Source organism: Eubalaena glacialis, chromosome X (genome assembly GCF_028564815.1).
Source record: "Eubalaena glacialis isolate mEubGla1 chromosome X, mEubGla1.1.hap2.+ XY, whole genome shotgun sequence".
NCBI classification, from domain to species: Eukaryota; Metazoa; Chordata; class Mammalia; order Artiodactyla; family Balaenidae; genus Eubalaena; species Eubalaena glacialis.
In genome coordinates this window covers 133,753,306-133,875,616 of record NC_083736.1, presented here as the reverse complement: position 1 = coordinate 133,875,616, position 122,311 = coordinate 133,753,306, and the positions used below count along the sequence as shown (strand labels likewise).

The 122,311-nt window shown below is 52.8% G+C and overlaps 6 protein-coding genes and 1 pseudogene across 9 annotated transcripts; 3 read left to right on the top strand and 4 right to left on the bottom strand.

The window, feature by feature from the left end:
- Positions 1-17,163: 17,163 nt before the first annotated feature.
- LOC133081934 (melanoma-associated antigen 10-like) lies at positions 17,164-22,238 on the bottom strand. The gene is made up of 4 exons (XM_061178241.1): positions 21,336-22,238; positions 18,870-18,997; positions 18,209-18,401; positions 17,164-17,376 (listed from the first exon to the last, which is right to left on the bottom strand). Exons 1-4 carry the CDS (start codon positions 22,236-22,238, stop codon positions 17,164-17,166), a joined length of 1,437 nt encoding a protein of 478 aa, XP_061034224.1.
- A 6,361-nt stretch (positions 22,239-28,599) lies between these two features.
- LOC133082528 (melanoma-associated antigen 10-like) lies at positions 28,600-29,400 on the top strand. Its single transcript, XM_061179136.1, has one exon. It carries the CDS (start codon positions 28,600-28,602, stop codon positions 29,398-29,400), a length of 801 nt encoding a protein of 266 aa, XP_061035119.1.
- A 9,647-nt stretch (positions 29,401-39,047) lies between these two features.
- On the bottom strand, positions 39,048-77,029 carry TMEM185A (transmembrane protein 185A). 4 transcript variants are annotated; one of them, XR_009698888.1, is made up of 8 exons: positions 76,956-77,029; positions 56,705-56,881; positions 54,320-54,527; positions 49,198-49,281; positions 45,853-46,029; positions 45,200-45,323; positions 43,178-43,999; positions 42,362-43,019 (listed from the first exon to the last, which is right to left on the bottom strand). XR_009698888.1 is itself a non-coding variant. In XM_061177967.1 (7 exons), exons 1-7 carry the CDS (start codon positions 76,991-76,993, stop codon positions 39,104-39,106), a joined length of 837 nt encoding a protein of 278 aa, XP_061033950.1. In that variant the 5' UTR covers positions 76,994-77,029; the 3' UTR covers positions 39,048-39,103. The 4 variants fall into 4 exon arrangements, 3 of the variants coding, with proteins under 3 accessions (XP_061033950.1, XP_061033948.1, XP_061033949.1); XM_061177967.1 differs by lacking the exons at positions 42,362-43,019; positions 43,178-43,999 and adding an exon at positions 39,048-39,132; XM_061177965.1 differs by having other exon boundaries at positions 42,362-43,999.
- A 9,862-nt stretch (positions 77,030-86,891) lies between these two features.
- On the bottom strand, positions 86,892-87,709 carry LOC133082481 (melanoma-associated antigen 10-like; annotated as a pseudogene).
- A 5,181-nt stretch (positions 87,710-92,890) lies between these two features.
- LOC133082559 (paraneoplastic antigen Ma6E-like) lies at positions 92,891-95,539 on the bottom strand. The gene is made up of 4 exons (XM_061179185.1): positions 95,062-95,539; positions 94,828-95,007; positions 94,486-94,557; positions 92,891-94,449 (listed from the first exon to the last, which is right to left on the bottom strand). Exons 1-4 carry the CDS (start codon positions 95,537-95,539, stop codon positions 92,891-92,893), a joined length of 2,289 nt encoding a protein of 762 aa, XP_061035168.1.
- A 14,669-nt stretch (positions 95,540-110,208) lies between these two features.
- Positions 110,209-111,051, top strand: LOC133082355 (melanoma-associated antigen 10-like). The gene is made up of 2 exons (XM_061178903.1): positions 110,209-110,328; positions 110,491-111,051. The coding sequence occupies exons 1-2, from the start codon at positions 110,209-110,211 to the stop codon at positions 111,049-111,051; spliced, it is 681 nt and encodes a 226-aa protein (XP_061034886.1).
- A 5,142-nt stretch (positions 111,052-116,193) lies between these two features.
- Positions 116,194-116,994, top strand: LOC133082516 (melanoma-associated antigen 9-like). The gene has a single exon (XM_061179123.1). The coding sequence runs from the start codon at positions 116,194-116,196 to the stop codon at positions 116,992-116,994; it is 801 nt and encodes a 266-aa protein (XP_061035106.1).
- The last annotated feature ends 5,317 nt before the right edge of the window (positions 116,995-122,311 follow it).

The following is a 122,311-nucleotide window of genomic DNA, read 5'->3' as shown; positions in this document are numbered from 1 at the left end:
CCATACCCACTGACACGCTTCAATGTTTTCTCCTAATTTGTTATTGTGGAGAATTACAATTGAACTATTTTCTAGTTTAAATCATATTTTCATTCTTTAGCCACACCTGTCTGTTCATTTAACTCACTGCTACATTGAATATGCTATTAGTTTGCGTAGGATATTTGCTATTGTGTGGGTGAACTTGGCTCAAGTGTTCTGTTCATGGTAGGAGTGGGGTACTCATCTGGCTTTATAGTCAAGCGGAGCTAGTCTGGGAAAATAAGTTAAATCACTTCCCAGTTTTTTTATGCTTTGGAAGACTTTACTTAAGATGGTGATTAGTTTTTCCTGACCATTGGTAGAATTGGCCACCCAAAATGCCTGTCCTGGAGCATTTGCGGGTAGCTTGGGTGTTGAATACAGTTCAAGTTTGTATTGTTTAAAGTTTTCTATTTCTTTATGGACCGATTTGGTCTTTTTTTTTTTAATATTGTCCATTTCACCCAGGATTTCAAATTTAATTGCATGATATTTATAATAAAACTTTTATTACAGAAACTGTGAAACACATACAACAGTAGAGAATAGTATAATGAACCCAATATACTTGGCACCCAGCATCAATAATCTTTAGTACATGGTCAGTCTGGTTCCAGTGTACCCTCACCTTCCCCACATCTCTGCCAATAGAATACTGTGAAGGTAGTCCAAGACATCACGCTATTTCATCTCTAAGTATGTCAGTATGCATTTCTAAAAGACCAGGAATCTTTTATACAACATAAACCCAAAACAATGATCATTCCTAAAAATTTAAATAAGTTTTAACTTCACCAAATATCTAGTCATTTTTCACATTCACCTTATACATTAAAAAATGTTTTTTAGTTTGTTTGGATCACAAATATGGTCTATATATTGTGATTTTTTTTGGTTAGGTCCCTTAAGTCTTTTTTAATCAGTAGGTTTCCCCTGTACCACCTTTTTTTTCCTTGTAGTTTTTTTGTTGTTGTTGAAAAAAAATCAGGTCTTGTACTTTGTCGAGTTTCCCGTTATATGGATCATGTGGAATGAAACACTTTGGTGTCATTTAACATGTACTGTGGCCCCTCAATAGTTCTTTAAGTTGGTAGTTACGGGTAGGAGCTTGATTAACTTGTTTGTTTATTTACAAGACTGCTACATAGGTGATGCTATGCACTTCCATTAGGAAGAACATAATGTTTGCTGTCCTTTGTGCTGAAGTTGGCAGTCATTGATGATCATCACCTTCATTTATCCATTGGGGGTTGCAGAGGGGTAATTTTCAAATTCTCTCATTCATTTGTAGTTTATTACCTCAAATACTTTCATATGTAGAAACTTTTCCTTGTCCACCATTTGCTTATCTTGAGGGAATCATATAACATACTTGCTGTGTCTTTACATCACTTAAATATCTTTTGCATCTATATTTTATACAGTTTTAACTTATCTTGTTTACTTGTTATTTTTTCTTTAATATCTGGTCATATTTTCAAAAAAAGTCTGTTTCATAAATATTTTCAAATAATTGGCATTTGTTTGTTGGCCTTACTCTTTTCTAATTCATTATTTCTATACTTATCTTCATTATTTCCTACCTTCTACTACTTAAGGTTTAATATAATGTTCATTACCTAGCTTCTTGAATTTCTTGGGTGATTTAAAGATTTCTTCTTTTCTAATGCATCTAGTTAAGGCTATATATTTCCCTTTGAGTACCATTTTGGCTCTACTGCACAGGTCGTACTATATAACTTCATGTGTATTGCTTGAATTGTTTTACAAGTTGACTAAATCACTCTATTACTTACGTTATTAGAATTTTTTGAATATATATCAGAAAACTAGGGAGTGTAAAAATTATTTTTGAGAAGGCTGTGAAGATGATGATGAGAGATATGTTATTTGGGGGAAGTTTCAGAGCCCGGGGGTATTTTATTTTATTATTAATTATTATTATTATTAATTACAGAAGAGATGATCATATTTAACTGCTGGTGACAGAGCTGGGTTTATCCCAGTAATGCAAAGAAGTTTAACACTAGAAGATCAATCAATATAATTGGCCACATGTAAAGTCAGGGATTGTCCAGGGAAATAGAAAGCACTGTAAATATTTAACACAGAGGGAATTTAATGCAGGGGATTGGTTACACAAGTGATAGAGAAGCCAAGCAGTGGAGACTTGGGAAACCCATTTATTAGCAACACAAGAAAATCACTCTCACGTCTAGCATGGAAGGACCAAGAGAGGAGATAGTGTTGCTGGAACCTGGGTGTTGGATTCAACAGGATCTGGAGCCATGATGGGTCAATCTGATGGTGGCTGAAGCCATGGAGAATACGTAACCATTGAAGGAGAAGCCACCTGATGCAGAGGAAGGAGAAAATCTCTGACTGCTCTATCTTCCAGGGTTCTAATCTCTTGATGGTATTTCCAGTTAGCTGAACCAAAATGGCAGCCACATGTTGGCTAGTTTGAGTTGCAGCCTGCAGGGGTCAGCCCCTGTATAATCTAGAGCAGAGCAATGAGGAATGAGGGGTGCATCTGGGAATGAGTAAGCCCAGGATTGCCTTATTACAATAACAGATTGAATGAGAAAAATCAGATCTAAATCGACACAGGCAAGTATCTAATAGACATCGACATCCATTCATCGTAAAAAGAAGTGTTAGTCCAAAGTATTCAACTGGGATTATGAGTTTGGGGGAGGAAGACCAGAGAGATAAAGTGCCATTCTTATGACATTATATCAAGGGTACATACTATCAACATGATTTATCACTGTTGATATTTACCTTGATCACCGAGCTGAGGTAGTGTTTGTCAGGTTTTGTCCTCTCTTGAGCTCAGATGTAGAAGTAAGGAAGAGAAGGAAGAGAGGAATCTAGCACTTGGATCATTTCCTAAATAACCAGCCCAGGAATCAGTGCTAACTGTGGCTAACTTGTCACATGGATTACAACCCAACACAAAAAAATCAGCCCTACTTCCTGCAGTGTAAGAGAAGTCTTCCACCGTGGAAAACAATCAATAGGATCACAGTGTGTATAGAGAAGATATGGGGGTTTGTGTCCAACTTAGAGGGGCCCTGAATATCAGAGTAAGGGGTGTGGACCTTATTTTATGGGTGGTGGAGAATTAAGCAGCAGAGTGACATGATCACATCTGGGCTCTTCTCATCCTTCTTAGTTCCTTTTGGGTGTGGGGTTTGGATCTGTTTTCTCATATACTGCCTGTCTGCCAACTTTCCTCACGGGGTATGAGGAAGGCTTAAACGTTTTCAGTTTGAAGTGTACCTATGAATACCTCCAAAGAAGGGTGCCATTTAAACTCCCATCTGAGAACAATCCTTTGCTCATTTTGAGATCAAGGTGTTTCAATAAGAAACACATTCAGGACTACAATTCTGCAGCCTGTGGAAGGAAAACCACATTCACAGAAAGACAGACAAAATGAAAGGCAGAGGACTTTGTACCAGATGAAGGAACAAGATAAAACCCCAGAAAAACAACTAAATGAAGTGGAGATAGGCAGCCTTCCAGAAAAAGAATTCAGAATAATGATAGTGAAGATGATCCAGGACCTCGGTAAAAGAATGGAGGCAAAGATTGAGAAGATGCAAGAAATGTTTAACAAAGGCCTAGAAGAATTAAAGAACAAACACCTAGAAGAGTTAAAGAACAAACAAACAGAGATGAACATTACAGTAACTGAAATGAAAAATACACTAGAAGGAATCAATAGCAGAATAACTGAGGCAGAAGAATGGATAAGTGGCCTGGAAGACAGAATGGTGGAATTCACTGCCGCAGAAGAAAATACAGAAAAAAGAATGAAAAGAAATGAAGACAGCCTATGAGACCTCTGGGACAACATTAAATGCAACAACATTCGCATTATAGGGGTCCCAGAAGGAGAAGAGAGAGAGAAAGGACCCGGGAAAATAGTTGAAGAGATTATAGGTGAAAACTTCCCTAACGTGGGAAAGGAAATAGCCACCCAAGTCCAGGAAGCGCAGAGAGTCCCAGGCAGGATAAACCCAAGGAGAAACACGCTAAGGCACATAGTAATCAAATTGACAAAAATTAAAGACAAAGAAAAATTATTGAAAGCAACAAGGGAAAAACGACAAATAACATACAAGGGAACTCCCATAAGGTTAACAGCTGATCTTTCAGCAGAAACTCTACAAGCCAGAAGGGAGTGGCACAATATATTTAAAGTGATGAAAGGGAAGAACCTACAACCAAGATTACTCTAGCCAGCAAGGATCTCATTCAGATTCAGCGGAGAAATCGAAAGCTTTACAGGCAAGCAAAAGCTACGAGAATTCAGCGCCACCAAACCAGCTCGACAACAAATGCTAAAGGAACTTCTCTAAGTGGGAAACACAAGAGAAGAAAAGGACCTACGAAAACAAACCCTTAACAATTAAGAAAATGGTCATAGGAACATACATATCAATAATTACCTTAAACGTGAATGGATTAAATGCTCCAACCAAAAGACACAGGCTCGCTGAATGGATACAAAAACAAGACCCATATACATGCTGTCTACCAGAGACACACTTCAGACCTAGGGCCACATACAGACTGAAAGTGAGGAGATGGAAAAAGATATTCTATGCAAATGGAAATCAAAAGAAAGCTGGAGTAGCAATACTCATATCAGATAAAATAGACTTTAAAATAAAGACTGTTACAAGAGACAAGGAAGGACATTACATAATGATCAAGGGATCAGTCCAAGAAGAAGATCTAACAATTATAAATATAAATATATATGCACCCAACATAGGAGCACCTCAATACATAAGGCAACTGCTAACAGCTATAAAAGAGGAAATTGACAGTAACACAATAATAGTGGGGGACTTTAACACCTGACTTACACCAATGGACAGATCATCCAGACAGAAAATTAATAAGGAAACACAAGCTTTAAATGACACAATAGACCAGATAGATTGAATTGATATTTATAGGACATTCCATCCCAAAACAGAAGATTACACTTTCTTCCCCAGTGCACACGGAACATTCTCCAGGATAGATCACATCTTGGGTCATAAATCAAGCCTCAGTAAATTTAAGACCCCGAGTAGCCAAAGCAATATTGAGGGAAAAAAACGGAGCTGGAGGAATCAGACCCCCTGACTTCAGACTATACAACAAAGCTGCAGTAATCAAGACAATATGGTACTGGCACAAAAACAGAAATATAGATCAATGGAATAGGATAGAAAGCCCAGAGGTAAACCCATGCACCTATGGTCAACTAATCTATGACAAAGGAGGCAAGGATATACAATGGAGAAAAGACAGTCTCTTCAATAAGTGGTGCTGAGAAAACTGGACAGCTACATTTAAAAGAATGAAATTAGAACACTCCGTAACACCATACACAAAAATAAACTCAAAATGGATTCGAGACCTAAATGTAAGACCAGACACTATAAAACTCTTAGAGGAAAACACAGGAAGAACACTCTTTGACATAAATCACAGCAAGATCTTTTTTGATCCACCTCCTAGAGTAATGGAAATAAAAACAAAAACAAACAAATGACCTAATGAAACTTAAAAGCTTTTACAAAGCAAAGGAAACTACAATCAAGACGAAAAGACAACCCTCAGAATAGGAGAAAATATTTGCAAACGAAGCAACTGACAAAGGATTAATCTCCAAAATATATAAACAGCTCATGCAGCTCAATATTAAAAAAAAACAAACAACCCAATCCACAAATGGGCAGAAGACGTAAATAGACATTTCTCCAAAGAAGACATACAGATGGCCAAGAGGCACATGAATAGCTGCTCGACATCACTAATTATTAGAGAAATGCAAATCAAAACTACAATAAGGTATCACCTCACACCAGTTAGAATGGGCCTCATCAGAAAATCTGCAAACAACAAATGCTGGAGAGGGTGTGAAGAAAAGGGAATCCTCTTGCACTGTTGGTGGGAATGTAAATTGATATAGCCACTATGGAGAACAGTATGGAGATTCCTTAAAAAACTAAAAATAGAATGACCATATGACCCAGCAATCCCACTACTGGGCATATACCCGGAGAAAACCATAATTCAAAAAGACACATGCCCCCCAATGTTGACTGCAGCACTATTTACAATAGCCAGGTCATGGAAGCAACCTAAATGCCCATTGACAGATGAATGGATAAAGAAGATGTGGTACATATCTACAATGGAATATTACTCAGCCATAGAAAGGAACGAAATTGGGTCATTTGTAGAGACGTGGCTGGATCTAGAGACTGTCATACAGAGTGAAGTAAGTCAGAAAGAGAAAAACAAATATCGTGTATTAACGCATATATGTGGAACCTAGAAAAATGGTACAGATGGACCGGTTTGCAGGGCAGAAATAGAGACACAGATGTAGAGAACAAACATATGGACACCAAGGGGGGGAAAGCAGGGGTGTGGGTGGTGGTGGTGGGATGCATTGGGAGATTGGGATTGACGTATATACACTAATATGTATAAAACAGATAACTAATAAGAACCTGCTGTATAAAAAGTAAATAAATTTCAAAAAAAAGAAAAGAAACACATTGAGTTCACCTGTGTTCTCTTTATTCTTTCAGGTCAGGCTCCGTCCAGTGGCTGCTCGACATCATGGCCCCAAACCCAGGCAAGCATGAAGTCTCGATGAGGAGCTAAAAACACCAGCTGAGCATCCTCATTGTGTATTATGAATTCTCTAACCTATGGTCAGTCATGTGCACAATTGCATTTCCATCTGAATTTTGGTCATAGGCTTATTTTTTTGCTTAGGTATCTATCAACTTACTGTCTTGACCTCTCTGTCACTAGAATGGTGGAGCTGCTAACCAAACACAAAAGTCTTAGGTCCTTTTGACTTAAGCAAAAATGACACTAAATTACTAAATACTTGTTTCATACGCTCACTTTTCTGTAATAATGATAGGAATGTGAGGCCTGGAATTTGGACTGTGCAGGCACTCGTTTCTTGTGTACTGACATTTAACGTGTACACTAGCTGTGAGGGGCCAGAATGTTTATCCTGTTAGGAGGAGAGTCAAAGGTCTCTGTCTCTTGAATGTGCCAGAGGATATTTTAGGAAAGGACTTGGTTTTGTGCTTCTGGAACTCATCAGAATATTGTGCCCCTCCCCAGACCTAACCTGCCCTCCTACTGCGCCTGGTTGGTCATTTCCCCCTACATGCCACCACCGTCCCTCCAGCACGTGGAGGACGCTGGCTCAGCTTGCTCGTTCTGTGAACAGCTCTCTCTTGCCATCATTTTTTTTACAGAGCTTTTTTTCCCATTTATTTGTTTGTTTATTTATTTATTCATTCATTCATTCATTCATTTATTGGCTGTGTTGGGTCTTCATTGCTGCACGCGGGCTTTGTCTAGTTGCGGCGCGCGGTGGCTTCTCTTGTTGTGGAGCACGGGCTTCTCACTGCGGTGGCTTCTCTTGTTGCGGAGCACGGGCTCTAGGCGCGTGGGCTTCAGTAGTTGTGGCACGCAGTCTCAGTAGTTGTGGCTCGCGGGCTCAGTAGTTGTGGCTAGCGGGCTCTAGAGCACAGGCTCCGTAGTTGTGGCGCACGGGCTTAGTTGTTCCGAGGCATGTGGGATCTTCCCGGACCAGGGCTCGAACCCGTGTCCCCTGCATTGGCAGGTGGATTCTTAGCCACTGCGCCACCAGGGAAGTCCACCACTTTACTCTTGAGCTCCACACACTGCAAGACACTCTTGCTAACCCCTGGGTTGAGGTGGGGTGCACACCTGTTTGGGTACCATGATCCTTTTCTCACCTTAAAAGACAACTCCATGGACTCCTACAAGAAAGCAGTGGGAGTTCCAGGAAATAGATTACAGCCACTCTCAAGTCAGCACAGCTTCTGCAGACATTGGTGTTTACTCATCACAAGAGCAACTGCAAACAGTCTGTGGGAGACATGGAGTTACCATTGTAGAGAATCTCTCAAGTTCCCAGAGGGGTAAGGCGACTTCCTCAAGATCTCACCCTAGAGAGCTAGCTCTGTGTGTGGCCTCCCATGGCTGGCAGTGGTTGGCGAAAGGGTTTTGTGGAGGGAGAGTGGGAAGGACCCAAATACAGTCAGAGTGGGGGTAGAGTGGTCCTTGTCCTGGTCTCTGTAAACTTGGACTTTGGGTTCAACCCTGTAGCTGGAGAAATGGCCTAGGAAGCCCAGGGTCGGGGCAGAGGGCTCCTCCACATCAAGAATGAAGGTCCCTAGGACTTCCCTGGCGGTCCAGTGGTTAAGGCTCCACGCTTCCAATGCAGGGGGCACGGGTTCAATCCCTGGTCCAGGAACTAAGATCCCGTCTGCCATGTGGCATGGCCAAAAAATTTTTTAAAGTTGATAAAGAAAAATGAAGGTCTGTGTTTATTCTCTCTACAGATGTTGGAACATGGATGCCCGTCTCTTTGGGAGACATTCTGACTCCTGAGACTCTGGGGGTGGGGCTGGGGGAGGCCTTGGCTCTAATCCAGGGCAGGTAGATCTCTGAGCCTCTTCATTCATGTAACTGGAACCAAGAGTAATTCTTCACTTTGTAAAGGATTAATCAAGTGTCTTTCAAGTTCACTCCAAAGACAGTTCAATTGATGAAAATATACAAGACCCATTACACTTGAGGGCCCTAGACCAGGTGCAAAACTTATAGTAGGACTTTAGGAGAGCCGAGTGCTCTAGAGATACTGTTAGACAGCTTTCACCTGTGTCTTCTGCTGTGTTGCATCTTGCTCTGTCACATGGTGCTTCCTAAACTTGACTATGTGGTGATAATTGTGGAAGCTGGGAAACGGACTCACACTTTTCTCTGTGTGCATGTGTGGAGGGGAGGTGACACTTTCTGAGTAATAAATGTTTGAACCAGAAAAGCAATTCTTACCAGTAGGTGTCCTCTAGTCCCATTAGGTGTTCCTGCTGTTCAGTCAGGGATGGCAAGGGAATTTGAAATTGGAAAAGTTTGACAACTTAAAGATTCCAATTAAAGAAAATTAAAACAACCTGAAAAGGATTATGATCCGCAGGCTAATTTCCAGAGTGTCATCTGGGATGCTGTACCGGAGTTGGGACAGTAGCTCCTTAGGGATGTTAAAAATTTTGCTCACGACTGTGAACTGTTTCTTGCTTAAATCTGAAGTATCACATGGATGAATGAAAGCAGAATTGCAGTTAGGTTTACTCCACTAAAGGAAAAGCCTCGCTAGCAAGGAGGGATGGAGTTGAAGCAAAAATCTTGACGTGTTGATATGATACATTTATAAATTGAAAGATGATTACTGACATAGTACTAGCTACCACCTCCATCCTGTCACATTTCTTTTTTGTGGTGAGAACATGTGAGTTCTACCCTCTTAGCAACAGTCAAGTATATGATACACTATTATTTGCCCTAAGCACCATACTCTACATTAGATCCCCAAACTCGTTAATCTTATAACTGGAAGTTTGTACCCTGTGAGCAATATCTCCCCATTTCTCCCATCCCCCAGCCCCTGGGAAACACCACTCTCCTCTCTGTTTCTCTTGAGTTTGTCCTTTTTATATTTCACATATAAGTGGTATCAAACAGTATTTCTCTTTTGCTGTCTGACTTATTTCATTTAGCAGAATGCCCTCAAACTCCATCCAAGTTGTTGCAGATGGCAGGATTTCTTTCTCTCACGTGGCTATACATACCACATCTTCTTTATCCGTTCATCCATTGACGGACACTTAGGTTGTTTCCTTATCTTGGCTATTGTGAATAATGCTGCAATAAACATAGGAGTGCAGATATCTTTTCAATATCATGTTTCCATTTCCTTTTGGATATACACCCAGAAGTGGAATTGCTGGATCATATGGTAGCCTTCGTGTTCTTTGATGCACAGAAGTTTTTAATTTTGATGAAGTCCAATTTATCTATTTTTTTTCTTTTTTTTTAACCTGTGTTTTTTGGTGTCCTAGCCATGAAATCATTGCCAAATCCAATGTCATGAAGCTTTTCCCTTACGCTTTCTTCTGATAGTTTTATACTCTTAGCTGTTAAGCTAAGGTCTTTGATCCATTTTGAGTTAATTTTTGTATGTGGAGTAAGGTAAGGGTCCCAGCTTTATTCTTTTGCATGTGAATGTCCAGTTTCTCCAGTATCATTCGTTGGAAAGACTGCCCTTACCCATTGCACGTCATGGTGCACTTGTCAAAAATCATTTAACCGTACATGCAAGGGTTTATTTCTGGGCTCTTTCTTCTGTTCCATTTGTCTGAATGTCTATTTTCTTGCCAGTACCACATTGTTTGATTATCTTTGTAGTAAGTTTTGAAATCAGGAAGTGTGAGTCCCCCAGCGTGTTCTTTTTCAAGATTGTTTTCGCTACTAAGGGTCCCTTGAGATTCCATATGCATTTCAGAATCAGCTTTTCCATTTCTGCCAAAAAAGTTTGTTGAGATTGTTTAATAAGGATTTTTTGAACCTGTAAATTGTTTTGGTTGGATTGCCATCTTAACAATATTAAGTCTTCCAATCCATGGACATAGGATATATTTCCACTTGTTGAAGTCCTCTTTAATTTATTTGAGCAATGTTTTGTATTTTTAGTGTACAAGTCTTGCACCTCCTTGGATACTTATTTCTAAGTATTTTGTTCTTGTACTTATTTTTTTACTTCTTTTCCAGTGTGGATGTCTTTTATTTCTTTTTCTTGACTAATTGCTCTGGCTAACACTTCCAGTACAATGTTGAATAAAAATGGCAAAAGCTGGCTTATGTCTGATCTTAATGGGACAATTTCCGCCTTTCACCATTGAGTGTAATGTTAGGTTTGGGGTTTTATGAATGCCCTTTATCATGTTAAGAAAGTTTTCTTCTATTTCTAGCTTGTTGAAAATTTTCATCATGAAAGAATATTGGATAGTTTACTTTTCATTTGATGTCTTTGTCTGGCTTCACCATCTTAGTAATGCTGACCTCATAGAATGAGATGGAAAATATCTCTTCCTGTTCTAAATTTGGGGAGGAAATTGAGAAGGATTTGTGTAAGTTCTTTAAAGTCTTGGTAGAATTCACCAGTAAAGTCATCTAGTCTTGGGATGTTCTTTCTTGTGAGATTTTTGATCACTGATTTGGTCTCTTTACGTGTTAGCTCTATTTGAATTTTCTATTTTCTCTTGAGTCAGTTTTGGTTGTTTGTGTTTCTAGAAATGTACCCATTTCGTTAGGTTATATAATTTCTTGGAGTACGATTGTTCAGAGCATTCTCTACTAATCCTTTTTATTTCTATAAGATCTGTAATACTATCCCCACTTTTAGTTTTTTGTTTTTTGTTTTTTTTAAAATTTGGCTGCGCCGGGTCTTAGTTGTAGCACGTGGGATCTTCGTTGTCGTGTGTGGGATCTTCTTTGCGGCATGCGGGATCTTCTAGTTGTGGCATGTGGGCTCTTTGTTGTCGCATGCGGGATCTAGTTCCCTGACCAGGGATCAAACCCGGGCTCCCTGCATTGGGAGCGCAGAGTCTTAGCCACTGGACCACCAGGGAAGTCCCCCCACTTTCAGTTTTGATTTTAGTAATTCAGTCTTGTCTCTTTTTTTCCTTGGTCAGTCTTGCTAAAGGTTTGTCAATACTTTTGATCTTTTCAAAGAACCAACTTTTGTTTTATAGGTTTTTCTGTTTGTAGAGTGAGTTCTATAAACTATTTTTAATGTTTGTAACCAAAATTAAAATCCCAGTCTTTTCGGATGTTCTGTGTGTGTGCGTGTGTTGGGGCACAGCACACGACAGAAGGTGACCTAGTATACTATTTTCATTTCCTGCCAATTTAAGAGTTTTCCTGAACACAGTAATACCATCATCATTCATCTAGTATCATTTTGGAAAATAGTCATACTGTATACAATAGCAGAGTTTCACAATGGACAGTTTTATGCTGGTTATTCCAGGGGCAGCTTGAGAGGATGATAATTGTGATACTCATGATTTGCCATGATGTGTCACCTTTAATCTGAGAACTTGGAAACATTTCTCAAATTCTAATAAGGCTTTCTAACACTCACCGGAGAATGTGTATTATTATATGTTAGTTTTAAGGATGATTAACATATAGCAAGTTTGTCAGATGTTGAATCAGAGGGGCTCCATTTTTGGTCCAGCTATCCTGCCCACCCTTTTGACAGAGTCCAGTTTCCATCCCTGAGGCGTTTCCCAGTGAATGTTCAAATACAGAAGAAGAACCAAAGCACATAGGAGTTCTATAACATGCCCTGAGCCATACAGCTCGTTAAGGGTGTAGGAACAAAGATGTACCTTGGGGTCCGGCTTACTCTGAAGCCCATGATCTGGTAAGAAAGAGATACTTTCCCATGCAACTCAGCAACAATAACAAAAAACAAACAACCCAATCGAAAAATGGGCAGAAGAACTAAATAGACATTTCTCCAAAGAGGACATACAGATGGCCAAAAAGCAGATGAAAAGATGCTCAACATTGCTAATTCTTAGAGAAATACAAATTAAAACTACGATGAAGTACCACCTCACGCTGGTCAGAATGGCCATCATTAAGAAGTCTACAAATAACAAAGGCTGGAGAGGGTGTGGAGAAAGGGAACCCTGCTACACTGTAGGTGGGAATGTCAGTTGGTGCAGCCACTATGGAAAACAGTATGGAGGTTCCTCAAAAAACTAAAAATAGAGTTTCCATATGAACCAGCAGTCCCACTCCCGGGCATATATCTGGACAAAACTCTAATTCCAAAAGATACATGCACCCCTATATTCATAGCAGCACTATTCACAATAGCCAAGACATGGAAGCAAGCTAAATGTCCATCGACAGATGAATAGATAAAGAAGATGTGGTACATATATGCAATGGACTACTACTTAGCCGTAAAAAGGAATTAAATAATGCCATTTGCAGCAACATGGATGGACCTAGAGATTATCATACTAAGTGAAGTAAGTCAGACAGAGAAAGACAGATACCATAGGATATCACTTATATGTGGAATCTAAAATATGACACAAATGAACTTTTATGAAACAGAGAGAGACTCTCACAGACATAGAGAACAGACTTGTGGTTGCCAAGGGGGAGAGGGGTGGGGGAGGGAGGGATTGGGAGTTTGGGATTAGCAGATGCAAACTAGTATGTATAGGATGGATAAACAACAAGGTCCTACTGTATAGCACAGGGAACTATATTCAATATCCTGTGATAAACCACAATGGAAAAGAATAATTTTAAAACGAATGTAAAGAGAAAAGAGATACTTTCCTGTGGACAGATTGAGCAGCCCAAGCTTAGCTACAGGTGGCTTCAACCCAAACAGGCATGAAGAGTTAGATTGTCAGTTCAGACACCTGAATAACAGACACTGTTGCCCTGTCAAGAGCTTCACAGACAGAGACCAGGCAGGCTTCTCAGAGTCCAGAGCCTTGAAGGTAGGCACCACGTTGATGAGGTCCCAGGGAGTCCTGGAGCTGCTGCTTTGCAGGCCTATAAATTCAATTTTAGCAGTTCCTCCAGAGATAACCAGGTCCTGGGGGCTGCTCAGTAGAGACAATGGGACACTAACACACAATTTATCAATCTCAAGGTTTTTCACTATTGAGTGGAAATTTGCAGAGAAGCAAGCAGAGGAGGCAATAATGATTTATGTGATAGTGGATCAGAGTTGGAGACATCAGTAAGCACTCTTGTTTAGCTTAATATATATGCAGATGATTACATATAAAATATTTAGAGATATATAAATAAAGAGTAGTAAGCACACATATAATTCTTTGCTCTGTCAGCCAAGGGGTCCTAGAAGCCATGACACCCCAGTAGCAATGAGCACACGTAGTGCCCAGATCTAGTTTTTTCATAGCATTTTACCATAAAAGGAACAAGGGCTCCATGGAGAAATTGATGATTCTAGAATTGGGACAGGAAATATGCAAAATGAGCCTGGGGCATCTTGTAGTGTGTGAAAATAAAGTGCTCAAAAAAAAAAAAAAAAGAGCAATATTTCCAGGGGTACGACAAAGGTATGTACGAAGGGAGCTAACAGGAAGAGCACCGAGGGCCAATCCTACAACAATTTGAAAATAAACATATATAAAGTTGTATTGGATTTTACCCCAAAGTGTCATACAAATACCATGAGTCCATACTGAGGGAAATAAGTGATTTCTTAATTACGTAAATAAGGAAGAATAGACACACCTCCCATAGAGAAAACTTCCAGTTTATACAGGTACTTGCACTTGAAGAAAGTGCAGCACAACTCCTCACCCCTGAGGTGTGGACCACACGCAGTGACTTTCTTCCAAAGAGGACAGTATGAAAAGGGGGCACAAAACAGTCACCTTACAGGGTAGACACCTGACAAGCACTACCTCCGCCGGATGCTCAAGGTGAACGTCATCAGTGCTCAGTGGTGCTAATGGTGTGTGCGCGCTTGGCATGGTGTGATGAGAATGGGATTGTACATCTGTAAGCCTCCTCCCCACACCCATAACCCCAGACGAATCATGAGTGAAACAGCAGACAAATCCCAGCTGAGGGACGTGGTACAAAATATCTAACGAGTGCTCCTCAAAACTGTCAAGATCATCAAAAACAAAGAAACTGTTAAAGCTAAGAGGAGGCCAAGGAGACATTACAACTAAATGTCATGTGGTTTCCTGGCTGGATTCCTGGAGTGGGAAAAGGACATTTAGGTAAAAACTACAGAAATCTGAGTAAAGTATGGGCTTTAGTTGATAATAATGCATCAATACCTGCTCATTAATTGTAATAAGTCCATCATATTAATGTAAAATGTTAGCAATAGAGGGAACGGGTGAGGGGCGTGTAAGAATTCTGCTATTTTCACAAAATGTTTTCAAATCTTAAAGGAAAAGGTCAAAATAAATAAAGTCTATTGACGTTTTCAAAATAAAAAGGACAAAAGGAAACTTTGGACAAAAGGTGATGGGTATGTTAGAAAAGGAAATAGAAAGGAAACCAAACACAAGCACACAGAGCCTGTAAGTGTGAAACAAACCCTTCCTAAATTATCTTCAGCTTTCCCTCTCCCTTAACCTCCAAGCCCGTATGATACACAAGCCCGGCCTCTTCCACTGCATAAACATATCTGGAATGCACTTTCTCCTCAAGCCCCGCAGTCACTGCCTTGATCCAGCCTCATAGATGTTTGCCTGGACTACGGCAGGAGCCCCCTAATGAGGCCAGGTGTAGACCTGGAACCCCGTACTTGCTCAAGAATGGCTTTAGGCTGTCTGCCAGTGTTACTTCAAGAGGTCTGTCAAGACCCAGGCAAGAGTCAGCTTGTTGCCAAGGAAACGGGAGTTCAGAGCAAACCATTAGGTGTGCGTGGGGAAACACAGGGGCTTCTCGAGGAGCGGGACCTTGACTGAGAGTCCTCAAGCCAGGGCTCCTGTCTAACCTTCCCCACTCTGGGTAAGATTGGTTTGGGAACTGCGTGGTGTGTGCCCACACAGAGGCTGCTGCTAAAGATGCTGCATCCTGGAAATGCCTCCAGATAAGTCAGCGGGGTTAGGGGGGTGCTTTGGGCCTCTTAGCTGCCACGACCCTGAGGCAAGACGTCACCCACACCTGACGGTCGCCTCCAATAAGGGGCAAAAGGAGTGTCTGTTTCCAGAGGTGCACTTCTTCCATCCTGGAGTGTCCCGCAGGGACGTGTCCCAAGAGTACACATTTCATGATGGGGTCCAGGGCTACAGCCTGGGGAAAGGTAGATCTTGGATATGCAGTAATAACAGCCCCTTGGCATTGAGCACCTACACTGGGTCAGGCACTTCATATGCAGGTGACACCTTGTGGCATATTTGTTAGGGGTTAAATTATGCCCCCCAAAAGATATGCTGAAACCCTCATCCCCAGTACCTGCGAGGGGAACTTATTGGGAAATAGGGCCTTTGCAGAAGTAGTCGAGTTAAGATGAGGTCATTGCAACAATCCCACTACTGGGCATATACCCTGAGAAAACCATAATTCAGAAAGAGACATGTACCACAATGTTCATTACAGCACTATTTACAATAGCCAGGACATGGAAGCAACCTAAGTGTCCATCGACAGATGAATGGATAAAGAAGATGTGGCACATATATACAATGAAATATTACTCAGCCATTAAAAGGAACGAAATTGAGTTATATGTAGTGAGGTGGATGGACCTAGAGTCTGTCATACAGAGTGAAGTAAGTCAGAAAGAAAAAAACAAATACCGTACGCTAACACATACATATGGAATCTAAAAAAAGAAAAAAAATGGTTCTGAAGAACCTAGGGGGCAGGTCAGGAGTAAGGATGCAGACGTAGAGAATGGACTTGAGGACACAGGGAGAGGGAAGTGTAACCTGGGACGAAGTGAGAGAGTGGCATGGACATATATACACTACCAAATGTAAAATAGATAGCTAGCGGGAAGCAGCCGCATAGCACAGGGAGATCAGCTCGGTGCTTTGTGACCACCTAGAGGGGTGGGATAGGGAGGGTGGGAGGGAGACGCAAGAGGGAGGGGATATGGGGATATATGTATATGTGTAACTGATTCACTTTGTTATACAGCAAACACTAACACACCATTGTAAAGCAATTATACTCCAATAAAGAAGTTAAAAAAAAAAAAAAAAGATGAGCTCATTAGACTGGGCCTAATCCCATATGACCGGTATCCTTAGAAGAAGCGGGAAAATTGGCCGTAGGCATGACCAGAGGGGAGACAGCCATGTGAAAATGAAGGCAGAGTCTGGAGTAATCCAGCCATAAACCAGGGAACACTTGGGGACATCACGAGATGGAAGAAAGAAGAAAAACCCTCCTCCAGAGCCATCAGAGGAAGCACGGCCCTGCCAGCACCGTGATGTTTTTCACTTGAGCCTTCAGAAAAGGGAGAGAAGTCGCAACCCCACTGGCGGCTTCAATTTGTGGTACCTTGTTGGGTGGCTCCAGGAACCAAACACAATCTCATATCAAGGCTCAGAAGTTGTACTGTTACACTCTCCATTCTACAGACGAGGACACTGAGAGCCTGACGCCGGACCCTGCTCACGGGGACTCTCCTAAACCCTGTCAAGACGCCACCTCCCCTGAAATGAAGATGAGACCCTGGAGGAGAGGTGGGATCTAGCACAGAGGGCGTGAGGATGGAGAAGGTTTCATCTGGACGTGGGGGTCCGAGGCACGGCCCTCTGAAGGCGGCTCTTCTGCGCAGGCTCGGGCCCTGCTCTCTCCTTCCACTGCCCACTCTGCTCCCTTCTCTCCCGGCGGCGTGGTGGCCCCACCTTCTCCTGCAGGCTCACTGCCCCCGGCAGACTGGCTGTCAGGCAGGCGGCAAGCCTGCCTTCAAAGCACGGGGACCGCCGGGCTGGTGGACTCTCACAGTGTCCTCACGGGCGTGAGTGTCTGTGCCCTTCAGGGCCCTGTGGATGCACCTCCTTCTGGATGCTTGAGCGCACGTGGCTTTGCACCCTGCTGCTGTCTTGTGAATGTCCCTTGGCTTCACACCCTGCATCCCGCCACCATCCCAGCCCTATCCCTGTGCCCAGCCCCGTCCCTGTGCCCAGCCCCAGCTCAGGGACCAAGGACAGGCAAAGGCCCGGGACCCCTTACTTGCTCACGAGGGCCCCTCAAGCAGCAGCCGGCGATGTTTGCCACAGAGGAGGGTAGGCGAGAGGCAGGCAGGAGGTCAGCGCTTTGCCAAGGGGGCTGGAGCTCAGAGCAGACTTTAGCTGGGGCCCGGGAACGGGGGCTTCTCGGGAAACAGGGCCACGGCTGAGACAACTCACACCAGCCCCTCACGGGGCAGGCTCAGGGCACGTAGAGGACGTCAGACCTTCCCGCTGATGGGCAGGGAGCTCCCGTGTGCTCTGCCGCGCCCTGGTCAGGACTGGCTGGGTGCCGGGGTGGTGTGTGCTCGTCCAGAGTCTACTGGGGAGGGTGCTGCTGCCCCCCTGAAAAGTGCCTCCCGGAATGTCCCTGGGGTGCTCTTGGCGTGTCCCGGCCGCTGCTGCCCTGCCTGCCGCGGCCGTGCCTGGGCTAGCACTGTCCCCCATCAGTCAGTTCACTGCACGAACGGGCACTAGGAATCCCTGCTTTCCCCCGGGAGTGCCCCACGGGGGTCTGGTCCTGGAGCACCCATTTCCTGCTGGGGTCCAGGGCTGCAGCTCACCGGCAGAGGCGCCTGCTCCCAGCGGCCGCCCCCGGCCAGCCCAGGGCAGGTCACATGGGGTCTGGTGGGCGCTGCCCCTTCCCCCTCTCTGGGGCGGCTGACCCTCTTCACAGCCTGCATCACCGGGACCCCAAAGCCCTCTCCTGCCTGGCTCCTTTCCAAGTCCTCATGCGGGTCTGCGGGTGGCTGGGGCCTGGGGGAGCGTCCTGGGGACCACACCTGCCATCTGCTACAGCCTGCCCCTCTGCTCAGACACCCTGATCGGGGACACCACAGTCCTAGCCGGCTCTGCGCGTGGCTCACAAGACGCCCCTCTGCCTCTCACACTCAGGCTCAAAAACCAAAACCTCACGGTCACATTCAGAAGGCCATCAGTGTACTCAAACATTTGGGCATTACGTAGGGAACGATTTCAAAATAACTCGGAAGCACAGAGATTCGCCCCACATCCACGCGGCCATGATTATCATTTACCAACCACGAGGAGACTCGCCGAGTGGCTACATCACGTCCTGCCAGCTCCACCCGAAGCATGATATTGGTGGGAGGGGATGCTTCTCTGGCACTTTCAGATAAACATACATGCATGAGGTCATCAGGACCGGGGCCTAAGCGGCTCTGAGTGGGGGGACAGGCAGGGCAAAAGCCAGGCTGGGCAGACCGAGGCCAGGTTCCGGAGAGAGTGGGCGCTGTGGGCAGCAGGGTCACCCCCGAGGGGGACTCGGGGCTGGGCCCCACGAGGACGCCCCCGACCCCAACAGGGCCGTTCGGCAGCTGGCGGCTGCCCTCCTGACAGAGACCCAGCACAGCCCCGCGGGGACGGATGGGTGCAGCTCAGGGACCTAAGGGTGCGGGTGGCTTGGGGGAATTCCCTCCGCGGGCTCCCTGTGGGGCAGCCTCTCTCTGGAACACCTCCAACCCTGCCCAGGGCCTTAAAGGCACAGAGTCTGGCATCTCACATCTAAGGGTCAAAGGTGCAGGACTTAAGACCCTGGGGGAGGAAACACAGTGGTCTGTGTCTGTGTTGTCACGGCTTGAGGATTAACCCCCGGCCCCGCTGTGCCTTCTACACAGATGGCCGTGACAAAATGCTTCTGCTCAGAATTCAGTGGCAAAAGGTCATCACATGACCCCTCCTAAGGAAAGAGGACTGGCAGTGCTGTGTCCCCATTTGTGCGGGGAGGAGAGGAAGACAAGATGGGGACGAGCACCTGACGTCTCTCCAAGTCCACACTGCCTAGTAGAGGCTCAACAGAAGCAGCGCTTACCATTTGTGATGACAAAATCCCCTTCTTTTCCGGCAGGAGTGTCTGAGCAGGTCACATTGGCCTTGAAATTCTCCTCCTTTTCCAAGTGCCCACCTGCTATGCGGCAGGTGCTTCAAATCCAGGATCACAGGTAATGTTCACGTTGCTCTGCGGCGCTCAGCAGGGAGGGCTGCCTCTTTAGCCCCCGGCGCCGTCTGCACCTCCCACTGCAGTGACCTCACAACCTCATTAGGCCCAGAAGTTGCTCCTTCCTTTCGATGCCAGGTCACAGCCCGAACCTGTGGGTCTCTGATGCTGCCACATTTCTGAACCTGCCTGAACCCGGGGACACTGGCGGACATTGCTTCTTTAGTGGCTAGGACTTATTTCTAGTATTATTCTGGTCCCAGACTCTGTCCCTCTCTCCTCTGGAAATTCTTTTCTTTTCATGACATCTCAGAGAATTTGCAGCTCCATAGGAAACGGAATAGAAAACCAGCCAAAATTGCTGCTCTGTGTGTTTTACTCCTGGAGGATATATTATTCAATTTGGATGTGTGTGTGTGTGTCTGTCGGCGGGGAGGGAGGGGTGGTGTTTTCCCCAGCTGGGCGCAGCTCACGCAAAGCTCCCAGGATTCCAGTCACACAGCGACTCCTTTCCACTTTGGCAGCCTCTCTTCGTTCAAACCACCTATTTTCATCCGTTTCATCCCAGTGAAATCTAGAACTTGCTCACAGGTGGCCAAAGTAAACTCCAGGTGACTAAAATAGTCGTTTCAATATAGTTGGGCAGGGAGAGCAGGGCCAGCCCAGGGAATACGGAGCAGTACTTCAAAGCGCAAGATCCTCATTTCTCTGGAAATCCTTGCAGATGGTGGGGATAAAACACCTGCACTTCAGTGTGGCCACCGCAATGCGACAAGAGCCGGCGCCCCTTCCTTCCTGCCCCAGGACGGGAGTCCTCTCGCCTTTATCCCTGATCCAAAAGGACATCTCACAGCCATGTCCCATTTCAGACTTTCCCCTCAAACCCAAGACACACCGCCTGCAGGTCTGGCTGCTGCCACCACCCAGCTTCATCACCATCACCTCCCACAGAAGGAAGCCCCGCTTCCCAAAGGCCCAAACTGCCCTGGCTCGGGGCACTTACACTCCAGGGCTCGCTCCTGGAGCCCCACCGCCTCGTCCCATGTTGACTTGTTCTGTGGGACCTGGGGGACGTCTCACCACCTTCCTCATGTGACTGCGGCTCCTAGACCATCCCCCTAGGTGTGGGTGTGTCCTGCTTTTCCTAGCCTTCCCGCTACTAACACAGGCCCTTCCGGAGAGCAGAGGCTCCGTGGAGGTGTGTGGAATAAACAAGCCAGTGGGCAGGGGGCTTATTGACGCAGATTAATCTTCTCCTACTTTCTTAAAATACCCATGCAAATCCAACTGAACAGAGATAGTTAGTTTTATAGAATGACAGACAAGACAGGGAAGAAGCAAGAACTGGAACTATGATTACTTTTATTTTTCTAATTCTTCCCCCATCTATATTACTGCTAAGTACTTCCACATTTCCAAAAGAGTTCTAACTCCTATTCCCTGTTATCTTGTACACGGTCACAAAATGAACTGGGATATTTCCCAACCTCTCTAACAGAACAGCAAAACACTTGTTCTTGAACTGGATTAGTACAAATACATGTGGGATCAATGTCATGCACAAAGTGAGACACTGAAGCTTGTTTAGTTTTCTATTAAAAGAACCAACATTTGAAAAATTCCTAAAGAAAACAGAGATGAAATTCCATGTCATCATACACAACAGGAACCCAAAGATGCTACACACCGGGTTCCCCCAACTCGCCCGGGCCCTCACTACTTAGAAGGCTGACCGCTCCCTCTTCAAACGCAGAGTGAAGGATCAGCCTCCCTTCCTGCCCCACGGGAGAAGCTGCTGAACGAGGGCCTGGAAGGAGCCTGGCTGCTGCTCTGGCTAAGGCCCCCTCTTCCTCATCGCTCACAGCCTCTGCACACAGGGATGGGAAGGACGTGGGATCCAAGGTATTGACCCTGGGCAGATGCTCCAGGACCTGACACTTGCTGGTCTCCGCGTAGGCCCGGGGACCCCACAGGAACTCGTAGCAGGCGGGGTCGCTGTGGGGCACCTGCCGGTACTCCACGTAGCCCTCCTGCACCCACACTTTGGTGAGCAGCTCCCTGGGCTCCCCATAGATGCAATGCTCCCTCCCGGCACACACCCCCATCACGCTAAGTGCTTCCCACACCTCCTCCTCAGGGGCGCGGTCACCATACAGGGTGATCAGGCACAGGAGCATCACCAGAAGGCCGGCCTTGGGCATGCTCTGCCCATCGTTCAGCACTGCATCACAGGTGAGGCCCAGGGTGGGGACCAGGACGTAGGTGCACTCGCGGGGGTCCACCTCCTTCACGTCCACGCCAAACACCAGCTGCATGCACTCGCAAGCTTGGCTGAAGACCACGGGGAAGTGGTCCCGATGGTCACGGAGGACCATATTCAGCATCTCCGCCTTGGAGATTGTCTCCTTGGTGCGATACTTGAGGAGCAGGAACGCCACCAGGTCAGCCATCAGCACAGTAAGTGCCTCCTGGGGCAAGGACTCGGCATAGGCGGAGAAGGAGGGGGCGACGGGGGAGGAGGAGGGCGAGGGGGATGCGGCCTCCTCCCCCGCAGCCCCGAACAGCTGCGCCTCCACCGGGCCCTGGGCCTGGACTGGGTCCTGAAGGTCTGCCTCAGGCTGGCGCAGCTCACTCATCTCGACCAGGGCCCTGATGACTGGGGTCGGGCCGCCGACGGGAGTCTGGGCAGGGGTGACAGATACGGACCACGGACCTGGGGGAGAGAGGGGGTGTGAGTGGCCTCGGCGGAGACACGCACCCTGGGCAGCTCTGACAAAGGCCACTTACAGGGCTCGCCTGGAGGGGTGCCCTCGGGCCTCACAGGGGCGCTCCCCCTGGGCGGCCTGTCCCCTGCCAACCTGAAGAAGTAAGCGAGGTGGCTCCTCAGGATGCAGCCAGCACAGCCCCAGGTACCGACCGGGGCTGAGAGGGGTGTGGGGAGGTGCAGTGACTTGGGCCTTGTGGGGTCCCCTCTGTTCTGGAAGGGGGAGCCCCTGGGTACACACTCAGGGCACGCACCTCACCTTGACTCCTGGCGCTGCCTGGGCCTCCTCTGCTCTGTGGCCTGAGGACACGTGCCTCAGACCTGGGCCTTCGCCTCCCGGTTCCTGGAGCCCCTGTAAGAGGAATGGAAGGCGCACCTCTTGTGTAGATTGTGGCACAGCCCTGGGCCCCTCGATGCTGGTAGGAGGGGTGGGCCAGACTCTGTGGGCCCCCCTTTGTTCCGGGGATTGGGCTCTCCTCCATCCTCTCTTGGGGTCCACACCTTGACACCTGGCCGATCCTGGGACTCCTCCCTCTGCTGACCTGATGTTTCCCCTCAGAGCAAGGTCCTCGCATCCCTAGACGAATCCATCCCCAACCACGTGGCAGAGGTGAGACCCTGCAACGTCAAGTCAGCCCTGGCCGGGACCTCCCAGGGCTGAAAGCATGGGCGAGCTCCTCTAATGTCCCCTGTGTTCTGGGGCCCAGGGTACCCTCTGTCCTCCCTCAGGGTCCTCACCTTGACCCCCAGCAGGACCTGGGATACCCCCCATTGCCCACCTCAGGCCCTGCCCCTTACCCCAAGTCCCCACTCTCTCTGGGACCCGGATGTCGGGAAATGCTGCCTGGGGTCATCCCACCCCGGTGTTGCCCAGGGCTGATAACAGGGATGGGTTTCTGTGGGCACCCCTCAGTCATCCCTCAGGGGCCTCGCCCTCACTCTGGCAGCACCTGGACCCTCCTCTCTATCGATCTGAGGCCCCGTCCTTTACACCGAGTCCCCAGGGTCTCTCAGACCTGATGGGGAAATAAAGAAACAATGCGTGTGCTCATCCTGCCCCGGGGCCTCCCAGGGCTGACGGCAGGGTCGGGGATCTGTGGGGTCCCCTCTGTTTGGGGCCCAGCGTCTCCTCAGTCCTCCCCCAGGGGCCTCACCTTGACTCCACGCAGGACCTGGGATTCTTCCCTCTGCGCACCTGAGGCCCCGCCGCTTTTACCAGGTCCCCAGTCTCTCTGAGACCCGGATGTCAGGACAGGCCTAGTGTGCGCATACCACCCCGGGGCCTCCCAGGGCCGACTGCAGGGACGGGAATCTGTGCGGTCCCCTGTGTTTGGGGCCCAGGGTCCCCTCAGTCCTCCCTCAGGGGCCTCACCTTGACTCCCAGCCGGACCTGGGATTCTCCCCTCTTCCCACCTTAGGCGCCGCCCCGTATAGCAGGTGCCCAGTCGCTCTGAGAGCCGGACGTCAGAAACTGCTGCATGGGGTTATGCCCCGCCATCGCCATCCAGGGCCCACTGTGTTCTGGGGCCCTGGTTCCCTTCAGTACTCCCTCAGGGCCCTCACCTTGATTCCACGCAGGACCTGGGATCCTTCCCTCTGCGCACCTGAGACACTGCCCCTTATACCCGCTCCCCAGTCTCTCCGAGGCCAGGATGTGAGGAAGTACTGCAAGTGCTCATCGCGCCCTATGGCCTCCAGTGCGACCTGGAGCTTCTCGATGCCTCATGCAGTGGGCCAGAGCCCCTCCCTGGACCCCCACAAATCCATCTGCCATGGCCAACAGCCTCCACCAGATCACAGCAGCCCCAGCGCCTCCCCCTCTCAGCATCACTTACGCCCCTCGTGGCCAGGCAGCTCCTCCCCGCACCCCCCGACTACATCCCCCCCTACACCCTCCCCCACCCCCCAGTTGGTGGTGCTCTGCTCTGGGCCCTGGAAGCCGGGCGCCCCCCATGCGGAGAGATCAGACTGCCTCTCTCACCTCCCCACACTGGGGAGTCCTCCCCCGAGCACCCCCAGAGCCAGGGGCTCTCGCCTCTCGCACCCCAGACGCAGAGCCCACCCGTCTTGCCCCCACCCACCCGGGAGCCGGAGCCCCCTTCCTGCCACGAGCGTCCTCCCCTCCACCCCACCCCGCGCCCCGGCGGGAGCTCCCCCAACGCCTACCGCACCCGCGCCCGGGAGTCCTCCCCATCGACCCGCGCCTCCGCCAGGAGTAGCTCCGCCTTCCTCCCGCCACACGCAGCAGCCGTTAGCCCTCCCCTCGTGTCTCGGCCAGGGGAGGGAGGGGAGGGAGGGGAGGGAGGGGAGGGAGGGGAGGGAGGGGGGCCCGCCCGGGAGGGGGGCCCGCCCGTCGCGTCTTCCCCACCCCCACAGCCAGTCGTCCTCTCCTCTGGCCCCCAAACTGGCTCCACCAGCCCAGGAGGAAGTCCCCCACTCTGGGCCCCCCCCACGATTACCCATTAGTCCTCCCTCTGCACCCCGACTCCAGAACGCCCCCCACCAGCCACCCCGGCAGCCAGCGGTCCTCCCCTTGGATCCGCACACTGGGGGACCCTTCCCTCAGCCCCCCTTCAGCCCGCTGCCCTCCGCCGCCCCTCCCCCACTCCCAATCGAGCACCCCATACCCCTCCCCCCACCCCCACTCCTTCCCAGCGCCCCCGGTACCTGCGGAGTCCAGCCCCTGGCAAAGCCCCCGCCTGTCTCCTGACCTTCTCTGACTCTGTGGATGACTCCGGAGTCCCGCTCAGAAGGGGCTGAAGAGCTCGTCTCAGCAGTGCAGCCAGGAACTGTGCAGCCGACTGTCCCAGGCACTCTGTGCGAACGCCACGTGGGTTTCCGGATGCTCCCGGAAGCCCGAGGAAGATGAGGGAGAACGTTCTAGACGTCTCCTTACACAGAAGGTGGTTGGATCAGAAGAGCACGTGAGGAGGCGCTTTGCTACCGAAGCAGCAGTAGCCATGCGCACTGAGGGCCTGAGGTCCCAAGGCTTGGCGCCTCCGGAAGCAATCACAGTAGAAACCCACCTGTAAAGACAGATTGACCAACGTGCCCCCATGGGCTCTGCATCTCCAAGTTTGCTCCTCCAACTCGGCAGCCTTGCAGGGAGGCCTTCCTATTGGTGGAAGGCCAACGGGCGTGTCTTTTGCTTCCGGAGGCGCCAAGCCTTGGGACCTCAGGCCCTCAGTGCGCATGGCTACTGCTGCTACCCTAGCAAAGCGCCTCCTCACGTGCTCTTCTGATCCAACCACCTTCTGTGTAAGGAGACGTCTAGAACTTTCTCCCTCATCTTCCTCGGGCTTCCGGGAGCACCCGGAAACCCACGTGGCGCTCGCACAGAGTGCCTGGGACAGTCGGCTGCACAGTTCCTGGCTGCACTGCTGAGACGAGCTCTTCAGCCCCTTCTGAGCGGGACTCCGGCGTCATCCACAGAGTCAGAGAAGGTCAGGAGACAGGCGGGGGCTTTGCCGGGGGCTGGACTCCGCAGGTACGGGGGGCGCTGGGAAGGAGTGGACGTGGGGGGAGGGCTACGGGCTGCTCGATGGGGAGTGGGGGAGGGGCGGCGGAGGGCAGCGGGCTGAAGGGGGGGCTGAGGGAAGGGTCCCCCAGTGTGCGGATCCGAGGGGAGGACCGCTGGCTGCCGGGGTGGCTGGTGGGGGGCGTTCTGGAGTCGGGGTGCAGAGGGTGGGGCTAATGGCTAAGCGTGGGGGTGTCCGGAGCGGAGGGCTTCCTCCTGGGCGGGTGGGGCCGGCTTTGGGGGCCAGAGGAGAGGACGACTGGCTGTGGGGGTGGGGAGGACAGGACGGGCGGGCCACTCCCCCTCCCCTGGCCGAGACACGAGGGGAGGGCTAATGGCTGCTGCGTGTGGCGGGAAGAAGGTGGAGCTACTCCTGGCGGAGGCGCGGGTCGATGGGGAGGACTCCCGGGCGCGGGTGCGATAGGCGTTGGGGGAGCTCCCGCCGGGGCGGGGGATGGGTTGGGGGCGGAGGACGCTTTTGGCAGGAACAGGGCTCTGGCTCCCGGGTGGGCGGGGGCAAGATGGGTGGGCTCTGCGTCTGGGGTGCGAGAGGCGAGAGCCCCTGGCTCTGAGGGTGCTCGGGGGAGGACTCCCCGGTGTGGGGAGGTGAGAGAGGCAGTCTGATCTCTCCGCATGGGGGGCGCCCGGCTGGCAGGGCCCAGAGCGGAGCGCCACCAGCTGGGAGGTGGGGGAGGGTGTATGGGGGGATGTAGTCGGGGGGTGCGGGGAGGAGCTGCCTGGCCACGAGGGGCGTAAGTGATGCTGAGAGGGGGAGGCGCTGGGGCTGCTGTGATCTGGTGGAGGCTGTTGGCCATGGCAGATGGATTTGTGGGGGTCCAGGGAGGGGCTCTGGCCCACTGCATGAGGCATCGAGAAGCTCCAGGTCGCACTGGAGGCCATAGGGCGCGATGAGCACTTGCCGTACTTCCTCACATCCTGGCCTCGGAGAGACTGGGGAGCGGGTATAAGGGGCGGTGTCTCAGGTGCGCAGAGGGAAGAATCCCAGGTCCTGCGTGGAATCAAGGTGAGGGCCCTGAGGGAGTACTGAAGGGAACCAGGGCCCCAGAACACAGTGGGCCCTGGATGGCGATGGCGGGGCATAACCTCATGCAGCAGTTTCTGACGTCCGGCTCTCAGAGCGACTGGGCACCTGCTATACGGGGCGGCGCCTAAGGTGGGAAGAGGGGAGAATCCCAGGTCCGGCTGGGAGTCAAGGTGAGGCCCCTGAGGGAGGACTGAGGGGACCCTGGGCCCCAAACACAGGGGACCGCACAGATTCCCGTCCCTGCAGTCGGCCCTGGGAGGCCCCGGGGTGGTATGCGCACACTAGGCCTGTCCTGACATCCGGGTCTCAGAGAGACTGGGGACCTGGTAAAAGCGGCGGGGCCTCAGGTGCGCAGAGGGAAGAATCCCAGGTCCTGCGTGGAGTCAAGGTGAGGCCCCTGGGGGAGGACTGAGGAGACGCTGGGCCCCAAACAGAGGGGACCCCACAGATCCCCGACCCTGCCGTCAGCCCTGGGAGGCCCCGGGGCAGGATGAGCACATGCATTGTTTCTTCATTTCCCCATCAGGTCTGAGAGACCCTGGGGACTCGGTGTAAAGGACGGGGCCTCAGATCGATAGAGGGGAGGGTCCAGGTGCTGCCAGAGTGAGGGCGAGGCCCCTGAGGGACGACTGAGGGGAGTCCACAGAAACCCATCCGTGTGGTCAGCCCTGGGCAACACCGGGGTGGGATGACCCCAGGCAGCATTTCCCGACATCCGGGTCCCAGAGAGAGTGGGGACTTGGGGTAAGGGGCAGGGCCTGAGGTGGGCAAAGTGGGGTATCCCAGGTCCTGCTGGGGGTCAAGGTGAGGACCCTGAGGGAGGACAGAGGGGACCCTGGACCCCAGAACAGAGGGGACCTCAAGAGGAGCTCGCCCATGCTTTCAGCCCTGGGAGGTCCCGGGCAGGGCTGACTTGACTTTGCAGGGTCTCACCTCTGCCACGTGGTTGGGGATGGACTCGTCTAAGGATGCGAGGACCTTGGTCTGAGGGGAAACATCAGGTCAGCAGAGGGAGGAGTCCCAGGATCTGCCAGGTGTCAAGGTGTGGACCTCGAGAGAGGACTGAGGAGAGCCCAATCCCCGGGACAATGGGGGACCCACAGAGTCCGGCCCACCCCTCCTACCAGCATCGAGGGGCCCAGGGCTGTGCCACAATCTACACAAGAGGTGCGCCTTCCATTCCTCTTACAGGGGCTCCAGGAACTGGGAGGCGAAGGCCCAGGTCTGAGGCACGTGTCCTCAGGCCACAGAGCAGAGGAGGCCCAGGCAGCGCCAGGAGTCAAGGTGAGGCGCGTGCCCTGAGTGTGTACCCAGGGGCTCCCCCTTCCAGAACAGAGGGGACCCCACAAGGCCCAAGTCACTGCACCTCCCCACACCCCTCTCAGCCCCGGTCGGTACCTGGGGCTGTGCTGGCTGCACCCTGAGGAGCCAGCTCGCGTCCTTCTTCAGGTTGGCAGGGGACAGGCCGCCCAGGAGGAGCGCCCCTGTGAGGCCCGAGGGCACCCCTCCAGGCGAGCCCTGTAAGTGGCCTTTGTCAGAGCTGCCCAGGGTGCGTTTCTCCGCCGAGGCCGCTCACACCCCCTCTCTCCCCCAGGTCCGTGGTCCGTATCTGTCACCCCTGCCCAGACTTCCGTCGGCGGCCCGACCCCAGTCATCAGGGCCCTGGTCGAGATGAGTGAGCTGCGCCAGCCTGAGGCAGACCTTCAGGACCCAGTCCAGGCCCAGGGCCCGGTGGAGGCGCAGCTGTTCGGGGCTGCGGGGGAGGAGGCTGCATCCCCCTCGTCCTCCTCCTCCCCCGTCGCCCCCTCCTTCTCTGCCTATGCCAAGTCCTTGCCCCAGGAGGCACTTACTCTGCTGAAGGCTGACCTGGTAGCGTTCCTGCTCCTCAAGTATCGCACCAAGGAGCCGATCTCCAAGGCAGAGATGCTGAATATGGCCCTCCGTGTCCATCGGGACCACTTCCCCGTGGTCTTCAGCCAAGCTTGCGAGTGCATGCAGCTGGTGTTTGGCGTGGATGTGAAGGAGGTGGACCCCCGCAAGTGCACCTACGTCCTGGTCCCCACCCTGGGCCTCACCTTTGATGCAGTGCTGAGCGATGGGCAGAGCATGCCCAAGGCCGGCCTCCTGGTGCTGATTCTGTGCCTGATCACCCTGGACGGTGACCGCACCCCTGAGGAGGAGGGCTGGGAAGTGCTGAGCATCATGGGGGTGTGTGCAGGGAAGCAGCACTGCATCTATGGGGAACCCAGGGAGCTCCTCACCAACGTGTGGGTGCAGGAGGGCTACCTGGAGTACCGGCAGGTGCCCCAATGTGACCCCGCCCGCTACGAGTTCCTGTGGGGTCCCCGGGCCCACGCGGAGACCAGCAAGTGGCAGGTCCTGGAGCATCTGCTCAGGGTCAATACCTTGGATCCCACGTCCTTCTCATCCCTGTGTGCAGAGGCTGTGAGCGATGAGGAAGAGGGGGCCTGAGCCAGAGCAGCAGCCAGGCTCCTTCCAGGCCCAAGTTCACTGGTAGGAAGTGAGGTTGGTCCTTCACTCTGAGTTTGAAGAGAGAGCGGTCGAGTTTCCAAGTAGTGAGGGCCCCCGCGAGTGGGGGGAACATGGTGTGTAGCATCTTTGGGTTCCTGTTGTGTATGATGACATGGAACATCATCTGTTTTCTTTAGGAATTTTTCAAATGTTATTCGTTTTAATGGAAGACTAAACAAACTTCAGTGTCTAACTTTGTGAATGACATTGATTAGAATGTGTTTATAATTACCCAGTTTAAGAACAAGAATTTTGCTGTTTTGTAAAAGAGATTGGGAAATCTCCCATTTCATTTTGTGACCCTGAAGCAGATAACATGGAATTGGAATCAGAACTGCTCTGGAAATGTGAAAGTACTTAGCAGTAATATAGATGGGGGAAGAATTAGAAAAATAAAAGTAATCGTAGTGAGTTTTTGCTTCTTATCCTTCTTGTCTGTCATTCTGTAAAACTAAGCTATCTCTGTTTAGTTGGATTTGCACGGTGATTTACGAAAGTATGAAAAAATTGATTTGAGTAAGTAAGCCCCCTGCTCTCCGGCTTACTTACTCGGCAGACCTCCACGGAGCCTATGCTCTCCGGAAGGGCCTGTGTTAGTAGCGGGAAGGCTAGGAAAAGCAGGACACACCCACACCTAGGGGGATGGTCTAGGAGCCGCAGTCACATGAGGAAGGTGGTGAGACGTCCCCCAGGTCCCACAGAACAAGTCAACATGGGACGAGGCGGTGGGGCTCCAGGAGCGAGCCCTGGAGTGTAAGTGCCCCGAGCCAGGGCAGTTTGGGCCTTTGGGAAGCGGGGCTTCCTTCTGTGGGAGGTGATGGTGATGAAGCTGGGTGGTGGCAGCAGCCAGACCTGCAGGCGGTGTGTCTTGGGTTTGAGGGGAAAGTCTGAAATGGGACATGGCTGTGAGATGTCCTTTTGGATCATGGATAAAGGTGAGAGGACTCCCGTCCTGGGGCAGGAAGGAAGGGGCGCCGGCTCTTGTCGCATTGCTGTTGACCATAGTGAAGAAGTAGGTGTTATATATGCAACATCTGGAGAAATGCGGTCACACTCCCTTGACGTGATGCCCAGAAGTCCGTGTACAGGCCCTCTTTTCCCTGTTCGGGGGGGGGGAACCAGAACCCAAGGTGTTAATTAGCTTTAATCATTATCGTGACTGTAATTTGGCAATTGTAATCAAGGACTCGATGTCTGGTGGGGCTGAAATGAAGCAAAGGAATGGTTTGGATGGAAGAGCATCTGGGAGGGATGCAAAGCCTTGTTCCTTGATTCTATTTCCTGGAGCTTCGTGTTGTATCCCGCTGGGAACACTCCTCCGCACCCGAATTTAACACATCCTCTATTTGGGAAAATTTACTTAGTTTTACTTATGAAACATCTTGTTTGGCTGATTAGCTTTTCCACATCCTATTGAGCTGCATATTCTCTGACATGACAGGGACAAGAAAACGCCCAACCAAAGGCCAGAGGAGAGAGGGGAAGGGTCTGTGATCCAAACAATATGAGAAATAAGTGCCAATCATCAACGTTCCCACAGACGCCAGGTCCTGTGAGCTGCTTTACGAAGCTCACATGCATCCCTGCAGCCCTACAAGACACGGCTCGTCACACCCACTCGCTTCACAGGTGAAGAACCTGAGGCCACGGGGCTTGGGAATCTTCCCAGGATCACGTGCTGCTAAGTGACGGGGTGGGGACCAGAGCCCTGGTCTGAATCCCTCTCGAGCCCACGCTGTTCCCACCCACCCCCGGCCCGTGGCCGACCTTCTGACTGGCGACTCATTGCTCTTCTCAGTGCTACACGGTGTCTTTCAGTTGACAAAAAGCAGGCCCAAGAAAGGAAGGTGCCAAGGAGAAGCAGAGGCAGTGTGGGGCTTGTCTGTGGTTTGCTGAGATCCGCCACTGCCAGGTGCCGGCATTTCTGTCCAGTGCCGCCACCTTCCCGCGTGACGGCGCCCCGTCCCTGTTCCTGCCCTGGGGCCCTCCTGCCCAACGGGAGCCCGGCCTGCTGAGCTGCTCGTGGCTGAGCCACGGGGAGGGAGGGACTGAGACTGCCTGGGACTGACTGTAAGGCCCCAGTGCCTACCGGGATAAGGCCCCTCCAGGAGCTCCTCAGATACTGGAGGGAAGTTAACGCTGGCAGACACCCCGAGACCCTGGCGGCAGCGAGGGAGGGGAGCGGCTGGAGGGCCTCTGGGCTGGGGGCATCAGGGCGCGGAAGCCAAGGGCAAGGGCCGCAGGGCGAGGCTGGGAAAGGCAGGCCTTGGACGTCACCAGGGCTTGTGCCTGCCCAACTGAAGGATCCTGAGACCCGGCTGACAAAGACCCCCACGGTGCCACACAAACCCACTGCCGGGGCCTGGCTGGCACCTGGGAGGGAGGGGGACCAGGAAGGAGGCAGCTCCTACGGGACCCAGGGGGCGAGGGAGGGCCCGAGGAGGGGGGCAGCAGGCAAGGCCACACAGGCAGGCCCGCCCAAGGAGGCCCCAGCCTTCGGGCCCCTTCTGACGGCCTCCACCGAAATTCGCAGCCTCCGAGGTCATGTCCCTACAGAAGGAACTGACCTGAAAGAATGCTTTGTAAACCACTTTAGAAGCACAAAGACCAGGGAGCAGGCCCGAATCTAGGCCTGGGAGCTCCATCCAGGATGCCGGTCCTTAGGCTGAAAGGCACCTCGAGAGGTCCTCTTCCACACCCTCTTAGCTCTCCCCTTTCAGAAATAGGGCAGTGGCGCTCACAGAGGGCAGATGACCCTGCTTAGTGGCAGAGCTGGGACAGGGACCTAGGATCCTCGCAGACGGGCCTTTCCAAGATGCCACTCTGTCCCCTCCACAGTGACTATGAAGGACAAAGTCGCCCACAACGGCCAGAGAACGCGCATCACCAAACCCACCATCCTATCCTCCCACCTGCGGTGAAGACGGACGACTCTCATTCGGGTTTCGGCACGTCTGACACCCAGACCCTCATCTATTTCCAAATGCACGTGGACGGGGGCTTCCTCCGGTCACGTCTAGGTCGGCAAGTAGGAAATTTCCTTGGGAGTGAGTCCGTGTCACTTAGGCCCGTTCAAAAGCGTCTAAGCTGAAAGCAAACAAAATCATTCTATGTATCCTCAAGGTAACAGCGGGACAGGGCCCTGGGGCTGGTGGTGGAGGGAGGGCAGGGGCGGGCGTGGGGAAGGAGAGCAGGGCTGGCCTGGGAGCGCACCAGTGAAATGCTCGCTTTCAATGGGACAGGCTACACGCTGAAGCCCCAAATCAAGTCCTTCAAAGGGCAAGTACCCACGGAGACCCAAGGTGGACGTGGGAGGCCAGGATCGGGGGCAGCAGAAGCCAAACCCCCCCACTGCGGAAAGGAAACAGGGCTTTGGAGGCAGCCTCCAGGGAGGCTGAATCCGACGGTCTGGGAAGGCGATGGGAAAAGGACACACGCAGGTGTTCCAAAAGTGAGCACTCTTGGGCCACGAGAAGGGCTTCTACGGGAAGAAATGGACGCTGAAGACAATCCCTCTGTGATCCGCACAGGGATGAGGTCTGGGGAAGGCAGAGGAGAGAAAGGCTGCAGTCCCAGCACAGATGCTGGATGGGGGGCTGCCGCGCCCATGACCGTGGGGGGAGCACAGAGAACCGCACACCGTCCCCTCGGGCCTCCTCACCAGCCTCCAGACTTTGGCAACCTGCTTTAAGAAACGTTTAGTTTTAGCTGAAGAGGCCTGAGCAGTGGCAGGTGATTTAGGGAAACGCTTGCTTTGATGATTACATCATATTACCTGTTGGAGTTACGTGACTGTCACTTTTTCATCCTCATTCAGAGTGAGTAATACATTTTACATGTCTGTGCAGTGTAGTGTGTGTCCTATATATATATATAACATGTGTGTAGAATATATGTGCCTATATACACATGCATCGCCATACCACATGTATGTATAGGGAACGCGTCATGTATGTTCCAGTACCCAGACTGAGGTCATCCACAGGGCTCTGAAGGGCACAGACACTCACGCCCCGTGGGGATGCTGAGAGTCCTCCAGCCCCACGGTCCCCGTGCTTTGAATGCAGGCTTGCTGCCTGCCTGACAGCCAGTCTGCCGGGGGAAGTGAGCCTGCAGGAGAACGTGGGGCCACCACGCCGCCGGGAGAGAAGGGAGCAGAGTGGGCAGTGGAAGGAGAGAGCAGGGCCCGAGCCTGCGCAGAAGAGCCGCCTTCAGAGGGCCGTGCCTCGGACCCCCACGTCCAGGACCCTTCTCCATCCTCACGCCCTCAGTCCTAGACCCTCACCCTCCTCCCTGGCCCTCGTGTCCATTTCACGAGAGATGGTGACCTGATGGGGCTGGGGAGGCCACGTGGGTGGAAACCAGTGTCAGGCTCTCATGGGCACTAATGCCTGGCTTCCCTGTGTTTTCTCCATTATGTGGCCTGAGGCATCAGGTAGTAGGACCCCGTGGAGGACAGCTGAATCCCCCTTGACTGTTGGGGAGACAAGTCAGGCCAGTGCGGGGACGGGGCTTTGCACGAACACGAAGCTCAGCTTGAATAAGAGTCCTTCTAGTGATAAGCTGATCAAATCATGGAGACTCCCTATGCCTTGATTTCTCCATCTGTAAAATGGGCCTCGTAATAGTACAAGGCAAAAGCATTGGTGTGGGTTTCCCCATGATGTGACCTGTTTGTAAAAAGCCTGGGCCAAATGAAGTGGTCGGTGGATGTAGCTCTTGTTACTGAGTGTGTAAGAAAGATGCGCCCTCCCCCATGTTGTGAAGATTCCAAACCAGTACATGTCTTCTGATCCCCGCATACGTGGATTAGTGCAGTTTTTCTTTTCTCGTGAAAGTTTGTTATCAGAATGCTTGGATTCGCCTTACTCTTTTTCTCGCTTGTCCCTGTTCAAGGTGAGGCTATTGATTTGAGGTGTTGCTTCCATTTGAACACAGGTGTTTGCAGCTTTAAGTCCCAAGTGCCTCTTTGACCGCATGCCATAAGTCCTGGGGGCGTTGGTATGTGTTTTCTTCATTTCAAAGTATTTTCTAATTTCCCTTGTGATGTCTTGTATGTTCCCTGGGCTATTGTTACGGACTGAACTGCGTCCCCCAAAATTTGCATGTTGAAGCCCTAACCCCTAGAACCTCACAATGTCACTGTGACGGGAGTTAGTGGTTCTTAGGTTGACATGAGGCCATTGGGATGAGGTCTAAAGCAAGATGGCTGGTGCCCTTGTGGGAAGAGCAGATCAGCACATACAAGGAGAGAAGGCAGGGCCTGGGGGTGCGTGCACAGAGGGTGACCATGTGAGGGGCGGTAAGAGCACAGCCACCTGCGACCAAGGAGACCGGCCGCAGTACAAGCCACCCCTGCTGGACCCTCCTTCTCGGCCTCCCGGTCCCCACCACCGTGAGAATCTGTGTCTGCTGTTTCAGCCCCTCATCCTGTGCTGTTGCATTTGGCATCGTCCCAGACTAATGCGGTTATTTGGGGACGCATGGCTCAATTTCCCTCTATTTGCAGATTTCCCAAGTTTCCTTCTGTTATTGATGTCTAATTTTGCTCTATTTTGGCCAGAGAACATACTTTGTATGATTTCAGTCCTTTTGCATGTATCCCCTTAAGTTTACTGAGGGATGCTGTGTGGCTTAACGTGTGGACTATCCTGGAGAACGTTCTAGGTACACTTGACGAGCACGTGTGTATTCTGCTCTTGGGGCTAATAGTCTACACATGTCATGAGATCTAGTCTTTGTACAGGGCTGTTCAAATCTGTGATTCCCTTACTGCGGTGTTGGCTGGTTGTTGTACCCATAATGAAAGCAGGCTGTGTTAGTCTGCTTAGAGCTGCCATAGCAAAGTCCCACAGAGTGGGTGGCTAACACTACAGAAACGTACTGGGTCCCACTCCTGGTGGAAAGGAGTCCAACATCAACTTGCTGGAAAGTTTGGTTTCTGGTGAGGGAAGGCCTCTCCTCCTGGCTCGCAGAGAGCCGGTTTTCTCTTGGTCTCTCACTTGGCTGCTTCTGTGCACAGGTTGGCGGGGATGGGAGGGAGGGAGGGAGGGAGAGAGAGAGAGAGAGAGAGAGAGAAAGAGGGAGGGAGGGAGAGAGAGAGAGAGGAAGGGGAAGGGAGAGGGAAGGAGGGCAAGAGAGAAAGGGGGGAGGGAGGGAGAGACAGGGAGGGGGGTGAGGGAGGGAAAGAGAGAGGGGGAGGAAGGTAGGGGGAGAGAGAGAGAGAGAGGGAGGGAGGGAGAGAGGGGGCAGAGGGGGAGGGAGGGATGGAGAGAGAGAGAGGGAGGTGGGGAGAGAAAGAGAGATAGAGGGAGGGTGGGAGGGAGGAAGAGAGGGTGAGGGAGGGAGGGAGATCTTCCCTGTCTCTTCCTCTTTTCCAAAGGACACCACTCGTCAGATTAGGGTCCCACCCTTATGACCTCATTTAACCTTACTGACTCCCCCAAGGGTGCTATCTCCAAATACATTCACCTTGGGATTAGCACTGCAACAGGTGGATTTAATGGTTGGGGTGGGAGCTGGGGGATCCATTTGAATCCATCACAGGGGGAACTGAAGTCTCCCACTTCTATTGTACACCTGTTTCTTCCTTCCCTTCTGTCCATTTTTGCATCGTTCATTTTGGGGCACTGCTGTTGGGTTGCTCAAGAGACCCCCCTGACGTCCACTTGCTGTTGGACTGTGACAGACAGGAGCGGCAGATGGGACCACCCCTCACCCGGGCAGACCCGCGGCTCCTCTGGGTGCTGGTGGTTGGATCATTCCTGGTACCTTGGGTCTACTTTCCCTCCTCCCCCAACCCTCCTTTTTTTTTCCTTTTTTTGTGTTCTTGGCCACCCCACAAGGCTTGGGGGATCTTAGTTCCCCGACCAGGGATTGAACCCGGGCCACCACAGTGAACGCGTCGAGTCCTAACCCCTGGAACTCCAGGCAATTCCCGCTCCCCCCGCCTCCTTAGCAGTGTTTGGGAGGGGATGTCGCCCTATCGCTGTGACAGCCACAGAGGCCTGGCCAGGTCCCCCAGCCCATCCCCCACACGTGGAGGCAGCAGCTGTGAGCTGGGGGCGCGCCCTGGCCTTCAGTGCTCTGCACACATCACTGGGCGCTGACCCTGCTCGCTGTCTTCGTGGGGACGCAGGCTCAGGACGCCCACCCCCCACCCCCGAAGCTGGGACCCAGCACATTTCCAGAATGTACGTCGTTGACCAGTGCGAGCTGGCTCAGTCACGTGTGTGCCCGCGTGGTGCTGAGCCCTCGGGGCCCTGCCGCGGCTGGTATCGGCACAGCCGGCAGCGAGGGCGACGAGGCCGCGGCTGGTGGACGGGCAGCCCCGGGCTGACCACCGGGCTGAAGGAGCCTCGGGCAGAGCTGGTGGCAAGTGAGTCCGCCATCGACCGCCAGACTCACCTGCCTCTGCCCGTTTCGGCCTCCAGGGTCACCCTTACAGAGTCTGGAGCACTTGTGACGCAGCCCTCTCTCTCTCTGAGCCACCCTTTCCGGTTGCGAAGCCTTTCCACCGTCCTAGACACTGTCGCCTGGGACGCCCTGGGAACAGAAGTCAAGCCCAGGGCTCGGGACCAGCCTGGCCTCTCCTCTGGTGGCCCGGGCACGAGTGGTTCGGCGACTCTATGTGGCTGTCACAGGTCAGCCTGTGAAGCCCCTTCTCGCGTCCCCTTTACTCCTGCGGGAGCTTGGGCAGCTGCCTCTACCCAGCCCAGGAGGGCGGGAGCTCAGGCAACGTCAGTGCGCAGACATGCGGTGCAAAGTCTAGAGGGACTCAGCGCTGGCGTGAGGTACGCCGCTGCTCTCTTACTGACGCCAGGCAGCCTAGACTTCGTAAATCAAAAGGTGCCTTTGTGAAAAGCAGAGAGCTTGATATTACAGTCCTCACAATCTCCCCTTTCTCTGTAGAGTTACACGGAAGCAAGTTCCCCACGGGCTGAGGTGAACGGGAAAGCGGTTTTTAAATAGGAGCATCTCCCTGTGGTCCCAGGTCAGGAGGCCTACGGAAGTCCACGCCCAAGAGGAGAGCAACCTGCTCCTTACAAGTGAAGGCGTGTCCCAGTCAATGAAGCCTAGAAAGGGGCTGAGCGCGCACCAGCGGGCCTCGGGACGTAAGCGCGAGCAGCCCGGGCCGGGCGGCACCTGCAGGTCAGCGCCCGGGGTGACGGCGCTCCTCTCCTGCACCGCCCAGTGTGCCCGTCTCAGGGGGCCTGCTCTACCTGCCGCCAAAGTGCAAAGAAGGGAGCCCCCAGTCTTCTGGTTCTGGTGGACTGGTGTGTGTGCTCTCTCCTCCCGCTGAGCTCGGGGCTCTTATCTCGACAGTATCACTGTGGAGCTTTACTTCCTTTGCTCCTCAAGGCAAACACTCTTTAGGGGGGCTCGTCCACAAGGACTCGCGCTCTAAGCTCGACACCCCAGCGACCAGAGGGTGTTGGAGCATGGCGCCCTTGAAGTGTTTAGCTAGAAAACGCAAGGGAAAGAGAACCAAGAACATGTCACCAGACGCAGGACCCGCAGTGAAAAGCAAACCTCAGTCCTGCTGTCCAGACACCAGAGAGCACCCCCAAACTGAACCCCCGCAGGCCCCTGGCGGGGACCGTCCCCTCCACACCTGTGCGTCTCAGGACAGTAAGGGCTCTTTTCAGGCCTCTGACCCGGGGAGGCCTGAGCTCTTCTCATCTGTCAAATCAAGACCCTGCTGGACACGGTGTCCCCGTGACCGTGAAGCCGCAGATGCCAGGCCCTTCCTTGTGCTTGTCAAGCCCTTGTAGGGTCGCTCTAGTGAGTGGAGGCAGGGCGTCTGAGGGGCTTCACCGGGTGTCTGCTAGGTGCCCGCACTGTGCCGGGGGTGGGCTGTCCCCTGTCATCGTTTCCTGCTGAGGGGATTCAACTGCTCAGCCGGGCCCAGGACGGAGGCGCCAAACACGTGTTGGGCAGAACATCGCTCTCATGTCCCCGTGCTCTTTATTGCCCTGCAAGGTTGTGACCGCGTTACCACCTCCGTGTGTCTGCAGGGTCTGCCTGGTCAGGGTCCTCTGTGGGCCCGCCCGGAGGGGCCGGGAATTCCATGAAACAGCGGGAGCCCACGCAGTAGTAGCAGAAGGGGCTCAGGGGCCGAGGGATCAAGGTCAGCGAGGCGGCAGGCCTGGCGGCCACCTCGGGCATCCAGGGGGCGCAAGAGGCAGCGGCGCGGCCACCGGGAGCCACGCGGGGGGGCAGGCTGAGGAGCTGAGGGGGTGCGGCGGCCAGGCCCAGCACAGGCCAGGGAGGACTCATCTGGGCGGGAGGCCAGGCGAAGCAGTGCCAGGGGACCTCGGCGGGCTGGGCCACCTCTGCCAGGCCAGGGCCTAGAGGGACCAGAGCCTGCGCGTCGGGATCCAGCGCGGGGGGCTCGGCTGCTGTCCGAGGAGGGGCCAGAGGGACAGAGTCAGTCCTTGCCAGGGCGGCTGCATGGTCGAGTTCCGGGTCACTCGGGGTCCTCTGGATGTCCTCAGGATAGGGTGGGAGGTCGTCCTGCGGCTCCGAGGCGCTGGGCGCCGGGAGGTACCCCAGGGCTGCCGGCTTGCCGTCCACCTTCCAGGATGCAGGTTTAGTGCGCACTCTCCCCTTCATCCTCACGAGGAGGTGCGGGCAGCCTCTCTTAAACAGGGGGCTGCGGTAGAAGCGTAACTGAGGTCGCAGTTGAGAGAGAAAAGGAAACCCCGAGTCACAAAAGAGTTGCTCGCAAGCAGCAGCCACCTGGCTGGGCCCCTGGGCGCCCTCCCCCAGCCGTCACAAGGCCTCATTGGAGAAAGCGGGACCCGGTCCCAGCAGGAAGCTGTGCCCCAGCTTTTACATCCCCGAGACTCGCTCACTCACCATCCCCTTTCGCCCTTGGAAAATGACTGAAAATGGCCCCTTAGTATGAGTCCAAGGCCCACGAAAGGGGACTTGGCGTCTGCAGATACGAGACTGCAAGAAGGCTCGGTAGCTTTCTAAGGAAGTGTCAGAATCGCCCCCTGGCCAGCACCTCCTGGGTTCAGACCGGGGACACTGACTGCTTCCCAGGAAAGGACCCGTGCCCCCACTAAAGTGAGGCTCTGGAGCTATGGGAGTCAAGGGGGCACACGAACCTCCCCCCTCCCCCCGCCGGGCCACTTGTCCCCGAGCAGGAGGACAGGAAGGGCCAGCGTGTCAACAGTGTCATCTTGTCCCCCAGTGTGACTGCGATGTCAGGGACGAGCAGAACTGCCCACATGTCAGGAGTACAGGACGGCGCCTTGCCCCCGTGCACCGTGAAATGATCACCACAGGGGGTTCAGTTCACACGCATCAGCTCACACAGACACACCAAAGGGAAAAAGAGGAGGAAGAGAAGTGACGTCCTCGTGCTGAGAACGCGTTGGGTCTCCCCGTAACGACGTCCCAACACAGCGCACGGCACCGCCAGCTCCGGCCGTCCCGCTGGTCCCCAAGTACCACCTTTAAAGAAAGCTCTCCCGACACGCCTGCCGCCGTCCCAGGTGGCCCCGGGGTTGGCACCCGCCCCCCACCCCACCCCCACCCCGGGGCCCAGCCGCTCAGCCCCTGGAGAGGTCTCCTCTCCCGCCGTCCCCCGCCCTCCTGACCTGGCTCAGGACGTGGGCGGGCCGCTCCTTCGGGGAGAGGTTGGGCAGGCAGAGGGACATGTGCATGTCCTGGCGCACCCTGCTGAATCCATAGCGCTTAAGCTGGCGGATGAAGCTCTTCATACAGTCTGTCTCGAACACCTTGTCCAGGCCGTCCCTGTCCAAAACCTCCTTTTGAAACAGCTGCCTGTTGATGCCTCTGCAAGTCCCGTCTTCCTTCCACCAAATGGATGCAAAGCGACCGCTGTTGACGATTGTCCACAGCTTCCTGGGGAAGGGGAGGGAGAGGAGGCTGCCTTCCCACAGGGCCTCGCAGGTGGTGCGTGGCCTTTTCAACAAAGGCTCTTTGGTCAAATCCTGGAAAGCGGCTTCTCCAGGCAGCAGCCTGAGGTCGGGGTGCCCCGCGGGCACGGGCTGGGCCAGGGCGACGGACTGGGGGGTGCAGCTCCCTGAGCCGATGGCCGGAGCCCCTGTGTCGGGAGGAAGAGGTGCCTCGCCGAACCCGGGCGCCCTGCCCGTGACGGGGCCCTTCTCGTCCTCAGCCATGCGGAGGGCGGCGTGTCCCTCCTTCACGTAAATGGGACAGTGCAGCGCGGCCGGCAGCACCCTGGGCTCTCACTCCCACTCAGCCCCTCACAAAAGTGCTCCGGTAGCTCGGGGGTGACATCACAGCCCAGCCAGGAAGTGACATCATACAGGGCAGGCCCATCAGCATGTCAGCCTCCTGCTTCACGCCCGTCATCGCAGGGGGCACGATGACACTCGTGCACGGGTGCAGAGCCACAGGCCGAGCCCTCGTGCAAACCGGGCACGGCCTTCTGGTCCCGGAGCCCCCGGGCCAGGCAGACGTGCACGGACCCACGTGTGACCCACGAGGTCAGAGCTCCTCCTCTATGCCCACTGGCCTTCAGGGCCCTGCACAGCACCCATGCTTTCAAGCACGAGCAACGTCCGGGACGGGGCCCACGGTCAAGGGCGCAGGCACCCTGCCCTTTTGGCACCGTCACAGGCCGGGCAGCCGGTCCTCCACGGAGACCCTCTCCAGGCCCTGCCATCGGTCCGCAGGAGGTCCAGGGCAGGGGCTGCAGAGGTGATGGGTGAGCTCCTGGGGACAGAGGAGGACAGGCCGCCGTCCCCTGCGGCTCCTGAGCCTGCACGTGTCCACCCCAGGCTGGTCCCGCTCTGCACGCCTAGTCTCCTGTCACCCGGGACGGGGCGGTCGCCCTGGGCCTTCACCCACGGTGCAGCTCACTTTCCCCTGACCGCCATCCACGGGACCCCCGTCTGGGTTTGCGCCCAGGCCGTGAGTGCTGCCATCCTGCTCTGGGGCTTGCTGCTCGAGCATCAGACAGGCGGCCTTGCACAACCACCCGTCTGGCACGTTCTCCCCACGTGCGCGGCCACCTACACTGATGCCCCCCACCCTACTCTGGTCACAGGCTTGAGGATCTTCCTGAGATTTCCATGAACCAGAAACGCCTCCAAACCCAATACGTCACCAGTCCAGGGCCCAGGCGCCCAGCCCAGTGGGTGAGAGCGAGGGCTCGGCCAGAAGATGCCAAGGCCGGCCCCACAGCCCTGCTGATCCCCAGCTGCCTGGCTCACACCCTCGGAGCCTCTGCTTCCCCACGAGGATACTCGTAGGAGCACGTGCTTCATGGGGTCCTGAGGGCTCAGGGGGACACACAGCAGGAGGCAAGGTACCTGACGCTTAACTCACAGCTACTGTGGTTACGGAGAAGCATGCTGTCTCACAGCAAGTTTGAATCTAAGGAGCTTAAGCAATGGTCCATCAGTGGCCCTTGGCTACGTGCAGGAAGCCTTCCATCACCAGCAAAGGGTGGCCTTCCTTGTCGATTCTTGCAAACCGTGGGCTGAAATGCCACCTGAGTTAACCGTCTCTAGAGACAGCTAGGGTGAGCTACACAGAAATCACAGTGCATTTTGCATAGATGTAAGTGGTACTCAGCGCCCACGTGACTGGGCAATGCCCCAGGACCACTGAAAAGCCGAGTTCCACTTTAGAATGTCTGGGGACTCGCACTCTCGGGCGCCTCCTCAGCTGTCAGCATTGTGGCCGTGTGCTCCCACGCCAATAGCCGAATCCCTGGGCCCCCCGCTTTCCTCTCTGTACTGCATATTCTGGCTGCCCTTGGAGACTCCTGAGAGATGCTCACCCACCCCTGCTCCCCTCGGCTGCTGGTGGCAGCTCGAGGTTCCCGTCTGTGCTCGCTGACAGGACTTCCAGCATCCTGGACCATATCCAAATTAAGACCCGCACAGTGCACATGGAAAATGATGAGCCGGTTTATTGAACAGCTAAAGGGGGAGAAAAGAGTGGATTGGGCTACATTTGCTATACATCAAGCAGGAAAGGTGGCACCATTCCAAGTGTCCCCCTTCAGTCAGCACAGGCTTCCTACAGGCTGGCGCCAGGGCGGAGCGGTGGGCGCAGTGGATGTCAGTGGAGCCCGGTTTAGACAAGGTAGCAGCTGCCCCCTCTCCCCCTCTCCCCTGCGCCCAGGTGACAATGCCAGGGCTCCTTTTACCTTCTTTTACTCACGGCCTGCTTGTTCCCATCGCATCTGCTTTCTTCCGTCTGCCTCGTGGCTGTACCCCCAGCTCCTGGAGCCGTGGTCCTCCTAGCTAAAAGCATGGGCCCAGCTTGGGGGCAGACAAAAGCCGCAGACCTCAACGCACACACTCTGCTGGCCACTTCTAGTCTCGGCACCCTTCTCCAGTGTTCCAGTTTCCAGTCGCGCTTTATGGCTTTCTGCAAGTCAGTATTCCCAGCATGTCAGAGAAAAGCACCAACAGTTTCTTGCTTATTGTGGCCGTTCTGGCAGGAGCAGCTACTACGTGTGTGGAGAAATTGAAGGGGAAACGGCAATGTCCCATGAAGGGGTTGCACCCCAACGGGCAGGACAGGGGTGCCACTGGCCTCTACTTCTGCAACAGAACACGTATGTTTTCAGTACAAGCTTGTAAAAAAATACTTTAACAGAATATACTGTACAGAACTAGGATTTAACACGGTATATTACAATGCTAAAATATTTGTATAAATACTATACAGGCACGGAGTCACTCCATTAGAAAGGGCTCACCAGTGGGGCTGGTAAAAACCGAGAGAAACGACGTCCACGGCAGGAGCATGGCCAGCTGAGGCGGCATGGGTGCACACGGGGCCCGAGGCCTATTCACAAGTCCCCTAACTGTGCCACAACAGGGGCATCTGAGCTACGCGGCCAGGCTGGCCTGGTTCAAAAATACATTTTTCAGTAACACTTTTGATGGGAATTTTCACACTTTGAAAACCAGCTGTGTAGCTATTCCTGCTCAGGCCTCATCAGCCATCCAGGACGGCTCCAAGCCAGCTCCGCAGGCTCCTGCCCGGGGGAAGTCACTTCTGCCCTCTCCACAGGCTCCCTCCATCAGATCCACGGCCGCTGACACGCACCCCACACCATGCTGCGTGTTCCAGGCACCTGTCACCTGCGTGTCCTGTCGCGGTGAGTCATTGGTAGGCATTGAGTGCAAACAAGGCATGAGACGGAAGTCCCCGGAGACCCAGCTCCAGCTCCAGCTCCAGTTCTGGGGGTGGCGGAGGTGAACAGAGAGGCAGAGGAAGGCGGAAGAGAGTGCGGGCCAGGTCCACTCACGATCTGCCCTGGGAGGGGCTGTCTAATCTGGCATTTCGATATTTAATTTGGGAGGTGGGAGGACATACTTTCCAGGGCTCTGGGTGATAACCACCCTGGTCTTCTTTCGAAACATAGGAGCGATCTTAGGAGGTTCTGGAACTGGCGTTTCTTCAGTTTCCTCATTACCTTCATGGTGGAGGTCGTAGGAAATGTTTCCATATTCTCTCAAAAATGGGCAGATTTCAAGCAGAAACTGACAGAAATCCTTGCGAATCCCAAACCACCCTGAAAAGGAAGAAATGTACTTTCTCAAACACTAGTCTCCATTGAATTTCAGGTTACTTTTCTTTCATGAATGAGAACTTTTCCTTGTACCCTGTAGCGCTTTATCCTGATGTCTTGGGAATGAAGCCTGAGCAAGGCCTCAACACCAACTAAGGGTAAGAAGGAAGCCCTGCGGCTCTGCGGCTCTGCAGGTGGCAGTCCTGGACTGACAGCTACCAGATGTCTCCCTGGGGCCTGTCAGGGATGCGATCTCGGGCCCCGGCCCGCACCTCCTGAACTAGAAACTGTGGCGGGGTGGCGGGCGGCAGTCCTGGGATTCTGATGGGTCCTCCAGTATGCGAACTACTGCTCTCATGAGACTCAAATTTTATCTGCGGTGTCTGGACTATGTCAACATCCTCCAGTCTTCCCGGCCCAGGAGAAACACATGTGCGTCAAAGAATGTCACTCAAGAAAAGGATTTCCATCACCCTCTGGAGTCCGGGAAGATGGCAGGCATGTGTTGGTCTAGGCCTCAAAGCTCCTTCTCCAAGGCCCGCTCTTCCGGTCTGGGTACCAGTAAACCGTCAGCTTAGTGCTGGCTCTCCTGGGGCAAAACCCCCTGTGGCATTAGTTTCCAGAAGGGCGTGCTCTGGGGCTACATGCAAAGGAGCTCAAAGCCTAGTGAGGAGGGGGCCCTCATCAAAGAGCACTTCAGAACGGGCTATCACAGCACACAGGTGGAGAGGGAGAGAGAGAAGTCGGGCACCACTGACAAGACTTGGACACGTCAGGAATGACGCTGGCGAGAGCGAGGACAAAACAGACACCGGGAGGACGCCCAGGGTTTGGTAGATGATGTGGATTTTCATCTAATCCTCAGGAGCCCCTGGGAAAAAGGAATCTTGGTCCCCATGTTGCAGCGGAGGGGATGGGCTCAGAGAGGCTGCCTGCTGCGCTCAGACCTCCCTCCGGTCAGAGGGCCACGAAAGCAAGGCTGACGGCACGCCCTTCCCCTGGAAGGTTCCAGGCCTTCTTCAGTCCTACCTTTCCCAGGGAAACTCCCTGATTGGGGTCCTTAGGCTCGTCTTTTCATAAAGCGGGGCCACACACACACACACACACACACACACACACACACACACACAGCCACGCAACAGGCACACAGACACACATGCACACACACGCAGTTCAAGCACTTCGGAAATGCTGAGTACATACAGTGGTTTCCGCCTTTCTGTCCGAATGTGGTTGCCATCAGAGTGATCAAGGAAAGCCAAAGGGGGACAAATATCGGGATACAAGAGAACGCGTTGTGGCCGTCTAGCTTGTGAACCAGCAGGATCTAAAGAAAGAGAAACAGCTGAGGTTCTGTCGATGGAGCATCTGAAAACAGACCCTCTCTGAAGCCAGAGTGCACTGCCCCTCCCTCGTCAGGTCTCATAAGGGGGAACTTCGCTCCACAGGAGGCAACAGTAACCCTCCATTCTGGGGGAAAGGACAAGATGAGCTTTCATAGGGCTCTTCAGGACTAAGCAAAATCCATCCACCTAGAACATTTCCAACATCAGGATTGTTATGGGAAACTCTTGCTGCTGTTTTTTTGGAGGAGTCAACAGTGCCCACTCTATAATTCTCCGCAGGGCTCAAATACAAAAATACCACATCCAACTTTCTCTTTCTGGAAGATGACAAATCAATACATTCAGATGCGTGGTGGCTGGAAAGGTACACTTCTCACTGCCAGCCCCCAGGCCCCCAAAGAAAGGCCGCTCTGACTGTCCTGTGGTCCTCTGTTGGCAGGCTCGCCTGGGGAGCTGCTGTTCTGGGGAAGCACAGGATGCTGGGCCTCAAGGGTTCTGCCGAAAGCTTACCTCAAAGGTAAGGAGTGGCACGACGATGGTCATCCAGCTCAGCGCCATGGTGATGTGTGTCCTCCGCTGCTCCGCGATCACATCCATGGAGCGCAGGAACAGGACGGACCACACGATGTAGTAGAGGACCACCAGGCACAGAAAAGACATGAGAATCCACAGGGGGACACACACGACCTGAGGGGAGGAGGAGAGAAGAAAGGTCTTTAGGGTAGGCAGAGCCAACTCCTTCCTGGATCTCTGTGCTTAAGACGGTGCCAGGCCTGGATGGGGCCAGTGTGAGAAGAGGACCCGCTGCTCACTGTCGGGGTTGCCGTTGCGCCGGCAGCCCTCAGGGCGACGGGACTCGCGGCCACTTCCCTGAGGCGTGAGCTCGCTCAGCGGGCCCTGGGCTCTGCCCGCCTCCCCTCCACCCGCGCCCTGGCTCACCCGGACATCCCCTCTCCCCAGTCATTTCCCATCCTGCCAGAGGTACTGTGGCCAAAGGCTCCTTGGCAACTCGGGCTGCCCAGGGGGCCCAGGCCCTCCATGAACTTGCAAGTCGAGGCCGGGAGGCTGTCGCCACTCGGTCTCCGCTGCCTCGCCCAGGTGGGTTCTGTGTCAGTTGCTGTCATACCAGAGCGAGCTTGTTTCGCCCTCACACACAAGCCCACACGATGAGTCCTGGGGATCTCAGCAGGCTCCTCCCGTGTGACCTTTTCTCCCTTCTGCGTGGCCCCCTTGGGTACATCTGTTGTCCCTTTGTCTTCTCTTACAAAACAGTAAAATTGACTGTTATCCTTTGGTGTCCAGTTCTATAACTTTTCACGCACACACGTATAGATCTGTGGAGCCTCGGGCAGGACACAGGACAGCTCCTTCACCCTGCCAGACTCCCTCGTGCTCTCCCATCACTGTGTCACCCCCTCGCCCCACCCACCCATAACCCCCGGCAGCCACTGCTCTGTCCTCTATCACGACACTTTTGTCTCTTCAAGAACGTGATGGAGATGGACTCATACAGCACGTAACCTTCTGAGGCTCCCTTCTCCCAGTCAGCAGAACATCTCTGAGATGCCTGCAGGTCGTTGCGTGTATCTACACGTCACTCCTCTTCATTGCTGAGCGCTGTTCCACTGGATGGATGCACCCCAGCCTGCTATCCAATCACCCTGGGAAGGAGATGTGGGTGCTTTCCCGCTTTTGGCTATTGCAAATAAGGTTGCTATAAACATCTGTGCCCAGGTTTTTGTGTGGCTGTACATTTACATTTCTCCAGGGGAAACACCCAGGATCGGCACTGCTAGGTCACATGGTAACTCCATGTTTAATTTATAAGAAATTGCCAAGCCGTTTTCCAGAGCATCTACCCAGTTCGGCATTTTTACCAGCGCCGGGCGAGGGCCCGGGCCCCTCGGGTCCGCCCCAGCACTTGGTATTGTGGTTCTTATATTTGCCATTTTGATGAGTGTTTTGTGGTACCTCATCCTGGTTTTTATTTGCTTTTCCCTAATGGGTAATGATGTCCTTTTCATGTGCTTATTCGCCATATGTCTATCTTCTTTGTGAATAGTCGGTTCAAGTCTTTTGTCAATTTTAAAATTAGGTTGTTGAGATTTTAGAGTTCTTTAGATGCTTTGGATACATGTCCTTGGTTAGACATCTGCTTTGCAAATATTTTCTCCTGGTCTGTGACCTGTCTTTTCATTAATTTCATTTTAATTTTGAGCTTCTTTTGTAGACCATGTTGTTGGTGCCATCTCCGGGAACTCTTCACCTAACTCCAGATCCCAAAGATTTTTCTCCTATGTTTTCTTCTAACAGTTCTTTAGTTTTTACCTTTCATTTTTAGACCTAGGACTTGAGTTGGTATATGAGTTTTAATCCTCCTGAGGAGCTTGGAGTTCCTGACTGGAGGTTTGCTGTGCACAGCCCCCCCTTATGTTCCTCCTCCTAAAGCACATCTGGGAACAGACTCACTTAGAGGCCTGGCCCTCGTGGGTGGAATGTTAGCGACCAGCCTCACTTGGTTTCTCTTGAACACTGTAGGAAACCTGCAATCAGGCTGCTTCATCTGCTGGGACTTGCACAGGATTGGGGCTGGAAAAATTCCTCTGTTCATCTATAGAAAACATGCACAATTCCTAATCTTTTTTTTTTTTTTTTTCTGATTTTACCTTACACTAAAATTTTGGTCTGACCCAGATTTGTTTCCTCCATGGCACAACAGAAAGCTCTGAACCCAATTATCGTTCTCTAGACACAGCACCCTGAAGATTTAAGATGGGTGCCTGAACAGTATTTTTTATTATGAATGTTTTATCAAAGACTTCAGGCAGAAGGGATGGATCTTGTCTTTATTCACTAGAGAGGTAACTTACGTTCCCTTATCTTCTTCCTTGTCACCAAATGAATATTTTCTTTTTTTTTACTATATTTTTTACCTTTGTTCTTTTTTTTTCTTAAAGGTAAACCATGTTCATCACAGACAATGTCTTATGTACAAAAGTACACATCAAGCGGGGGGGGGGGGGGAGGGGGCGGGGAGAAAACCCCAAACCCTGGCAAGACCTCGCCTCCCAGAGGCAAGATAATTCTTCTACCTTTTGTCTCATCTTCTTTCTATGCGTTACTAGTTGAAACCGTACTGTTTTCTCTAATTTGTAGCTTGCCATATATATCTCTCTCTCCATCCATTCTTCTATCTATCTACGCACAATCAGTTTTAACCGAACACCCATTAATGGAAGCAAGAGGTCACTAGCATGACTCAGACTTCACCCCTGGCAGGAGTGTAAACTGGCACAGCTTTTTTGAAAAGGGAGTTGGCAGTGCAGTTTGTATTTCAAAATCTCAAAAAGTTCCCACCCTCTGGCCCAGTAATACTGTTTCTGTAGTCTTTCCTAGGAAAACAATGAAAAAAAAAAAAGGCAAAGATTTTTATGCACAAAATTATATGCTGCAGCATGATTTATAATCGTAAAACACTGGTAACAACTTCAATATTCGGAAATGAGGGGACAGTCTCGTAAATGCATTTGAAGAATATTTTGCATCAATTAAACTTGAAAAGTTATGCTTATAAAAACCTTTTATTGGCATGTAAAAATGCTTATGATACAGCACTAGAACTACAAAGCAGGATACCAAATTATACATGCAGTGTGATCTCAATTATCTTTATGAAACAATAAACCCCCAAACAAGGAAACAAAAACCACTAACCATGTTATCTCCCAGTGGATTATGGGTGACTATTATCCTATTACCTATGCTTGCCTGTCTTGTCCAACATTTCTACAATAAACACGAATAACTTTTATAATAAAAAGAAAAGTTTATTTAAGGATTTAAAAAGTTACATACAAGCCACGGCCAGTGGATGATCTTGTCCAGTCTTAAGGCAATGAATATGAACTGGAGAATGTTGACAGAACACAGGATTTCTAACTAAAAATGAAGAGAAGAATCAGTTAAACAAAATAACAGTTGCATTCAATACCACAATTGTTTGGTTAACACACTAAAAGGCAATGCAAATTATAATGCAGCAAAAGTTTTATTATGTCATACTTGCAACCTTCTGATTTTCAGCACCGGAGGAGCAAAGCAGTGCTGTGTCAAGGAGAAACCTGGCCCTGGCCTTGTGCCTCGTCCTCTCTGCTCAGTGGCTGCTCGGCCCTTTATGCTCATCCAGGCAATGACCTGTTCCCGGGCTCGCGATCTGCAGAGAGGCAATCTCCGGTGGTCTCCCCCAGCTTCCTTCCTGCGCCTACCCACAAACATCTCTGTTCTTAGTCATCCCTGTACTGCCTTCTTCTTGTACCTGGAACTCAGCCTGCATCCCACTCCTTCCCTTCTGGCTCCTCGAGGACCCTGTCACATCAAGACATCAATTATGGATTCTTTACTGCATCTTTAACCCCGCCACTCCACGATCCTTCCCAGGAGCACAGAAACATGTTCAACTCATTCCCATTCAACACAAAATAACCCCAAGACCCAATGAACCCACCCTTCCCTTGATCCAGTACCCCTCACGGCCCTAGCTCTCTCTTTCTGTTACCATCAAGCTTTGTGAGACACCATGGACACTCGAGTCCCTATGGCCACCCCTGCCACTCCAAGCTCCACCCACTGTGGCCCGGCCTCCACCCTCAGGACCACCCGGAAACTGCTTTCATCAAGGTCACCTGATCAGCTCTGCAGCGTCGGACCACTTCAGCTGGCATCCTACTGGGCGTCTCTGCAGCGTGGGAGATCGCCCACCACTCCTCCCTCCTCTGAGGATCCCAGTGTGCAGTCTCGCCATCCTCCTGGTCTCTGACACTTCCCTTTCTTGTGCCTTTTCCTCTCCTTAAATGGTGATGCCCCCCAAAGCCTTAAACTCAGCCTCTCTCCCCACTGTAGAGACTCAGACACAAACACACGTGCTTTCACTCCCTCGCCCCGCCCTGGGGTGAGGCGCAGAGCCAGCCTCCACATCCCTGGCCTGCGCGACCTCCTACTGCTCGTTTCTCCAACCTGTCTCCACCTTGGCCTTCCTGCTGTGGCCCAGAGCCGACTCTCCCTGAGGCACTTCAGAGGAAGCCCTTCTCCCCCCTGAGTTCATTACCCCACCCCCCGCACCTTGCTGCCTTCACCCTGTCTCACCGGGAGCTACCGCAGCTGCCTGATTCCCCAAATCAGGACACAGGGAGGCAGCCCGCATTCTGCTTCCCACACCCTCGGGCTCAGGCACTTCGCCCTGTCCTCCACCTGTCCTCCACCGTGCAGACTTCTCTAGCATCCCTAGCCCAGCCCCCATCCCGACTACTCGGGCCCTCCTCCTCCCGAACGCCCCGCAGGCGGCCCTCCTTCTGGCTCCAGCGCTCACTGCGCTTCAAGGGCTCATCACTGCCCACAGGATGAAAGTCACAGGACGCCACGTGACCTGGCCCAGAGCTGCCCCAAAGTTCCCAGTTCCCAGGGCATTTAGCGACTCAGCAATTCTTTCTGAGGCCTCTGGGCCAAAAGAAACACCTAACAGTTCCACTGATTTAAGTCATTAGATCTAAACTGAGTACTTATCCTAAGTAGCCATCTAAAAAAAAAAAAAACCTCACGTTAACTGAAAGAAAAATATTATGCGTGTTCCATTCTTAACTAACGACAAGTAATTCCTAGTGGGACGTGTGTGCCTGTTGGCACTGCACCATTCCTCAAGGCACTGCCACCCTCATCACCTGCCCTCTGTAGGGATTTTTGCACAGTATTGCCTTCTCATCCCAGCAACTGCCAACAACTTAGACTCTTCCATGACACCATCGAAATGAATGTAGTGTGACCTAATAATAAAGCCATAAACTACATGGAGCTAGTAGCTCGTAGGGTGTCCCTACAGATGTCAGGGATCACTGCTTTTCCCCCAAAAATGTCCGGGATCCCATGGTGCCCCTGTGAGCTCATTATGGTGCCCTGGGCAGCTCAGCAACGCCTTGAGGACTGAGGACTGGCCCTTACTCAGCCCAATCCCTCTATGCAGACCCCCTTCTCCCTGGCTCCCTCCTTTACACTTTAAGCTCCAGGAATTTTTTTCTTTTTACTGTGGAAAAATACACATAATGTAAAACTTACCCTCTTTGTCTTGACCCTCCTTCAGGGTACAGTTTAATGGTGTTGAGTACATTCACTCATATTACCACCATATGACTGTAGCTGTGACACCATCACCATGTTCCACCTCTAGGACTCTCTGCATCTTGCAAAACTGTGCTCCGGTCATACCTGAGTCACTGGTCCACTCAACATGACAGACTTTCTTCTGCATCTACGGCTTCTTATGTGTTATTTCCTCTGCCTGAAAAATACCATCCCCTTCCTACCTGCACAGGGCACCCTGGCTCACCCGGACTCCTCCTTCAGGGCTCTGGGGGAGCCTAGCCCCAGGCACCCCCTAGCCAACGTAGGTACTCCTCCTGGGACACAAGAACCAAGAGGGAGCTCAACTCTTGGCACGTGCTTTCTTCTCGTAGGTAGATTGCCAAGAGTGTGACCAGTACTGCATTAGGAAAATACGGTTTCACGTCCAGCACAGTCCTAGGCCTTGTACGTGCTTTTACTTTCTAAGAAACAAAGTTCCAAATGTTCCGTTTTCTTAAGCCTCCTCCTCAGCCCTCATCCGACAGTATTTACAGAACTTTCTCAGTGCTTTTCAACCTGGGTCATGCTGCTCACCTGCGGAAGAGCTAGGACATGTGCAGGGGCCCTAATGGCTGTCACGACGACTTGAGGGAGCACCTCCGCTAGTGTTTAGCGGGCAGAGGTCAGGGATAAGTGTCCTGAAATGCAGGGCACAGTCCTGTTCAACAAAACGTTTCCTATCCAAAAGGCCAAGAGCATACCCAGCCCCCACTGAGAAACACGGCCCCAAATAGGTAAAATCGAGACTCTTTGATCTCAGTGATTTTGTTTAATGTAAGCTTTTATAAATGATTTTTAAAGCTTGGTTTTACTTCATTTTGCCCAGATAATAGAAAAACACGCAAAGCAACAGAGGCACAAACTAGAAAGGTAAGTGTGACTGGGTGGAAATGGTGCCTCCAACTAATACAGGGAATACAGATTCAGGGGAAGTTGGATAAGGAGTCTGGAGCTCGTGTAGCGATCGGAGTTTACAAATGCGAACTGAGGAAGTGAGAGCACGTACGTGGCAGCGGAGGAGGCAGGAAGCGTGAACAAGATCATTCAGAGGACGTGTGCGCAGTGAGGACAGAAAACGCCCAGGACTAGAAGCCTAAGGAACAGCAATGCACGAGGAGCGAACGCAGGCAGAGGGACCAGGGGTGTCAGGAGCTACAGAGCGGCCAGCGGCCAGACAAGATGGGGGCTCAAGAGGCCCCCGGATGAGGCCACAGGGCCCGGGGAGCGCGTGGCCGGAGCAGGGCACGCGGGGTCCCTGCCGCACTGCTTCCCAGAGCCTTTCTGTGAGGACGGAAGAGGCACGAGAGGCAAACAGAGGCCTGAGGGGGCACTGCTGCTGTTGTTCTGTTCTCCCTTTCAGATAAGAGGGCGAGGTCGCTGGACAGAGCGGACCAGGTCAGGAGCAAATTCTTGGAGGACCTGGCGGGACAGAGGGTCTGAAGCGGGAGGGCAAGCGCAGGGAGGCTGAGAGCGGGCCCCCAGGGCTCCCCTCCCTCCACGGCTGCCCGGACCAGGGCTGAGGGGTCGCTCTCCCCGTGCCAGGCGCAGCCGCTCCTGCCGCTCGGGGCCCTGTTCCCACTGGTGCCCCGGGGCCTGGCTCCATCACTCTCCCACTGTGGGTACCTCCCTCGCCAGGTTCACGTACCCTGAGCTGCCACCCACCAGCTCCCACTCTCCCTTCCGACCAACTGCGGCCTTCTTCCTCCGCTCTCGACCCACGCAGCTCAACACGGCATCCACAGTGTCCAGTTTCCCCCCTCGAGCCATTCTGGACCCGGCTGTGGGCCCTCAGCTTCTGGGCAGTTCGGCGCACGGGCTTTGGAGTCGGGCTGCCTGCAATGGAATCCTGGCCCTGCCCCTGGATAAGCGGCCAGGAACAAATTCCCTACCCTTTCTGGAAACCAGGGATGGCAACTGCAGCCACGTCACGGGGTTGTTGCAGATCTTCAATGAGATCCTACTGCATGGAACCGCGCAGCCCCAGGCCTGGTACACAGCAAGTGGTCAATAAATATTATCTGCTGTTATTTTCATTACTACTATTGGCATTGCTAGCATTGCTTTTTCATTCGTGTGTGTATCCCCTATGTTTAGGCCAAGAGGGCTTGGCGTATAGTAAATACTTGATAAATGCTTACTAAATGAACATATAGGCCCATCAGGATGAGCTAACCAGGGAGCAGACAAAGTGCTGCTCATGGGGTCTGAGGTGCTGTGCTGGTTAGTTTTATTACACGTCAACTTGGCTGGGCTGTAGTACCCGGTCATTTAACCAAACAATAATCTAGGTATTGCTGTGAGGGTACTGACTTTAAGAAAAGGAGATTTCCCTCCATGATGTGGGTAGGTCTCATCCAATCAGTTAAAAGGCCTGAAGAGCAAAAGCTGAGGTTTCCTGGAGAGGGAGAAATCCTGCTGAGTCTCCAGCCCACCAGCCTGCGCCATCAATTTCAGACTCGCCAGCTCCTTCAAATAAACCTCCTCATGTGTATATCTATCTGCACATCTACATCTATATCTACATCTACATCTATCCTACTGGCTCTGTTTCTCAGGAGAAGCTGGCTGATCCAGGTGGGCAGGGAAAGACGTGAAGCTGGAAGAAGCCTGATGGCCTCGGTGGAAAACCAGCGTTCTAAGTCAAGAAAGAGAAACGTGATTATTTCCATCATCTTTCGTTTCCTCATATACCATGATCTAGCGTCAGTGACCAACCTCTTCCTAACAAAGGACAAGAAGTCTCCATTACAATAACTGACCAAAAGATTTTGCTTTTTAAAACCTTCTTAAATATACGAAATCTCACCTCCAGTGACCTGTCATGTCGAAAGCCCCAAACACAAGCTGCCACAGACACTGGGGAAACGAAGAAGAGCGGCATGAAGACCAGGAGCCAGAAGTGGCTGCCTCTCTCGATCCTGTCACAGACCAGCACTTCAAACATCAGCAGGAGCAAGTGGATGCCCACCGCGATCAGCATTGCCTTGAACTCCACACACGTTTCCCCTTCTGCTCTAAAAAGGGACAGAAGGAGAAGAAAAACACCCTCAGTTCGCAATCTCCACAACAAGCAAGCAGCTCAGGGCAAATACCAACTCATGTGGATACTAAGGACTGTGTTTGTAAATCTGACAAAAGGCGAAGGAAAATCAGGTAGAAAGCTAAATTAACATTCCTCCTTAATAGGCAATCTTTCAAACATCAAAGAACTACTACAGGACAAGAAATGAACATTTACAACCAAACCAGACTTAGACTTCGAACTGAATAAAGACGTTCTCAGAAGCGACAGCCACAGTTATTATTTCTTGACAGTGCACATAAACACTTTTGTTCATAACTTTAAATTCAACTACTTCCAAGATTATTTAAGCTGATTGCTTCTACTGCGAAAAACTGACAAATATCCCTTACATCTCACGATCCCTGTCTCTCAATGAATTAAAAACCCTGTAAATCACATTTCATGCAATACTATCAAAGTAGCTCTAGTTTTATGAATAAGTCTGTGTTATATTTCAAGAAAATACAGTAACTGTTGTTAGGTGCTATTTTAAACTGCAAATACAATTGTGAATGCCTTTTTATTTTCCTTTCTATTCCATTAGGATGAATTGACACCTGCAGATGATAAAGAAGCGCCATTAAAACTGTTCTTTAAATCAGTTAAAGCTGCTTAAGGATCATGCTTGGACTTAATAGGTTAACAATTAAAAAAACAATAAGGCCACTAATCAGGAAAATGCTTAACAATGCATTTGCAAGGCTGACAATGTTTCATTCAAAATACAGATGAACATTTGTGATGTGTCATGTTGGTGATAAATACTTGTAAGTTTAGGACACAGAGAAAATGAGGTCAGTGGTTATTTCTATAGGACCCAACAATGTTCCATTGGACAGTACTGACACTAGAATGATCATGTCTGTACATTCAGGACATTCAACTATGCACATACAACTCCTTTTCTTAAGGGAATCTTGAAAGGAATCTTAAATTTAACCAACAGAGAAAAGCTCAGATAGCTTCTAAATAACTAGTGGAACTTAAAATGTTTAGCTATGTAACTTTTCATTCTTTGAGTAGCAAACATTAGATATCTGAAAATATCTCATAAAAAATAAAAGAGTTATGGCCACACAGGTAATCTTAAAAAAGAAAAATCTAAGAACTTAAAAAATCTAAGCTACACGTGAATGCCCCCCATCTGCCAAGGCTCTTTGTGTAGCTATTTTCAAGTTCTTAGATACGTATGCGGTAACATATTTTACTCGATCTAAATCTCATTTTGAAAGTTCATAACAAAGATTTAAACAAGTTGAGATGGTCCCAACTTCTACACTTCTCTCACACGAGCACCTGCACGGGTCCCCCTCTTCTCTCCCCACCTGCCTACCCGGCATTCCTTCACTCCTCATCTTCCCGGTGATGGTTTACAACAGCCCCTCACTCTCAAGTCCCCCTTTTTCCTTTCCAAAGCTCCAAACTTTGTGAGGGAGAGCAGAGAGACTCTTGTGGGCCCCAGCAGCACCAGGCTGCACACTGGAGTGAGCTCACGACAGGAAAATGGACCAGAAGAAGACCATCCAAGAAGAAAGGCGTGAGGGGAGGGGGGGTGAAGGTAAAGGGTATGCCTCTGCCCGGCCCCCAAGGCTCTGCTCTCCTTCACGGCATCTGGGTCTCACCTTTTCCTGTCTCAGGACCTCACTGTTTCCTGGCCAAGCTGCCTCCTCCACACTAACAGTCCTAAAACCCCAGGACTAGGAGATTGGGACAAGGGGAGACCCAGTTCCAGGACTGAGTGAAGAAGGATATATCCCTGATGGCCAAAGCTAGAACTGTGGTTTGTAGAACTGCTCCTACAAACATGATGGTTTTATACGTCCTTGTCTAGCATGGTATAACAGTTCTATATTTTGGATGCATGTTAGATTACTTAAGCTTTTGTAGGCTGGCTAGGAACTTAAGCACCTAAAATAACAGTGCATTTGTTAAAAAGTGGATATCAAACACTTAATTTTTAAAAACTTAGAACAGAACTCAGCTTGCCTATATTATAGTTCTTATAAAACCTCAGACAGGTAGAAAAGAAAACAGTCCTAACTTTATCAAAAGTGAAAAACAAGATTCTGCCCCCCCCCCCCGACCCACTCAGAGTAGAGACCAAAAGGTTTTATAAAGCAGTATTACCGATATTGGGGATTTCGTGCCCAGACTCCAGTTCCAACCGAGGCTCCAACAATGACCATTAACTTCCACAGCCATATTGGAGCAAAGACAGCCCAGTAACTCCACTGAATGATGCCATCCAGACGAAGGGCCAGCAACACAGAGAATAGCAGCAGACAGGCATAGATGAGGAATTTACTAGGAGAAAAGCAAAATGATTAAAGAGGATTCACATTTACAAATATGCGATATTAAAATGAGGAGTAATAACAGCATTGCTTTTTAGCACATGAAAAGAGTCACTAATTCAATAATCACATATCAAAAATTCTACGTAGAAGACATACTGTCGTTAGAGGATAAGACAAATATAAAGAAAACTAAAATAAGTTTCCTGCTTTCCAGGGCTTCCTGGTAGGAGGGAGTCCGCCCAGAAACATATAATTACAACACAGCATGGCACGTGCCATAATGGTTCTATGGGTAGAGTGTGATGGCAGCCCAGAAGAGGAAATATGGATTCTGTCTGGGGGGACTGGGAAGCAGAGAGGTGATGACCCTGGAGCTGGTTCTGGAGGATACATGCAAAGCTGCCAGGCAGGAAAGGATATGAGCTGAGGAAGCATTCCAAGCAGAAGGAACTAGCTACCAAGACATGGAGACTGAAAAAAGTTGACAGGTTCAGGATATCGTCAAGTTCTGTCACTGACTAATTATTTGATTCTATTTTTAAACAGGTAGCCATCTGCCATATTCATATATAGTAATATTTTAGTATATGTATTATCCTTTTTGTGACTGAATTATACATACAAACGTACACTCATATTTCACATAAAAGGGACTTCATGAAGAGGATTTTTTAAAATATTAATTAGAAATTACATTGTTGAGGACTTCTACTTCCAGCTTTGATACAGTAAGAGGGATGGAGTTTTCCTTCCCACCTTAAACAAGAAACTGGACAAAATATATGAAACAACAGTTTTCAGACAGTGAACAACAGGCAGTGAAGGACCGTGATGGCAGAAAGAAAGAAAACAAAGGAGATAAACTCTATCAGTGCCCCAGCTTACTGCCTGGAGGCAATTTCCAGACTGCAGTAAGAAGGCAGTTAAAACCCAACCCTATTGACAATTACATGAAATATAAATGGTCTAAATACCAATTAAAAGACAAAGGTTGTCAGGCTGGATTTAAAACAGCAAGATAACTATACGCTATCTATAAGAAACCTACTTTATCTATCTACAAAGTGACAGATAGATAATAAGGACAGAAAAAGTTATACCAGGCAAACACTAACCAGAAGAAAGTCAGAGTGACTTTATTAATATCTGTTTTAGTCTTCTATTGCTGCTATAACAAATTACCACAAACCTGGCAGCTTAAAAGAACGCACATTTATTATCTCACAGCTGTGTGTGTCAGAAGTCCAGACAGGCTTAGTTGGTTTCTCTGCTCAGAGTCTCATAAATGAAATCAAGATGTCAGTTGGCTGGGCTCTTCTCAGGTGACTCTGGGAAGAATCTGCTTCCAAGTTCATTCAGGTTGTTGGCAATCCTGTTTCTTGTGGTTGTAGGGCTAAGATCTTAGTTTCTTTGCTGGCTGTCAGCTGGGGGCTGCCCTTAGGTCCTAGAGTTCTCTCTCTGAGAAGAACATAGGCCTTTACATTCAAAGCCAGCAGCAGCATATCGAACCTTTCTCATGCTTCTGACTTCTTTTGCCATATGGCTCCTGCTTCCAGAGAAAGTGCTATGCTTTTAAGAGCTCATGTGATTAGACTGGGTCCACCTGGATAATCCAGGATACTCTTCCTATCTTAAAGTCCACAACTGTGGTAGGCAGAATTCTAAATATGTTCCCCAAGATTCCTGTCCTCAGTTATTCAATCAAACACTAATCTACGTACTACCATGAAAGGACTCTGCAGATGGAATTAAGGGTACTAATCAGCCAACTTTAAAATATGGAGATTATCCCAGATTATCCAGTTGTGTCCAATGTAATCATATGAGCCCTTAAAAGCAGAAGAGGAAGGCATACAAGTAAGTCAGAGAGATGTGGCAGAAGAGGAGAGATAAGGCAGAAGGGGAAGTCAGTGAGATTCCAAAAGTGAGAAGGACTCCACCTGCCTTTGCTGGCTTTGAAGATGGAGGAAGGGAGTCATGAGCCAAGGAATGCAAGCCGACTCTAGAAGTTGAGAATAACTCCTAGCTGACAGCCAGCAAGGAAATGGGGTCATTAGCCCTACAACCAGGAGGAACTAAATTCTGACAACAACCCAAATGAGTTTGGAAGCAGATTAATCTCCAGAGCCTCAAGAAAGGAACAGAGCCCTGCTGACACCTTGATTCCAGCCTTGTGAGACTCTAAGCCGAAGATCCAACTGAGCCATGCTGTACCTGTACTTCTGACCTACAGAACTATGAGATAATAAGTTTGTGCAGTTTTAAGACACTAAATCTGTGGTAATTTGTCACGGATGCAATAAAAACTAATACTGTAACCTTAAAGACATCTACAAAATCCCCTTTACCGTGTAACATAACATATTCATAGGTTCCAGGGCTTAATGGCCTGGATATCTCTGGGGGAACCATTCTGCCTACCACAATATAAGGTTAAGATATATTTTTGAACAAGGAATATTACCAGGGACAAACAGGGGCACACATAATGATAAAGAGGTGACTTGTGTTGAAGGAGGATCTAGCAACTGTAAATATTTATGTACCTAATAACAAAGCTTCAAAATACACGTAGAAAACATTAATAATTAAAACATTAAGGAGAAACAGAAAAATCCACAACTATTACTGGAAATTAACACTTCTCTCTCAGTAACTGATGGAACACATAGAAAATTACTAAGGATATACAAGTTTGTAATAGCACTATCAACCAACATGACCTAATTGATATTGATAAAGCATTCCTCCAAACAACAGCAGAATACAAATTCAAGTGCAAATTCGGGTGCACATGGAACATTCACCAAGACAGACTGAATTCTGGGCCATAAAACAAGCCTCAACAAATGTAAAAGGACTGAAATCATACAAAGTAAATCTCTAAGCACAATGAGATTAAACTAAAAATCAATAACATAAAGATATTTGAAAAATTCTCAAAATACTTACAAATTAAACAATACTCTTCTAAATAATCCATAGGTAAAGAAAAAAAAAAACAAGGAAAAATTTTAAAATTCTGGACTAAATGAAAGTGAAAACACAACATACCAAAATATGTGAGATATAGCTAAAGCAATACTTAAGGGGAATTCACAGCATCAAATGCTAAGTAGAAAAGTTCTCAAGTCAACGATCTATGATTCACCTTAAAAAACTAGGAAGAGAAGGAAAATTTTAAAAAATGAATGGAAGTAAATAATAAATATACACACAAGTATCAATGAACTACATAGGAAACATGTTAGAGAAAAATCAATGAAACTAGGGACTTCCCTGGTGGTCCAGTGATTGAAACGTCGCCTTCCAGTGCAGGCGGTGCAGGTTCGATCCCTGGTCAGGGAGCTAAGATCCCATATGCCTTGCGGCCAAAAAGCCAAAACATAAAACAGAAACAATATTGTAACAAATTCAATAAAGACTGTAAAAATGGTCCACATAAAAAAAAAGAAATCAATGAAACTAAAAGCTGGTTCTCTGAAAAGATCAAGAAAATTGGTAAACCTATACCTAGAGTTATCAGGAAAAAAACAGTAGACACAAATTACCAATACAAAGAATGAAAGCAGGGACATCACTATAAATCCTACAAACATTACAGGGATTAGAAGTGGATATTATGAACAACTTTATGCACATAAATTTCTTGAAATAAAGACATTATTAAAGTTCACACAAGAAGAAATATTCATATTCCTATATCTATTTAAAAAACTGAAATTGCAGTTGGACTCCTTCTCACAAAGAAAATGTCAGGGCCAGACAAAATCTACCAAACACATAAGGAAGAAATAGTACCAATTTTTCACAAACTCTTGCAGAAAAAGATGAGAGGGGAACATTTCCCAGTGTATTTTATGAAGCCAGCATTACCCTGATACCCAAACCTGACCAAGAAAGAAAACTACATACCAGTATCCTTCATGAAGACAGATGCAAAACCCCTAAAAAACAGGATATTGAATCCAGCAATATATAAAAAGGATATTACATTATGATTAAGTGTGGTTTGATATTACATTATGATTAACTGTGCTTTAGCCAGGATTGCAAGTTTCACTTAACATTGGAAATCAATTAATGTAACTCACTGTATTAATAGAATGAAAAAGAGAAGCCATATGATTATTCAATAGTTCCAGAAAAAACATTTGACATAATTCACTACTCACTCAAGATAAAAGCTCTAAACTAATTAGGGCTAGAAGGGTATCTAGAAAAAAAACCTAGTTAAAAATGCTTAATGGTTGAAGACTAAATACCTTCCCCCTAAGATTGGAAACCAGGCAAGTATGTCCACTTCAGTACATCTATTCAACACTGTACTGGAGGTCCTAGCCACAAATATAATACAAGAAAAAGAAATAAAAGGGATAAAGATTCAAAAGGAAGGAGTAAATCTGATATTTGCAGACAACATGATGTCTATGTAGAAAATCTTAAGTACTCTACCAAAGAAGCTACTAAATCTAATAAGTGAATTTAGCAAAAGTTGCAGAATACAAAGTAAATATACGAAAAAATGTACTGCATTTCTATATGCTAGCAATGAGAAAATGGACACTTTTTAAAAAAAAACACTATCATTTACTGCAACTTTCCTATAAACCTAATAATATTTAAAATTAAAAGTTTATGAGGGCTTCCCTGGTGGCGCAGTGGTTGAGAATCTGCCTGCCAGTGCAGGGGACACGGGTTCGAGCCCTGGTCTGGGAAGATCCCACATGCCACGGAGCAACTAGGCCCGTGAGCCACAATTACTGAGCCTGCGCATCTGGAGCCTGTGCTCCGCAACAAGAGAGGCCCGCGCACCGCGATGAAGAGTGGCCCCCGCTCGCCGCAACTAGAGAAAGCCCTCGCACAGAAACGAAGACCCAACACAGCCATAAATAAATAAATTTTAAAAATTAAATAAATTAAAAGAAAAAAAAAGTTTATGAAAAACTACCATTGACAACAGTATCAAAATATGAAATACTTAGAGATAAATTTAACAAAATATGTGCAAGACATACTCTGAAACCTAACACTACCAAAAAATTAAAGATCTAAATAAATGGAGAGATACACCATTTTTATAGATTAAAAAATTCAATATTGTTAAAATTTACATCCTCTATTAGTTTCCTATGGTTGCTATAACAAATTACCATGAACTTGATGGTTTAAAACAATACACATTTATTCTCTTATAGTTCTGCAGGCTAAAGGTCCACAATGGGGTTCACTACATTAAAACTAAGGTGTCAGCAAGGCCATGTCTCCAGAGACTAGGAGAGAATCCATTCCTTGCCTTTTCAAGTTTCTAGAGCTGCATTCCTTGCACTACTTTGGGCCCCTTCCTCCATCATCAAAATCAGAAGGGCAGCATCTTCAAATCTCTTTCTCTGCCTCAATCGCATTGCCTTCTCCTCCTAATAGTATCTCCTTCTGCCTCCCTCTTATATGGAAACCCATGAATGCATTTAGGGCCTGCCTGGATAATCCAGAATACTCTCCCCATCTCAAGATCTTTAACTTAATCACATCTTTTGCCATATAAGATAATATTCACCTTTTTGCCACAGAAGGTAATATACACAGGTTCCATGGATTAGGAAGTAGGTATCTTTGAGGGACATTATTTAGCCTACCATACTCATCAGATTATTCAAAAGATTCAATGCATGTAGTCCCATTTTTGCTTTTGTTTCTCCTGCCTGAGGAGACATATCCAAAAAAATATTGCTAAGACTGATGTCAAAGAGCATACTGCCTACGTCTTCTTCTAGGATTTTTATGGTTTCAGGTCTTACATTTAAGTCTTTAATCCATTTAAGTCTTTAATCATTTCCGTATATGGTATGAGAAAGTAGTCTAGTTTGATAACACCTTACACTGTCAGAATGGCTATTATAAAAAAAAAAGACAACAGATAACAAGTGTTGGTGAGGATGTGAAGAAAAGGGAACCCCTGTGCACTGTTGGCAGGAACATAAATTGGTGCAACCACTATGGAAAATGGTATAGAGGTTCCTCAAAAAATGAAAAATAGAACTACCATGTGATCCACCAATTCCACTCCTGGGGATTTATCTGAAGAAAACAAAAACACTAATTCAAAAAGATATACGTACCCCTATGTTCACTGCAGCCTTATTTACAGTAGCTAAGATATAGAGGCACCCTAAGTGCCCATTGATAGATGAATGTTTAAAAAAGATGTGGAGTATGTGTGTGTGTGTGTGTGTGTGTGCGTGTGTGTGTGTGTGTGTGTAATGGAATATTACTCAGCCACAAAAAAGAATGAAATCTTGTCATTTGTGACAACATGGATGAACCTACAGGGTATTATGCTAAGTGAAATAAGTCAGACAGAGAAAGACAAATACTGTATAACTGCATTTATATGTGGACTCTAAAAAAGCAAATTAACAAACATAACAAAACAGAGTCATAGATACAGAGAATAAACAGGTGGTTGCCAGAGGGGAGGAGAGGAAGGGAGGAGAGAAATAAGTGAGGGAGATTAAGAAGCACAACTTCCAGCTACAAAATAAATGAGTCATGGGTATGAAATGTACAGTGTGGGGAATATAGTCAAAAATAATATAATATCTTTGAATAGTGACAGATGGTAACTAGGCTTATTGTGGTGATCATTTAAGAATGTATAGAAATATAGAATCACTATGTTGTACACCAGGAACTAACATAATGTTGTAGGTCAATTATACCTCAAAAACAAACAAACCAATAGAAAAAGAGATTAGATTTGTGGTTACCGGAGGTCGGGGTTAGGGGAGGGGGAATTGGATGAAGGCAGTCAAAAGGTAGAAACTTCCTGTTATAAGATAAATAAGTATTAGACAAGTATTTTACAACATGATAAATGTAATTAACACTGCCGTATGTTACACATGAAGGTTATTAAGAGAGTACATCCTAAGAGTTCTCACCGCAATGAAAAACATATTTTTTCTTTTTCTTTTATTTTGTATCTATATGAGATGATTAATGTTCACTAAACTTACTGTGGTAATAATTTCATGATGTATGTAAGTCAAATCATTATGCTGTATCTAAACTTACACAGTGCTGTATGTCACCTATATTTCAATAAAACTGGAAGAAAAAAACACACAATAAAGCAAGGCACAATAAAGTAAAGCGCAATAAAACGAGGTATGCCTGTATGCATTTAAAGTTCCACCATGTCTTTTCATGGCTTGATAGCTCATTTCCTTTTAGTGTTAAACAAGATTCCACTGGAATAAATAATAAACCACAGTTTATTTATCCATTCACCCATTGAGGGACATCTTGGTTGCTTCCAAGTTTTGGCAACTATGAATAAAGCTGCTATAAATATATAGAAAAAAAAAGATTCAATGCAATGCCAATGAAAATCCAAGCAGCCTCTTCTGCAGAAATTGACATACTGGTTCTAAAAATTAGATGAAAATGCAAAAGACCTCAAATGGGCAGAACAATTGTGAGAAAGAACAAAGTTGGAGAAACTATACCACGTGCTTATACTGCATGTTTTCATGGCTTACTGTAGAGCTACAATAATCAAGACAATGTAGGATTAGCATCAGGAGAGACACAGAGAACAGAATAGAGTCCAAAAACATACCTATACATACATGGTCAAAGGTGCCAAGGCAATTCAATAGAGAAAGAATTGGGCTTCTATAAATGGTGCTGAAACAACCGGATAGATGGGAAAAATGAACCTAGACTCTTAACCTCACAGCGTACGACAATCGTTGCTAAGGAGGTAGAGCAAATGGAACCCTCATATATCGCTGGTAGGAATGCAGTGTAGCCACTTTAGAAAGCACTTTGGTAGTTTCTCATAAAGTTAAGTATACCCTTACTCTACAGCCCAGCAATCCCATACCTAGGTATTTACTTAAGAAAAAGGAAAACATATGTCCACACAAAGACTTGTGTTCAAATGTTCAAAGCAGCTTTATTTATAATAGCCACTGGAAACAACCCAAATGTCCAAAAACTGGTGAATGGTTAAACCAACTGAGGTATGTCTATTCAAATGGAATACTAATCAGCAGGAAAAAGGAACAAACTAGGGATGCAAGCAACAACATGGATAACCTCAAATGCACTATGCTAAGTAAAATAACTCAGACTGAAAACACAACACACTGTATGTCTCCACTTATTTGACATTGTGGAAAAGGCAAAAGTATAGATACAGAAAACAGATCAGTGTGATTACCCGTGGCTGTGTTGGGGGAAAGGATGACTACAAAAGGACACGAGGGAAGATTTTGCAGTGATAGAACTTTCCTATATCTCTATCTTTGGGTGGTGCTTACACAAGTGAATGGGTTTATCAAAACTCATAGGACTGTGCACTAAAAAAACGGTAAAATTTACTGCATGTAAAACATACTTCAATAAACCTGGCATATCTATTGATCTATCTACACATATACAACGTCCATGGCTAACATTTACTGGCTATTTATGCAATGTCAGGTAATGTCACTTAAGCCTCACAGCAACCCTACGAAGGAGGCACTTTCACTATTCCCATTTTACAGATGTGAAATGAAGGCTTCGAAGTTAAATAACTTGTCCAAGCAGCTAGAGGCTCACAGAGCTGAGATTCAAACTAAGATCTATTTGACTCCAAAGTCCTTTTAATTGAGTACTATACGATACTCACTTTATACTAATAATTCAACATTCTTGGAAAAGCATCTGGATAGATACACACTGAGGCCTAACCATGCTCTCCAGTGGAGAGGATTAAGGACAGTCTTTACACTCTTGCTTACGATTGCTGATTTTTCTGCAAGGTACATATACTACTTTTGTATTATGAGAAATAACATAAGAAACTTCAACTGGAAAAAAAGAGGGAGATTTTAAGGAGATGGGACCCACAAAATTCAACTCAGAAGCAAACCTCCAAGAGTGTAAACAATGGTGGGAGGGCCATCAGATTTGGAGAGATTGCTAACTAGAGTGTCTATATAGCCTTTTATTAGCATACCAATACTTTCACAGTATTCTCCGCTACAAAACCAGGGTAATATGTACCCCATAAGGTGGCCGTGAATATAAGATAATGAATATGAAAAGTGCTTTAGGTAAAGCATTAAATTAGTGGTTCTCAAAATTTTTTGCATCAGGACTCCTTTACATTCTTAAAAATGACTGAGGACTCTAAAGAGCTTTGTTTATATGGGTTATACCTACTGCTATTTACTGTATCAGATTTTAAAACTGTCATTTAAAAGATATTTATTACTTCATTAAAAATAATAATAAACACATTACATATTAACATAAACAACATAATTTTAATGAAAAGAAACTATTTTCCAAAATTGTTTTTAGAGTTTTGCAATTTTTAAAAAATGTCTGGCTTCATAGCAGACACCTAGATTATATCTACATCTGCATTCATTCTGTTGAAGTATGTTGTCTGGGTTCAAGCATATGGAGAAACAAACTGACATCACAGAGATACGTCGTCAGAAAAGAACTGAGTATTTTGATTGCTCTTTCAGATAACTGGATATTTTTCTTCCACAGGACACCAAAAGTCAACAAGTGGTAGTTCCTTGATGTGGAATCTGAAACGCTATCAAGGAACTTTTTTTTGTTTTTTTGGCCACACCTCGAGGCTTACGGGATTTTAGTTCCCAGACTAGGGAATGAACCCAGGCCCTAGGCAGTGAAAGCACCGAGTCCTAACCACTGGACCGCCAGGGAATTCCTTCAGTGAACCTTTTGTAGTCTGCTACCTTAAAATCCACTGGTCTCTCTTGCACTTTGAATGAATCTTTTATCCCTGCATGATTATAACGCCATATAGGTCGACCAGAAAATATTGGTTCACTGAGTAATGAAGATCTTTAAACGCTGACACATTTCACTATACAATAGCAACAAAAAATCACATTAGTTAATATCACAACCCACTTCATCAGAAATCTTTTAAGTTGTGGAAGGCTGTCAAGCTCATGGTGGTGAATACAACTTTTCAGAAATTCGGGTTTTCCCTTGAAAGCTCAAGTTTTACCAAGCAAAGCAGAAAACACCATCAGTTGTTTTCCTCGAAGTAACAGGTGCACTGGCACTTTTCAGCAAACATCTGTCAAATACCCTAGTACACTTAGCCACAATCTCGTCTGTTAGCTGTCCTTCCAGGTAAAAATGGCGTTCCGTGAAAAAAGCAGCTCGCAACTCAGGCGCATGAGTGCTTTCCCTTGAGTCAACGACTACACTTCAGTGTATAGCAGATGGCCTTTAGGCGTCCTTCCTATTTCGTCACCCGGAATATTAAAATAGCTGTGTACACAGGGTCAAGACTGAATGAGACTGGTATTTTTGCTGCTTTATTAAGGAGATTCTTAAGTGAAGCAGACTTTTTTAACCTGCAAGCACACTATGGAGCATCCAATGGCAATGAGTACGGAGTACGGTTTCCTGGCACCAGCTTGCTTTGTGCTCAGTTCACCCGGCACAGTGCAAACGTCAACCCAGAGAAAGAGGCCGAGAACATATTATTATCATGAAAATAGTTCTGACCTCGCAGACCCCTGGAAGAGTTCTCAAGGCCCCAAGGGGGTCTGTGAAAAATAGTCTGACAACCGCTGCACTAAATACATGTTAGTTATGATTACTCATGCTCAGAAACAAGGGGAGGCTTTTTTTTTCTTTTAATGAGGAGAAATGGATATCCTCACATGCCACTCATGTGACTGCCAACTGGTGCAGCCAATTTTAAACTTTTTTTAAAAATTTTATTTATTTATTTATTTTTGGCTGTGTTGGGTCTTCGTTTCTGTGCGAGGGCTTTCTCTAGCTGCGGCAAGCGGGGGCCACTCTTCATCGCGGTGCGCGGGCCTTTCACTGTCGCGGCCTCTCTTGTTGCGGAGCACAGGCTCCAGACGCGCAGGCTCAGTAGCTGTGGCTCACGGGCCTAGTTGCTCCGTGGCATGTGGGATCTTCCCAGACCAGGGCTCGAACCCGTGTCCCCTGCATTGGCAGGCAGATTCTCAACCACTGCGCCACCAGGGAAGCCCAACAAGGGGAGGCTTTTACAAGCTGCCACAAAGAAAAAGAGAGCTACCACTGAAAGATGGCAAGAGAAGAATGACTTCGTTCCTAGACTTCGGAGAAGAAAAGGGCTTGAGGGGGATCCACGAGCTAATAGAAATGGAGTGATCACCACAAACAGAGAAAGTCACCAGCCGAGAGGACTTTTTCTCTCTGACAGCAAAGGGGGATATCACAAAATCTAGAAAATCAGAACCAATTTGTCAACCAAAGCCCTCGGCTACACATATCATTACCAGAAACAATGGACTGGAAAACAGAAAGGACATTTAAAAGAAAAAAGTGGGGGGAGAGTAAACCCTGTAAGCTAAATTCATTATCTTCCCTAAAAGAGTTCTCTTATTTAATAGAAGAAAAGAGTAGTGGAAATAATAAAAATTTAAATGTTGGAAAAGTGAGTATTTTATAATTTTTGACATAATTTAAAGGGAAATTAAGAGCTCTGGGTCTATTACATGAAAAATTAAAAATATAAAGGAAACAAGATGAACTTACAAGAGGACAAATAACAGTACAAAATATAACTCCTTCAAATACTGGTGCTGGAAAAATATAAAGAGGATGAAGTATCCTGGTATTACTTTTCTATTGCTGCCATACAAAATTAGCACCAACGCAGTGGCTTAAAAAGCACAAAGTATCTTTACAGTTCTGAATGTCGAAAGTCTGAAATGGTCTCACTGGGCGAAAATCAAGGTGTCACCAGGGCTGTGATCCTTCCGGAGGCTCTAAGAGAGAATGTTTCCCTGTCTCAGCAGCTTCTAGAGGCTGCCTCATAGCTTGCCTCATGACCCCCTGCTCCAGTTTCAAAGCTCCAGCACTCCTTCCCACATTGACTCTCTCTGACCTCCTCTTCTGCCTCCCTCTTCTACATTTAAGACCTGGGATTATGGGTCCAGCCGGAGAATCCAGAATAATCTCCCTGTTTTCAGGTCAGCTGATTAACAACCATAATTCCAGCTGCTACCTTAATTTCCCTTTACCGTGTAATGGAACATATTCCCAGGTTCCAAGGATTAGGATGTGGGCATATTCGAGGGAGGGGTGTCATTAGTCTGCCTATCACGGGCCTAAAATGAGAAAGGTCACTTACTGGATTAAAAAATAAAATCTAAATCTGTTGCAGCCAAGAGTCACAGTTGCAACCAATGACAAAAGTCAAACCAATTACAAGAAAGGAGATGACACAGGTTTATTATGACTGAGTAAGGACAAGAGAAGCAGTTTACTAGGACAGTAATTTGATCAATTAGATTTCAAAACAAAAAGCATTAAAACGACTAATAAAGAAAATCTAAATAATGAAAATCTAACAACATGACCATAGAATATGGAAATAATCTGACAAGATTTCTTGTACAAATATACAGAGATATTTGCATTGTGGGCTTCTACATGCTACTATTAAATCATGACAGACAAAGCAGACAAAGTTCCTAAGGAAATTATGGAAATGAACGCTAGAGTAGATAAAAATAGCATGGTTCTATCGAAGCAAAAAAAAATATGCTTTCTTTACATGTGTACAGATTTTTTCCAGAGGGAAAAAAAGGATCATGGGGCACCAATACAAAATACACACAAATCTAACTTAAAACTTTAAAAACTGTTTGAGCATGTGGGAAAGAAACAGTCTCTGCCCTGAAGATGCTCAAAGACTAACAGGAACAGAGCGGGATCGAGCAACTATATATCATGGCAAACTGGGACATGGAAGGTTCATTTCCCTGGGAGAGCTGGGAAGGGAGGTGGGGTTTGGGGATAGGGAATTCCAGACAAAGGGAATAAGAGTTTTTAAAGCATGAGACAGTCTTTTGTACCCCAGGAGACTAGAACACGTGGAGTACGCTCTGTAAATCTTGGGGTGTGGAGTGCTGGGGAGACGGGAGAGAAGGCACCAGAGGAAACAAGGGAAAGGTAGAATGGGGGATTTGAATACCAAGGTAAAGTCCTTAGAATTTATTACTAGGCAACAGGGGGCCACTGAAGATTTTCTGAGCAAAAGAGTGACAGAAGGTAGAGAAGAGTGTGTAAGGTAGATTGTAGTTGGTAGAGACTGGAGGCAGAAATTCTACACAAGTCATAATAAACTGACAAAATAGACTGAAAATTGCCTAACCTGGGACTTCCCTGGTGGCGCAGTGGTTAAGAACCCGCCTGCCAATGCAGGGGACACGGGTTCGAGGCCTGGTCCGGGAAGATCCCACGTGCCGCGGAGCAACTAAGCCCGTGCGCCACAACTACTGAGCCTGCGCTCTAGAGCCCGCGAGCCACAAGTACTGAAGCCTGCGAGCCACAACTACTGAAGCCCGCGAGCCGCAACTACTGAAGCCCACGTGCCTAGAGCCCGTGCTCCGCAACAAGAGAAGCCACCGCAATGAGAAGCCCTCACACCGCAAAGAAGAGTAGCCCCCACTCGCCGCAACTAGAGAAAGCCCGCGCGCAACAATGAAGACCCAGTGCAGCCCAAATAAATAAATAAAATAAAATAAACCGTGATCACTGTAGGAAAAAAAAAGACTGATAAAAAACTCCAAATATAAAAAAAAAATTTTTAAACTAAACATAAAAATAAAAAAGCCTAAACTACTATGAGTTACTTTTCAAGAAACATTCAGACCAGAGTCCAAGTATAAAAACAGACTGCTCAATTCTCCACACAACAGCAAATGGAGGTTCCAATGGATATTCTGGCATCAAACCACTACTTCCTTAATTTCGCTTTTCCAATTACACCTTAAAAGTGAATTTACCCCACTCTCATCTGAGTCTGTAATGCCAGTACAAGATCACTAAGTAGTGTCACATGGGTCCAACTACAAAGCTCGTATCCTCTCTGAAATGTACACAGAGCTTTCTGCCTGAGGCTCAAATTCCCTCTCTCCACCTTGGGCGGAAGGGAAAAAAGGATTTAGGGAGGGAGGGAATATACCCAGTAAAGAGATGACACTGTGCGTACAAACGTTCTATTATCTTGTTTTCTGCGAGTCAAAAGAATGCAGCTGGACTCTTTTTAGACCCATCAGTTTTCTCCAGGGAAAGCCGCTGGCTTTAACTGGAGCAGGCACACCTGCACACACGCATGCTCTAGGCGACACATCCCTGTGAGCGCCTCTCTGTCTACAACTTTAGAGAACAGCTCCAGCTGACAAACCGCTAATTGACACTCTCCCAGCGTTTTAAAGGAACTGCACCTCTTACACTGAGCAGAACCTTACGAACAAAATTTAAAGTCATTTACTGACAAGAAAGTACAAAAGCCAAATAAAAACAAATCACTCTTGAGGAGGACTAGACAGAGCCCAGGCCTGTGGGAACTGTTTCCCAGCTGTGTGGTTGTGCGTGGGTCACTCTCTCCTCATTGGGTTGCTCCTATATCCACTCATGAAGATAAGGGGATATGAGAGCCCTGTGTAAATGATGGATTTTACCCATTTTAGCTGCTACTACTATTACAAAAGAGAAAAGTTATAACAATCTCATTTAGCCATCAGTTTTCTCACTATTAGGTCATAGGTGACAAACTACGAATCGTCACTTATAAAGAGCCTATCTCCAGAGTTGAAGGCTTTCATCTTAAATTGTAGTCTCCTCGTACAGGCATGGCCTATGATCAGGCAAGGCAATTAGAAACCCCAAGCTCAATACTGGGAAGCTTCACTCCCAAAGTCCTAGGAAACGACCTAAAATGCCTCCAGTCCACTGCCTCTCCCCTACAACACAGAGTTCCCCACTGGCTCACGGCGATCTGTATTCAACATCCACTCACTCAGCACATTTATCCAACACCTCACCCTCCTGGCCTTCAAAGAACTCACAGCCAAGAAACATATGCGTGTAATTAGCAAGTAACGGGAATGATATTTTTGAAACCAGAAATTCTGCATTCGAATGAGACGGGTCTCCTTTAAACAGTCCCCCTGGGAGGCAATGCACTGATTCCACTTCCTTGCTCAAACCGTCTTTGGAGCTTTCCTCCTGGAATCGCCTTGAGAGCCTGCAGTCCGTTCTTCTGAATACCCCCAGTGGTGCCAAATCTTCACTGAGAGTGGATTTTTGGAAACGGCCAAAAGTCAGTCAGAGCCAAGTTTAGTGGATAGGATGTGTGACCAAACTAGGCAGCACTAGTTTGGTTAAAAAATGATATATGATTATAAAGCAATGAGATGGATTTTCTTACAGGATTTGCTTCCAAGGAGATTTCAAATGAGTAACAAGGGGTATGAGCAATGGAATAGGTTTATATTTACCTTTTCCCTAAGTAACTGCTTTGAAAGATAATACTCATTTGGATGCGTAAGCTCGAACACAAGGTTTGCTTTGCTTAATCACAACTCATAAATAGAAGGCTCCTTAGTATATCGGACCTCCTGTGCCACGGCTGGGGTGGGGGGATGTCACTAAATCAGAAGGGGGGCATGCATACCGGAAAGAGCACAGGTTTCAGAAGGAGACCAACTTGTTCGACTCCTGACTTGGCCCCTCACCGCCTGTGTGACTTCAGGGAAGTCACAAGCTAAGACTCTGCAAAACAAGGCTGACATCGAACTCAGAGGGCTGTTGTAAAGGTTCAAGATAATGGGTGCAGAGCACTGATATTGTGCCTGGCACGTGGTCGGTGTCCCAGAAGTCATAGCTATTATTAATAACCTCAGTATAATCAACAAGCTTTTCTTACTAGAGGTAGTTTGAGATGACAGAATGACAGATAAACAGACATTTGGGTGGTGAAGAGGTCATTGACAGTACCAACATACACTCACTATTGATGGATCTGGAGCCTGCTTTAAGAAAAAAAACAGTAATGTGTCAAAAACATTTACAGTAATTGTTAACACTACGTGTAGTATTTTTAAGTCACGTGACAGGCGTTGCCCGCAATGCCCCACCACACTGACCTTTCAGCACTGTCTTAACACACCAGGCCCTCCCATGACCCCGCGCCTCTGCATACTTTGTCCCTCCTAAGATGCCTTTCCTGCCCTCTTGTCTGACAAAAGCCTATAACTATACCCTTCAGAATCGAGCTGTGGAACCTTCCCTGCCCACGCTAGACAGAATTAGTGGCTCTGCCTCTTGTGTTCCCGCAGCATTGGGTTCTTTGGTTCTTGTGTCTGGAACGCCTTGCCCTGCGTTGAATTTTAATGTTTCCATTTCTGCTTCTTCCGCCGGGCTCGAGCGGGGAGGGACCACGTCCCATTCACTCTTGTACTTCAGGCGCCCGGCACATCTCTGGCACACAGTAGGAAGCAGGGAGATGTGTGATGAGGTAATGCTTTACATATACTTTACAAATGCCTCTTAAAGGTCAGGTAGCTGCCTGTTGTTAATTACCCGCAATCACATTCATTTTTCCAGACTTCGAATAAGACACAAGATCACTCACACAGACTCCAGAATGGCTTTAGATGTTGCAGCATATGGAAGTTTCTAAATGCTACTGACCTCAGGACTCCATCCCCACACGACGGAATGCCCAGAGCAGCGTTCCTCAGCCTTTGCCCCAGTCCAGGACACCTGCGGGATGCACCACACTCCATCTGGAGCTCACTGCGGCTGACTCAGAAGGCCTAGCAGAGTTCTCACAGCCTTCGAGCACTGCCTGGCTACCAGGGCTGAAGGGCCTTCTCTGAGCCAGCAACTGCACAAGGCAGCAGGAAATCCCAAGGCTCCGTGGTGGGGACAGGGTGCCGGCTTAATGCCACCTACTCCCAGATCCCTACCTCCCAGGAACACCTCAGGATCCAAGTCTGTCAATTCCGTATACTTCTAAGAGTTTGCCTGTTCAATAAATAGGGCTCCTCAGCTGTTAGGAAGCCTTGGGCATTCAGGGAAGGACTTGGTGGGTCCGGGGTGTCTGTTTCAGCAAGCCTTAACCTATGTAACTGAAAAGAAGCTCATGATCAACCAGTGCTGAGCCAGATGGAAGTAGGCAGAGGGTCAGCTGGCAGTCCTGTGCATCTGAGTGTTGACAGTTGTGAATCATTCTCTGTCAGTGTAGTTTTCCAGAGCCTTGGCAATACAGTAGCGGATTCAGACTCCCAAGATCAAAAGGTTGGAAAGGAGATCTGGAGCCACGGCCCATGCCTTGGGGCCCACCAAACCATGACAGTGACTATTCCTGTGACATACACAATCCACAAAGTCAAGGCAGCCACGGTCTGCTTAGCGCCGTGGTGTTCCCAGCTCTCCAATGGAACGGCTGCATTCTGAAGGAGGGAAGAAGGTGAGAGGAAAGAGAACCAGGCCGCAGACCATGAGGAAGGCAGTGACTCTGGAGAGTGAGTCGTTCATTCATTCATTCATCCATCCATCCATCCATCCCACAAATACTTTTTGAGCCAGGTACTATTCCAGGTATGCAGGCTACCATAACACGCAGAGTCATGGCCCTGCCCCCATGGAGCTCGGAGTTTCATAGGGGAGACAGGCATTAGTCAAACAAGCACACAGACAAATACAAGGGTACAGATGAGTGTACGATGGAGGAACACAGCGCACCACACAGACTGTACAAACAGGGCTCAGTGCGCTGGGCGGGAAGTCAGAAAAGCTGCCCTCAGCAAGCAACAAGTGAGCTGAGATCTCAAGGAGAAACAGAAGCTAACAAGGTAAGGAGGAGAGGAGGAGAGAGAGGGAAACACTCCCGGCAAAGAGAACAGTGTGTGCTAAGGTGCTGGGCTAGGAGGGAGGTGTTGAACTGGCTCTGAATTCCAGGCGGGGAGCGAGGCAGCGGCACCAAGGTTTGAGGCCCTGGCACAAGGTCTCCTCCTGTCTACAGCCCGCGGTTTGCTCTTCGAGCTGTCTGGAAGGTCCTCCTCAGCATGGAGCAAGACTAAAAACTAAAGAACAATGTCGAAAACGAGGTGTGCCCACAAGGCATGACACACCACCAGCTGAGAGCTGGCACCTGCCAACATGAGCTGGCCACCGTCTCAGGAGTCCCTACGGCGAGGAAACACGGCTCTCTCCCACCGACTCAACAGGGCATCAGGAAAACGAAAACGAAAACGGCATCCTATAAAAGACCTTCAAACTTTTCAGGGAGATGTGCATCTCAATCCCAATAGAATTAAAGGGTTGATAAGTACGTTGATGTTGACTATAAACATGTTTAGATACCTGGTATTTAATTGTCATTTTCCTGTGCCAATTTCCGGGGGCGGGGCGGTGGGGGGGGGGCGGGGGCAGAAAGAAGCTACTACAGAAAAAAATGGTTAAGGATGTTATCTGGGCAGCACTACTTTGTTTCAGCAAGTGTTAGCCAGTTCCATCACTCCAGGCAGCTGTTTGTGGCTTCGGAATGATCTGTCACCTTGCAAAGTTGTCCTGAAACCTTCTATTTGTAAAGCGCCTTACAATCAACCATTAATTTGGCCTCTCTATCCTGCTGAGAGATTATACTCATTCGGCCTATAAAACAGACAGATAAGTGAGTGGCCCAAGGACACAAAACAATTCAGCTTTCACTTATCTTTCTTATCACCATCGCCAAACAATGTAGATACACAAGGCCTATCCGATGCCCCGCACCAGCCCTGCTACCCTGGAGACCAATCCTAACCCCTAGGAGCAGCAGAGGAAGGCGCTGCAGTCAGTTCTCAGTCACCTGCTCTCAACGAGCCCCTCTATGCAGAGCGCCTTCAAGGCCAACAGTGATAATGACTGCAGTGTGATGCGGACACTGGCACTCCAGACTAAACAGAACATGAACTCGGTGGTGCTCCAAGAGGAATAAGAGCACCCAGGAAGTCACAATGGCTCGTACCTTAAAATGTCAGCGTCCCTAAGGAGGCTGCACCCCCAACACACACACGCACTCATCCTCTCTCCCTCCCAAGACACCCCCCACAAGCAGCCTGGAAGGTGGCCTCCACTGGGCTCCCACAGCACAACACCGCACTGTGCTGTCAATCGTCTATTGGCCTGCCCTTCTCCACCCTCACGCTGGGCCCTCTCAGCAGCTGAAGCAGCCGGCATGGGACCTGGCACAGGAAAGGTTTATTGAGCGCGTGCCTTCCACCAGCAAATACGGGAGCTAGGCACTCCCTTCACAGAGCAGTGGACTTCGGAGACCAGCTAGGCCAACTCCTTATTTTTCAGATGAGCAGAGGATCCCCGAGCTACATACGGCCTGCTCTCCAATCCAGGTGTTTAGGTTCAGTTTAGTTCCACAAACATTTGGTAAGTGCCTACTATGTGTCAGACACAGCGGGAGCTGCGGGGAATAGAGATTTGAGCAGGAGACGGTCTCTGCTTTAGGGAGTTCACAGCCTGGGGAGGTAAGAGAGCTACAGAACACTTGGGCAAGTCCAAGGACAGACGCTCGATTCCTTAGCCAGTGTTCCTTCTGCCCAGTCCACTGGCTAGTCCCCATCTGGGAAACAGGACAGCAATATCTGCTTCCTGCAAATCAACTTAGAGTCAAGACTGATGAGAAAACGTGTACGGAAAATTGTCAGCTTTACCCCCCAAAAGCGTTATGTAAGGTCCTGCCATACCCTGACACGGACTCCAAGGATTCAACAGTGTTTCAGACATCAGTTCCACAAAGAAGCACACAAGCGAGGGATGGGCATACGTCCAAGGCAAACCTCAAGGGCTGGGAGGAACTGGAGGAAACAGCTGGGCTGGGGGGTAGGGGTGTCGGGTCAAGTGAACCGGCCCTGGCGCGGGGAACGCATGGCAGGCAGCGGGTGCCAGAAGATGGAGCGGAGAGAGGGAAGTTGGGACAGCGACGAGGGAGGGAGGGAGGGAGGGAGGGAGGGAGGGAGGGCGGGCAAGCGGGGAGGCGCGGGGTTCCCGCGGGGCGGGGACCGCGGCCGGGAGGTTCTAGATGGGGCGGCGGGCCGGGGGCTGAAGGCAGCGGGCGCGGGAGGAGGCAGCGGGCCGGCGCCGAGGCCGACCGGTTTTCCGGGGAGGCTCGGGCAGGCCCCGCCGCCCGCCACAGCATCACGGACGCCGTGCCTCCCCGAGCCGTGCGGGCGGCGCCTCACCTCGGGTTGAAGTCCTGGAAGAGGCCCCTCAGGTTCATGGCGAAGAACTTCACCGCGCCGTCCTCCTCCTCCTCCTCCTCCCCACCCCGCCCCCCGCGCCGCGCAGCCTGCGCGTTACAGCGGGCTCATGGTGCCAGCGCGAGCCGCGTCCCAGTCGTCGCCGCCGCCGCCGCCCTGAGAAACCTGAGCCGCACCTCCCACCCCTCCTTCCGGGCTTCCGTAGGCCGCCGCGCATGCGCTCCGAGCCCCGCCCGGCAGGCCGGAGCAGTGCCGCGAGCGGCGCGCGAGGCCGCTTTCCCGGCTCACGGTGCGCGGAGGCTCCGGCCCCCGGCTCCGCGCCCGGCGGAGGAGACGGCGGGGGCGACGGAGGCTGGAGGGACCGGGAACCCGGGGGAGGGCGCGGAGAGCTGAGCGGGATCGCTGACTCGGCGCAGGCCTGCGGGGAGCGAGCGCGCCGCCGGCGAGTCCCGCGGGGAGGTCTTCGCGGACACCTGTCACCTTGGCCCGCGCTGCCTTGTGGAGGTTTCCTCCAGCGAGAACTGAGCCTTGGGGGTAGTGGCCCCGGGTGACACGTCGCATTTTGGCCATCTCCTCCCAGGCCTTCACCTGTCAAATCTGTCAGTGACTGCGTCTCAACTCCGCTCCCAAGGCCCAGGCCAGCGCGTGGAGATATGCTGGCAGTCCCAAGCTCAGGCTACCCTGCACCAGTCATCTGCCCTCCCTACCGCCTTCCCCTCCTCGGCTGCCTCTCTCCGTTGGCCGGACCTGTTCACTGGGTTGGCGGGGGTGAGGGTAGGGGTGCCCAAACTGGAAATGTGGGAGTCATTCTCGCTTTGCTAACCTAGTTCAGAGACTCCTTGCCTCCTGCCCAGACTCTCTGGTCACCTCCCACCCGGCCCAGCTCTGTCTCCACTCTAAGCCATGCTATTTATAACTGCCAGGTTCATTTTCTGTGGGCAAGTCAACATCTGTGAGCCTCATTTTTTCTCCTCTGCAAAATGGAGACGATAAAATCTACTTCCTAAACTTGTTGGGAAGATTCAATGAGCTAGCGTGCATAACACACTGCCCGGTGCACGCTAGGTGCTCAGAGAACGCTGTTGCTATCTGGTGCTTCTTCAGGGGCCGACCTCCTCAAGGAGTCTGTTTACTTTTGGAATTAGAGAGCAGGACAAGCTCACGGCAGGTGGCCTGGTCTACCTCCTTCACTTCGGCTGATTTAAGAGTTTTCCATGAGCACAGCAATACCTTAGACATTAGTCTGTATCATTATGGATGATAGCTGCACTTTGTAACAATAGCAGAATTTCACAAACGGCAATTTTATAGGACTTAGCCCTGGGGGCAGCTTGAGAAGATCACAATTATGGTAGTCATAGTTTGCCATGATGGTATCACCTTTCTTCTGTGAACTTGCAAACATTTCACAAGTAGTAATTAGGTTTCCCAAACCCACTGGGGAGTGGGTATTATTATGTGAGCTGTTTCTAAGGATGCGTAACCTGAATCAAGTTTGTTAGCTGCTGAAGCACCAGAACCCTGTCCCAGAGTTTTGGTCTAGCTCCCCTGCCCATCCTCCAAGCGGAGTCTGGTGTGTACCCCTGAGGAGGCTCCCAATGAACATATAAATACAGAAGAGAAAGCTGAGGCCCAGAGAAGCTTGTATAATGTGCCCTGAGCTGCCCAGCTACTGAGGATGTAGGACTTGGGGTCCTGCCGAACCTGCAGCCCATACTCTGCAGAAAAGAGGTACTTGCCAGTGACCAGACTGGCCAGCACCACCTTAATTACTGGTGGCCTCACCCCAAATAGGCATTAAGAGTGAGGTTGTTTGTCAGTTCAGACACTTGAATAACAGACACTGTTGCCCTTTCAAGAGCTTCACAGACAGAGACCAGGCAGGCTGCTCAGGGTCCAGAGCCTCAAGGGCCGGCACTACTTTGGTGAGGTCCCAGGGGGTCCCAGAGCTGACCCACTGCTCTGCAAGCCCACAGTACCCCCTCAACCCGAGATGACCAGGCCAACTGTCAATGTATTGTTTTGCTCTGACAAGCCAAATTGCCAAGGGAGCATAGAGGCCTGTCCACAAGGACATACGGGAAGAATTGGACTACCCAAGGCTTCCCATCCTCAACCTTCGAGAAGTGGATGAACCTAGACTGCCTCAACTTTACTGGCGGCCCAGCCATGTCCTCTCCTGGTGCTCCCATGGAAATAAGAATCAGAACATCCAGGCGTCCCTCTTGTTCTCTCTCCAACAAGTACAAAAGACCCCGCTGCCCATCTGCTGCCCCCCTCAGACCCCTTGCTCAATGTACCACCCTGGGCAGTGGCCCAAAGCTCCCCTGGCCTGTGTGGACAGACCCATGAGGGGCCTGAACATTGAGGAAGGACCCTGAGCCATGCACAGGATGACACCCTCATCATCTCTAGCTAACCCGGACTGGCCACCAAATTTGAGGGCCACCTTACTTAGAGGTTCCCAACAATCTTCATACAAAGGCATGGAATGGCTCTGGATTGAAAAGGCACGAGCCCCAGATAAGCCAGAAAGCAGCTGGTGGCTTGTCCAATTCAACATTCATATTGACTCCAATGTGATGGGGTGGAGGGCGGGCTTCTGAAGAGCAGGACCCTGAAAGGAGAGAATTCCGGTGCCTTCAGACAGTCTGGTCATGGAGGAACTGGGTCAGGGAAGGAAGTGGCTGGGGCCCAGCTCTCCGCGCTGTGCTGCCAGGGCTCCGCCCCCGGGCCACTGCAGCAGCAGAGTGGAGGGGGCATGGAATTAGAGGACTTAGACCAGCTTCACCGCCGCTCCACTGGCAGGAGGGACAGCTGGGAGCCAATCCCTGGCCAGGCCGGGGGGCCTACCCCAGGGTTCCTGGGGGACCAGCTTGACAGCTTCTTCAGCCGGGAGCCTGTGGCTACAGGCTGACCCTCTCTGGACCTGAAACTCTCCACTCTGAGCTCCTGAAAGGCCACACCCTTAATGCCACCAATGAGAAAATCCCTGGAGTCCCTGGAGTTCCCAAGACTCCACTTACAAGGTGCCTCCCCCCAGCGCTTCCTTAGAGGGCCCTTGTTTCTGGCTACTTTAGCTTCACTTGCTAAGTGCACCGTCTTTCTGGTCCTGAAAGCTCCCTGGCAGGTGGTTGGAGCTTGGCAGGGGGGGTGGCAGAACACAGGGGCTGTGTTTGGGGGCTCAAGGAGCTGGGGGAGGGGCTGGGGTGCAGCGGAAGGGACTGAGGCAGTAGGATCTTTGGTTCTGCTTGGATTGCAGCTGCCCCCGTCTTCCTCCAGAGCCCAGAAGGGGCCACCCCTCATCGGGGAGGCTTCCCTCGGGACTTGCAAACTGCAGCTGCTGAGACAAGAGGGAGAGAGTGGCGTCTCAAGGCCCCACTGGCCATCTTGTCACTTGGACCTGGGAGCGGGTGGGTGAGCACCTCTCCTGGAGAAAGCTTCCCAGGAGGAAGGGAGCACGGGCCGTTTCCTGTTGGAAGGCCGATGGGTAGGCGGTGTCTGGGAGTCTAGAGCCACCAGGATGTCCCTGTGCTTCCATTCTGGACCTCTCTTGCCACCAGGGGCTCCAGGAAGGCTTCCCAGGTGGAGAGGGAGGCTCTGGGCCTCTGCGGAGCGACATCTCAGTGAGGCAGCTCCATACGTTTCTCAGAGAGCTAGATTGCTTTGTCACAGTCTCCGGTCTACACTGGGATCCTTTCACCTCCTAAAATGTTTGCTCCAGCCCCATGGACTGCACACCATCCTGCCCTGGCCTCCCTGCAGTCAGCAGGAGGGGGGCTTTCCCGGGCCTCTGTGTCCTGCGGGCTCAGCTCAGGAGGCCCTTGGGCTTCCTGCTACCGCCTGCACCCCTGCAGCGCGGTATGCCATAGGTGCGCAGCAAGTGCCCAGGAAATGAATTTGGGAGTCCGACACACCGAAGAGCCCCGCTACCAAGCAGTTGCCCCTCCTCCCAGGCCTCACCCTGGGTCCACCACCTCTGCCGGAATCATGATTTCTGCTTCCTAAGATTCCAGGAGCTGCAGGCATGATCTGTGGGCAGCCGCACCACATTCTCGCAGGGCATGGAGATGCTGAGGCTTCCTGAACAAGTTATACCATGTTTGCACAGATGTGAGACAGAGCATCCATTTCATAACATATTTTACATGGAAAAAGAAAAAATCCGTCAAGCAATGTCCAAGTAGATCATAAGACATACAGATTCAGGAATATTAAAACGTGGGGGAAGGTAGATCTTGGATACGCAGTAATAACAGCCCCTTGGCATTGAGCACCTACACTGGGTCAGGCACTTCATATGCAGGTGACACCTTGTGGCATATTTGTTAGGGGTTAAATTATGCCCCCCAAAAGATATGCTGAAACCCTCATCCCCAGTACCTGCGAGGGGAGCTTACTGGGAAATAGGGCCTTTGCAGATGTAGTCGAGTTAAGATGAGGTCATTGCAACAATCCCACTACTGGGCATATACCCTGAGAAAACCATAATTCAGAAAGAGACATGTACCACAATGTTCATTACAGCACTATTTACAATCGCCAGGACATGGAAGCAACCTAAGTGTCCATCGACAGATGAATGGATAAAGATGTGGCACATATATACAATGGAATATTACTCAGCCATAAAAAGAAACGAAATTGAGTTATATGTAGTGAGGTGGATGGACCTAGAGTCTGTCATACAGAGTGAAGTAAGTCAGAAAGAGAAAAACAAATACCGTATGCTAACACATATATATGGAATCTAAAAAAAAAGAAAAAAAAATGGTTCTGAAGAACCTAGGGCACAGGACAGGAATAAAGATGCAGACGTGTAGAATGGACTTGAGGACACAGAGAGAGGGAAGGGTAAGCTGGGACGAAGTGAGAGAGTGGCATGGACATATATACACTACCAAATGTAAAATAGATAGCTAGTGGGAAGCAGCCGCATAGCACAGGGAGATCAGCTCGGTGCTTTGTGACCACCTAGAGGGGTGGGATAGGGAGGGTGGGAGGGAGACGCAAGAGGGAGGGGATATGGGGATATATGTATATGTGTAACTGATTCACTTTGTTATACAGCAAAAACTAACACACCATTGTAAAGCAATTATACTCCAATAAAGATGTTTAAAAGAAAAAAAAAGATGAGGTCATTAGACTGGGCCTAATCCCATATGACCGGTATCCTTAAAAGAAGCAGGCAAACTGGCCGTTGGCATGACCAGAGGGGAGACAGCCATGTGAAAATGAAGGCAGAGTCTGGAGTAATCCAGCCATAAACCAGGGAACCCTTGGGGACATCACGAGATGGAAGAAAGAAGAAAAACCCTCCTCCAGAGCCATCAGAGGAAGCACGGCCCTGCCAGCACCGTGATGTTTTTCACTTGAGCCTTCAGAAAAGGGAGAGAAGTCGCAACCCCACTGGCGGCTTCAATTTGTGGTACCTTGTTGGGCGGCTCCAGGAACCAAACACAATCTCATATCAAGGCTCAGAAGTTGTACTGTTACACTCTCCATTCTACAGACGAGGACACTGAGAGCCTGACGCCGGACCCTGCTCACGGGGACTCTCCTAAACCCTGTCAAGACACCACCTCCCCTGAAATGAAGATGAGACCCTGGAGGAGAGGTGGGATCTAGCACAGAGGGTGTGAGGATGGAGAAGGTTTCATCTGGACGTGGGGGTCCGAGGCACGGCCCTCTGAAGGCGGCTCTTCTGCACAGGCTTGGGCCCTGCTCTCTCCTTCCACTAACCACTCTGCTCCCTTCTCTCCCGGCGGCGTGGTGGCCCCACCTTCTCCTGCAGGCTCACTGCCCCCGGCAGACTGGCTGTCAGGCAGGCGGCAAGCCTGCATTCAAAGCACGGGGACCGCCGGGCTGGTGGACTCTCACAGTGTCCTCACGGGCGTGAGTGTCTGTGCCCTTCAGGGTCCTGTGGATGCACCTCCTTCTGGATGCTTGAGCGCACGTGGCTTTGCACCCTGCTGCTGTCTTGTGAATGTCCCTTGGCTTCACACCCTGCATCCCGCCACCATCCCAGCCCTATCCCTGTGCCCAGCCCCGTCCCTGTGCCCAGCCCCAGCTCAGGGACCAAGGACAGGCAAAGGCCCGGGACCCCTTACTTGCTCACGAGGGCCCCTCAAGCAGCAGCCGGCGATGTTTGCCACAGAGGAGGGTAGGCGAGAGGCAGGCAGGAGGTCAGCGCTTTGCCAAGGGGGCTGGAGCTCAGAGCAGACTTTAGCTGGGGCCCGGGAACGGGGGCTTCTCGGGAAACAGGGCCACGGCTGAGACAACTCACACAAGCCCCTCACAGGGCAGGCTCAGGGCACGTAGAGGACGTCAGACCTTCCCGCTGATGGGCAGGGAGCTCCCGTGTGCTCTGCCGCGCCCTGGTCAGGACTGGCTGGGTGCCGGGGTGGTGTGTGCTCGTCCAGAGTCTACTGGGGAGGGTGCTGCTGCCCCCCTGAAAAGTGCCTCCCGGAATGTCCCTGGGGTGCTCTTGGCGTGTCCCGGCCGCTGCTGCCCTGCCTGCCGCGGCCGTGCCTGGGCTAGCACTGTCCCCCATCAGTCAGTTCACTGCACGAACGGGCACTAGGAATCCCTGCTTTCCCCCGGGAGTGCCCCACGGGGGTCTGGTCCTGGAGCACCCATTTCCTGCTGGGGTCCAGGGCTGCAGCTCACCGGCAGAGGCGCCTGCTCCCAGCGGCCGCCCCCGGCCAGCCCAGGGCAGGTCACATGGGGTCTGGTGGGCGCTGCCCCTTCCCCCTCTCTGGGGCGGCTGACCCTCTTCACAGCCTGCGTCACCGGGACCCCAAAGCCCTCTCCTGCCTGGCTCCTTTCCAAGTCCTCATGCGGGTCTGCGGGTGGCTGGGGCCTGGGGGAGCGTCCTGGGGACCACCCCTGCCATCTGCTACAGCCTGCCCCTCTGCTCAGACACCCTGATCGGGGACACCACAGTCCTAGCCGGCTCTGCGCGTGGCTCACAAGACGCCCCTCTGCCTCTCACACTCAGGCTCAAAAACCAAAACCTCACGGTCACATTCAGAAGGCCATCAGTGTACTCAAACATTTGGGCATTACGTAGGGAACGATTTCAAAATAACTCGGAAGCACAGAGATTCGCCCCACATCCACGCGGCCATGATTATCATTTACCAACCACGAGGAGACTCGCCGAGTGGCTACATCACGTCCTGCCAGCTCCACCCGAAGCATGATATTGGTGGGAGGGGATGCTTCTCTGGCACTTTCAGATAAACATACATGCATGAGGTCATCAGGACCGGGGCCTAAGCGGCTCTGAGTGGGGGGACAGGCAGGGCAAAAGCCAGGCTGGGCAGACCGAGGCCAGGTTCCGGAGAGAGTGGGCGCTGTGGGCAGCAGGGTCACCCCCGAGGGGGACTCGGGGCTGGGCCCCACGAGGACGCCCCCGACCCCAACAGGGCCGTTCGGCAGCTGGCGGCTGCCCTCCTGACAGAGACTCAGCACAGCCCCGCGGGGACGGATGGGTGCAGCTCAGGGACCTAAGGGTGCGGGTGGCTTGGGGGAATTCCCTCCGCGGGCTCCCTGTGGGGCAGCCTCTCTCTGGAACACCTCCAACCCTGCCCAGGGCCTTAAAGGCACAGAGTCTGGCATCTCACATCTAAGGGTCAAAGGTGCAGGACTTAAGACCCTGGGGGAGGAAACACAGTGGTCTGTGTCTGTGTTGTCACGGCTTGAGGATTAACCCCCGGCCCCGCTGTGCCTTCTACACAGATGGCCGTGACAAAATGCTTCTGCTCAGAATTCAGTGGCAAAAGGTCATCACATGACCCCTCCTAAGGAAAGAGGACTGGCAGTGCTGTGTCCCCATTTGTGCGGGGAGGAGAGGAAGACAAGATGGGGACGAGCACCTGACGTCTCTCCAATTCCACACTGCCTAGTAGAGGCTCAACAGAAGCAGCGCTTACCATTTGTGATGACAAAATCCCCTTCTTTTCCGGCAGGAGTGTCTGAGCAGGTCACATTGGCCTTGAAATTCTCCTCCTTTTCCAAGTGCCCACCTGCTATGCGGCAGGTGCTTCAAATCCAGGATCACAGGTAATGTTCACGTTGCTCTGCGGCGCTCAGCAGGGAGGGCTGCCTCTTTAGCCCCCGGCGCCGTCTGCACCTCCCACTGCAGTGACCTCACAACCTCATTAGGCCTCATTAGGCCCATCCTTCCTTTCGATGCCAGGTCACAGCCCGAACCTGTGGGTCTCTGATGCCGCCACATTTCTGAACCTGCCTGAACCCGGGGACACTGGCGGACATTGCTTCTTTAGTGGCTAGGACTTATTTCTAGTATTATTCTGATCCCAGACTCTGTCCCTCTCTCCTCTGGAAATTCTTTTCTTTTCATGACATCTCAGAGAATTTGCAGCTCCATAGGAAACGGAATAGAAAACCAGCCAAAATTGCTGCTCTGTGTGTTTTACTCCTGGAGGATACATTATTCAATTTGGATGTGTGTGTGTGTCTGTCGGCGGGGAGGGAGGGGTGGTGTTTTCCCCAGCTGGGCGCAGCTCACGCAAAGCTCCCAGGATTCCAGTCACACAGCAAGTCCTTTCCACTTTGGCAGCCTCTCTTCGTTCAAACCACCTATTTTCATCCGTTTCATCCCAGTGAAATCTAGACCTTGCTCACAGGTGGCCAAAGTAAACTCCAGGTGACTAAAATAGTCGTTTCAATATAGTTGGTAACTGGCTCTCCCAGGGCAGGGAGAGCAGGGCCAGCCCAGGGAATACGGAGCAGTACTTCAAAGCGCAAGATCCTCATTTCTCTGGAAATCCTTGCAGATGGTGGGGATAAAACACCTGCCGCTTCAGTGTGGCCACCGCAATGCGACAAGAGCCGGCGCCCCTTCCTTCCTGCCCCAGGACGGGAGTCCTCTCACCTTTATCCATGATCCAAAAGGACATCTCACAGCCATGTCCCATTTCAGACTTTCCCCTCAAACCCAAGACACACCGCCTGCAGGTCTGGCTGCTGCCACCACCCAGCTTCATCACCATCACCTCCCACAGAAGGAAGCCCCGCTTCCCAAAGGCCCAAACTGCCCTGGCTCGGGGCACTTACACTCCAGGGCTCGCTCCTGGAGCCCCACCGCCTCGTCCCATGTTGACTTGTTCTGTGGGACCTGGGGGACGTCTCACCACCTTCCTCATGTGACTGCGGCTCCTAGACCATCACCCTAGGTGTGGGTGTGTCCTGCTTTTCCTAGCCTTCCCGCTACTAACACAGGCCCTTCCGGAGAGCAGAGGCTCCGTGGAGGTGTGCGGAATAAACAAGCCAGTGGGCAGGGGGCTTATTGACGCAGATTAATCTTCTCCTACTTTCTTAAAATACCCATGCAAATCCAACTAAACAGAGATAGTTAGTTTTATAGAATGACAGACAAGACAGGGAAGAAGCAAGAACTGGAACTATGATTACTTTTATTTTTCTAATTCTTCCCCCATCTATATTACTGCTAAGTACTTCCACATTTCCAAAAGAGTTCTAACTCTTATTCCCTGTTATCTTGTACACGGTCACAAAATGAACTGGGATATTTCCCAACCTCTCTTACAGAACAGCAAAACTCTTGTTCTTGAACTGGATTAGTACAAATACATGTGTGGTTAATGTCATTCACAAACTTAGACACTGAACCTTATTAAGCCTTCTTTTAAATGGAACAATATTTGAAAATTTCCTAAAGAAAACAGAGATAAAATTCCATGTCAACATACACAACAGGAACCCAAAGATGCTACACACCGGGTTCCCCCGACTGCCTGGGCCCTCACTACTTAGAAGGGTGACCGCTCCCTCTTCAAACTCAGAGTGAAGGATCAGCCTCCCTTCCTGCCCCACGGGAGAAGCTGCTGGACGTGGGCCTGGAAGGAGCCTGGCTGCTGCTCTGGCTCAGGCCCCCTCTTCCTCATCACTCACACCCTCTGCACACAGGGATGGGAAGGACCTGGGATCCAAGGTATTGACCCTGGGCAGATGCTCTAGGACCTGACACTTGCTGGTCTCCGCGTGGGCCCGGGGATCCCACAGGAACTCGTAGCGGGCGGGGTCGCTGTGGGGCACCTGCCGGTACTCCACGTAGCCCTCCTGCACCCACACTTTGGTGAGCAGCTCCCCGGACTCCCCATAGATGCAATGCTCCCTCCCGGCACACGACCCCATCACGCTAAGTGCTCCCCAGACCTCCTCCTCAGGGGTGCGGTCACCGTACAGGGTGATCAGGCACAGAATCAGCACCAGGAGGCCGGCCTTAGGCATGCTCTGCCCATCGCTCAGCACTGCATCACAGGTGAGGCCCAGGGTGGGGACCAGGACGGAGGTGCACTCGCGGGGGTCCACCTCCTTCACATCCACGCCAAACACCAGCTGCATGCACTCGCTTGCTGAAGCTTGGCTGAAGCTTGGCTGAAGACCACGGGGAAGTGGTCCCGATGGTCACGGAGGACCGTGTTCAGCATCTCCGCCTTGGAGATCGGCTCCTTGGTGCGATACTTGAGGAGCAGGAACGCCACCAGGTCAGCCATCAGCACAGTAAGTGCCTCCTGGGGCAAGGACTCGGCATAGGCGGAGAAGGAGGGGGCGAAGGGGGAGGAGGAGGACGAGGGGGATGTGGCCTCCTCCCCTGCAGCCCCGCACAGCTGCGCCTCCACCGGGCCCTGGGCCTGGACTGGGTCCTGAAGGTCTGCCTCAGGCTGGCGCAGCTCACTCATCTCGACCAGGGGCCTGATGACTGGGGTCGGGCCGCCGACGGGAGTCTGGGCAGGGGTGACAGATACGGACCACGGACCTGGGGGAGAGAGGGGGTGTGAGCGGCCTCGGCGGAGACACACACCCTGGGCAGCTCTGACAAAGGCCACTTACAGGGCTCGCCTGGAGGGGTGCCCTCGGGCCTCACAGGGGCGCTCCTCCTGGGCGGCCTGTCCCCTGCCAACCTGAAGAAGGACGCGAGCTGGCTCCTCAGGGTGCAGCCAGCATAGCCCCAGGTACCGACCGGGGCTGAGAGGGGTGTGGGGAGGTGCGGTGACTTGGGCCTTGTGGGGTCCCCTCTGTTCTGGGATGGGGAGCCCCTGGGTATACACTCAGGGCACGCACCTCACCTTGACTCCTGGCGCTGCCTGGGCCTCCTCTGCTCTGTGGCCTGAGGACTCGTGCCTCAGACCTGGGCCTTCGCTTCCCGGTTCCTGGAGCCCCTGTAAGAGGAATGGAGGGCGCACCTCTTGTGTAGATTGTGGCACAGCCCTGGGCCCCTCGGTGCTGGTAGGAGGGGTGGGCCGGACTCTGTGGGTCCCCCATTGTTCCGGGGATCGGGCTCTCCTCAGTCCTCTCTCGAGGTCCACACCTTGACCCCGGTAGATCCTGGGACTCCTCCCTCTGCTGAACTGATGTTTCCCCTCAGACCAAGGTCCTCGCACCCCTAGACGAGTCCATCCCCAACCACGTGGCAGAGGTGAGACCCTGCAAAGTCAAGTCAGCCCTGCCCGGGACCTCCCAGGGCTGACAGCATGGGCGAGCTCCTCTGAGGTCCCCTCTGTTCTGGGGTCCAGGGTCCCCTCTGTCCTCCCTCAGGGTCCTCACCTTGACCCCCAGCAGGACCTGGGATACCCCCCATTGCGCACCTCAGGCCCTGCCCCTTACCCCCAGTCCCCAATCTCTCTGGGACCTGGATGTCAGGAAATGCTGCCTGTGTTCATCCCGCCCCGGTGTTGCCCAGGGCTGATAACAGGGATGGGTTTCTGTGGGCACCCTTCAGTCATCCCTCAGGGGCCTCGCCCTCACTCTGGCAGCACCTGGACCCTCCTCTCTATCGATCTGAGGCCCCGTCCTTTACACCGAGTCCCCAGGGTCTCTCAGACCTGATGGGGAAATAAAGAAACAATGCGTGTGCTCATCCTGCCCCGGGGCCTCCCAGGGCTGACGGCAGGGTCGGGGATCTGTGGGGTCGCCTCTGTTTGGGGCCCAGCGTCTCCTCAGTCCTCCCCCAGGGGCCTCACCTTGACTCCACGCAGGACCTGGGATTCTTCCCTCTGCGCACCTGAGGCCCCGCCGCTTTTACCAGGTCCCCAGTCTCTCTGAGACCCGGATGTCAGGACAGGCCTAGTGTGCGCATACCACCCCGGGGCCTCCCAGGGCCGACTGCAGGGACGGGAATCTGTGCGGTCCGCTGTGTTTGGGGCCCAGGGTCCCCTCAGTCCTCCCTCAGGGGCCTCACCTTGACTCCCAGCTGGACCTGGGATTCTCCCCTCTTCCCACCTTAGGCGCCGCCCCTTATAGCAGGTGCCCAGTCGCTCTGAGAGCCGGACGTCAGAAACTGCTGCATGGGGTTATGCCCCGCCATCGCCATCCAGGGCCCACTCTGTTCTGGGGCCCTGGTTCCCTTCAGTCCTCCCTCAGGGCCCTCACCTTGATTCCACGCAGGACCTGGGATCCTTCCCTCTGCGCACCTGAGACACCGCCCCTTATACCCGCTCCCCAGTCTCTCCGAGGCCAGGATGTGAGGAAGTACTGCAAGTGCTCATCGCGCCCTATGGCCTCCAGTGCGACCTGGAGCTTCTCGATGCCTCATGCAGTGGGCCAGAGCCCCTGCCTGGACCCCCACAAATCCATCTGCCATGGCCAACAGCCTCCACCAGATCACAGCAGCCCCAGCGCCTCCCCTCTCAGCATCACTTACGCCCCTCGTGGCCAGGTGGCTCCTCCCCACCCCCCCCACTACATCCCCCCATACACCCTCCCCCACCCCCCAGCTGGTGGTGCTCTGCTCTGGGCCCTGCAAGCCGGGCGCCCCCCCATGCGGAGAGATCAGACTGCCTCTCTCAACTCCCCACACCGGGGAGTCCTCCCCCGAGCACCCTCAGAGCCAGGGGCTCTCGCCTCTCGCACCCCAGACGCAGAGCCCACCCCTCTTGCCCCCGCCCACCCGGGAACCGGAGCCCCCTTCCTGCCACGAGCGCCCTCCGCCCCCACCCCACCCCCAGCCCCGGTGGGAGCTCCCCCAACGCCTACCGCACCCGCGCCCGGGAGTCCTCCCCATCGACCCGCGCCTCAGCCAGGAGTAGCTCCGCCTTCTTCCCGCCACACGCAGCAGCCGTTAGCCCTCCCCTCGTGTCTCGGCCCGAAGAGGGGGAGTGGCCCGCCCGTCGCGTCCTCCCCACCCCCGCAGCCAGTCGTCCTCTCCTCTGGCCCCCAAAGCCGGCCCCACCCGCCCATCAGGAAGCCCTCCGCTCCGGGCCCCCCCCACGCTTAGCCATTAGCCCCACCCTCTGCACCCCGACTCCAGAACGCCCCCCACCAGCCACCCCGGCAGCCAGCGGTCCTCCCCTCGGACCCGCACACTGGGGGACCCTTCCCTCAGCCCCCCCTTCAGCCCGCTGCCCTCCGCCGCCCCGCCCCCACTCCCAATAGAGCAGCCCGTAGCCCTCCCCCCACCCCCACTCCTTCCCAGCGCCCCCGGTACCTGCGGAGTCCAGCCCCCGGCAAAGCCCCCGCCTGTCTCCTGACCTTCTCTGACTCTGTGGATGACGCCGGAGTCCCGCTCAGAAGGGGCTGAAGAGCTCGTCTCAGCAGTGCAGCCAGGAACTGTGCAGCCGACTGTCCCAGGCACTCTGTGCGAGCGCCACGTGGGTTTCCGGGTGCTCCCGGAAGCCCGAGGAAGATGAGGGAGAAAGATCTAGACCTCTCTTTACAGAGAAAGTGGTTGGATCAGAAGAGCACGTGAGGAGGCGCTTTGCTAGGGTAGCAGCAGTAGCCATGCGCACTGAGGGCCTGAGGTCCCAAGGCTTGGCGCCTCCGGAAGCAAAAGACACGCCCATTGGCCTTCCACCAATAGGAAGGCCTCCCTGCAAGGCTGCCGAGTTGGAGGAGCAAACTTGGTGATGCTGAGCCGATGGGTGCACGTTGGTCAATCTGTCTTTACAGGTGGATTTCTACTGTGATTGACAATGTCAGAAAACTATTGTTTTTCCTTTTTCTTCTTTTTTTAATTTTTGAATTTTATTTTATTTTTTTATACAGCAGGTTATTATTATTATACATTTTATACATATTAGTGTACATATGTCAATCCCAATCACCCAATTTATCACAGCACCACCCCCCCGCACCCACCACTTTCCCACCTTGGTGTCCATATGTCTGTGCTCTACATCTGTGTCTCTATTTCTGCCCGGCAAACCGGTTCATCTGTACCATTTTTCTAGGTTCCACATATGTGCATTAATATACGATATTTGTTTCTCTCTTTCTGACTTCCTTCACTCTGTATGACACTCTCTAGATCCATCCACGTCTCTACAAATGACCCAATTTCGTTCCTTTGTACCACTCAGTAATAAAGTGCTAGTAATAAAGCTCTTCTTTATATGGACTGATTTCTTGTCTAGTTGTATCAACTAGCCATCTTCTCACATGGCAGAAGAGGATGAGGCAGCTGTCTGGGGTCTCTTTTATAAGGGCAATAATCTCATTCATGACGGCTCCCCCCTCATGGGCTAATCACTTCCCAGGGCCCCACCTCCAAATCCCATCCCTTTGGTAGTTAGAATTTAACAGGTGAATGAGGGGGAGAGGTTTACAAATATTTAGTCCATAGCACTGTCTGTCCAACTATTTTTGCTCCTATGTTCCCTTTCTCCTGTCTGAGATAATCAAGTTTTTCAGTTACATTTTAACTGTTCTACTGCCTTTTTAGGAAATTATCACTTTTCGCTAAAACTTTACAATTTACCTATGAAATGGAAGAAAAACCCTCACCATGTCTGGGTCTGCAAAGTGCCTACCCTACCCTCTCACTGGAGAGGTGTCCCATGGGTGCTGAGCAGGAATCCTACTCTGGACCCTGCCCTCACCTGCAGCAGCCCTTTCCCTCCATTGCCCACAGGAGAGGCCAGACTCAGCTGAAACTTTCAGGGAAATTTATTAAACCAAAACATTGACTGAAACCATTGAACAGAGGGCATGATAACACACAGAGGAACTTCTAACAGCCACCGGAGCCCACGGATCCCGCCCCCCCCCCACGGTCCCCAACAAGGCGCCTCCGCTACACCGAACCCAGCGGCCCTCCATCCCCCCCCAGTCTCCATTCCTCAGGGCCCCGCGGGTGGCCTCTCGCCAGGACGATGGGCGCCGGCAATGCCCGCTCCCCCCGGGGCAGCCCCTCCCCCTCTGGCCCACATGCCCGGGGCCTGGCCCTGCCCTATGGCGGGCACAGGATGGTCCCACAGCAGGGCACGCGCCACCGAGCCGAGGACGTGGAGTCCCGAGGAACAACGGGGTGGCCCAGCAGAGCACAGGCCCCGGGGTCCTCCCGCAGACCTCCTGCAGCCCCGGTCCAGGTCTTCCTTCCCAAGGTCCCAGGTGGGCTCCCAGGTCCTGGGGTGGGCGCTGGCTGTGACCTCGTCCATCCCGTCCTCCCCGCCGGCTCCTGGGACTGGGCTCGGGGTCTCCGCGCCGGGCCGGGGTGGGGGGAACTGCTCAGAGGAGAGCACACGCACATTTCCACAACAAGAAGCAGCGCTGGGCCTGAATCTACGCCCAGAAAGCACACGTTGCACTCACGACACTGGCCCACAGAGACCAGAGCCTTGGCTGGCACGTGGCGCACCACAGGGCTCCGCGGGGGGACGATGGCTAGGGTGTGTGTGTTGGGGGGGAGGGGAGCGGGGGCTGGGGAGGGGCGTTCCTTGACACCTGGGTCCCTCTGGGGCCTACAGGGACACATTTGGGCTTGCCAGCACAGGGAGCAGCCTGCCCCAGAGGGGGAACACTGAATAGGGGTCCCCTCTCGGGAGGGAGGCCCAAGCACCTTGAGTGGCCCCTAACATGGGTCCAGGAGGCTGCCTGGCCTGGCCTCCCCCTGCCTCCAAGCCTGGGGGCCCCGGGGCCTGCTGAGACTACTGGCCCGAGGAGGACCCCGGGGGGCTCATCTCTGCAGCCCCATCCTCATTTCCCGGCGCTCCTGGGATGGGCTTGAGCCCCTCCTCGGGGGGCTCCTCGGCCTCCTGGCCTCCTGCCTGGGCGAGGCCCTCTGGCTCCCAGCCAGGACCTCCTGGGGCCACCGGGGAAGCACTGCCCATCCGGCCAGGCATGGGGGCCCCGGGGGCATCTGAGGGTCCTGCCTGACCTAGGCCCGCAGGGGCGGGAGCACGTCCATCTTCCCGAGTGGCCGCGGAGGCCTTGCTGGTCTCCCCAGGGCCAGGGGCTGCCCCAGCGGCACCATGATCTTCAGGGGCCGCCTCGCCAGCCTTGGCAGTGCCGGCAACTGCCTCACTGGCCTCTTCACGCGCTGGGTGGTCCTCGGCGCTACCTTCCTTGGAAAGGGCGGCCTGGGCGGCGGTATCTTCACCGGCCGGGGAGGCCTTGGTGCCATCTGCAGTGGTGCCCTCGCTGACGGCCTCATGGGCCGGGGCGGCCTGGGCGGCTGCTGCCAGGACTCCAACGTCCACACGGGCCTCTTCTTCCCCTGGGAACTGCTCACTGCTAGCCGGGTCGGCCTCCCAGGCCTCGGTCTTCTGGATGAGCCGCAGCATCCCCACGAAGCCGGGAGGCCTCCGCATCAGCCGCATCCTCCTCAGCTCCTTCTGGAGCGTGTCGTTCAGCCGGGCCCGCATCAGCACCTGCCGGGCGCGCACCTGGTCCGCCACGGCCGGGTGGATGGCCCCCTTCTCCAGGGCCCACTGCAGCAGGCCTTCCAGGCGCATCACGTACGCAAAGAGAGTCTCCTGGGGCCGCTGGGCACAGGTCACGAACTTCAGCCGAGCGCTCACCCGGGGGTCCTTGTTCCCAAACACCTGCACCAGCGCGGCCAGGCAGTCCTGGGCAGCCAGCTCGGGATCTTCCACCAGGAGGCCGCACAGGAGGTCCAGCGCGGGGCCGCGCAAGCTCTCCACCAGCCTCCTCCTCCTCTCCCTCTCAGACACGTAGCGCCACAGGTGCAGCATGTCATTGGCCTGCTCCAGCCAGCTCTCAAAGGACTCTTCCCCGTGGCCTGGCTCTTCCACCCCAGAGAAGGTTCCCAGCTCCTTGTAGCCCATGTTCTCTAGCACGGGCTGCAAGGCCTGCCTCCACTGCTGGGTCCAGGGCCCTGCCTCATCCATGGCGGCTGCCGCTTCCACAGCTGCTTTCTCAGCTGCAGTCATTGCCTCGCCCGTGGGTCCTGCCATACTCAGAAGTCCTGCCACGCCTGCAACATTTCTGTCACCTGCAAGTCCCTCCTCATCTGACACTCGTGCTTCACCTTCAGCTCCTGCTTGACCCTCAGCTCCTTCCCCACCTGCAGCTCCTGCCTCACCTGAGGCTCCCTCCTCACCTGCAGCTCCCTCCTCACCTGCACCTCCTTCCTCACCTGCAGCTCCTGCCTCACCTGCACTTCCTGCCTCACCTGCAGCTCCTGCCTCACCTGCAGCTCCCTCCTCACCTGCACCTCCTGCCTCACTTGCAGCTCCTGCCTCACCTGCACCTCCTGCCTCACCTCTATCCCCTGCCTCACCTGCAACTCCTGCCTCACCTGCAGCTCCTGCCTCACCTGCAGCTCCTGCCTCACCTGCACCTCCTGCCTCACCTCCATCCCCTGCCTCACCTGCACCTCCTGCCTCACCTCCATCCCCTGCCTCACCTGCACCTCCTGCCGCACCTGCAGCTCCTGCCTCACCAGAGGCTCCCTCGTCACCTGCACCTCCTGCCTCACCTGCAGCTCCTGCCTCACCTCCATCCCCTGCCTCACCTGCACCTTCTGCCGCACCTGCAGCTCCCTCCTCACCTGCACCTCCTGCCTCACCTGCATCTCCTGTCTCACCTCCATCCCCTGCCTCACCTGCACCTCCTGCCGCACCTGCAGCTCCTGCCTCACCAGAGGCTCCCTCATCACCTGCACCTCCTGCCTCACCTGCAGCTCCTGCCTCACCAGAGGCTCCCTCCTCATCTGACACTCCTGCTTCACCTACAGCTCCTGCTTGACCCTCAGCTCCTTCCTCACCTGCAGCTCCCTGCTCACCTGCACCTCCCTCCTCACCTGCAGCTCCTGCCTCACCTCCAGCTCCTGCCTCACCTCCAGCTGCCACCTCACCTAAGGCTTCCTCCTCACCTGCGTCTCCCTCCATAGCTGCGGCTCCCGCCTCCCCTGCAGCTTCCTCCTCACCTGCAGTTCCTGAGTGACCTGCAGTTCCTGCCTCACCTGCCCTGCCAACCACTGCTTGTCTCTGGGGCTGTGCAGGGAAATTGGGTCTATCCTGTGACTCAGCATCAGGAGCCTGGGGCAGGCAGACCACAGTCCAGGGCCCCCCCTTGCCTGGTATTTGGCGGGGGATCAAGCTGTGATTTAAATACTCAGCAAACTCGACCAGGGCAACACTCGACCCCAGATCCTTTCTGTAGACCTTGCCCAGCACTCGGTACCTGCCTAGGGAACGCAGGTCAGCGTGCACAGCCTCCTGGAATTCCTGGTCTTCGCAGTCGTCTGGGATGCCCAGGATGAGCAGAGATCGCTGAGCGTTCACGCCCATCCACCTGCACCAGTCCCGCAGTATCGCCAGAGCCATCGCCATCTTCGAGGACCTGAGGGTGGGGGGAAGCGATCAAACAGGTGTGCACAGACTGTTGAAGTGTGGGAATCGGCCTGTGGGTGCAAAGGGGAGAGAATCATGTTTGTGCCACACAGCCCACCCTACTGCCCCTCACAGCAGCAGCCTGGAGCACCTCCCTGCCCTGTTTTGTTTGTTTGACTTTAGGAAACTTCTTTTTGATAAATTAAATTTATTTACAAGATAGAAGGCTAGTGACTTCCCTGGTGGCCCAGTGGTTAAGAATCCACCTGCCAGTGCAGGGGACACAGGTTCGATCCCTGGTCCGGGAAGATCCCACATGCCGTGGAGCAACTAACCCCGTGCGCCGCAACCACTGACCCAGCGCTCTAGAGCCCATGAGCCACAACTACTGAGCCCACGTGACACAACCACTGAAACCCACATGCCTGGAGTCCGTGCTCCGCAACAAGAGAAGCCACTGTAATGAGAGGCCCGCGCACCGCAATGAAAAGTAGCCCCCGCTGGCCGCACCTACAGAAAGCCTGCGCGCAGCAACGAAGACGCAACGCAGCCAAAAGTAAAAATAAATTTTAAAAATAACAATAAAAGAGCACTTGTTGTATACGACTCAAGAAACAATAATAAAATAAAATAAAATAATTTTTTCAAAAAAGATAGATAGAAGGCTGGTCACCTTTTCTACATTTCTGGCATCAGTTTTAGAAAGCTGCCTTTTTCCCAAGGAATTTTTCAAGTCTTCAAATTTTTTAGCATAAACATTTCCATAATATCCCTATATTCTCTTTTGTAATGTACATCTGATCCGTAACGTTAGCCCTCTTTCATTCCTGACATTGGTGATTAGCATTCTTTCTATTTTTCCTTGATTCATCGCTCTAGGACTTTCTCAGTTTTCTTGCTCTTTTGAAAGAAGAGCATGGCTTTGTTCATCGTGTCCATAATTTGCTTTCTATCACTGATTTCCTCTCTTAGCTCTCTTATTACTTCATTTTATGTTTCCTTTGCTCTTCTTCTTCTAGCATCTCTAAATGGGCTGTTAGCTCACTGATTTTATGTCCTGACTCTTCTAACAGAAGCATTTAGAGGAATACAGTTTCCTCCTGTCGCTTTTTGCTGCCTCCCACTAATTTTGGTAAGTTGTGTTTTTTGAGTATTCACTTTGAAATATTTTCTAAGCCCCTCTGTGATTTTTTTCTTTGATCCATGGGTTTCCCAATATTTGAAGATATATTATCATTAGTACCATCAAATAAAATTCCCCCTTGATGAGAAAAGTTATCATGTAAAATTGCAATACTGTTAAATTTATGGAGACTTTTTCACAACTCTGGTATGGCGTGTCCAGGTGAATGTGCAAAGCACCCTCGTAAAGAATCTCTGTACTTTGTGTGGAGGCCAGGGCCTCGCCCCGCCCATCCATCTCTGCAATTCCTGTGCCACCCGGACAAAGGCGACCTGGAGCTTCTCGATGCCTCATGCAGTGGGCCAGAGCCCCTCCCTGGACCCCCACAAATCCATCTGCCATGGCCAACAGCCTCCACCAGATCACAGCAGCCCCAGCGCCTCCCCCTCTCAGCATCACTTACGCCCCTCGTGGCCAGGCGGCTCCTCCCCACACCCCCCCACTACATCCCCCCATACACCCTCCCCCACCCACCAGCTGATGGCGCTCCGCTCTGGGCCCTGCAAGCCGGGCGACCCCCCATGCGTAGAGGTCAGACTGCCTCTCTCACCTCCCCACACCTGGGGGAGAGAGGGGGTGTGAGCGGCCTCGGCGGAGAAACGCACCCTGGGCAGCTCTGACAAAGGCCACTTACAGGGCTCACCTGGAGGGGTGCCCTCGGGCCTCACAGGGGCGCTCCTCCTGGGCGGCCTGTCCCCTGCCAACCTGAAGAAGGACGCGAGGTGGCTCCTCAGGATGCAGCCAGCACAGCCCCAGGTACCGACCGGGGCTGAGAGGGGTGTGGGGAGGTGCAGTGACTTGGGCCTTGTGGGGTCCCCTCTGTTCTGGAAGGGGGAGCCCCTGGGTACACACTCAGGGCACGCACCTCACCTTGACTCCTGGCGCTGCCTGGGCCTCCTCTGCTCTGTGGCCTGAGGACACGTGCCTCAGACCTGGGCCTTCGCCTCCCGGTTCCTGGAGCCCCTGTAAGAGGAATGGAGGGCGCACCTCTTGTGTAGATTGTGGCACAGCCCTGGGCCCCTCGATGCTGGTAGGAGGGGTGGGCCGGACTCTGTGGGCCCCCCTTTGTTCCGGGGATTGGGCTCTCCTCCGTCCTCTCTCGGGGTCCACACCTTGACACCTGGCAGATCCTGGGACTCCTCCCTCTGCTGACCTGATGTTTCCCCTCAGAGCAAGGTCCTCGCATCCCTAGACGAATCCATCCCCAACCACGTGGCAGAGGTGAGACCCTGCAAAGTCAAGTCAGCCCTGCCTGGGACCTCCCAGGGCTGACAGCATGGGCGAGCTCCTCTGAGGTCCCCTCTGTTCTGGGGTCCGGGTCCCCTATGTCCTCCCTCAGGGTCCTCACTTTTACCCCCGGCAGGACCTGGGATACCCCCCATTGCCCACCTAAGGCCCTGCCCCTTACCCCAAGTCCCCACTCTCTCTGGGACCTGGATGTTAGGAAATGCTGCCTGGGTTCATCCCGCCCCGGTGTTGCCCAGGGCTGACCACACGGATGGGTTTCTGTGGGCTCCCCTCAGTCGTCCCTCAGGGGCCTCGCCCTCACTCTGGCAGCGCCTGGACCCTCCTCTCTATCGATCTGAGGCCCCGTTCTTTACACCGAGTCCCCAGGGTCTCTCAGACCTGATGGGGAAATGAAGAAACAATGCGTGTGCTCATCCTGCCCCGGGGCCTCCCAGGGCTGACGGCAGGGTCGGGGATCTGTGGGGTCCCCTCTGTTTGGGGCCCAGCGTCTCCTCAGTCCTCCCTCAGGGGCCTCACCTTGACTCCACGCAGGACCTGGGATTCTTCCCTCTGCGCACCTGAGACACCGCCGCTTTTACCAGGTCCCCAGTCTCTCTGAGACCCGGATGTCAGGACAGGCCTAGTGTGCGCATACCACCCCGGGGCCTCCCAGGGCCGACTGCAGGGACGGGAATCTGTGCGGTCCGCTGTGTTTGGGGCCCAGGGTCCCCTCAGTCCTCCCTCAGGGGCCTCACCTTGACTCCCAGCCGGACCTGGGATTCTCCCCTCTTCCCACCTTAGGCGCCGCCCCTTATAGCAGGTGCCCAGTCGCTCTGAGAGCCGGACGTCAGAAACTGCTGCATGGGGTTATGCCCCGCCATCGCCATCCAGGGCCCACTCTGTTCTGGGGCCCTGGTTCCCTTCAGTCCTCCCTCAGGGCCCTCACCTTGATTCCACGCAGGACCTGGGATCCTTCCCTCTGCGCACCTGAGACACCGCCCCTTATACCCGCTCCCCAGTCTCTCCGAGGCCAGGATGTGAGGAAGTACTGCAAGTGCTCATCGCGCCCTATGGCCTCCAGTGCGACCTGGAGCTTCTCGATGCCTCATGCAGTGGGCCAGAGCCCCTCCCTGGACCCCCACAAATCCATCTGCCATGGCCAACAGCCTCCACCAGATCACAGCAGCCCCAGCGCCTCCCCTCTCAGCATCACTTACGCCCCTCGTGGCCAGGCGGCTCCTCCCCGCACCCCCCGACTACATCCCCCCATACACCCTCCCCCACCCCCCAGCTGGTGGCGCTCCGCTCTGGGCCCTGCAAGCCGGGCGCCCCCCCATGTGTAGAGATCAGACTGCCTCTCTCAACTCCCCACACCGGGGAGTCCTCCCCCGAGCACCCCCAGAGCCAGGGGCTCTCGCCTCTCGCACCCCAGACGCAGAGCCCACCCCTCTTGCCCCCGCCCACCCGGGAACCGGAGCCCCCTTCCTGCCACGAGCGCCCTCCGCCCCCACCCCACCCCCAGCCCCGGTGGGAGCTCCCCCAACGCCTACCGCACCCGCGCCCGGGAGTCCTCCCCATCGACCCGCGCCTCAGCCAGGAGTAGCTCCGCCTTCCTCCCGCCACACGCAGCAGCCGTTAGCCCTCCCCTCGGGTCTCGGCCAGGGGAGGGAGGGGAGGGAGGGGAGGGGAGGGAGGGGAGGGAGGGGGGCCCGCCCGGGAGGGGGGCCCGCCCGTCGCGTCTTCCCCACCCCCACAGCCAGTCGTCCTCTCCTCTGGCCCCCAAACTGGCTCCACCAGCCCAGGAGGAAGTCCCCCACTCTGGGCCCCCCCCACGATTACCCGTTAGTCCTCCCTCTGCACCCCGACTCCAGAACGCCCCCCACCAGCCACCCCGGCAGCCAGCGGTCCTCCCCTCGGATCCGCACACTGGGGGACCCTTCCCCCAGCCCCCCTTCAGCCCGCTGCCCTCCGCCGCCCCGCCCCCACTCCCCATCGAGCACCCCATACCCCTCCCCCCACCCCCACTCCTTCCCAGCGCCCCCCGTACCTGCGGAGTCCAGCCCCCCGCAAAGCCCCCACCTGTCTCCTGACTTTCTCTGACTCTGTGGATGACGCCGGAGTCCCGCTCAGAAGGGGCTGAAGAGCTCGTCTCAGCACTGCAGCCAGGAACTGTGCAGCCGACTGTCCCAGGCACTCTGTGCGAGCGCCACGTGGGTTTCCGGGTGCTCCCGGAAGCCCCAGGAAGATGAGGGAGAAAGTTCTAGACCTCTCTTTACAGAGAAAGTGGTTGGATCAGAAGAGCACGTGAGGAGGCGCTTTGCTAGGGTAGCAGCAGTAGCGGTGCACACTGAGGGCCTGAGGTCCCAAGGCTTGGCGCCTCCGGAAGCAAAAGACACGCCCATTGGCCTTCCACCAATAGGAAGGCCTCCCTGCAAGGCTGCCGAGTTGGAGGAGCAAACTTGGTGATGCTGAGCCGATGGGTGCACGTTGGTCAATCTGTCTTTACAGGTGGATTTCTACTGTGATTGACAATGTCAGAAAACTATTGTTTTTCCTTTTTCTTCTTTTTTTAATTTTTGAATTTTATTTTATTTTTTTATACAGCAGGTTCTTATTATTATACATTTTATACATATTAGTGTACATATGTCAATCCCAATCTCTCAATTCATCACAGCACCACCCCCCCGCCCCCACCACTTTCCCACCTTGGTGTCCATACGTTTGTGCTCTACATCTGTGTCTCTATTTGTGTCCTGCAAACCAGTTCATCTGTACCATTTTTTTAGGTTCTACATATATGCATTAATATACGATATTTGTTTCTCTCTTTCTGACTTCCTTCACTCTGTATGACACTCTCTAGATCCATCCACGTCTCTACAAATGACCCAATTTCGTTCCTTTGTACAGCTCAGTAATAAAGTGCTAGTAATAAAGCTCTTCTTTATACGGACTGATTTCTTGTCTAGTTGTATCAACTAGCCATCTTCTCACATGGCACAAGAGGATGAGGCAGCTGTCTGGGGTCTCTTTTATAAGGGCAATAATCTCATTCATGACGGCTGCCCCCTCATGGGCTAATCACTTCCCAGGGCCCCACCTCCAAATCCCATCCCTTTGGGGGTTAGAATTTAACAGGTGAATGAGGGGGAGAGCTTTACAAACATTCAGTCCATAGCACTGTCTATCCAACTATTTTTCTCCTATGTTCCCTTTTTCCTGCTGAGATAATCAAATTTTTCATTTACACTTTAACTTCTCTACTACCTTTTTAGGCAATTATCAGTTTTCGCTAAAACTTTACAATTCACCTATGAAATGGAAGAAAAACCCTCACCATGTCTGCGTCTGCAAAGTGCCTACCCTACCCTCTCACTGGAGAGGTGTCCCATGGGTGCTGAGCAGGAATCCTACTCTGGACCCCCACCCTCACCCCCAGCAGCCCTTTCCCTCCATTGCCCAGAGCAAAGGCCAGACTCAGCTGAAACTTTCAGGGAAATTTACTAAGAGAAACATTGACTGAAACCATTGAACAGAGGGCATGATAACACAGAAAGGAACTTCTAACAGCCACCGGAGACCACAGGTCCCCGCCCACCCCCCTAGTGTCCCCAACAAGGTGCCTCGGCTACACTCCACCCAGCGGCCCTCCATCCCCCCACAGTCTCCCTTTCTGAGGGGCCCGCGTGTGGCCTCTCGCCAGGAAGATAGGCGCCGGCATTGCCCCCTCCACCCAGGGCAGCCACTCCCCCTCTGGCCCAAAGGCCCAGGACCTGGCCCTGCCCTATGGCGGGAACAGGACAGTCTCACAGCAGGGCACGTGCCACTGAGCTGACGACGGGGTGTCCCGAGGAGCAACGGGGTGGCCTTTAGTTGTACTGCTAATTACTTTCACATTTCCAAGTAAATTCCTATTCCAATGCCATGTTACCTTGTTCAGGATCACAAAATAATATGGGAATCTTACAATTTATGTTACACAAATGCAAAACTCTTGTCTTTGAACCGAATTGGATCAAATACATGTGTGATTAATGTCATTCACAAACTTAGATACTGAAGCTTATTAAGCCTTCTTTTAAATGGAGCAACATTTGAAAAATTCCTAAAGAAAACAGAGATGAAATTCCATGTCATCATACACAACAGGAACCCAAAGATGCTACACAGCGGGTTTCCCCAACTTGCCTGGGCCCTCACTACTTAGAAGGGTGAACGCTCCCTCTTCAAACTCAGAGTGAAGGATCAGCCTCCCTTCCTGCCCCACAGGAGAAGCTGCTGGACGTGGGCCTGGAAGGAGCCTGGCTGCTGCTCTGGCTCAGGCTCCCTCTGCCTCATCACTTACACCCTATGCAGACAGGGATGGGAGGGACCTGGGATCCAAGCTATTGACCCAGAGCAGATAATGCAGGACCTGCCACTTGCTGGTCTCCGCGTGGGCCTGGGGAACCCAAAGGAACTCGTAGCGGGCGGGGTCGCAGTGGGGCACCTACCGGTACTCCAGGTAGCCCTCCTGCACCCACACTTTGGTGAGCAGCTCCCTGGGCTCCCCATAGATGCAGTGCCGTCTGCCAGCACACAGCCCCGTCTTGCTTTGCACGTACACGAAGCTCACCTTGAATAAGAGTCCTTCTAGTGATAAACTGATCAAATCATGGAGACTCCCTATGCCTCAGTTTCTCCATCTGTAAAATGGGCCTCGTAATAGTACAAGGCAAAAGCATTGGTGTGGGTTTCCCCATGATGTGACCTGTTTGTAAAAAGCCTGGGCCAAATGAAGTGGTCGGTGGATGTAGCTCTTGTTACTGAGTGTGTAAGAAAGATGCGCCCTCCCCCATGTTGTGAAGATTCCAAACCAGTACATGTCTTCTGATCCCCGCATACGTGGATTAGTGCAGTTTTTCTTTTCTCGCTGAAAATTTGTTATCAGAATGCTTGGATTCGCCTTACTCTTTTTCTCACTTGTTCCTGTTGGAGCAGGTTGCTTTCCTCTTTGTCATGGACTTCCATAGGCCTCATGACCTGGGACCACAGGGAGATGCTCCTATTTAAAAACCACTTTCCCGTTCACCTCAGCCCGTGGGGAACTTGCTTCCGTGTAACTCTACAGAGAAAGGGGAGATTGTGAGGACTGTAATATCAAGCTATCTGCTTTTCACAAAGGCACCTTTTGATTTACAAAGTCTAGGCTGCCTGGCGTCAGTAAGAGAGCAGCGGCGTACCTCACGCCAGCGCTGAGTCCCTCTAGACTTTGCACCGCATGTCTGCGCACTGACGTTGCCTGAGCTCCCGCCCTCCTGGGCTGGGTAGAGGCAGCTGCCCAAGCTCCCGCAGGAGTAAAGGGGACGCGAGAAGGGGCTTCACAGGCTGACCTGTGACAGCCACATAGAGTCGCCGAACCACTCGTGCCCGGGCCACCAGAGGAGAGGCCAGGCTGGTCCCGAGCCCTGGGCTTGACTTCTGTTCCCAGGGCGTCCCAGGCGACAGTGTCTAGGACAGTGGAAAGGCTTCGCAACCGGAAAGGGTGGCTCAGAGAGAGAGAGGGCTGCGTCACAAGTGCTCCAGACTCTGTAAGGGTGACCCTGGAGGCCGAAACGGGCAGAGGCAGGTGAGTCTGGCGGTCGATGGCGGACTCACTTGCCACCAGCTCTGCCCGAGGCTCCTTCAGCCCGGTGGTCAGCCCGGGGCTGCCCGTCCACCAGCCGCGGCCTCGTCGCCCTCGCTGCCGGCTGTGCCGATAGCAGACTCGGCAGGGCCCCGAGGGCTCAGCACCACGCGGGCACACACGTGACTGAGCCAGCTCGCACTGGTCAACGACGTACATTCTGGAAATGTGCTGGGTCCCAGCTTCGGGGGTGGGGGGCGGGCGTCCTGAGCCTGCGTCCCCACGAAGACAGCGAGCAGGGTCAGCGCCCAGTGATGTGTGCAGAGCACTGAAGGCCAGGGCGCGCCCCCAGCTCACAGCTGCTGCCTCCACGTGTGGGGGATGGGCTGGGGGACCTGGCCAGGCCTCTGTGGCTGTCACAGCGATAGGGCGACATCCCCTCCCAAACACTGCTAAGGAGGCGGGGGGAGCGGGAATTGCCTGGAGTTCCAGGGGTTAGGACTCGACGCGTTCACTGTGGTGGCCCGGGTTCAATCCCTGGTCGGGGAACTAAGATCCCCCAAGCCTTGTGGGGTGGCCAAGAACACAAAAAAAGGAAAAAAAAAGGAGGGTTGGGGGAGGAGGGAAAGTAGACCCAAGGTACCAGGAATGATCCAACCACCAGCACCCAGAGGAGCCGCGGGTCTGCCCGGGTGAGGGGTGGTCCCATCTGCCGCTCCTGTCTGTCACAGTCCAACAGCAAGTGGACGTCAGGGGGGTCTCTTGAGCAACCCAACAGCAGTGCCCCAAAATGAACGATGCAAAAATGGACAGAAGGGAAGGAAGAAACAGGTGTACAATAGAAGTGGGAGACTTCAGTTCCCCCTGTGATGGATTCAAATGGATCCCCCAGCTCCCACCCCAACCACTAAATCCACCTTTGCAGTGCTAATCCCAAGGTGAATGTATTTGGAGATAGCACCCTTGGGGGAGTCAGTAAGGTTAAATGAGGTCATAAGGGTGGGACCCTAATTCCACAAGAGCGGTGTCCTTTGGAAAAGAGGAAGAGACAGGGAAGATCTCCCTCCCTCCCTCACCCTCTCTTCCTCCCTCCCACCCTCCCTCTCTCTCTCTCTCTCTTTCTCTCCCTCCCTCCCTCTCTCTCTCTCCATTCCTCCCTCCCCCTCTTCCCCCTCTCCCCCTCCCTCCCCCTCTCTCCCTCCCCCCTCCCCCTACCTTCCTCCCCCTCTCTCTTTCCCTCCCTCGCCCCGCTCCCTTTCTCTCTCTCCCTCCCTCCCCCACTCTCCCTCCTTCCCTGCTCCTCTCTATCTCTCTCTCCCTTCCCTCTCTCCCTTCCTCCCCCCTTTCTCTCTTGCCCTCCTTCCCTCTCCCTTCCCCTCCCTCTCTCTCTCTCCCTCCCTCCCTACCAGTCTCTCTCTCCCTCTCCCCCTTCTCTCTCTCTCCCCTATTCTCTCTCCCTCCCTCACCCCCCATCTTGCTTTCACTCTCTCCCTCCTTCCCCCCTCTCTCTTCCTCCCTGCCACCCCCATCTCTCTCCCTCCCTCCCTCCCTCTCCCTCTTGCTTTCTCTCTCTCCCTCCCTCCCTCCCTCTCTCCCTCCCCCCTCCTTCCTTCCCTCTCTCTCTCTCTCTCTCTCTCTCTTCCTCCCTCCCTTCCCCCCCCCCACCTGTGCACAGAAGCAGCCAAGTGAGGGACCAAGAGAAAACCGGCTCTCTGCGAGCCAGGAGGAGAGGCCTTCCCTCACCTGAAACCCAACTTTCCAGCAAGTTGATGTTGGACTTCTAGCCACCAGGAGTGGGACCCAGTACATTTCTATAGTTTGAGCCACCCACTCTGTGGGACTTTGCTATGGCAGCTGTAAGCAGACTAACACAGCCTGCTTTCATTATGGGTACAACAACCAGCCAGCACCGCAGTAAGGGAATCACAGATTTGAACAGCCCTGTACAAAGACTGGATCTCATGACATGTGTAGACTATTAGCCCCAAGAGCAGAATACACACGTGCTCGTCAAGTGTACCTAGAACGTTCTCCAGGATAGTCCACACGTTAAGCCACAAAGCATCCCTCAGTAAACTTAAGGGGATACAAGCAAAAGGACTGAAATCATACAAAGTATGTTCTCTGGCCAAAATAGAGTGAAATTAGATATAATAACAGAAGGAAACGTGGGAAATCTGCAAATAGAGGGAAATTGAGCCATGCGTCCCCAAATAACCGCATTAGTCTGGGACGATGCCAAATGCAACAGCACAGGATGAGGGGCTGAAACAGCAGACACAGATTCTCACGGTGGTGGGGACCGGGAGGCTGAGAAGGAGGGTCCAGCAGGGGTGGCTTGTACTGCGGCCGGTCTCCTTGGTTGCAGGTGGCCGTGCTCTTACCGCCCCTCACATGGTCACCCTCTGTGCACACACCCCCAGCCCCTGCCTTCTCTCCTTGCATGTGCTGATCTGCTCTTCCCTCAAGGGCACCAGCCATCTTGCTTTAGACCTCATCCTAATGGCCTCATGTCAACCTGAGAACCACTAACTCCCGTCACAGTGACATTGTGAGGTTCTAGGGGTTAGGGCTTCAACATGCAAATTTTGGGGGGACGCAGTTCAGTCCGTAACAATAGCCCAGGGAACATACAAGACATCACAAGGGAAATTAGAAAATACTTTGAAATGAAGAAAACACATACCAAAGCCCCCAGGACTTATGGCACGCGGTCAAAGAGGCACTTGGGAGTTAAAGCTGCAAACACCTGTGTTCAAATGGAAGCAACACCTCAAATGAATAGCCTCATCGGGAACAGGGACAAGCGAGAAAAAGAGTAAGGCGAATCCAAGCATTCTGATAACAAACTTTCACGAGAAAAGAAAAACTGCACTAATCCACATATGCGGGGATCAGAAGACATGTACTGGTTTGGAATCTTTACAACATGGGGGAGGGCGCATCTTTCTTACACACTCAGTAACAAGAGCTACATCCACCGACCACTTCATTTGGCCCAGGCTTTTTACAAACAGGTCACATCATGGGGAAACCCACACCAATGCTTTTGCCTTGTACTATTACGAGGCCCATTTTACAGATGGAGAAGTCGAGGCATAGGGAGTCTCCATGATTTGATCAGTTTTTCACTAGAAGGACTCTTATTCAAGCTGAGCTTCGTGTTCTTGCAAAGCCCCGTCCCTGCACTGGCCTGACTTGTCTCCCCAACAGTCAAGGGGGATTCAGCTGTCCTCCACAGGGTCCTACTACCTGATGCCTCAGGCCACATAATGGAGAAAACACAGGGAAGCCAGGCATTAGTGCCCATGAGAGCCTGACACTGGATTCCACCCACGTGCCCTCCCAAGCCCCATGAGGTCACCATCTCTCGTGAAATGGACACGAGGGCCAGGGAGGAGGGTGAGGGTCTAGGACTGAGGGCGTGAGGATGGAGAAGGGTCCTGGACGTGGGGGTCCGAGGCACGGCCCTCTGAAGGCGGCTCTTCTGCGCAGGCTCGGGCCCTGCTCTCTCCTTCCACTGCCCACTCTGCTCCCTTCTCTCCCGGCGGCGTGGTGGCCCCACCTTCTCCTGCAGGCTCACTTCCCCAGGCAGACTGGCTGTCAGGCAGGCGGCAAGCCTGCATTCAAAGCACGGGGACCGTGGGGCTGGAGGACTCTCAGCATCCCCACGGGGCGTGAGTGTCTGTGCCCTTCAGGGCCCTGTGGATGACCTCAGTCTGGGTACTGGAACATACATGACCTGTTCCCTATACATACATGTGGTATGGCGATGCATGTGTATATAGGCACATATATTCTACACACGTTATATATATATATAGGACACACACTACACTGCACAGACATGTAAAATGTATTACTCACTATGAATGAGGATGAAAAAGTGACAATCACGTAACTCCAACAGGTAATATGATGTAATCATCAAAGCAAGCGTTTCCCTAAATCACCTGCCACTGCTCAGGCCTCTTCAGCTAAAACTAAACGTTTCTTAAAACAGGTTTCCAAAGTCTGGAGGCTGGTGAGGAGCCCCGAGGGGACGGTGTGCGGTTCTCTGTGCTCCCCCCACGGTCATGGGCGCGGCAGCCCCCCATCCAGCATCTGTGCTGGGACTGCAGCCTTTCTCTCAGGGGTTGAGGAGGACCCTCCTGAGTGAGGATGGAGGGGTTCAGCAGGCCGAGAACAGAGGGTCCCCCAGCATGCAACCCCACCCCTACTGGGACTCCTGGGGCACCCCGGGCCGGGCTGTCAGGCTGCCCATCCCACTCCGCCGCCCACCTCCTCAGGGATCTCGGGGGGTCAGAGGCTCGGTCTGAGGGGCGCAGTCTCAGGTGGGCAGAGGGAGGGGCCCAGGTGCTGCCTGGAGTCGAGGTGAGGACCAGGGGAGGACTGAGGGCTCCCAGGGGATGCATCTGCGGCCCTCCGACAGCCCTGGGAGCCCCCCGGCTTGCTGTCCGGATGGGACGTGCACTGATCCCCCTGGGAGGGGGAGGGGAGGGCCTGGGTCGGGGAGGCCGGGGCCAGGTCGGCAGAGGGAAGGAGCCCAGCCCCACCAGGAGCCAAGGTACAACCGTGAGGGGGACTCGGAGGCCGCAAGGCATCCAGGTCGGCCCTGCTGTCAGCCCTGAGAGACCCCCGGCAGGGCTGTGGGAATAAGCGCCACCCCCGACCCCCACTTCCCTCTCAGGGGTCCTGGCTGGGGAGGGCCTGGGTCTTAGGGGACCAAAGTCAGGTGGGCAGGGAGGGGGGGCCCCGACCAGCTGGGAGGGAAGGTGAGGAGCCGAGGGAGGGCTGAGGGACCCCCGCGGAATCATCTCAGCCCTGGGAAGCCCTGGGCTTGGTGGCCTGATGTGTTGTCCATAGATTGCCCCCGGGGGTCTCAGGACAGTGAAAGCCTTGGTGTGACGGTCTGACCTCGTGTCAACACAGGGGTTCTCCCAGGACCTGCCAGAGCTCAAGCTGAGGACCCTGAGGGAGGACAGAGGGGACCCTGGACCCCAGATCAGAGTCGGCCCTGGGAGGTCATAGGGCAGGAGGACGACTTGCAGCACTTCCTGACATGCGGGTCTCAGAGAGAGTGGGGACCTGGTACGCGGGGCAGGGTGTCAGGTGGCCAGAGGGGAGAATCCCAGGTCCTGCCGTGGGTCAAGGTGAGGACCGTGAGGCAGGACTGAGGGGACCCTGGACCCCAGAACAGAGGGGACCCCAGAACAGAGGGGACCTCAGAGAAGCTCGCCCATGCTGTCAGCCCTGGGAGGTCCCGGGCAGGGCTGACGGGACGATGCAGGCTCTCACCTCTGCCACGTGGTTGGGGATGGAGGCGTCTTGGGATGCGAGGACCTGGGTCTGAGGGGAAACATCAGGTCAGCAGAGGGAGGAGTTCCAGGATCTGCCGGGGTCATGGTGTGGACCTCGAGAGAGGACTGGGGGGCCCAATCCCCGGAACAAAGTGGGGGGCCCACAGAAATCTGGCCTGACACAACTATCAGCTCTGGAAACCCCGGGCAGGACCTGTCTCACTGACCCCTCCGCATTTCCAGATGGCTCGGCTCAGGGAGGCAGGAGCCTTGCTCTGGGGGTCTGGCCTCAGGCCCTGGCAAGGGTCAAGGAGAAGACTGGGGAGACCCCTCCTCACAGAGTACTTGGAGCCCAGCCGGCCCTGCCCCTTTTGTCAGCCGTGGGTGTCCCGGAATAGGTGGGTACATTGACTGCCGCTCACTTCCTCTTCTGGTGTCTTATGGAGGCGAGGCCTTGGCTGAAGGAGATGGGTCACAGTCAGCAGAGAGAGCTGCCCAGGCCCTGCAGGGTGTCAAGGCGGAGACTGAGCCGACCGCCCATCGTCCCAGCACAGATGGACCCCACGGAGTTTGGTTGTCCCTTGTGAGCCCTGTTAGCCCCTGGGGACCATGGCCAGATGTGGAGGTCCTCCCTTCCTTCTTTTCAGTGCAGGGAATGTGTCTTGAGAATTTTGCCTCAGGACAGCAAACAGAGGGCCCAGGCCCTGCCAGGGGGAAGGGGAGGCCCTGCCCTGAGTGAGCAGAGAAGGGGCCACGCCCCCCAGGACAGTGGGAACCTCACAGAGTCCGGCCCACCCCTCCTACCAGCACCGAGGGGCCCAGGGCTGTGCCACAATCTACACCCGAGGTGCGCCCTCCATTCCTCTTACAGGGGCTCCAGGAACCGGGAGGCGAAGGCCCAGGTCTGAGGCACGTGTCCTCAGGCCACAGAGCAGAGGAGGCCCAGGCAGCGCCAGGAGTCAAGGTGAGGTGCGTGCCCTGAGTGTGTACCCAGGGGCTCCCCCTCCCAGAACACACGGGACCCCACAAGGCCCAAGTCACCGCACCTCCCCACACCCCTCTCAGCCCCGATTGGTACCTGGGGCTGTGCTGGCTGCACCCTGAGGAGCCACCTCGCTTCCTTCTTCAGGTTGGCAGGGGACAGGCCGCCCAGGAGGAGCGCCCCTGTGAGGCCCGAGGGCACCCCTCAAGACGAGCCCTGTAAGTGGCCTTTGTCAGAGCTGCCCAGCGTGCGTTTCTCCGCTGAGGCCACTCACACCCCCTCTCTCCCCCAGGTCCGTGGTCCCTACCTGTCAACCCTGTCCACACTCCTGTCGGCGGCCCGACCCCAATCATCATGCCCCTGGTCGAGATGAGAGAGCTCCGCCAACCTGAGGCAGACCTTCAGGCCCCAGTGGAGGTGCAGCTGTTCGGGGCTGCGGGGGAGGAGGCTGCATCCCCTTCCTCCTCCTCCTCCTCCTCCTCTTACTCTGTCCTGTTCCAGGTCACCCTGGAGGAGGTGGCTGATGCTGGGGGACCCAGTCCCCCCCAGAGCCCCTCCCCCACTGCCATGGCCACCCCTCCATGGAGCCAGTCTGAAGATGACGGCCTCAGCACCCAGGATGAGGAAGGGCCGAGCACCTGGCATGACCAGGAAGATGCCGAGTCCTTGCTCCAACATGCACTACATCAGGAGGTGGCTGACCTGGTGGCGTTCCTGCTCCTCAAGTATCGCACAAAGGAGACCACCACAAAGGCAGAAATGCTGACCATCCTCAAAGACTACCAGGACCACTTCCCCGTGGTCTTCAGGCGAGCCTCCGAGTGCACGCAGCTGGTCCTTGGCCTCGACGTGAAGGAAGTGGACCCCAGCAATCACTCCTATGTCCTCGTCCCCGCCCTGGGCCTCACCTACGATGGGATGCTGAGTGATGGGCCGAGCATGCCCAAGACCGGCCTCCTGGTGTTGCTCCTGGGCCTGATCCTCCTGGAGGACGACTTTATTGCCCCCGAGGAGGAGGTGTGGGGAGCACTTCACAAGGTGGGTGTGTGTGCCGGGAGGGAGAACTGCATCTACGGGGAGCCCAGGGAGCTCCTCACCAAAGTGTGGGTGCAGGAGGGCTACGTGGAGTACCGGCAGGTGCCCCACAGCGACCCCGCCCGCTACGAGTTCCTGTGGGGTCCCTGGGCCCACGCGGAGGCCAGCAAGTGGTAGGTCCTGGAGTATCTGCTCAGGGCCACTGGATGGGATCCCAGGTCCTTCCCATCCCTGTGTGCAGAGGCTGTGAGCGATGAGGAAGAGGGGGCCTGAGCCAGAGCAGCAGCCAGGCTCCTTCCAGGCCCACGTCCAGCAGCTTCTCCCGTGGGGCAGGAAGGGAGGCTGATCCTTCACTCTGAGTTTGAAGAGGGAGCGTTCACCCTTCTAAGCAGTGAGGGCCCGGGCCTGTCGGGGGAACCCGGTGTGCAGCATCTTTGGGTTCCTGTTGTGTATGATGACATGGAATTTCATCTCTGTTTTCTTTAGGAATTTTTCAAATGTTGGTTCTTTTAATAGAAGACTAAACAAGCTTCAGTGTCTAACTTTGTGCATGACATTGATCCCACATATATTTGTACTAATCCAGTTCAAGAACAAGAGTTTTGCAATTGTGTAAAACAAATTGTAAGATTCCCATATTATTTTGTGATCCTGAACAATATAACATGGCATTGGAATAGGAATTTACTTGGAAATGTCAAAGTAATTAGCAGTACAACTGAAGGCCACCCCGTTGTTCCTCGGGACACCCTGTCGTCGGCTCAGTGGCACGTGCCCTGCTGTGGGACTGTCCTGTCCCCACCATAGGGCAGCGCCAGGCCCCGGGCATGTGGGCCAGAGGGGGAGGGGCTGCCCTGGGGGGAGCGGGCATTGCCGGCGACCATCTTCCTGGCGAGAGGCCACCCGCGGGGCCCTGAGGAAGGGAGACTGTTGGGGGAAGGAGGGCCGCCAGGTGGGGTGTAGCGGAGGCACCTTGTTGGGTACGCTGGTGGGGGTGCCGGGACCCGTGGGCTCCGGTGGCTGTTAGAAGTTCCCTCTATGTTATCATGCCCTCTGTTCAATGGTTTCAGTCAATGTTTCTCTTAGTAAATTTCCCTGAAAGTTTCAGCTGAGTCTGGCCTTTGCTCTGGGCAATGGAGGGAAAGGGCTGCTGGGGGTGAGGGTGGGGGTCCAGAGTAGGATTCCTGCTCAGCACCCATGGGACACCTCTCCAGTGAGAGGGTAGGGTAGGCACATTGCTGACCCAGACATGGTGAGGGTTTTTCTTCCACTTCATAGGTGAATTGTAAAGTTTTAGCGAAAACTGATAATTTCCTAAAAAGGCAGTAGAACAGTTAAAATGTAACTGAAAAACTTGATTATCTCAGCAGGAAAAAGGGAACATAGGAGCAAAAATAGTTGGGCAGACAGTGCTATGGACTGAATATTTGTAAACCTCTCCCCCTCATTCACTTGTTAAATACTAACCCCCAAAGGGATGGGATTTGGAGGTGGAGCCCTTGGAAGTGATTAGCCCATGAGGGGGGAGCCCTCATGAATGAGATTATTGCCCTTATAGAAGAGACCCCAGACAGCTGCCTCATCCTCTTCTGCCATGTGAGAAGATGGCTAGTTGATACAACTAGACAAGAAATCAGTCCATATAAAGAAGAGCTTTATTACTAGCACTTTATTACTGAGCTGTACAAAGGAACGAAATTGGGTCATTTGTAGAGACGTGGATGGTTCTAGAGACTGTCATACAGAGTGAAGGAAGTCAGAAAGAGAGAAACAAATATCGTATATTAATGCATATATATGGAACCTAGAAAAATGGTACAGATGTACCGGTTTGCAGGGCAGAAGTAGAGACACAGATGTAGAGCACAAACATATGGACACCAACGTGGGAAAGTGGTGGGGGCGAGGGGGTGGTGCTGTGATGAATTGGGAGATTGGGATTGACATATGTACACTAATATGTATAAAATGGATAACTAATGAGAACCTGTTGTATAAAAAAATAAAATAAAATTCAAAAATTAAAAAAAGAAGAAAAAGGAAAAACAATAGTTTTCTGACATTGTCAATCACAGTAGAAACCCACCTGTAAAGACAGATTGACCAACGTGCCCCCATGGGCTCAGCATCTCCAAGTTTGCTCCTCCAACTCGGCAGCCTTGCAGGGAGGCCTTCCTATTGGTGGAAGGCCAATGGGCGTGTCTTTTGCTTCCGGAGGCGCCAAGCCTTGGGACCTCAGGCCCTCAGTGCGCATGGCTACTGCTGCTACCCTAGCAAAGCGCCTCCTCACGTGCTCTTCTGATCCAACCACTTTCTCTGTAAGGAGACGTCTAGATCTTTCTCCCTCATCTTCCTCGGGCTTCCGGGAGCACCCGGAAACCCACGTGGCGCTCGCACAGAGTGCCTGGGACAGTCGGCTGCACAGTTCCTGGCTGCACTGCTGAGACGAGCTCTTCAGCCCCTTCTGAGCGGGACTCCGGCGTCATCCACAGAGTCAGAGAAGGTCAGGAGACAGGCGGGGGCTTCGCCGGGGGCTGGACTCCGCAGGTACGGGGGGCGCTGGGAAGGAGTGGGGGTGGGGGAGGGCTACAGGCTGCTCGATGGGGAGTGGGGGCGGGGCGGCGGAGGGCAGCGGGCTGAAGGGGGCTGGGGGAAGGGTCGCCCAGTGTGCCGGTCCCAGGACAGGACCGCTGGCTGCCGGGGTCGCTTGTGGGTGGCGTTCTGGAGTCGGGGTGCAGAGGGTGGGGCTAATGGCTAAGCGTGGGGGTGTCCGGAGCGGAGGGCTTCCACCTGGGCGGGTGGGGCCGGCTTTGGGGGCCAGAGGAGAGGACGACTGGCTGTGGGCGTGGGGACGACGCGACGGGCGGGCCACCCCCCCACCCCCCCCACCCCCCCACCCCCCCAACCCCTCACCCCGGGCCGAGACAGGAGGGGAGGGCTAACGGCTGCTGCGTGTGGCGGGAAGAAGGCGGAGCTACTCCTGGCGGAGGCGCGGGTCGATGGGGAGGACTCCCGGGCGCGGGTGCGGTAGGCGTTGGGGGAGCTCCCACCGGGGCTGGGGGTGGGGTGGGGGCGGAGGACGCTCGTGGCAGGAAGGGGGCTCCGGTTCCCGGGTGGGCGGGGGCAAGAGGGGTGGGCTCTGCGTCTGGGGTGCGAGAGGCGAGAGCCCCTGGCTCTGGGGGTGCTCGGGGGAGGACTCCCCGGTGTGGGGAGGTGAGAGAGGAAGTCATCTCTACGCATGGGGGGGCGCCCGGCTTCCAGGGCCCAGAGCAGAGCACCACCAGCTGGGGGGTGGGGGAGGGTGTATGGGGGGATGTAGTGGGGGGGTGTGGGGAGGAGCCGCCTGGCCACGAGGGGCGTAAGTGATGCTGAGAGGGGAGGCGCTGGGGCTGCTGTGATCTGGTGGAGGCTGTTGGCCATGGCAGATGGATTTGTGGGGGTCCAGGGAGGGGCTCTGGCCTACTGCATGAGGCATCGAGAAGCTCCAGGTCGCACTGGAGGCCATAGGGCGCGATGAGCACTTGCAGTACTTCCTCACATCCTGGCCTCGGAGAGACTGGGGAGCGGGTATAAGGGGCAGTGTCTCAGGTGCGCAGAGGGAAGAATCCCAGGTCCTGCGTGGAATCAAGGTGAGGGCCCTGAGGGAGGACTGAAGGGAACCAGGGCCCCAGAACAGAGTGGGCCCTGGATGGCGATGGCGGGGCATAACCCCATGCAGCAGTTTCTGACGTCCGGCTCTCAGAGCGACTGGGCACCTGCTATAAGGGGCGGCGCCTAAGGTGGGAAGAGGGGACAATCCCAGGTCCGGCTGGGAGTCATGGTGAGGCCCCTGAGGGAGGACTGAGGGGACCCTGGGCCCCAAACACAGCGGACCGCACAGATTCCCGTCCCTGCAGTCGGCCCTGGGAGGCCCCGGGGTGGTATGCGCACACTAGGCCTGTCCTGACATCCGGGTCTCAGAGAGACTGGGGACCTGGTAAAAGCGGCGGGGCCTCAGGTGCGCAGAGGGAAGAATCCCAGGTCCTGCGTGGAGTCAAGGTGAGGCCCCTGGGGGAGGACTGAGGAGACGCTGGGCCCCAAACAGAGGGGACCCCACAGATCCCCGACCCTGCCGTCAGCCCTGGGAGGCCCCGGGGCAGGATGAGCACACGCATTGTTTCTTTATTTCCCCATCAGGTCTGAGAGACCCTGGGGACTCGGTGTAAAGGACGGGGCCTCAGATCGATAGAGGGGAGAGTCCAGGTGCTGCCAGAGTGAGGGCGAGGCCCCTGAGGGACGACTGAGGGGAGCCCACAGAAACCCATCCGTGTGGTCAGCCCTGGGCAACACCGGGGCGGGATGACCCCAGGCAGCATTTCCTGACATCCGGGTCCCAGAGAGAGTGGGGACTTGGGGTAAGGGGCAGGGCCTCAGGTGGGCAATGGGGGATATCCTAGGTCCTGCCGGGGGTAAAAGTGAGGACCCTGAGGGAGGACATAGGGGACCCGGACCCCAGAACAGAGGGGACCTCAGAGGAGCTCGCCCATGCTGTCAGCCCTGGGAGGTCCCAGGCAGGGCTGACTTGACTTTGCAGGGTCTCACCTCTGCCACGTGGTTGGGGATGGAGTCGTCTAGGGATGCGAGGACCTTGGTCTGAGGGGAAACATCAGGTCAGCAGAGGGAGGAGTCCCAGGATCTGCCAGGTGTCAAGGTGTGGACCTCGAGAGAGGACGGAGGAGAGCCCAATCCCCGGAACAAAGGGGGGCCCACAGAGTCCGGCCCACCCCTCCTACCAGCACCGAGGGGCCCAGGGCTGTGCCACAATCTACACAAGAGGTGCGCCCTCCATTCCTCTTACAGGGGCTCCAGGAACCGGGAGGCGAAGGCCCAGGCCTGAGGCACGTGTCCTCAGGCCACAGAGCAGAGGAGGCCCAGGCAGCGCCAGGAGTCAAGGTGAGGTGCGTGCCCTGAGTGTGCACCCAGGGGCTCCCCGTCCCAGAACAGAGGGGACCCCACAAGGCCCAAGTCACTGCACCTCCCCACACCCCTCTCAGCCCCGGTCGGTACCTGGGGCTGTGCTGGCTGCACCCTGAGGAGCCCCCTTGCTTCCTTCTTCAGGTTGGCAGGGGACAGGCCGCCCAGGAGGAGCGCCCCTGTGAGGCCCGAGGGCACCCCTCCAGGCGAGCCCTGTAAGTGGCCTTTGTCAGAGCTGCCCAGGGTGCGTTTCTCCACCGAGGCCGCTCACACCCCCTCTCTCCCCCAGGTCCGTGGTCCGTATCTGTCACCCCTGCCCAGACTCCCGTCGGCGGCCCGACCCCAGTCATCAGGTCCCTGGTCGAGATGAGTGAGCTGCGCCAGCCTGAGGCAGACCTTCAGGACCCAGTCCAGGCCCAGGGCCCGGTGGAGGCGCAGCTGTTCGGGGCTGCGGGGGAGGAGGCCGCATCCCCCTCGTCCTCCTCCTCCCCCGTCGCCCCCTCCTTCTCTGCCTATGCCGAGTCCTTGCCCCAGGAGGCACTTACTGTGCTGATGGCTGACCTGGTGGCATTCCTGCTCCTCAAGTATCGCACCAAGGAGACAATCTCCAAGGCGGAGATGCTGAATATGGTCCTCCGTGACCATCGGGACCACTTCCCCGTGGTCTTCAGCCGAGCCTCCGAGTGCATGCAGCTGGTGTTTGGCGTGGATGTGAAGGAGGTGGACCCCCGCGAGTGCACCTACGTCCTGGTCCCCACCCTGGGCCTCACCTGTGATGCAGTGCTGAGCGATGGGCATAGCATGCCCAAGGCCGGCCTCCTGGTGCTGATTCTGTGCCTGATCACCCTGTACAGTGACCGCGCCTCTGAGGAGGAGGTCTGGGGAGCACTTAGCGTGATGGGGTTGTGTGCCGGGAGGGAGCATTGCATCTATGGGGAGCCCGGGGAGCTGCTCACCAAAGTGTGGGTGCAGGAGGGCTACATGGAGTATCGGCAGGTGCCCCACAGCGACCCCGCCCGCTACGAGTTCCTGTGGGGTCCCCGGGCCTACGCGGAGACCAGCAAGTGTCAGGTCCTGGAGCATCTGCCCAGGGTCAATACCTTGGATCCCACGTCCTTCCCATCCCTGTGTGCAGAGGCTGTGAGTGATGAGGAAGAGGGAGCCTGAGCCAGAGCAGCAGCCAGGCTCCTTCCAGGCCCAAGTTCACTGGTAGGAAGTGAGGTTGGTCCTTCACTCTGAGTTTGAAGAGAGAGCGGTCGAGTTTCCAAGTAGTGAGGGCCCCTGCGAATGGGGGGAACATGGTGTGTAGCATCTTTGGGTTCCTGTTGTGTATGATGACATGGAATTTCATCTCTGTTTTCTTTAGAAATTTGTCAAATGTTGGTTCTTTTAATAGAAGACTAAACAAGCTTCAGTGTCTAACTTTGTGCATGACTTTGATCCCACATGTATTTGTACTAATCCAGTTCAAGAACAAGAGTTTTGCTGTTCTGTAAGAGAGGTTGGGAAATATCCCAGTTCATTTTGTGACCGTGTACAAGATAACAGGGAATAGGAGTTAGAACTCTTTTGGAAATGTGGAAGTACTTAGCAGTAATATAGATGGGGGAAGAATTAGAAAAATAAAAGTAATCGTAGTTCCAGTTCTTGCTTCTTCCCTGTCTTGTCTGTCATTCTATAAAACTAACTATCTCTGTTCAGTTGGATTTGCATGGGTATTTTAAGAAAGTAGGAGAAGATTAATCTGCGTCAATAAGCCCCCTGCCCACTGGCTTGTTTATTCCGCACACCTCCACGGAGCCTCTGCTCTCTGGAAGGGCCTGTGTTAGTAGCGGGAAGGCTAGGAAAAGCAGGACACACCCACACCTAGGGTGATGGTCTAGGAGCCGCAGTCACATGAGGAAGGTGGTGAGACGTCCCCCAGGTCCCACAGAACAAGTCAACATGGGACGAGGCGGTGGGGCTCCAGGAGCGAGCCCTGGAGTGTAAGTGCCCCGAGCCAGGGCAGTTTGGGCCTTTGGGAAGCGGGGCTTCCTTCTGTGGGAGGTGATGGTGATGAAGCTGGGTGGTGGCAGCAGCCAGACCTGCAGGCGGTGTGTCTTGGGTTTGAGGGGAAAGTCTGAAATGGGACATGGCTGTGAGATGTCCTTTTGGATCATGGATAAAGGTGAGAGGACTCCCGTCCTGGGGCAGGAAGGAAGGGGCGCCGGCTCTTGTCGCATTGCGGTGGCCACACTGAAGCGGCAGGTGTTTTATCCCCACCATCTGCAAGGATTTCCAGAGAAATGAGGATCTTGCGCTTTGAAGTACTGCTCCGTATTCCCTGGGCTGGCCCTGCTCTCCCTGCCCTGGGAGAGCCAGTTACCAACTATATTGAAACGACTATTTTAGTCACCTGGAGTTTACTTTGGCCACCTGTGAGCAAGGTCTAGATTTCACTGGGATGAAACGGATGAAAATAGGTGGTTTGAACGAAGAGAGGCTGCCAAAGTGGAAAGGAGTCGCTGTGTGACTGGAATCCTGGGAGCTTTGCGTGAGCTGCGCCCAGCTGGGGAAAACACCACCCCTCCCTCCCCGCCGACAGACACACACACACATCCAAATTGAATAATGTATCCTCCAGGAGTAAAACACACAGAGCAGCAATTTTGGCTGGTTTTCTATTCCGTTTCCTATGGAGCTGCAAATTCTCTGAGATGTCATGAAAAGAAAAGAATTTCCAGAGGAGAGAGGGACAGAGTCTGGGATCAGAATAATACTAGAAATAAGTCCTAGCCACTAAAGAAGCAATGTCCGCCAGTGTCCCCGGGTTCAGGCAGGTTCAGAAATGTGGCGGCATCAGAGACCCACAGGTTCGGGCTGTGACCTGGCATCGAAAGGAAGGAGCAACTTCTGGGCCTAATGAGGTTGTGAGGTCACTGCAGTGGGAGGTGCAGACGGCGCCGGGGGCTAAAGAGGCAGCCCTCCCTGCTGAGCGCCGCAGAGCAACGTGAACATTACCTGTGATCCTGGATTTGAAGCACCTGCCGCATAGCAGGTGGGCACTTGGAAAAGGAGGAGAATTTCAAGGCCAATGTGACCTGCTCAGACACTCCTGCCGGAAAAGAAGGGGATTTTGTCATCACAAATGGTAAGCGCTGCTTCTGTTGAGCCTCTACTAGGCAGTGTGGACTTGGAGAGACGTCAGGTGCTCGTCCCCATCTTGTCTTCCTCTCCTCCCCGCACAAATGGGGACACAGCACTGCCAGTCCTCTTTCCTTAGGAGGGGTCATGTGATGACCTTTTGCCACTGAATTCTGAGCAGAAGCATTTTGTCACGGCCATCTGTGTAGAAGGCACAGCGGGGCCGGGGGTTAATCCTCAAGCCGTGACAACACAGACACAGACCACTGTGTTTCCTCCCCCAGGGTCTTAAGTCCTGCACCTTTGACCCTTAGATGTGAGATGCCAGACTCTGTGCCTTTAAGGCCCTGGGCAGGGTTGGAGGTGTTCCAGAGAGAGGCTGCCCCACAGGGAGCCCGCGGAGGGAATTCCCCCAAGCCACCCGCACCCTTAGGTCCCTGAGCTGCACCCATCCGTCCCCGCGGGGCTGTGCTGGGTCTCTGTCAGGAGGGCAGCTGCCAGCTGCCGAACGGCCCTGTTGGGGTCGGGGGCGTCCTCGTGGGGCCCAGCCCCGAGTCCCCCTCGGGGGTGACCCTGCTGCCCACAGCGCCCACTCTCTCCGGAACCTGGCCTCGGTCTGCCCAGCCTGGCTTTTGCCCTGCCTGTCCCCCCACTCAGAGCCGCTTAGGCCCCGGTCCTGATGACCTCATGCATGTATGTTTATCTGAAAGTGCCAGAGAAGCATCCCCTCCCACCAATATCATGCTTCGGGTGGAGCTGGCAGGACGTGATGTAGCCACTCGGCGAGTCTCCTCGTGGTTGGTAAATGATAATCATGGCCGCGTGGATGTGGGGCGAATCTCTGTGCTTCCGAGTTATTTTGAAATCGTTCCCTACGTAATGCCCAAATGTTTGAGTACACTGATGGCCTTCTGAATGTGACCGTGAGGTTTTGGTTTTTGAGCCTGAGTGTGAGAGGCAGAGGGGCGTCTTGTGAGCCACGCGCAGAGCCGGCTAGGACTGTGGTGTCCCCGATCAGGGTGTCTGAGCAGAGGGGCAGGCTGTAGCAGATGGCAGGGGTGGTCCCCAGGACGCTCCCCCAGGCCCCAGCCACCCGCAGACCCGCATGAGGACTTGGAAAGGAGCCAGGCAGGAGAGGGCTTTGGGGTCCCGGTGACGCAGGCTGTGAAGAGGGTCAGCCGCCCCAGAGAGGGGGAAGGGGCAGCGCCCACCAGACCCCATGTGACCTGCCCTGGGCTGGCCGGGGGCGGCCGCTGGGAGCAGGCGCCTCTGCCGGTGAGCTGCAGCCCTGGACCCCAGCAGGAAATGGGTGCTCCAGGACCAGACCCCCGTGGGGCACTCCCGGGGGAAAGCAGGGATTCCTAGTGCCCGTTCGTGCAGTGAACTGACTGATGGGGGACAGTGCTAGCCCAGGCACGGCCGCGGCAGGCAGGGCAGCAGCGGCCGGGACACGCCAAGAGCACCCCAGGGACATTCCGGGAGGCACTTTTCAGGGGGGCAGCAGCACCCTCCCCAGTAGACTCTGGACGAGCACACACCACCCCGGCACCCAGCCAGTCCTGACCAGGGCGCGGCAGAGCACACGGGAGCTCCCTGCCCATCAGCGGGAAGGTCTGACGTCCTCTACGTGCCCTGAGCCTGCCCCGTGAGGGGCTGGTGTGAGTTGTCTCAGCCGTGGCCCTGTTTCCCGAGAAGCCCCCGTTCCCGGGCCCCAGCTAAAGTCTGCTCTGAGCTCCAGCCCCCTTGGCAAAGCGCTGACCTCCTGCCTGCCTCTCGCCTACCCTCCTCTGTGGCAAACATCGCCGGCTGCTGCTTGAGGGGCCCTCGTGAGCAAGTAAGGGGTCCCGGGCCTTTGCCTGTCCTTGGTCCCTGAGCTGGGGCTGGGCACAGGGACGGGGCTGGGCACAGGGATAGGGCTGGGATGGTGGCGGGATGCAGGGTGTGAAGCCAAGGGACATTCACAAGACAGCAGCAGGGTGCAAAGCCACGTGCGCTCAAGCATCCAGAAGGAGGTGCATCCACAGGACCCTGAAGGGCACAGACACTCACGCCCGTGAGGACACTGTGAGAGTCCACCAGCCCGGCGGTCCCCGTGCTTTGAAGGCCGGCTTACCGCCTGCCTGACAGCCAGTCTGCCGGGGGAAGTGAGCCTGCAGGAGAAGGTGGGGCCACCACGCCGCCGGGAGAGAAGGGAGCAGAGTGGGCAGTGGAAGGAGAGAGCAGGGCCCGAGCCTGCGCAGAAGAGCCGCCTTCAGAGGGCCGTGCCTCGGACCCCCACGTCCAGATGAAACCTTCTCCATCCTCACGCCCTCTGTGCTAGATCCCACCTCTCCTCCAGGGTCTCATCTTCATTTCAGGGGAGGTGGCGTCTTGACAGGGTTTAGGAGAGTCCCCGTGAGCAGGGTCCGGCGTCAGGCTCTCAGTGTCCTCGTCTGTAGAATGGAGAGTGTAACAGTACAACTTCTGAGCCTTGATATGAGATTGTGTTTGGTTCCTGGAGCCACCCAACAAGGTACCACAAATTGAAGCCGCCAGTGGGGTTGCGACTTCTCTCCCTTTTCTGAAGGCTCAAGTGAAAAACATCACGGTGCTGGCAGGGCCGTGCTTCCTCTGATGGCTCTGGAGGAGGGTTTTTCTTCTTTCTTCCATCTCGTGATGTCCCCAAGTGTTCCCTGGTTTATGGCTGGATTACTCCAGACTCTGCCTTCATTTTCACATGGCTGTCTCCCCTCTGGTCATGCCTACGGCCAATTTGCCCTCTTCTTTTAGGGATACCGGTCATATGGGATTAGGCCCAGTCTAATGACCTCATCTTTTTTTTTTTTTTAACTTCTTTATTGGAGTATAATTGCTTTACAATGGTGTGTTAGTTGTTGCTGTATAACAAAGTGAATCAGTTACACATATACATATATCCCCATATCCCCTCCCTCTTGCGTCTCCCTCCCACCCTCCCTATCCCACCCCTCTAGGTGGTCACAAAGCACCGAGCTGATCTCCCTGTGCTATGCGGCTGCTTCCCGCTAGCTATCTATTTTACATTTGGTAGTGTATATATGTCCATGCCACTCTCTCACTTCGTCCCAGGTTACACTTCCCTCTCCCTGTGTCCTCAAGTCCATTCTCTACGTCTGCATCTTTACTCCTGACCGGCCCCCTAGGTTCTTCAGAACCATTTTTTTTTTTTTTTTTTAGATTCCATATGTATGTGTTAGCGTACGGTATTTGTTTTTTTCTTTCTGACTTATTTCACTCTGTATGACAGACTCTAGGTCCATCCACCTCATTACAAACAACTCAGTTTTGTTCCTTTTTATGGCTGAGTAATATTCCATTGTATATATATATGCCACATCTTCTT

Bases quoted from the DNA above. Each gene is read 5' to 3' on its own strand.
- LOC133081934 (XM_061178241.1), bottom strand. From the start codon at position 22,238: ATGAGTGAGCTGCGCCAGCCTGAGGCAGACCTTCAGGACCCAGTCCAG. The intron at 18,402-18,869 runs GTCTGCCCAGCC...ACGCTCCCCCAG, and splicing joins CTCTCCGGAACCTGGCCTCG to GCCCCAGCCACCCGCAGACC. The intron at 17,377-18,208 runs GTGAGCTGCAGC...CTTTGAAGGCAG, and splicing joins GGGAGCAGGCGCCTCTGCCG to GCTTGCCGCCTGCCTGACAG.
- LOC133082528 (XM_061179136.1), top strand. From the start codon at position 28,600: ATGAGTGAGCTGCGCCAGCCTGAGGCAGACCTTCAGGACCCAGTCCAG.
- TMEM185A (XM_061177965.1), bottom strand. From the start codon at position 76,993: ATGAACCTGAGGGGCCTCTTCCAGGACTTCAACCCGAG. The intron at 56,882-76,955 runs GTGAGGCGCCGC...CTTTTCTCCTAG, and splicing joins TTCCAGGACTTCAACCCGAG to TAAATTCCTCATCTATGCCT. The intron at 44,000-45,199 runs GTATGTACTCAG...CTTCCTTTTCAG, and splicing joins ACAGAAAGGCGGAAACCACT to GGTGGTTTGGGATTCGCAAG.
- LOC133082559 (XM_061179185.1), bottom strand. From the start codon at position 95,539: ATGGCGATGGCTCTGGCGATACTGCGGGACTGGTGCAGGTGGATGGGC. The intron at 95,008-95,061 runs GTGAGGTGGCAG...CAGGAGCTGCAG, and splicing joins AGGTGAGGAGGAAGCCTTAG to GTGAGGAGGGAGGTGCAGGT. The intron at 94,450-94,485 runs GTGAGGCAGGGG...CAGGAGGTGCAG, and splicing joins AGGTGAGGCAGGAGTTGCAG to GTGAGGCAGGAGCTGCAAGT.
- LOC133082355 (XM_061178903.1), top strand. From the start codon at position 110,209: ATGAGAGAGCTCCGCCAACCTGAGGCAGACCTTCAGGCCCCAGTGGAG. The intron at 110,329-110,490 runs GTCCTGTTCCAG...TGGCATGACCAG, and splicing joins CCTCCTCCTCCTCTTACTCT to GAAGATGCCGAGTCCTTGCT.
- LOC133082516 (XM_061179123.1), top strand. From the start codon at position 116,194: ATGAGTGAGCTGCGCCAGCCTGAGGCAGACCTTCAGGACCCAGTCCAG.